The sequence below is a fragment of the Oryzias latipes genome, chromosome 17, assembly GCF_053564925.1.
Source record: "Oryzias latipes strain Hd-rR chromosome 17, Olatipes_Hd-rR_3.1".
Lineage (NCBI taxonomy): Eukaryota > Metazoa > Chordata > Actinopteri > Beloniformes > Adrianichthyidae > Oryzias > Oryzias latipes.
Window position 1 is genome coordinate 19,693,824 of NC_136253.1, and position 121,896 is coordinate 19,815,719.

The 121,896-nt window shown below is 40.5% G+C and overlaps 6 protein-coding genes across 14 annotated transcripts; 1 reads left to right on the plus strand and 5 right to left on the minus strand.

Moving 5' to 3' along the window:
* Positions 1–2,703: 2,703 nt before the first annotated feature.
* Positions 2,704–66,924, minus strand: tnk2b (tyrosine kinase, non-receptor, 2b). Of its 3 annotated transcripts, XM_011486458.4 has the most exons (18): positions 66,711–66,924; positions 57,118–57,319; positions 28,324–28,501; positions 26,175–26,245; positions 22,290–22,556; positions 21,748–21,900; positions 20,145–20,302; positions 18,686–18,805; positions 18,460–18,586; positions 18,222–18,368; positions 17,096–17,190; positions 16,637–16,831; positions 16,137–16,228; positions 14,953–15,386; positions 12,977–14,149; positions 10,923–11,018; positions 8,635–8,765; positions 2,704–3,266 (listed from the first exon to the last, which is right to left on the minus strand). In XM_011486458.4, the coding sequence occupies exons 3-18, from the start codon at positions 28,484–28,486 to the stop codon at positions 3,260–3,262; spliced, it is 3,429 nt and encodes a 1,142-aa protein (XP_011484760.1). In that variant the 5' UTR covers positions 28,487–28,501; positions 57,118–57,319; positions 66,711–66,924; the 3' UTR covers positions 2,704–3,259. The 3 variants fall into 3 exon arrangements, with proteins under 3 accessions (XP_011484760.1, XP_023820821.1, XP_020566543.1); XM_023965053.2 differs by lacking the exons at positions 57,118–57,319; positions 66,711–66,924 and adding an exon at positions 44,729–45,518; XM_020710884.3 differs by lacking the exons at positions 57,118–57,319; positions 66,711–66,924 and adding an exon at positions 30,810–31,327.
* A 1,386-nt stretch (positions 66,925–68,310) lies between these two features.
* On the minus strand, positions 68,311–82,637 carry LOC101171362 (transferrin receptor protein 1). 2 transcript variants are annotated; one of them, XM_023964918.2, is made up of 19 exons: positions 82,486–82,628; positions 79,197–79,276; positions 76,591–76,640; positions 75,616–75,853; positions 74,918–75,101; positions 74,607–74,832; positions 74,395–74,517; positions 74,220–74,315; positions 73,442–73,581; positions 73,209–73,360; positions 73,009–73,128; positions 72,843–72,928; positions 72,663–72,726; positions 72,492–72,559; positions 72,353–72,414; positions 72,180–72,273; positions 71,809–72,030; positions 71,512–71,670; positions 68,311–70,228 (listed from the first exon to the last, which is right to left on the minus strand). In XM_023964918.2, exons 3-19 carry the CDS (start codon positions 76,621–76,623, stop codon positions 69,986–69,988), a joined length of 2,310 nt encoding a protein of 769 aa, XP_023820686.1. In that variant the 5' UTR covers positions 76,624–76,640; positions 79,197–79,276; positions 82,486–82,628; the 3' UTR covers positions 68,311–69,985. The 2 variants fall into 2 exon arrangements, with proteins under 2 accessions (XP_023820686.1, XP_023820685.1); XM_023964917.2 differs by lacking the exon at positions 79,197–79,276 and having other exon boundaries at positions 82,486–82,637.
* Positions 82,638–90,097: 7,460 nt separating this feature from the next.
* Positions 90,098–96,953, minus strand: ints15 (integrator complex subunit 15). Of its 3 annotated transcripts, XM_020710887.3 has the most exons (9): positions 96,828–96,940; positions 96,310–96,344; positions 95,942–96,145; positions 95,632–95,853; positions 95,330–95,495; positions 94,962–95,239; positions 92,838–93,075; positions 91,475–91,514; positions 90,098–90,537 (listed from the first exon to the last, which is right to left on the minus strand). In XM_020710887.3, the coding sequence occupies exons 3-9, from the start codon at positions 96,134–96,136 to the stop codon at positions 90,213–90,215; spliced, it is 1,464 nt and encodes a 487-aa protein (XP_020566546.1). In that variant the 5' UTR covers positions 96,137–96,145; positions 96,310–96,344; positions 96,828–96,940; the 3' UTR covers positions 90,098–90,212. The 3 variants fall into 3 exon arrangements, with proteins under 3 accessions (XP_020566546.1, XP_004079106.1, XP_078790897.1); XM_004079058.5 differs by lacking the exon at positions 96,310–96,344 and having other exon boundaries at positions 96,828–96,953; XM_078934771.1 differs by lacking the exons at positions 96,310–96,344; positions 96,828–96,940 and adding an exon at positions 96,694–96,717.
* A 312-nt stretch (positions 96,954–97,265) lies between these two features.
* Positions 97,266–106,258, plus strand: rgs11 (regulator of G protein signaling 11). Of its 3 annotated transcripts, XM_004079059.5 has the most exons (17): positions 97,268–97,450; positions 97,662–97,758; positions 97,922–97,972; positions 98,447–98,553; positions 99,297–99,348; positions 99,491–99,549; positions 99,654–99,730; positions 99,809–99,890; positions 102,073–102,141; positions 102,349–102,372; positions 102,470–102,531; positions 102,806–102,919; positions 103,851–103,966; positions 104,379–104,466; positions 104,544–104,682; positions 105,631–105,713; positions 105,800–106,258. In XM_004079059.5, the coding sequence occupies exons 1-17, from the start codon at positions 97,388–97,390 to the stop codon at positions 105,900–105,902; spliced, it is 1,386 nt and encodes a 461-aa protein (XP_004079107.1). In that variant the 5' UTR covers positions 97,268–97,387; the 3' UTR covers positions 105,903–106,258. The 3 variants fall into 3 exon arrangements, with proteins under 3 accessions (XP_020566549.1, XP_004079107.1, XP_078790898.1); XM_020710890.3 differs by lacking the exon at positions 102,806–102,919 and having other exon boundaries at positions 97,266–97,450; XM_078934772.1 differs by lacking the exons at positions 97,268–97,450; positions 97,662–97,758; positions 97,922–97,972 and adding an exon at positions 98,100–98,232.
* A 530-nt stretch (positions 106,259–106,788) lies between these two features.
* On the minus strand, positions 106,789–117,891 carry pgap6 (post-glycosylphosphatidylinositol attachment to proteins 6). Of its 2 annotated transcripts, none has more exons than XM_023965023.2 (13): positions 117,711–117,891; positions 116,169–116,352; positions 115,874–116,075; positions 115,357–115,484; positions 115,013–115,278; positions 114,589–114,932; positions 114,393–114,489; positions 113,911–114,025; positions 112,714–112,853; positions 112,444–112,622; positions 108,725–108,871; positions 108,471–108,587; positions 106,789–108,401 (listed from the first exon to the last, which is right to left on the minus strand). In XM_023965023.2, the coding sequence occupies exons 1-13, from the start codon at positions 117,769–117,771 to the stop codon at positions 108,078–108,080; spliced, it is 2,304 nt and encodes a 767-aa protein (XP_023820791.1). In that variant the 5' UTR covers positions 117,772–117,891; the 3' UTR covers positions 106,789–108,077. The 2 variants fall into 2 exon arrangements, with proteins under 2 accessions (XP_023820791.1, XP_023820790.1); XM_023965022.2 differs by having other exon boundaries at positions 112,714–112,856.
* A 152-nt stretch (positions 117,892–118,043) lies between these two features.
* On the minus strand, positions 118,044–121,618 carry LOC101171696 (uncharacterized). The gene is made up of 3 exons (XM_004079061.5): positions 121,058–121,618; positions 120,129–120,325; positions 118,044–119,021 (listed from the first exon to the last, which is right to left on the minus strand). The coding sequence occupies exons 1-3, from the start codon at positions 121,259–121,261 to the stop codon at positions 118,523–118,525; spliced, it is 900 nt and encodes a 299-aa protein (XP_004079109.1). The 5' UTR covers positions 121,262–121,618; the 3' UTR covers positions 118,044–118,522.
* Between the last annotated feature and the right edge of the window lie 278 nt (positions 121,619–121,896).

Consider the following 121,896-nt stretch of genomic DNA (forward strand, 5'->3'; position numbering starts at 1 on the left):
TCAAAAATTTGTAGAAAATAAATATTTTAATAAAAAATTGATTTACAATTCGGCAGCATGAACTTCAATTCCACAAACGCCAAAAGGAGAGAAATAACAAAGACAATCTTTACAGTTTTATATTTAAACAAAAATGGTGGTGGTGGTGGATGGGTGGGGGGCAGGAGCATTAACCAAAATAAGCAGGTCGTCTCAACTGGAAAAAGATCCTTCGGGTTACTTAAAACACAATCCTAATTTAACTACAGCATCTTACTCTAAAGACTGAGACGAACAGGCAGCTTACACCCACCATACCTCCTTTGGCTTCTCTTCAAGAAAAAAAAAGAAAAAACTATAGATACTAAAGCAGAGATTGCAGAAAATTCTTTATACACATTTCCTGAAAGAAAAATTTGACTTTTACTTTGAAAAAACACTTTTCCTGGGTCAGAGTTTTCAAACAGAATTTCTTTTGTTTCATTTTCTTTAATTTTAAACTGCAGTTTCAGAAACTAGAATTTGTTTCAAACCCAAATCTTACATTGGCGGCCAATCATACTAAAAGTCGAGTCCTATAGCCACTACCTACATTTTGTACATTTTTTACGAATGAAATTTTGGTCTTTCGTGATTCATGCGTGACTCACGTCATTCATAAGTGTTTCTTGCGTTCGTAAATGTGCGCAGTTGTAGGTTGAGGGTTTCAACCGACTGGTTTTTGCGTAAATTCTGTTTTGAGCAAAATCAAAATTTTTGGTGGGTTGACAACTACGCAGTTTACGCGTATTCAACATACTTTATACAGAATTATTAAGAAAATCGTATGCAGTTGCGCGTGATTTTTGCAAAATGCATACGCATTGTAGTGGTTTTCCACAACTGTTCCACATATGTCTAACAGACTTTTCACACATGTAACACAGATGTATAACTTTTATATGTGTATACGTTGCACATATGTTCAAATTCTGTAATTGATGCACGAATCACTAATGTATTGTATAGAAACAGCGGAATAATCACAAACGGTTCATGTTCTATGCTGATTTACCTGTTCTATGCATAGTGTATTTGTACTTCTTCTGTAGTTTTAACACGGTTCATTCGTCTGTGAAAATTTCACGTAAAGACCACAACTTTTCTCACTTTTTCCACCTTGTATTACCGCATTTTTCACCAATATATGGGCGAAAAAAAACGCTTTTTTATATTATTGCCTGTAAACCAAAAAGGAAGAGTAGAAGTTTTAAGATGATTTCTGAATCCTTAATAGCTGCTGACACTGAACCTGCGCTCCAACGAAACTCTGCCTAAGCAAAAGTTTTCAGTTGATGCACAGGAGCTCTGTGGGGGTTGGGGAAAGTGCTTCCAGGGAACAAATGAGGAACTATCTATTGGGGAAATTTCCATAAATTGGTTGCTTCTTTGTTTTTTGTTTTTGTTTTGTTTTTTTGCTTGTTGCAAGGGAGGAAGAACTAAACCTAAAAATACTGTAACCTGCAACACACACGAGGAACAGGCTTAAAATACATTAGAAATCGTATTTGCTTTTCTATAGAAATGCCACCTATCCAAATATGTGCATGCCTCTTTCCTTTTTCCTTTTAAACTGTTCTTTTTTTACCTAAAAGTATAGAAAGCGGTTACGTGGGGCTCTTGGATATTAACTTTATCTTGAAGATTTAAAGGTCTTCTCTCAAACTTTTTGACTTAGCTGGACTTTTTCTCTCGTTCCAGTTGACTGTGCAGAAATAGCTTTGCAGCTGTGTATGTTTTCCACTGCCATCATTTAAACCTCAACTAACTACTTTAATTTTGTTATGCTTAAGTCATTTATAATTAGCTTTATTCAATGACACAGCATTCTGTAAAAAAAAAATATATATATATATATATATATATATATATATATATATATATATATATATATATATATATATATATATATATATATATATATATATATATATATATATATATACACACAAATTATTGAATTATTGTTTGAATTATATATACTCTACATCAGGGGTGTCAAACTCATTTTGGTTCGGGGGCCACATTTAACCCGTCTGATCTCAAGTGGGCCGAACCAGTAACATAAAAGCAAAATAACAGCATTGTTTTAGTTTTTCTTTTGGAGAAAATGCCTCAATCAACATAGTAGCCTAATCACTTGGGGCCAATGGATCTCAAATAAAATTAATTTCAATTAAAGAAAAGTTGGTCTATTCAAATTAATACAGACTGAATATTTTACATCTGACACTGAAGCAATCCAAAAACTTTTCTTTATGGTAAGTCTCTTAGCGGTGCTGAATGTCATATTCTTTGAGCACTGCGATGTTGATGACATACAAAGCATTTGGGTTTTGCATTCAGCTTCGTGAAAGAAAGAAAAAACTGTCCATTTTTCCTGGAAGGCTCATCACTCCACTTCACGTTCGACAAGATTTTGGTCGTTAGGGTGTCGCTAATGATCATCCTTATAGCAAGATAACATCGGTAAGGCTCATAGGGAACCAAGGTTCATCCTACCCAGACGCAGAGCTGTTATGTTTCGCTTTTGGCACGTGCAGAGATATGCTGTTTCAACTGTTTTTCCTTTCCTTTGCTCCCCCTAGTGGCGGAATTGCACATTTCGGTTATTTCTTTAAAAAATCATAACTTTCCACAGGAATGGACTAGAAACTTGCTTTCTTTTTTAATCATCCTTATGAATTTTACTCTTCATGTGTGGGCCGGAGTAAACCACCTGGCGGGCCGGATAAGGCCCGCGGGCCGTATGTTTGACACCCCTGCTCTACATGAACTAAATACTCTCTTTTTAGTTTAATCTGATGCTTTCCAGGCAAGGAGACGATGTTTTTCAAAATATACTTCTGCTTGTCATTTCGTTTTTGCTTCCTTATGATCGACTTGAAAACAAAAGCTTGATGCATACCCCAGTGTGGCAGTGACGGAGACTGTCAGTCCCTCACATCAGTGCGTTCCCATTTCTTTTTCCCTGTCTGGTGTTTGATGGAAACGCACTCTTTGACCAAAACAACAGAACAACCTTCACAGAGACTTTTCCGCCCACATGGTAATGGAAGTGGGACCATGACGGACGGGGTGGAGTGGAGGGGTTACCAAATTGTGTTATGCTCTCTATTCTGAAATGAAAGTCTGCTTGATTGGAGGTGGGAGTGAAGCGGCAAACAGAAGAATGGGGAGATTTGCCGTCTGATGATGTTTCACTGAGGATGAAGTTCCAGTTGGGGCTCAGCAGCTTTTGTCACCGCCTGCAAATATTAAGAAGCTTCAGATTAGAAGGAGGAAAATTATGAGATTAAACACTAAACCCTCCTAAAATATTTTTTCATGACCTTCCCATTGTCATCTAGAGGTTTTAAGTTAGGCTGTTTAGCTCAAAAATTCACAGAAAAGTTCTCTTTTGGTAAAAGATTTCTGCAACTTGCTGCCCCACAAAATACATGTTTACAATGTAAAACACTGCATAATAATCAGCACATGCTCTTGAATGGGGATTTTAATGATACTTACAGTGGCTTCATGAGGCATAAAATGTTTCAGCAGCAGTTTACTTAAGAGGCTATTTCATGGTAATGGTTGTGTTTTCCTTAATCATATATACATTTACCACCAGTAGAGCTCCACCATATGAGGAAGACTTGCGATGCTAGTGATCAATATTGCGATGATGATATAACTTGCAATAGATCAACAGATAGCAAAACAACCAAATACATCATTCCCATTTCACTGCAACAGTTTAAATAAGAGTCAACATAACTTAAATTTTACTCCAAATGACCCTCGTCTACATAGGAGGTGAACATCTAACATAAAAGGGCTCCATCTGATTGGTCAAAAGCATACTGTAATTTACGGATTATAAGCCAGCTTTCAACCCTGCGGCTTCTTCAATGATGTGGCTAATTTATGCATTTTTTTAAAAAATTTTAATGCATTTTTTCTAATGACCACTAGGGGCGCTCGAGCAAAAAGGGTAAGAGGGAGACAGGGTGAATACGGTTTATGTGTCGAGGAAGTTTAATGTAAATTCCTGCTTGGTGAATGAATAGCACGGACAGACACCCATCATGGAAAACGCAAGAAAAATGCATATGACGCAGCTTTCAAGAAAAAAAGCATTCGTTAAAAGCAGTGTGAAAAAATCCACCATCACCAACGGGTTTGGAAAAGCCGGTCTACTGCGTGACGGAGAGGACAGCAAACTCAGAAGAGAAGTCGCCTAAGGATGAGAGTGACACTGACAGCGACAACGAAAGAGAGACTGAAGGAGTGTTTGGCGAAGAATGTCTGATGCTACTCCAATCCCACACTGAGGAGGAAGACTTCCATGGTTTCAGTGCAGGAGGAAGATGAAGAAAGCTCTCAGTGACTTTTACGTTTTTGTATTTTAAAACAGCCCTGTTAGGGCTGTTTTACAGTGTGTCACTGTTGTGGAAGAAAACTTCAGACACTTGCCTCTGCGCTGAGGTGGTGCCACGCAGAGGCAAGTGGTGCGCAGCGCGTGCGCTAGTAAATTATTGCTGCTCATAGTGACTTTTTGGTTTTCTTTCTCTCCCAGTGACTTTTACCGGTATGTTTTTTTTTACCAGCCCTGTTACTACCATATTGCTGCCGTGTTGTTGCCGCGTCACAGGCACTGTTTGGAAAGAAAAGCTCAGGTATATTATTAAAACTTATTAAAACTATTAAAACTCTCTTCTTCTGTACCGTCTTTCTTTGTAAATATATCATGTATTGAACCTTTCCTGCGATTGCTTTTTTTTTCTTTCTGACGGTGGTCGGAAAATGCAGGGGAGATCCTCTTCGAAGGCGGATCTTCCTTCGGGGTTCACTGCCTTCAGAGCCTCCAGAGCGAGTTAATAAGGATTCATTCACCGTTCTTCTGGGGAAAACCTTCATTTATTACAGTTCCCCTTCACTCTTTCCCCTTCCTCCCCTTTCTTACACACGCGCGGTTTCAGCACATACACTTCTTCATTCTACAACACATGTTTCAATGTGGGCACATGCAGCCTATCGACAGGTGCGGCTTATGTACAAAATGCTTTATCCTTTACAAATGTAATGGGTGCAGCTTATAATCAGGTGCGATGTATAGTCCCAGAAATTAGGGTAAATGGATTTATTTGATTCGTTAACTACTTCTGCCATAAGATTGTTTTAGTACATTTAATCCCTTTTATGGTTGCTGGAGCCTATCCCAGATGCAGCACGACAAAGGCAGGGCACACTCTGAACCGTGATGGCAGGGTCTTTACAGGAACTAATATATTTTCTGCACAACAAAGTGCACCTAAAAACCATAAATATTTTACAAAAAAACAACATAATAATCCAGAATGCCTGAAGGCCGTGTCACACAGCCACTACGTACACTTTCCACGTTTGAAATTTTGGTTGTTCGTTTTACCCGCGTGATACGTCATTCATAAGTGATTCTTGCGTTGTTGATGTGTGAATTACTGTCGAACTGTAAATCTATTTTTTATCAAAAGAATTAATGGATTCGGTTTTGAGCTGTTCAAAATTTTTGGCCGGTTGAGAATTACTCAGTGTACAGGTATTTTATATGCAATCATTATATAAATCTTATGCGATTGTGTGTGATCCTTGCGAGATGCATACGAAAATTTGTGGCCATCCACAACGGTTCCCCGTATGTCTAACCGATGTGTGACTTTTCTATGGCGTACACGGCGCCGGTATCCCGTTAGAATGACATAAGTGGAGCACAAATCACAAATGAATTGCATATAGACAGAGCAATAAGCACACATGGTTCATGTTCTACACTGATTGACGTGCTTTTTGCACAGTTTATTCGCACTTCTTCCGAGGTTTTAACGTGGTTCATTCGTGATACATCTGTAGAAAGGTACCCCGACTTTTCTCAGTTTTTCCACGTATGACTATTTTTCATCCATGCAATATGCGATAAATGTACGTAGCGGCTGTCTGACGCGACCTTTATAGCTATACATGGATTCATTCTGGTTGTGCTTACTGTTACACAGTGCTCTGTCAATGATAGTCTGGTGTTTTTGCAAGTTGCCACCCAGGTTAGGTGCTACTGTGATTACACTAGTGTGACTAAAATGTAGCGTTGGACTGTGCACTTTTTTTCTTTTTTTTTTTACATTTTACTATCAAAGTTGGGAATTAACGTTGTCACAGTAACTTCGCTTAGCAGTATCAGTCTGTTTTTCTTTTACAAGATCCCAACAAGGTTGGATGTTATTGTGAATACTCTAACAGGGTTATAAACAAGTTCTAGATTTATTCTGAATGTAGTTAATAAAGTCTGACTGAGCGACTGACGGACTTTTCTCTGACTCTTCTGTCTCGCTTACTGCTCCTTATGTATGACAAAAGTTCAAAAAATAGAGCATTCATTGTTGGCCCGTGTGCCCTATAGTGCGGAAAATACTGTAACTTCCATAAGAAGACATCCTAATGCATTATGGGTAAATGTATTTATCAAGGCCATCATTCAGGTTTGGTTGATTAGTGTCAGTGGGATAGGCCGACAATCAGAATGGGTGTTTTTCTGCTTGGTTTGCTTTGGTGCCCCTTCACAAAGTCCTCATAGGCGCAAACAATTAACCAGAACCTCCAGAAACGTTTTGGAGCTCTTACAGATGCTCATTAGGGGGCAGCACCGCCTGAAATAAGCTCAGATCAGAACTGGAAAAAAGAAAAAAAGCTAGGAAGATGTTTAACTCCAGGCCTCCAGGGGCCACTGTCCTGTTTTTAACTAGCTATCCCTGTCCTACCTATTGCTTATTACCTGGTTCAGGTGTGCTGAACTAGTCAGAAGCTGCAATGACAGGGTTGTTTGAAAAAAGAAGCAGCACGGTGGCCCCTTGAGGCTTGGAGTTGCACATTTTTCCCTTAAACTGTCATGTACTGCCTACATCTCCTCACACAACTGCATTTGCCCACTAAAGATTTTTCCATCCCGTGCCAATGTGGATAAATTTATATGAATACAACCAAAAAGTCAACAAAACAATATAGTTAGGTTGAAATTCATCATCATAATGTTGTCTTCTTGGTTTATGACTGTGATAGAGAAGGGCATGAGAGCACATAAGTCATATCCTGCTGCTTCTAATAAAAACTAAATGTGACAAATGTCAGGTTACTCGTCAATTTTTTTACATTTTTCAGGCAAATCAATTTGTTAATTAACATTCAGCTTTGACACTAAACAAGTGCCACCTTTAGGGCATCCAGAACTGAATGTATCAGCAGTCCAGATGACAAACAAGTTGATAACCTCTAGTGCAGACATCGAAAATCTAAGAGATCAGCAACTGGTGGTGTCTGGGGGGAGTGTAACCAGACGCCATATGGCGGCAGTGTGTAGGATGACCGGCGGTGAGGAAAAGGAAGAGGACAAGGGCAGAGCAGAGGACTAAGGGGGAGACGTTGATTAGGAAGAGTGATGTGTGGCTTTTAAGGAGGAGTTAAAACAGAGATCAGATGACTGGACAGCTACAGCTGAAGTGATTGAGGAGACGGAGAGGAAGGTACCTGGTGTGTGATCTGGAATAAAGAAAGCTGATAAGGAGATTTGGCATTGAAATGAAGAAGTTCCGGAGTGTGTTTAGAGGAAAAAGTTAGCTAAGAAAAAGTAGGACATTTAAGCTTCGTTTTCTAAATGCACAGTCATTGAACGCACATTAAAGGATAAACCAGGACGAACTTTGACCAATCAGGGACTCAGATTGGCTAGTGACATATGGCTGGCGTCCCCTTTTAATTCACAGAATCAAAAACTGTTTAATTATGAAGGAGAAAATAATAATTACGGTTTGTGTTCGGCCGAAATTGTATGACAGCAAGTCTTTTACAAATCGGAATGGAGCTGTGAAAGAAAAAGCCTAAAGGAAGATTCACGAGAGTTTGAGATTTCGCATCAACCCTCTTCCAACTGTAGGTGGCGGATATGAGCTAGTAAACAGTAGAAAAAAACAAAAAAAGAAAAGACGTTCTTGAATGTGCATCAAATGTGAACGTAGCTTGAGAGGACAGAAGAATCTACAGATGCAGCACAAGGTGAAGGTGTCACCTTGACATATGAAGAGAAATGTGGGGTAAAACTAAGGATTCGAACATCAACAGGCTTTAAAAATATATATATAAAACTTTAGGGGGGGGGATACCAAAACTCAGCACAAAATATGATCTTTTTCAGTCTGAGGCACTAGAGCTGTGTGGCCCACCAGGGCTCAAGCTGCATCCTGCTGCTGTCTGCCAGTTTGACAGGTAAAGACAGCCTGCTGTGAGAAGATATTTGGAGAATCTCTCAAAGAGGAAATGTTAATAGATTTCTGAAAATGCAGATGACAAGACAGACTTTGTGTCAGGAGAAAGGATAGGGTCACGAGGGGACACGAATCAATTTGCGGGTAACAACTTATCTGACGTAACCATTTTCTAGAACTGGATCCACGCATTAATAACCTTCTCAGTATAGATAAGAAACCTCTTTGGATCATAAATAAAATACAAATACTAGTAATTCATTATATATATGTGTATATGTATATATATATATAAAGAATCTAAAGGTGTTACTTTAAATGTGGTGTGTGTGGATTGCCGTACCCTTGCCATGTTGTGGATCCATAGTTTTCTAGCATTCGAGTACTGGCCACCTCCAGGTTCCAATCACACGTCTCCAGCAGCTTTAGACAATCGGACCTGCTCTTCAGACCCAAACAGAAGAGCTGCTCCACCTCAAGAACAAAGACAAGTGAAGGAGGATTAACCACAAAGCAGTTATGAGGGGGGAGAAAGAAAAGAGTCGTCCTTCTGAAAAATTTAGCTCACATCTCTAAATCTGATCTGGAATATCTCGGTTGCTTCCTGAAATTTCCTGAAATGAAGAAGGAATTCTTAATGTGTGATCCAAACACTTTTCCTGTTACTGCAGCCACACTTTCGGTTTTCTCTGAGTTAATATTCAATAAATGCAGTCATCTTCTATCTAGGACGTTTTTATAAGAACACGGAGCAAATGAACAAACATTGAAATGTGTGGTCCCTCTTTCTGTGCTAATTGATTCTTTCGCGGCTTCAAAGACTGACATATTTCTCGGGTGTTAAACTTTAGAGCCTGCAAATGTCTGTGTTAACTCAATCTCAGACCTATTTATGTCTATAAAACTGTAAAGAGAAGTCATATTCAGCCACTATTCTACACTATAGCATTTTTTATACAACTATCTTTTTTCACACGCATCTAGGTTTGTTAAATGTACCCAATACCCTGAAGAAATAAGCATAAAATGTTTGTGTTAATGTTTGTGCCATCCTAGGCACTTTAACATTGGGAGTTGGGTCATCTACACCCACTAGACAGTGCTCTGAACCCTTTTTTCTTCAATGATTTGTGATCTTCACTGGTGTCCATGGATTACATGAAATCTTTCCACCTTTATCAACCTTTGTCATGGTAGGGAGAACACGTCAATATAAGGGTGGGGTCATCTAAGATAGCACAAGAGTTAAATATTCTTAATGATTTTAATGCACAGAAGCCATTATGCAGATCACTGCGGTTGACAACAGACATTAAAGTATACTCTTACACCAACAACTACTGCTAAGAGGTTTACATCTTTAGAAAAAGTGCAACAAAATCCAATTTTTGGGGGTAACTCAGGGATAAAGTTTAAAAAGATTTGTTGATTTGATTTGTTCAAATTCTTCAGGAAAAACATTTTGTTTTGGAGAAAGTATTGGTCAAAACATGAAGAGCTGCTTCTTTTTTTTATGTTACTTACTGTACCAAATGTAATTTATAGAGTGTGATTAGGAACCAAGATCCCATCATTAGAAATTCATCCGAATCTCAGTCACTGACAGTGTGACAGTAAAGGTTTAAGGTTAGAAGGAGAAATGTGGAGAAGCAATACATTTTAGAACCTGGATTCTGTCCTGTCCGGTCACATGACTCACAGGGTATTATTGCATCAACTTCCTCTCTTAGAAAGAAATAAAATGGGCCAAACACTTTGTTGAAATATGCCAAAATACAAATCATTACCTACATTTCAAGACTGGTATGATTCAGTTCTTTGAAGAACTTTAAGGAAGAGCCATTCTACTGTTTTAACTATTTGTAGTCACTTTAAATCTTTAAATCTTCCCTATAGGAAATAATTTCAAAGGAATAGTTTTGTGTTTTCTATGTTCAGGCTTAAAAATGTAGGAAAAGTCATTTCTTCAAGAAGCTATAGGATGCACTGGAGAAAACTTTATATGGCCTGATTAAACCTGGCAATAAGGTAGAGAATTATTCATTTGTAAGGGTTATTTGAAGGAAACAATAAAAACTAATTTTGTGTTTATCCTGCCTCAGCTCTAGAGAACTAAAACAAATTAAAAGCCATAATGTCATAACTGTCTTGTTGGCATATTTTTAGTCTTTTTAGACAAGTGGAAAGGAAAAAAACACTAATATTGTATATAGTGTAATAATAGTCATTGGTTCCCTGCTCACACATACATTTCCATGGGACCCATGAAGATTCACTTCAATTTACATGTCTGGCCCCGCCCCCGTTGTCCCTAGTTTGCATAAATAGGATCAAAATATGGCAGACAGACATTGGACAATCTATAAATAATTAAATGTGCAATAGACACAAAAGGAAAGCAGGTAAAATCAATTCAATCCTTTCTAAGTGGGAATGAAAAAGCAAGAAAAAAAAATCAATTGAAACACCTCATTGAGGACTGAAAAAAACTCAATTACAGATTCATTACAGTGAAAGAACCATCAGTTATGTGACGGGTGGGAAAGATTTCATATCCTTTGTCACCTTTTTTTCTCTCCCCCCTCAGGAAAACTATTAACAGCTGTAATCAGTGAGTCTGGGCCGTCTCACCTTCAGGAAATGGACAGCTTTCTGGACGCTCCAGTTTTGGTTCTGCAGAGCAGCTTGACACTCCTCCAGCGTCACGCCGTGCACGGCCTCCTGAACCTGAAACACGCAGCACGGTCTTTTAATCTACGCCATCTCACTCGTGTTAGTGGAGCAGACATGAAGGGAGCGTCTCCCGGTAATGAAATATGCCTGCCTGGACTTGACTTTAATAATTCAGATCGGACCATCAAGACCAACAACCGACTCCGCTGCTGCTTCGTCTGAAAGCTCAAAAGAATCCAATTGGTCAGGTGTTGAGCAGAACTCCAAACAAATTCCGAAGAAAGAGCGAGTGCAGTATTTATGAGGAGCCGGCGTCCGCCGTAGAGTGGATGCCAATCAGGCCCAGCTCACGTTGGAGAATTTGGGGAGGAATTAGAAAGAAATAAAAGGAGCGTAGCCAACAGACGAGTGCATGTTTGCCGTCTAAAACGACTCCAACTTTAGAAACTTTCCTAGCAGTTTGAGTTTTATTCTTACTTGATGGGGATCCTCATAAGAAAGTCTGCAAGCAAATCCTTCATTTATTTGATTTCTTTTCAGATCAAATTGAATGTGCACGACCCTCAACCTCCCAGATCAATTCCTTTATCTTTCAATAATTAGAATTTTTTTTTTTGGGTTGATTTAGTTTTAGGATGCATTTATGCTGTTTCAGATTCTCTACATTTTGTTTTTACTGTAAATATTTAAAAATGTATTTATATATTTTTTACTTGTTCTGTCCAACAACTGAGCAAACAGATTAGAGCTGAAGGCCTTTTGTGTTGGACAGGTTTTACTATCACAAAAAGAGGTTATATAACTTCAAAAAACCAAAGTGTAAATGTATATAAACACCTTTTTGTTAGGAAGAATATGAGGGGGGTGGAAGAGAGTAAAAGGAAAAGAGGTGGAGAATGTGGGGGATACAAGCACTGATTTGAATAAGTTATTATTTTAAGCTGTGTAACAATTATACCAGAATTGCTGGAAAGGCAAATATTACATCAAAGGTGAAATTCTGACACGAAGATGAGCGGAAAATATCTGTCCATCAATACACTGTGGGTTAGGAGGAGGTATGAAGCAGACACAGTGTGGCAGTCTGCACGTGCACGTGGGGGTGGAGATACATGCATGCTGCCGAAGTGAATCGTGTGTTCATAAGGGGAACCAGATCCTCCCCAGCCCGACCAGCCAGACCAGGGGGGGGCAGGCCGGGAGCTCCTCAGGAATGAGACCCAAGCAGCAATGGGGGCCACCGGGCGCCGGACACCGAGAACCCATGAGCCGGAGCCCCGTCTCTGCAAGCCAGCCCTGGCACACGACCCAAGCAACCCAGAAATCACGGCGCACCCACAGCCCCACCCCCCACCCCCCACCCTCACTACTCTACCCTCTAAAAGCCTCCTCACCCGCCATATATATTTAAAATGTTAACGTGACATGTTTTTACCCTTCTCCACTGTTTAATTATTATTTTTTAGCTTTTAATCACTCAATCATTTTTTGTTTTTTTGCTACGTCATATCAGATATCTTTTTTTTATTATTATTTTATGTTTGTTTATAGGTAGATGGGTGGGACTCATTTTGATTTAAAAAAAAAATGTTATGCTATTAGTCGTAAAATCAAAAACGTGTGCATCAAAAAGCTTTAGCCTGAAGTAGATTCAATAATCAACAGTAATTTCTGAAATCCAGATTTATCCACTTTTATGCTTTTTATTCCATCAGATGAAGATGTTATTTTAAAACACATACAGCTGGATCATTTTCTGTCAAATAAATCTAAATTGAAAAAAATCTTAACCTTGCAATAAAAAAATGTTTTTTAAAGAAGAGCTGGAGTCACACATTCATCCAAAATAATTACACAAATTCATGTTAATAATAAGTCAAATAAGAGCAGATGAAGTCTTTCCCTGCAGCAAAATCACATTTATAACCTCATAGTTGATGTATTTAATTCTAAAGATAATAATTTCAGATTATGGTGTAAAATAGTATTTTAAACATCTCATCCCCACATACCACTTTGACTTTGTCAGGGCCATTTCCTCCACTGTCCGCCCGCAGACAGGAAGCGGGAATGACGGCGGTTGTCACCCCGTCTGAGCACACGCGTGGGAGGCTAACGGATGTCTTCACCTCTGACTGCGGCCCGCCCAGGCTGCTGTTGTTATTGGAGGAGAAGTTGGCCTTCAGATCCTCCGCTTGGAGCAGACTCTGCCCTTGGGTGTGTCCCTGGACTGTCTGAGCGCTGACCACCATGGGTCTGACCGTGGCGGTGTTGGCGTGCCGGACGTGCCTGTCGTCCGTCGCGCTGGTGGGGAGGTGCTCCGCCTCCCGGAGGAAGTGGCCGAAGCGATCAAGGTAAGGCGGCCTCTCTGGCAGGAGGTAGTAATGAGTGCTGCTGACTTTCCTGCCGTCGCGGACGATGGGCAGAATACAGGGGCCTTTGTCCTTGCCTTGCACTTGGATCACTTTGGGGGCGGCATATTTGGGGTCTGAGGCGAAGCTGTGTGTGGTTGGCATGAGTTTACCTGGAGAGGTAGAGAGGTAGGAGCTGTATGCATGTGCAGCGGCGCAGGAGGAGAGCAAAGCCTGCTGGGTAGGGGGGCTGGCCGAGTGCAGCCTCTGCTGGGGGGAGCCCACCACTAGACCCATCGGGCTTGGCGTCCTGGATGCTGGCTGTGACAGGGGGTCTCTGGGAGGGATTTGAGGCGGGCGGCCCGGATCTGAGCCTGCAACCCCTTCTGAGTTGTCAGTTGGAGAAACAGAGAGCTCCCGTGACCAGCGAGCGCATGTTTGGTCGGCCCTCCATATGGGGCGAGGGGGGATGGGAACACGAGGCGGGATCTGAGGTTTATCCTCGCCGGAAGAAGAAAACAGCGGTCCGTCTTGGGTCTGCGAGTTTGGAGATGCTGGTAAATGACACAGAGTTCCTTTGGGGGCATTGAGCCTCCGCATGCACTCCCGCTGGAGTTCCAGAAAGATCTCAGCAGACTGAGAGAAAGAGGTGGACGTACCCCGACTCCCCTGGCTGGGAAGAAAGAGGTTGTCCTCCACAGATTCCATGTCTACTTCTTTTGAGAAGATGCCTTCCCCTTGCAGCCTTAGCCTAGAAAAAGGAGCTTCATTTGGATTATGGACACAAATGGACTCTTCCTCAAGATGTTGGTCTGAACCATTGATGGAGCTGACCTATGAGAAGAAAGAGAATACAGCAATCGTTTCTACTTTCAAGATTTCAAAAAGTGGAAATAAATCTGCTTTAACCCTTCGATGCTGCCAGCGACGATGGGGTAGTAAGTGCCCTTACTACCCCATCTAACGTCCCACTCTTCTCTCGTTTTTTTTCTCTCCAACACACAAAATGTACACAAATATAATAAATATAAATAAAGTTTAGCCTCAAATACAAAATGGGTTTCTATAAATAGACACCTTAGTGTGTGAAAAGATGTTACTGTAATGGTAAAATGTGTCCAAAGCAAGTGGCCTTCAGCTCTCCTCTGTTCGCTGCTGGACAAGACAAGTTAAAAAAGAAACAAAAGCAAAGTCCGGCCTGCGTTCAAGTTTCCAACAGCCCTCGGACTCCTTTCATAAAAATCTTTCTAAAAACTTAATGTACGATTTCTTGATTGTGATTGGCTAGATCACATTTTCATATTCACCCTTTGAATCTTGTGACGCGCATTTAAGAACAGAATAAGCAAGCTTTCTTGAATCCGCATTAAGCGCATCGTGTTTACACTGGATAAGATGGGAGGGGCTTCTTCTTCTCTTTCGTTTGCTAAGGTTTATACAATAGGTCAGTACAAGAGTTTTGAACGCACAAGCCCGAAAAAGCAACTATACATGTTTTACTTTCATTGGCAGTGGTCGCTTGAACGCGTGTTGCAGAGGACGGAGTCAACGTTGCTTTAGAGTAATAGGAATCAGAAGAAAGTAAAGACTGGAGCTAAAGTCTCAGTGGTAAAGAGTTAATCAGACCCCTAGCATACCTCCATATCATCTTCATCTTGTGCTACTTCATCGTACGCAGGAGGTGGGGGTAATGGCTTGGCGTCCCAGTCCACCACAGGCGTAGGGTGCAGGGGTCGAGGCAGAGATGTCGACGGACTTTCTGGTGGAGTTTTGTCCAGGATGTTTTCTGCTTCCAAAGCTAGTTTAGCCAAGGCAGGAATCGGAGCTTCAACCACAGGGGAAGGGGAGGGTGTGGGCGGGGACAGCTCCTCCCCAAAGTCAATGAGGGACACTTCGCTGTTGGGATTTTGACCCGAGCTGGAAGTCCTGCAGTCCCCCTGTTTGGAAGCGGAGATCCACACGGTGGGTATGAGTCTGAGGCCTTTGAGGGACCCGGTTTTCCGAAGCGACAGTCTTTTCAGAGCAGCAGAGGCCAGGTCCTCCTCCTCGGTCACTAGATCGTAGTAGGGTTCTAAAAAGGAACAAAAATACTGCATTTAGAGCAGGTCAGGGGCCTGACGACGGATGCCTTCCAAATGCCTCCCAGAGGGGTTGTCCTACTTGGAACAGGTTAGCTATTGCAGTCGAGAACATGAGCTCCCTCTGCTAATGTGGTGTCCCCCATAAAGAAAAGCTAGAGATGAACAGCTACTAGAACGAGCAAACCACTAGAACAACATAACCAAGCATCCTAGTAGAAGGTGTCATGGAAAAATCATTTTAATTGACTGGCACAAATCTAGAATAACAGTCCCAATTTAAAAAAAGGAGTAAAGGTAGACAACAGGATCACATAGCTAAGAGGGAACAGAGAGGGAAGCTGCTCAGAGTAACCACGCTTCGTCCTGAGCAGCACTGCTGGCCGAGGAGAACAAAGGAATTAATGCTTCAACAGAAAAGACCACAAATGGTCAAAAAAAAAAAAAGAATTTGAGGAGTATGTAAAAGTAAAGATTTAAGCTCATGCAGAGGCTTTGCAGAGGTTATTCTAACCAAAAAACCATGTCGGATATTCAATTTCATCACTCTGAAAGCAGTTGTAATGAAAAAACAAAAACATAGTAATTCCTGTGAGCATCTTATGCTTTAAAGACAAATTCCTCCTTTAAAATTTGGGTTTCAGCATCGATTTCTTTGTTTATTTATTTGCAAGTTTTTGGTTGCTGCAAATGGATTAGAAAAAGAAGGGGGGGGGGGGATTCAATGATTAACTTTCACTCACTTTTGGCCCGTCCTGGTAGCTGTGTGGGCCGAGCAGCATTCAGTTCTAACCCGAGAACATCAGGAGGATCCATGGGGTTCCCGAGATACAAACTAAAGCCAAGACATAGCCGGATTTCAGATAAATATAAAAACGCTGGCCCCACTTCAACATTCAAAACGACATGTTACTGCCATCTAGTGGCAGGGATTAGTAAGTGAGCATACTATTAACAGACCCACTTCAATGAAAGTAGAGTTTTTGGGGTTTTTAACATGTTTTATTGGTATTTCTGCATTTCTGAGAAGATGAGAGACCTCTTAGCTCAGAAACTATGTCCTAGAATACCACACAGGTTTTAAAAATTTGGCAAGAAAATGACAATCATAATTGAAAGACCACTTTAATCAAAAGATAATCGGAGTGGGTCTTTAAAAATTAAGCTTAACTTGATGCATTTCTGTAAACTTTATGGTGTTTTACATTTGAACTCAAGCTAAAAGATGAGAACCGTTTCCTACTCATCAATCTTGTCCCGGTGGCCCCAGCAGCGATGAGGGTTGGTGTCTCCGTGACCCGTGTGGATGAAGCTGTTCTTCAGGGGCCTGCTGATGTCACGGGCCGACAGTCCAGCGACTGACGTCACCACATTTCTGGGGAACTGTCCGACCTGAAGGGTGCATTTGTTCTGACCTCGCCACCAGTAATTCTCTGCCCTGAAATGTGTGAAGGTGTTGACAGTGAATGAAAACCGCCAGCAGCTTTTAAATAAAATAAAAACAACATTTCAAAAAAGGTTTCATTTTGGAACAAATAAAGAGAAATAGTTACAAAAAAATATGAAATCTTTCATCCAGATTTGTTTAATATTTAGATTAGGGATTCATATGAACAAAAAATAGTATTTTAATCTCATATAAGCTTTTAAAAATGATGATGATGCTAAATTTAGAACCAAATCTAAATGATAAATAACCCACCTGCCCTCTATGACAGTGATGACTTCATTGACTTTGATTTGGAGTTTGTCGGGTTCATCAAAGTCCTGCAGAGCGCACATGTCTGTGGGCAAAGTCTGCAAAACAAGCAAATACAGCTGCGTGTAAAACCAAAATTAAAGAAAGAGCTTGAAAGCATCACTTTTACATTGTTGGTTTTGAATATGTCCACTAGGTGGAGCTAAAGTCCATTTGCTCACCCCTTTGACCAGCATTTTAGACACTGTTTTTTAAAGGCAACATTATTTGTCTTTAATCAAAGACTCAAATTGTCAAAAAAATGTGTCAAATGAAAATATGAAACCAAAAATTTTTACAGAGAAAACACATCAAAAGAAGAAATAAATAAATGAAAGTTTTTTTAAAGTCTTCCAAGTGAAGTAAGAGCCGCACACACTGCTGCAGTGCGGAAACATTTGTATGGCCTGAATGGGAAATATCCCCTCTATGGTTACATAAAAAGATACAAAAAGGTCACAAATATATTTTAATTCTAAAAGTGCTTAACATAGTATAAAGAATTTCTATGGTTTTGCTTTAGGGAGAAGTGGGTATTAAGGCTTTGTAATTTTAAAACTGCCATTTCTATCTAAATCCTGAATAGAAATTATCTTATTGTTTGTCAAATTTTAAGCTAAAATTTTCTGATCATATAGAACTATGATAGGAAAAGCAGTGTGGCTCCTTTGTGGTAAGTGGAAAGTGGGACTGTAGTTTCTATTTTATTGCTTTGGTTTTATTGTTTTTAAAAAAAGGTAACAAACAGAAGTGGGCTTAGTCCAGAGCCCTGTGGAACACCACAAACTTGAATTCATCAAATGAAAGCTTTAAAAAGCAGTAACTTTATTTTTTTCTTTTTTTTAGGTTATTTTTTTCATAAGATGTTGAATCCAACTGTAATGAGGTCAAAGGTAAAAGAAATTGAAAAAAATAACAAACTTTAAAACAATTTCTAATCAGCCACAAACTTGAAACTTGGATACGTAAATAACTATGGGAGACGAATCTGTTAATTAAAGAACAGAGGAATAATGGAAATCACATAACCAGTAGATCTTAGACAAACACAAACTCTATCTTGTTTTTTCAAACAATACTTCCTTCCTACCTCAAGCAGAAACTCACGGAGGGAGACAAAAGTTGGCCTGTCATCTGGTTTCTGAGCCCAGCACTGCAGCATGACATTATAGATGTCTTGTGGGCAGTCCTCAGGTTTAGGGAGCCGTTCACCTTCTTTATCGATCTTGTGCAAAATCTTCAAATGTTTTAACAAAGCAAGAAAGAAAGAAACACGTAAACTGGCATTTGGCAGCTTCGCGAGACTTTCTTTGTGCTTGTGTGCTCACCTGGCTCCCGTTGAGGCCCAGCCACGGCTCCTGGCCGTACGTGAACATCTCCCATAGAGTGACTCCAAACATCCACGTGTCTGTAGCATGAGAGAACGTTCTCGTCTTCAGGCTTTCTGGAGCGCACCTGCAAGAACCAAGGCAGCAGACTTTCAGTCAGAGCAGAAGATTTGCTTTAAAAAGTCACACTTTTTATCCGATCCTAAACCTAAACGTGTGCACACACCAGGCAAAAGGAACCTTGCGATGCTCCTGCATGACATAGTGCTCGTGGTTGTTAGGCAGCGCCCTCATCAGGCCAAAGTCACCGATCTTCACCCTTTGAGCCGAGGCCAGCAGGATGTTCCTGAACAGAGTGGGAGACGACAGACATCATCTATCAGCATTCTTCAATCCCTTGTAGTTCACCATAACTGCACCACAAAATAAAAGATAGTATTAAAGGAAGTGCTTATTCACACGTATTTAGGGTGAGGTTAGGGTTGCTGTACTGCAGCAATGCCTGGTTTTATGCAGGGCCGACATAAATCTCCATCAGTTTTCGAGCTTGGTCGCACACAAATGCATGCGAATAACATCTGCCTTTATTTATATGCAGATACAAAAAATAAATATAAAGTCATTATCAAAAAAATAACCAAAAGTGCGCCACACGTAAAAATAAATAAAAAAGGTTTTTTAAGGGTCAGTAAATTTCTTGAGCAATATTTTAAAATTAAAATAAAAAACATTTTGATTTTAGCAATAGTATTTCAGGCTGAATATTCATTAAGAATGTGAGAAAGCATGATTGTCAGTGCTTTGATGGTAAAAGAAGAACTACGCTCATTCAGTCAGTCAGACTGACAGTATGTCTTTATCCCATTCTGCAAGCAGTCATGTATTCACGACAATCATACAGTAGGACTGTGTCCAAATTCCTTCACTACTCACTACTTTGTGCACTATATAGTGTGTACGCATCTTTGTGGGGCTGTTCGAATCTATAGTTCCAAAGTCCAGTGCCGTAGAAATTTCCCAGAAGTCTCAGCGAAAAGCCAGTGTGCATCGATGCTTACTGAATTAGCAAATATAGACCGCATTTGAACAATTTTTGGGGGGATGAAATAGTGTAATAATTAATGTGCTTTTTTTATAAATCATCATTAGAACACAAACTGATGGAAATTCATGTTGGCCACATGTACATGCGTGTGGCCCAGGTGGCACATGGCTGCATTGGCCGCACGTATTTTAAGAGCAAACTTCAGACTTGTATATAAAACATTGTATATTAATCCATCTGATCTAATAATTGCAGTAATCTGATTACTCATCTGATTTGTGTAACCGCGTAAAAGAGTTCTGCAGAAAAACTGATTATTTAAACAGCTTTTTTGTTTAAGTTTATAGAAAAAAAATCTATTCATTTACCTTTTTGTTGCTGTTTCAACTGGAAAAATGTTTTTTTTTCAAGCTTTTAGGCTTGTTCTTTCACAAAATAGTGTCAGCACTTCAACTAAAGGGAAACTTTGGGTAAGTCTACCAACTCTGACCACCCAGCAAACTGACTCATTCGACTTTGCAGCCAGGTTTCTTAGTAATGGTCTGCAAATTTCTGGGTGGAGGACACAAAAAGGATGAATAATTCATTACAACAGCACATTACAGCCTCTCTGGAGCTGTTAAAACAGCCTGTCCTGTACCTTGCTGCCAGGTCTCTGTGGATAAACCTCCTCTGCTCCAGATAAGCCATCCCACAAGCCACCTGGACGGCATACTGGCACAGAGTGGAGATCAAAATTGGGCCTTGTAGACACCGCAAACGCCCCAGCAGGGAACCCAGAGGAGCCAGCTCTGTCACCTGTAGAACAGACCCAAAACATTTTTAAAAATCAGCGCTCTGACACAGAATCCTGTCAATTCTGTGTTTTTCTGACTTTTTCATGTTACATGCATTTATTTATTTAAAGAGAGTCACCTCTCTCTGGATTTGTTGCAGATTATACAGCAAATAGGATTTAAAAATGTTATTTAAAAAATACTATTTTTAGTGAAAACATAAAAAAGAGAGAAGACGACATATAATAAGTTATAAAGCTATCAAATAATAGTTGGATAATGCATTTTTTGTGCTGTCTGTACAGTATTTGCAGTATATTGTTCCATGTAAACGTAGCTTCTGCCAAGTATTTACAAATTGAGGTAATCTTTTACAGAACTTTAAACCCATTGACTGTACAAGAGAAAGTGACGCTTTCCAGCTTACTTTGGTCTCCACTCAAATGATGTCGATTCAGTCACCATTTTTCTGCAATACGTACGCCGCCATTTGGAGCCAAATAGTGTGTAATGATTGGTCCGAGTCGGTCTGAGTCACTGTTTCTATGGCAACTACCGTTGCCAATCAACGGTTGTCGGAAGTCTACATTCCTTCCACTGAAATCGAGCTCGCGAGAATCTGTCAATCAAATGTTTTGAACGTTGGAGGTGGAAGCCAGCGGCACCACGTGCTTTGTGGCATCTAATTGGCCAGTTTATAACTTGTCATAAAGAAAACAAATCTTGAAAAAAATTTAGGATTAGCAAGAATATGGTATCAGAGCAAGAATGGTTATTTTAATGAATATTATGATTGAGTAGCTGTTTATTTCTCACAAGAAGTCTATGGGATTTGGCTTTTTGGAGTCTGAGGGTTCTTTCTTTTTGGAATGCCAGGGAGGAGGGATCACTCAGTCCAGTTCTCATATACAGTCAATGGTTAAACCTGAGGTTGTGACAGTTTCAGAGAAAAAAAAAAGACCTTTTTCTGCCTTGGCTTATGGTCACAAGTACCATTCACCCACTGACGGTAGCAGAGGTGCCATGCAGCGCCACTTGCCAGACCACCATCACTGTCTGGCCCAGAAACACTTTGACACAAGAACAAGGAGAGCGGGAATGGAACTAACAACTTTCAGATCTGAGGTCGACTGTTGTACTGTTTTAAAGATCTGTCCTATTAAGGTGGATCTGGAGGACTTTACAGAATAGCATGAACTCCTTTCTTGACACAGTTAACCTAAGGGCAAACACAACAACTGAATAAATGTATTCAGTTAGCAATAGTTGGGTATTATGTTTCTTCTCATCTTTACTCTGTAGTTACTAAATAGGTACATATTCTGGGTAAAAGCAACTTTTCATTTTTGTTTTCTCATTTGTATTAATATAAATGTAACATGAGCCTTTACTCTTTACAGTAGCTGCACCGGTTGTGTTGGTTCGATTAATATCTGTGAATTTCTATTGTGTGTGTTCTTGAACTACCATCTTCATCGGGTGTGTGAGGACCACACCGTAGAGGCGAATGAGGTTCTGGTGGTCCAGAGAGTGCATGGCGTTGACCTCACAGATGAAATCCTCCAGAGCGTCGGGCTGGCTGAGCACGTCCGTCTTCAGACACTTTACAGCAACATTCAACTGCAAAAAAGAGAGAAACTTTTACTAGCAACTTTAATTCTTTTTTATTGACAAATAAATAGAATCATGATCCTTTTTCTACTCTTAGTGTGCATGCTAGGCATAATATCAACCATTTTAAGAAAACAACAGAAAAAAATATTAGAAAATAGTTTTTCGTAGAGACAACAGTCTCTATATTGTACTGTAATTATTTTGGATATTTTTGATACATAATTATTTATGACACCAATTAATGAGATAATTCTTTTATTAAAGAAAAATAGAATGTTTTAAATCAAAATAGTAAAATAGATTAAAAAAACATATTTTTGCCCTTTATATTGAAATTAAAATACAGAACAAGTTTTAGTAAATTGTTAACTTTTTTCCTCTGAACTCCTCCCCACCTTGCCTGAAGGCGTCATCCACTCCCCTCTCTTCACAACTCCAAAGGAGCCATCCCCAAGTTTCTCAAACAGTGTCAAGTCTTTCTCTGAGATGAGGCAAGTGAGGGCCTTCTGCTGCACATCCAGTGTTGTGCCCCCGCCGGACTGTGTGGACAGGACCCCCTCCCCGAGACAAAGTGGAGGGGTAGGAGACAGTTTTCGAAATGAAGAGGCCGGTTGGCTCTGCTGCGGAAACTCTCCTCCATCTGGTCGCTTCCCACTAAACACCTGAGAGAAACACAATAATGGAGCTGCGTGTCAGAGTGGCTTAAAAAAGCCTCATGTGCACCAAGTACTGCAAAAATATATATTTTGCAGAATAAAACAATTATAAATTTCAACCAGCATGTTTCTCCATAGGTTTTAATGGATTTTAATGGACCTTGTAAGAAATCCTAACTAACATTAGCATTAATTTGGTCTATTGGTTGTGTTAATTCCCAAAATGTAAACATTCAAAAAATAAGATTTTTTTATGTTATGGTTATAAGTTACAGCTAATTTATCATTGATGTGGCTATCCAAACATTTGGACTAAAATTATTTCCAAAGACGCCTTAAATTACAGTAAATGGTGAGCTCTTATGCAAAGACAATCCACATGTTTTTTTGCAGGTTTTTAGTTGCTTCACTGATCTTTTAATCAGTTTTCTTTTTTAAATATGCACAGCTTAGCAATGTTTTGTTTCGAGAAGTGAAAAGTTTAATTAAATTCAGTAGCCACCTTCACATTTACGATTGTTCGTATGTAAATGAAGTAAAATACTGGTATTGTTTCTATACAATATAATCATTTTAAAGCAAAAGATTACCAAACAATGACAAATAAAATGCATTTAATGTGTTTTATTATTTTTAGCAATGAATTCCAGTGTGCACCACCAGCTAACCCAGTATTTCCATAAATGTCTGTCATGATTAAAGTTTAGCCAGCAGAGGGTGGTGTTTACAGTGTTATAGAGCCATTAAAGCTAACAGAAGCAACATTAGCTTACAGCTGGGAGTCCTGTACAGCAGATATTTAAACTGATATTAGTTTTTTCTTTTTAATTGTCTTTTAAAGATATTACGAGTTGTTGATTTATATTCTTAGCTCAACCAAGCAGACTTTTAGCCATTAATGTTGTGAAAGCTAATTACTGTCTGGGTCTATCTTAGCAAAGAAGCTATTAACAACATCCACCAAAATGTATATATTTTCAACTTCAGTGCGTACATACTCAAAGTATTATCTGTTTATGGGTTAAAAACTGAAGACACAACACAAGAACTTTAGTTTCTGCAGCAATAGGGAAGCAAAGTTTGAGCTCAAATCTCTTGCTAGGCACCAACCACAGTGCAGGAATGACTTTGCAGTTCGGAAGTATTCATTGGGGAGTGAATTAGATTAAGTGACCTGAATGTCTCTGAGTGATTGCATGCCTGTGTGTGTAATTATCTCGTTTCCTTTCCATTCTTTGCCATCCGCACACACAATGTGAATGCTGTGTAGATCCAGCGAGGAGGAGATTAGCAACACACAAAATCCAGCGCTAATGCTGGAAAAAAAAAAAAAGATTTCCCCAGAGCAGCATGTCCAGGAATGCTTTCAAGTACAAGCAGTTTGTCTCAATGTGTTAAGTTAACAGATGTAACGGAATGTTAGCTCATAGCTAAGTCGTGAACGAAGCTCGGCAGCTGCAGATGGTGCCACCTGTAAAAAAGAGCCATGAATGAGTCCCTGTGCGCCACACATATTTGACCTGCTGGATATAAACAGTAGCGAGCGGCATGTGGCTTCACATTCACGCTCAACCAGACATGACATAATGCTGCAGACCAGTTTTAAAAACACCCTCTCCCCGTGGTCTTGGCGTGATCCTTCAGTTTCAAATAGGAGGCCTAAATGTTGAGTATGGGAGAGCAGGCTGCACACACACATGCAAAACAGAGCGGGCTGAGGAAGCAGATTACTCTATCTGCAGATGGTGCCAGAGGCGGAAACAGACAGGTGTAATTATAGATTGCAAGCACCATCCCGTGACTCCATCCAGCTAACAGACACACATGGGGCTGTATGCCTCTCTTAGGCGTTTATTTGTCACCGTTTTTTATGATTTTCCCTTTTTTCCCCTTCAGGAAATAATCTACCGGTAACCTTTATTTAAAAAAGAAAAAGAGTGAAACAGAGTAACCATCATTCTGAGTTTCTAGCTTTTGTGATTTGATTAGTGTTAGTGTTTGGAAATACATGCAGTTCTTCAGATTCCATCAAACACCCAAGCAATACCTTGACAAGGTTTGAACACAGAGTGATTGTTTGTTTACAGTATTTACACAAATCTTCAGTGCTAAAAATCTAAAAGTATAAACCCTCCCATTTTAGCAAACAGACATCAACACTGTTCAAAGCATGGGTGTTAAGATGCAGACCTCGAGGGCTGGTGTCCTGTATAGTCCAAATGTAATGTGTAAATATTTGACTGCTGTTATTGCAAAGTATTGAGGTGAACTTTGGTTGTTGATCAAATACTTGTTTTCCACCATAATTTACAAATAAATTCTTTAAAAAAAAATCAGACAATGTGATTTTCTGAATTTTATTTCTCACATTGTCTCTCATAGTTGAGGTTTACCTATAAAAAACATTACAGGTCTCACATCGTTTTAAGTGGAAGAACTTGCACAGTTGGCGGCTGACTGAATACTTTTTTGCCCGACTGGACATGTTTTCCACCCAACCTGCCAATGAAGCGCCTTATTGACCAAACACACCTGATTGAGGTCATCAGCAGCAGATAAGACAGGATTTCTGGAAAACTAGCAAGAGGCCGACCCTCGACACCTGGAGTTTGGCACCCCTGGTTTAAAGGCGTGACAAAAAATGTAATCTTCACATTTAAATCATTATCTGATAAACACATAAAGCACTCTGATGGGGAAGTGTTTCATTTTTGGCAAATAAAAAATCCAACAAACACATTTTACACTTATTGTAAATCATGACACTATAAAGCCCTACTCATAAGACTATAAAGCGCATCTAAAAGCCTTAATATTTTTACCAAAAAACAACAGTAGGCATAATAATCCGGAGTGCCTGAAGGCTGTGTCACACAGCCACTACTTGCATTTTGCTCATTTTCCACAAACAGAATTTTGGTGTTTCATGATACATGCGTGATATAATACGCGTTTCTTGTGTTTGAAATAAGTCGATGTGCGCAGATGTCCAGCGAGGGTTTCAGTCGACAGGTCTTTATGTGAATTTTGGTTTTAAAATGCTCAAATTTTCTGTTAATTAAGAATGACGCAGTTTATGTGTATTTTACAGAGTTTATTTGCAATTCTTAGGTAAGTCTTAACACCTATGTATAACTTTTATATGCGTACACAGTGCATATATCAGGTTTAAATTACGTAATTAACGCATGATTAACTTATGGATTGCATATAAGCAGCGCACCGTTTATGTTCTACGTTGATTTACATGTTCTTTGCGTGGTTTATTACTAATCCAGGACTTTAAGGTGTGCATGTGTTAGACTAACAAGCCCAAATAAATACCTCTCTACCACCATGACTGACAACACATGAAGGACATTTCTGCTAAAACCTGCATATTTAGTAATCATTAAGCTTTGTACTGACTGTAAAATGTAATCAACTCTAATTTTAAAGTTTTTTGTTTTGTTCATTTTGTTAAAAATTTTTGTGCAAAGTAATTTTATGATATAATTCTTTGTGTTAAAAGTTTATCTATATTTAAACCAGAGTGATGAAACCATATCATGCATGTAATGTAACATGTGCAACAGGAGAGAGCATGTGTGTGTGTGTGTGTGCTTTTGTGTAAAAGTGTGATACCTTGCTCATCCAGGACTTGCGCTTGCACATGGCTTTCCTCCTTTTCACAGCCTCCCACAGTCGTCTCTGCCCTTCATCAAAAACAAAGCGAAAGGAGACACTAAAGGTTGCTTAGTGGAAAAACACTCAAAGAATTCATCGAGTGGTTTTTTTGTTTTTTATTCTAAAGAGCCCCTCAAGTGGGAATATACCATTTTGAAAAAAGTCACCAACAACCAGCTTTAAGAACTTCCTGAAGAGCAGTGAGAGGTTTAAATGAATATGCGAGCAGTAAGTCTTAAGCAGCTCTGTAATCAGAAACACGAGGGTTTTAGTACAGAAATGTAGGCCTTTACTGCTGTAACATTCAGCACCGACGAACTGAACCTTTTCTCTTTCTATTGTTTTTAAGCATGAGTATTGAATGTTAGGTTTTCAGCATAAGGTGTAAAAGGATTTGTTTAAAAAGTTTAAGATATAATAATACATTTTTACTATTACCCCATGAATTTTTGGTTTTAAAACATTTACCAAAACCTAAAATGTATTCAATTTCCTGTCTAACTTCAACCGTCTCAAATATTTATAGATTAAAGACATATTTTGCCCTCCTATTATAGATTATCTGGTGTCCTTTTAGCAGCTGGTCTCTTCTAGATCCCAGATTTAGTAAAATTATAAGGGTTGAAAAGATTTCTTCTTCAGTTACTTATTATAATTTGCAGAAGAATAACTTCTACCCAAACTGAACAAGCCCAAACCACCATTCTTCCACCTCTATGCCTTAGTAAATTTCTTCTCCTACAAAACAAATGATAATGATTCCTGAAGTTCTTTTTATTTTATTTTTTGTAAACCTAACTGTGCCACTCGTTCTTGGCATTTCTTTTCCCTCCATAAATCCTTACAAGCTATTGTTGTTTTTTATACTTTTAAAGGAAAAGTTGCAGTTAACAGGCGCAGTTTCTCCTTTAAATCCTTCCTGATGTGCTTTTATTAATTTTTTTCGGGCAGTGAGAATGCACCACATTGCTCCAGATCTTGAAATTGCCAACATTTCTAGTATAAGACAGAGGCTGGTTAAGGCTGGTTCGTACACTTGGACTTTTACATGTCTGTGAGAGCATGAGCAATGTCCTTTCTGCACAGAATAGTTCATTATTCATGAGACACTTAAGAGCAGAACTCCTTCCACTTTAGAATGAGGCATTACACCAATATGGAACCAGCAAAAACCTGTTTTTTAAGATTCTTGGAGAGGGGGAACCACATTTAATCAATTTTTTTTTCAAAGAAACGTATTAAAGAAACAACAAAAACACACCATAGAAAAAAGGATTAGAAAGCTGGAAGACTCTGTGCTGTGATGTGAGCCTGAGAAAACCATTGTTTCAACAGGTAACACTGCAGTTCTGTACATTAAAGTGTCTTAAACGGTGAAAGCGGGGGAAAGGGACACTTCCGACTTCCTCATTAGTTGGGTAGACATATATTTTCAAGCCAAACAATCGGACAAATGGTTGCTTAGCTAACAACAAATGCAAAAACTTCTGAGAAATGTAGAAAAAAAAGAGGTTTTACTTCATTGAAAGAGAATATTTCTGCCGATGGAGACCAAATTTTTGCAGTTGCCATCATTTTGGCATCATGAAAGTTCCACTCCAATCATCATTGAGTTGTTTTCAAAGCGTTTCCAAGTGGTCTTTTAACTAAGATTATCGAGTTTTTAGCCCAAATCCAAAAACCTGTGTCCATTTTTTAGGACATCGTTTCTGTAAGAGCGGCAGGAGTTCACCAGAAAATGATCTCGGAATTGTGGGCGGGACTGTTGGCGCAGCCCACCCCCACTTCCCGTCATCCACAACCGAGAGCTCTCTGTTTACACGCTCTCCCACTAGCTTACAGCCCCTCACAACCCCAACCTAATCTGTTGTATTTTCCACATCACGGCTACAATCATTTTCCAACAACATTTTTTTCATCTGCTCCTGATTCACAATGATTTAGAAAGTGCATTTTAAGCTTAATTGTCTTTATAACATCAGAAAAAGGCCACAATAACATGTTAAAAACACCCAAAAACACCTTTTTCCATCGCCGTGGGTCCTTAAATATATTACTACATATAATACCATCACAACAGAAATGCGATCCGCTTTCTAAATCTCACCAGGGCGACCCATGCCGATCTTCTCCAGGTCTTCATTCTTGACGTAATCAAAGTGGGACAACCGTGTCACGTTCAGGTCGTCTTGAATCCTCAGGAAGTACTGCTGCAGCTGCACCTCCATCAACAGCTCCAGCAGCCATTCTGTGCCCTCCTCACTCTGCATGCTGCCGCCCAATCTCTGGAGAGTAAAAAAACAAAAAAGGTCCAAAGAACAAAAACAAGATTTAGAGTCAATCAAAGCCACTTCCGCTGCCTTCTAATAATACATTTTTTTTTAAAGTGAAAGTGTTTTCTGTGAAAATAAGAAAGGAATCATTGGTTGCGGACTCTTTTTTCACCTAGTCATGTCATTTCTTCAGAAAACATTTTAAGAAATTAGATTTTTGTCTAAAAGATTTGTCTAAAGTGACGCTTCTTGACTTTACACCTTTCTTTAAGAATCCTTAAACTCTTTAGATTTTTCCACCTATCAGTCAGTGGATTGCACCTGTCTCAGCACTTAAGTCTCCAAAAAGTCAAGTGCTTTCAAAGCCCTCTGGAATAAGTGCTGTGACTGCAGATGTCCAATGACATCAAATTGGATTTAAGGCGGTTGGAAAGTGAACAAAAGCAGACAAGTAAAAATAACTACAGAAAAAACAAAACCATCTTGTGTCCAAAAGTGACTAAGGTGGAAAGGATCAACTAATTTTGCCAACGCTATTGGATATCTGTCTATGCAACAGTCGCCGCGTCAGTATGCAATGTCAAAACACAAACCCCATCTTAAAACATCATCCATCACCGTCAACACACTCAGCTCCAACTACCCCGGCATGCAACTGAAATCCACCTTAAACCCAGAGGGGCAACTAACTCCAGGGAACTCTTCATCGTGTCTCAGCAGAATTTAGGCTACATTAAGAGGAAAAAACAGCGTGTGACAGAGGAGCCGAAGCTCTGGACCGACATGATCGGAGACGACAACAAAACTGACCGACCATTCTGGATCTGCAGGGAGTGACAGACTGTCCTCACTTCACCGAGTCAATGAGGAACTTCCTGTGCTGGTGCGGGTGAGGTCGCAGGGGTGGCAGCTTCCTCCCCGCCATTTAAACGCTCTTCAGGGGCTTGGTTAAAGGTTGGTGCCTTTTCATTATAAAAGACAGCGGCTTGTTTTACAACTCAAGTCCGCTAATCTGACTTTGACTGAATTGACCTACGTAGTAGATCAATTTAGAAGAGTTATCCAAAAACTTTGACTTGCAGCTTTGACCTGTTGAACATCCACGAGGTTTTAGGTTGTTTCTCTGCAGTGACTTTTCAGAAACTCCATTCTACGCCAATGACCGACCCGAGGTAACGCGATCGCTGGTGACAGCCTGGTAGCATTGTGGAGGGATCCAAAGTGCCAGTGGGGCCTGTGGCTCCAACACTGACCACAGCTGCAGTCATTCCAACCCACCTCCATATTTTGAATGGTGCTTCATCATGCCACACAGTTAAGACAGTCTGCCTGGCTGATCTGCTGCTGGCAAAGCAACTTGATTGCCTTATTCCTATGCTCATTTGCATTCCCACTGGTCATATGTAGAGCAGTTCCCTGCAGGGAGTTCAGTTCACCACAGTGCTGCTCCTCATCTCATCCTCACTGGCAGTCAACAGGGAGGTGTTATTTCTCTGGACGGTGCAAAAGACGCAAATCAGCTTCCTCTCGGGGCTCTCTCCATGGCGGTGTCGTCGCTGATGCATGCTGGTTAAAATGAAGGAAGCACTTTTTTTTGTTTGGTTTTTCTCTAGATTCAAAATGCAGAGCTCCTCGGGGAAGACTCAGCACGGAAGTAAACACCTAAACTGCTTCTCTTTAGTCATCTTAAGCACCTGTTTCATGCAAAGTTTTTGGTCAAGTTTCATGTTCCGGTTTCAGTTTCTTCTGAAACTGGAAAATTGTGCAACAAAGGGCAAAAAGGTCGTCCATAAAGCTGTCTTCGAGCTTACGTAAGGGCTCATCCCTTTGCTAGTTTTTGCCTGCAGAGACACATGTTTTTGGTTGGGAAACAGCAGCAAATCCAATGTGCCGGCTAAAAATAGCTACATTTGGGTTCCTTCCTTATTTTAGATCTTATTTTTTTCACTTTGTCTAGAAAAGTTTACCATAAAAAAAGTCAAAAGAAACAAAAAAAAGTTCCGAAAAAAACATTAGGAAAAGCTGAAAAGAATGAGAGTGCATGACAAAGTCTCAGCTGGGAAATGTTTCTGGGCTGGGACACACACAGACACACACACACACACACACAGACACACACAGACACACACTCGCATGTCTCCTGGCCAAGACCTATGTCCTCCATCAGATCTGTTTTGCTCCCACGTCCTGCTGCAGGAACAACAGCCTTAGAGGAGAGCCGAGACGTTCTCTCATGCACCATAAGGATGTTTATAATACCACAAAAATGTTCAGATCTTTCAAAAAAGGAAGAGAAGATACACCAACAAGAAAAACTTACTCGGTACACATGGAAGTGGGCCAGGAGGGGAAAGCTCTTTTTCAGCTTGTCAAATCGCCGCATGCTGCTTTCTATCCTCTGAATGGCTACAGGTGTAAAAGCAGCGGCGGTAAAGGCTTCGTCCTTTAAACAGTCGGGTTTTTGTGGGACGAGTCTGTGGGGAAGGACAGAGGAGCACATTCTGGACCCACGCACGAGGCTCTGAACCCCAGGGGCGGGAAGGAAAACTCCCAGCGACCCTGTAAACGAAACGGCAGCGTTTCACGGCGAGGAAACCCTCCAGCGAGCCTCATCGAGGAACTGAGGAGACAGCCGGATGCGTTGGAAGGAGACGCCGCTGAGCTCAGCGCCCGCCTCCCGGGCAGCAATGAGGCAGGGATCTGGACTTGCAGGACTCCACGCAGGAGTCACTCCGCCTTCCTCCCTCTCTGGCTCTCCTCTCCTCCTCTCTGGCTCTGGGGTTTGCGCATGCAGCCGCCGACTGTTTGCTTTTCCGTCCCTTCGTGGAGCATGGCGCTAAAAATAGGAGCGACTTCTCCCTGATTCAACTGCTCAGCAGTTGAGGAGGGGGGGGGGCAGCGCCCGTCTGAGAGTAACCGGCTCCGGTTTCGTAATTTCGGATGCACCCTTCTCAGGTGCCACTTTGCTTCCTAAATCCAAACCTAGTCGTTTTTAACATTCTCATCACCTCATTTGTTTTTTTGTTTTATCTTCAGCACCTCTGTCTCCTAAAGTCTCCCCCCTCCCTTCCTCTCCGCTGCACGCCGGGCCAGAACAGGCAGCCTGAAAGAGGACAGAGGCTTCATGGTATTCAGCCCAGAGAAGGAAGCATTTGATCCGAGGCCAAAGGGGTCACATACAGCGGCAGGATGGGGAGTTCGCTTCCTATGATGCAACCTCTTACGAGCACAGACACACAAGCCCCCCCCCTGAAACCACTGCAGTCCACTCCTGCCCAATCTGAGGCTTTTTTACAGACCAGAAATTAAAATAAATATAAAATTGCTTTGATAAAAGCAAAAAAAAACAGACAAATAGGGAGTTGGCTATTCTGAGGTCAATTTTGGGCGTTTCTGTTTATCATCACTTATTTTTCCAGATCCCCCCCCCCCCCCATGGTCAAACTTAAACACCCACTCAAATGAAAATTGTGTTATTAAGAGATTCTTATATCACATTTCTGATGACGGAGGACATATTTATATAAAACTAATTTCAATTTTAATCTTTACTGTCCTAAATTATGAGAAAAATGCTACAAAAACAGGTAAAGAATACCAATTTCATTGGAGCGGGTCTTTAAACTTTTGCCGTCACATGTTTCTTCCTTTTTAAACCCTCACTTTCTGGGAGTCGAGGTGAAAAAAATGTGCAATTTCTGGTGCTGCTTAATATTATCTGCCCACAATTTTCTCTAAAACTGTTATCTCCTCTCCAGCAATCTGCCGTCTGTAAACAAACTGAACCAACGCTGCCCCTCGGACTCTGAATAACTCTTTGTTCCAACGCTTTTTCTGCATCGTCGAGGACCTTTTTTTTTTACTTTGCAGGTCAATCGAATGACATTGTTGGACTTGGCTTTCCCAAAATCTGACCTCACTTGTTCTTTTACAGTTTCTGATTTCAAGTTGAAACTTTATTCACCAAAAAAATTGGTCACAAATGAGCTGATGATGATGAGGCTTTCGGCTAAAAGAAACAAAACCATCCAGATGTAACTAAGTATCTGAATTTAGTTTAAGTTATAAACAGGACAGGAGTTTTGGCTAAAGAGCCATTTTTATTATTTAAAAAAATGCACTCTAAGGTCCCAATTCAGAAAGGTTTAGGTTTGTTTGGGTTTATTTTTGCCACTTCCAACGGGTAGTTTTGCAATAATGACATAAATTAATATCCACACAAAGAAAAAACTGAACCTTCTCAAGAGCTAAACCTAAATGTTCAGCAGAGGCTCATTTATCCTTCGCCATGAAAAATCAGAAGGTCACCAGATGATTGGTGGCTTTAAATCAATGGAAGGAATGTGTCCCATCGCCTGTCAGCTGCTCCTCACCAAGAGGATTAAAGCAATAATTAGTTGGTCAGTATGTACTACTGCAGAGGTACCACTAGAGGGAGCCAAACGTTGCAACCAACTCATTCTCAAGTCCCTGATACTGAATTTTTTATATACCGATACTTTCAGCTTTTTTCTTGCACTTTTGCTTGGAATGGTTGATGTGACGACACATGATTTAACTTTAAAGGAAATTCAACACAAACAAACGACAAATGTGCATTCATAACTTTTTTCAAATATATATTTTGCAATGTCAAGCCTCAAATTTGCCTAAAAATAGAAAAAGGTTTATCTTGTTTTATTCTTAAGTTTGATAGCGTAATGCAATTAAACTTATTTGATTTGAACAAATGAGTTTAAATGGGTTACGCAATCAAACTAATAAATAAAACGAGCAAATAACATTTTAAAGGAAATTGTTATATAAACTTCTGCTTCGTTTGCTAAAAGTTATGCAAGTTTATTGGGTTTCCCTGCAATAAAGTTATTAAAGTAACCACCTTTAGCAATTACGCAATCAAACCGCAACTTTTCCACTTAAAATTAGTTATTCCAATGCTATATTTATTTCTAGATCATCTGTATACAGATTAAAAGAAAAATATGCAACATATTAATTTTTTGAAATGCTTACTTTTTCTTTTTTTACATAATAGTTCTAAAAGAAAATATAATATTAAACTAAAAAAACAAATGTATTTAAAGTACATTAGTAAAGTGTTTCACTCTTTGTTTAATTTATTAAATTTAGGGCGGCGCTTTCTGGCTCCCCTCTCTCTGTGTGGGGGTGGTGGTGCTGGGCCTGGGGTGTCTGCGCCTCCGGGGGTGGGGCCCCGGGGCTGGGTGGGCCTGGCCCCCTTGCTGGGGGGGGGGGGCGGGGGACGGCTGTTTGACCACCGGGGGACAGTCTATCATCTGTCCCCAACTTACCCCCTTCCTCATATAACCTCATAATAGGGTGAAGGGTTGGGGGGCTTAGCCTGCGATGAGCCTTGGGGGGGGGGGTTTACTAGGCAGTGACCCCCCTCCTGTGGTTGCCGTATGGAGTGGGCCCCCCCTCTTTCGGTTTTATTTGCACCTTAGACATGTAGGGCCCTTGGTAGGGGGGGTGCTTGGACATCACTGCCAGCAAGCAGCGGATGTCCTCCTAGCACCCTACCCGCCAATTTTAACCGCACCTTAGACATTTAGGGCCCCTTGGTGGGGAGGGTGAGGGGACGTCACTGTGAGTAATCAGGAGACGTCCCCTTAGTGCCCTACCCGCCAATTTTAACCGCACCCCCCTTAGTACACACACCCCTCCCCCCTCAATATATACATCCCAACATAAACACACACACATGCACACACACACTCTCTCAAACACACATACACGCACACACATTTTGCAAGGAAGGTGGGACCTAGGACCATCTGTCCCCTGCCTCTTCCCTGGTGGGGGGTACGGGCCCCTTTGCAACGGCGGCTGTGTCCCCGGGGTGCTGGCTTCCTGGGCCCGGCGGTGCTCTCTCCGCGCGGTGGGGGGGTTCACATTACATCTGAGCCGGGGGTGTTCGTGTCCCTGGGGGGTGGGTTCTGGTCCTTGCTCCTGAGTGCTGGGCCCCGCCAAATTTCCAACTGTGGCCGAGCCTGGTCGGGCCATATTTACAACACCCCTTGTGGGCCCTCTTTTTTCCCCGGGGTTCCCCCCTCCTGGGCGGGGGCGGCGGGCCCCTGCCTCGCTCCTCCCTGGACCAACCGTTGGCCGGGCGGATGGCTGCCTGGAGTGCGGAGTGGGTCTCCCTTGGGGGGTCCTGGCCCGTACCTGGGGTTGGGGCGGGGGGATGCCCGGAACTCCTGGGTGGTGGTGGGGTGCTCGTCTGGGGCTGTGGGCGTCCTTCTCCGGTGGGGCCCTGCGTTGGGTTCTCCCGGCGCGGCGGGGGGGCTGCTCTCCTGGTTGGGCTGGGGCGGCGCCCTCTTTCCCTCCGTGCCTCCCTGCTCTCTGGCTCTGGGGGCCTTGCGGCGGCCCTGCTGGCCCTGGCCTGGGTGGCGGGCTTGGTCGCCCGGGCGGCGGTTGTTCCCTGCCGGTTCCCGTGTGGTGTTGGGGGGAATCCGGCTGCCGCTGCTGGTGCGGTGGGGGTCTTGGGGTGGGGATGGCTGGGCACTCTCCCTCCTTCTTTTCACGTTCCACCATCCATTTTAGAAGAACATAAACACTCACCTGAGCACAGGTGTCAGCTCAACAGACTGAATGACTGAAATATTTCACACTAGTTGGTTTTAAGGCATAAGTATGCGTGTGAACACTATCTGTTTTGTGTACATGTCGACAGGTGGACATTTTTGCAACTAACAGGTGTGTTTATAACATTTGAGTGTGTGTGTGGACAGGCTCCGCCCTTTTTTTTTTGTTTTTTTTTTACATTTGAACCTTACCATAATGATTAACAACCAGTAAACTTGTTGCTTTATGCTGCTTCATGGTCTTATCCCCCTTCCCCTCCTATTATCACCCCCTACCCCCCCTCTCTCTAACGTCCCTCTTTCTTCTTCCCCTCTTTCCTTTTCCGTCCGGTCCAACACCAAAGATTTTCAGACATGTTTGAAATTAATAAAGTTTGGCCTCAATTACAAAAGGGGTTTATTCAGACATACCTTTGGTTTGTCTGAAGATTAATAACCCCTCTTGTTAAAGTAAAATATGTCCAACCCAAGAGGCCCTCAGCTCTCATCTGTCTGCCTAGCTGTTGGACAGGACAAGTTAAAAAAAAAAAAAAAAAAAAAAAAAAAAAAATAATTTATTAAATTTAAAAGGCAGCAAATAAAACACTAATTCATTGGTTCTGCATTTATTTACCATCCTAGTTCTTTAGGACCCACTGCTCTACATGTTTGACATGTTTTCATCAGCTTGGCAGAAGCCTCACGGTGAGTCACAGTCACTTGAAACATGTAAGTATTGGTAAGAAAAAACATAAAGGAGACCAGGATTTACAAAAGACACAACAAGGAGAAGCAAAGTCCCTCAGAAGGAGCATAAGGTTACCAATCTACCAAAAAAATTAGAGGCCAAATAAGAGGTTACATCCCCTCACACCTCCAACCTTTCTTATTCACGTATGAAAGCATAGCTGATACACTACAGGCTCCAAAATTGCTTAAATGTACGTTATAATTGCGAATAAACTACGTTAAATAAGCATAAAGTGTGTAAATCTCAACTACCCGAAATTTTTAAGCAGCTGCAAACCAAATTCACGTAAAGGCCCAAAACCCTTGACTGACATCTGCACACATCGCCGAATGCAAGAGACACTAATGAGCGACGTTTATCACGCATGGATCATGGAAGACAGCAATTTCAAAATGCGCAAAATGTATGTCGTGGCTGTGTGATACGGCCATTTAGACCATCTGCCGACGTCTGGCCTCCTAAATCCTCTGCCGTCTGCGCCGCCTCCTCGTTCATCCTGATGATGAGCTACACATAAACTACAACAACAGGATAAATAAATACATAAATGTAAAAAAGCTTTTAGGCCAAGACGGGATCATATGTGTGCCCCCCCCGCATCACCAAAAGCTGTTTACTCCGCCTGACCCACTCTGAGTAATACCCTGTAACTAAAAACACCAGCTCATAAAAATCAACCCTGCTCGGAAATCAAAACACCCAAAAATCTCCTAAAGCTGAACCGAAGACAATTAAGAAAGTACTAAAACTCCATCTTCTGCAAGAAATATTTATTCCATCCTCTAAGAAAATATAGCAGATCCTTAAGAAAACATGTTTGGCTTAATCCAAACAGAAGAGGGTCAAGTGTTCCAATCCTCTTTTCTGCCCCTGCTGGCTTTGTTCTGTGACTTCATTCTGGGTTGTTTTTTTTGTTTTTTTGATTTTCTGATGCGGTTAAATGGTGAACCCCCTTCTTTAGGACAAAAGAGGATACTGTGGGAGGATACTGATCTGATTCAGCCACCAGGACAGCTGCAGGGAGAGCTTCCACTAGCAGAGTCACAATCCTGCAACTTTTCTGTTTCCACAGCGGCTTATTGATAAAAGCGCCGCCACGCTTCTGTTGAGTAACAGTTTGAGAAATCACCAATGAATTTAAGAAAAACAGAGAAAAATAGTTTCAAATGAGTCGTGCCGACAATCCTTTGGAGTGTGGGAGGAAACCTTTGATACAGAAATCCCACAGCTGGGATTCAAACCCTCAAGCTATCAAACTTTAATTTACTTTTCTCACAATCATCTTTCTTTTGAATACCGGTAGTTTCCTATCTATAGTTTTTTTTGTGCAGTTTTTTATTTTTATGCCAAATATCCAACCTGGTAACATGACCTACAAATTGGTTAAGCGCAGGACTGGCACACAGGAAATCAGGGTTCAATTCCCAGGGGGTACAGCAAGCTTCCTCCAGAGTGAGTCCTTGGGCAAGACCCTTCACACTACTGCCTAACTATGTGACAACAAGGGGGTCCAAGTCTGGGTTTCCCTGTGCCGGTCCCTAGCCCGGATAAAAAAAAAAAAAAACGATGCCGAAGGTGAAAATAAAATGTAGAAATTGTTTATTTTGTCAAGCCCTAAAGTTTCTATCTTTCAAAATCTTGCTTCTTTACAGCTCATTTCCCTGTTCTATTTTTTTATAGTTTCGCACGGAGCAGAAACAAAAACAACCCAGGATTCCCTCTGTGGCTGCGAGGCATGACCGCCGGGTGCATTCCCCCGCAGTGGTAAGTCAATCCTGGCTCGGCGGGCCCCATTCGCTGCCTGCTTTGCAGCGCCTCCCACCCAGACCTTGCCGTACAGTTGCTGTGCACTGAAGTGCTCACTGCCCCTTTTCTCCCATGAGCGGAGGGACGGGCGACGGGGACCCCTGCTCCCGGTGCGACCGTCGACCGCAACGTCGCCCCAGGAGGGGACAGGCCCCCGAACAACGGGCACAAGGGTTCTGCGGCGATGTCTGCTACCCATCTGAAAGATGGACTAAGGCAGTGTTTTTCAACCAGTGTGCCGCGGCACACTAGTGTGCCGTGAGAGATGGTCAAGTGTGCCGTGGGAAATTGCCCTCATTAACTGATCTAAAAACATTTTCCATCTCCATGATTTCAGCTCTGTGTTCATCCAAACAGGCCCTGATAAAACACTGAAGAGTTGGGAATATAAAAGATCATAAAATACTTTTTCTTTGCGTTTATTTTATTTTATTAAAGACATTTTGATAAGGTACCGCGATTCAGCTGCACCTTCGGCTGTATTTTGGAAACGTCCCGTCCCTTTATCTCTCTCCACCAATCATTCTTGAAGGCTTAATCACATGTCATCAGTCTGACCAATCAGAAGTGGTTAAAGTCTTCACTTCCTTGTCCCGATTTAGCTCGTAAAGTCGCTCAGTTCTAAAAAGAAATACCAGCTAAAGCTCGTCTTTAGCGGTGTAGCTTTCCACAGAATCCGGAATCAGACCGTGGAACAAGTGAACAAAACAATGAAGCTCCGAAAAGTGATCTCCGGCCGTTTTATGCACTACATCTCCCATGATGCATTGGGTTGTGAGAGTGACAGCGCATACGGAGATCTGTTGTTAAACGTCTTGAAACCAACGAACACACATCAAACTGTTTTTAAATCTTCTAACTTAACTTTTATTGCATCTTTTAGAAAAAACAGCTGCAGTTTCCAGCTTTTTCTGCAACAATTATCTCAAAAATGCATGTGAGATTGCAGAGGGGCTGTAGATCAATACAGACTATGAGTTTCTCCTTTTTTTTTTTAATTTTTGGATGCCGGTGTGCCGCGGGATTTTTTCAAGGTTAAAGTGTGCCGTGGCTCAGAAAAGGTTGAAAAACACTGGACTAAGGAGTCTAATGGTTTGCGTAAATATTAGCATTTGTGTATCTGGTATACATCGTGTTTCCTATAATGACGTGTTTATTTATAGAAAACTGTCATTTATCTGTTGCATTAATACTGTAGTGTATTGCAACAGACGGGCTATTTGTGATGACGTCATCAGGGAGTTGTAAAAAGGGCGGGAGAGAAATAAAAAGCATGGTGACTGCTATCCAGAGTCCGGTGAATAATTCAGAGTGAATTTAAAGGAGAAACACTACAAATGGCGACGAGGATGGGATCCTGCTTGTGGTGAAAACGGAAATAAAGTTTCAAGATAGAAGTAACGATCCCAAGAAAACGGATAAGTGAGTGAAATGGCGCTAAACTTACCCGCGGTCGCTCCCTTTGATGTGCTCAGCGATTCAGCTAACGTCGGCGTTCGCTGGCAGAAATGGCTAAGTAGTTTTAAACTCTATTTAGCTGCGTCAGGAGTCCGTGAGGATGCGCGGAAAAGAGCTTTACTGCTTCACTTGTCGGGAGCGGAAGTTCAAGACATCTTCTTTACTCTGGATGATGCTGGGAATGACGACAGCTATGAAGCTGCGGTTAACAAGTTGAATGCCTATTTCACACCACAAAAGAATATTCCTTACGAGAGGCACGTGTTCAGACAAGCAGAGCAGTCACAAGGAGAGTCAATGGACAGTTTTGTGAGCAGATTAAAAAAACTGGCAGCAACTTGTGAATTCGGAGACAACAGAGATGATTTCATTCGTGATCAAGTGATTGACAAGTGCACATCAAACACCTTACGCAGAAGGTTGTTACGTGAGAAAGATCTAAAACTTGCAGGACTATTAGAAATTGCAAGAACTATGGAAACAGCAGATCAACAGGCTGCAAGAATGGAAAAACTAACAGTAAATGCAGTGGAGAGGAAAAGTTACAAAAAAGCAGACCAAATGAGTAAACCCAAAATGCCCACCACTCAAAGGCAGGAAGGTGGTGAACACAGAATAAAATGTTTCAGGTGTGGAAGATCAGGGCACTTAAGTCGAGAGTGCACTATAACAAAAAACAAAAAGTGTAACAACTGTGGAAAAGAAGGACATTTTGCAAAAATGTGTAAAACAAAGATGACACATAAAGTTAACAGAGTTGTCACCATTGAAACTCAGAGGGAACACAGTGATAGTGAAGAGGATCATGTGTTTACAATCAAAGACTGTGACGCAGAAGGAACTTTGACAGTATTAATAAATGAACAACCAGTAAAAATGCTCATAGATTCTGGAGCTTCATGTAATATTGTCACAGAATGCATTTTTCAACTGTTAAAATCAAAAAGCAATATTGAGCTGCAGAACCCAGTGAAGAAAGTTTATCCTTTTGGATCAAAGAAAGCGCTCCATGTTAAAGGTGTTTTTTCTGCTACATTCAGAGCTAATGAGGTGTCAGAAGCCGTCACTGCACTGATCCAAGTTGTGCAAGAAGCACAAATTTGTGTATTAGGCAGACAAACTGCTATGAAGTTGGGACTTCTACACATTGGCCCATTTGAACAGGTGAACTCAGTTCAGCAAAAAGATGTTGCAATTTTCACTTCGGAGCTTGAGCACAAGTACAAAGACTGTTTTCAGGGTTTGGGGAAGCTCAAAGACTTCCAACTGAAACTGCATATAGATAAAAGTGTGCAGCCAGTTGCTCAGCCTGTTCGGAGAGTTCCTTTTAGCTTAAGGAAGCAAGTGGAGGAAAAGCTAAAACAACTTGAAGATGCTGATGTAATTGAGAGAGTAAATGGACCGACCCCATGGGTCTCACCCTTGGTTGTTGTGCATGGAAAAAAGGAGCCCAGACTTTGTGTGGATATGCGCAGGGCAAATGAGGCCATAATACGAGAAAGACACCCCATCCCCATTATAGATGAAATCTTGGAGAATATGACAGGAGCCACAATGTTTTCTAAGTTAGACCTGAAATGGGGATATCATCAAATAGAGCTGGAACCAGAATCCAGGTCTATAACCACTTTTGTCACACACACAGGGCTGTGGCGCTATAAAAGACTGATGTTTGGCATTTCATCCGCACCTGAGATATACCAACACATCATTGGACAGGTACTCCAAGGCATTCCCGGAGTACACAACATATCGGATGACATCATTGTCTCAGGGGAAACCATGCAGCAACATGACGAGAGATTACACCAAGTGCTGCAGCGACTCAAAGAGAATCACCTGACAGTCAACAGAAAGAAATGTCAATTTCAAATGACACAGCTGGAATTCATGGGTCACGTCTTATCCAAAAACGGAATTGGAGCAGCCCAGTCAAAGATTGAAGCGGTAGAAAACACACGACGACCAACAAATGCTGCAGAAGTCAGAAGTTTCTTAGGACTTGTGAACTATTGTGGCAGATTCATTCCTGGTCTAGCAACAACCTCAGAGCCACTAAGAAAACTCACAAGGCAATCTTACAAGTGGACATGGGGTTCTGAGCAGGAAACTGCATTTGTTGAGTTAAAAAGGCAGTTGACCAGTTCTCATGTAATGGCATATTTCAGACAAGAGGCAGAAACGCATGTGATTGTTGATGCTAGCCCTGTTGGATTAGGAGCAATTTTGAGTCAACAGCAAAGAGATGGAACATTCAGACCTGTTTACTATGCGAGTCGAGCTTTGTCTGATGTGGAGCGGCGCTACTCCCAAACTGAAAAAGAAGCTCTGGCTATTGTGTGGGCATGTGAGAAATTTCACGTGTTTCTATACGGAAAGGACTTTGTCTTGGTCACCGACCATAAACCCCTGGAAACCATTTACTCACCAAAATCCAAACCACCAGCAAGGATTGAAAGATGGGCTCTGCGGCTGCAACCCTACAGTTTTAAAGTTCTGTATAAACCAGGACCACAGAATTCTGCTGATTCATTGTCACGGCTAACAGTCAACCACCCTGTGCAACGTGGAACTATGGAGGACCATGTATACTGGGTGGCTCACCATGCAGTGCCGCACGCTTTCACTCCACAACAAATGGAGGATTTGTCAGCAGCCGACCCCACGTTGAATATTGTGCGCAGCTGTATAGAAACTGGTGACTGGAAGAAATGTGACCCAGCCTACCAAACTGTTAAAACGGAACTGTGCACGGTTGGCAAAATAGTGATGAGAGGGTCTCGAATTGTGATTCCTTTAGCAGCACAAAGACAGACGTTGATGCTAGCACACGAAGGACATCAAGGGATAGTGAAGACAAAGCAAAGACTGAGAACCAAAGTTTGGTGGCCTGGAATTGATCGAGAAGTAGAAGACCTGGTGAGATCATGTCATGCTTGTCAAATCAATACTTCTACTTCGCAGGATGTCCCTACTGTTAGGACGGAGCTTCCAGCAAAACCGTGGCAGATGCTTGCTATGGACATGTGTGGACCATTTCCATCAGGACATTACCTGCTGGTAGTAACAGACTACTACTCCAGATGGGTGAGTGCGGACGTTCTTCAGAACCCTACGTCTATGAACATAACCAACTGTATGAAACATTTATTTGCCACTCATGGTCTCCCTGAAAGTATTGTAACAGACAATGGCACGCCATTCATCTCAAAAGAATTTAAGCTGTATCTACAGGAAAATGGAATCTCACATCGCCGTATCACTCCATATTGGCCTCAAGCTAATGGAGAGGTCGAGAGACAGAACAAAACACTTTGTAAGGCTATACGTGCTGCTCATGCTGAAGGAAAGGATTGGCGGGCCGAGCTGGATGTTTTTCTGTTGGCCTATCGTAGCACTCCTCATTGCGTCACAGGCCGCAGCCCAGCTGAACTCCTGTTCAACCGTAAAATCAGGACCAAACTTCCAGAACTCTCACATCTCCAACAAACTCCAACGACAGATGATGCTGCTGTTCGGAGGACCGATGCTCTGAGGAAGGAGAAAGGACGTTCAGACGCAGACAAACACAGAAAAGCTAAAGAAAGTTCAGTGAAACAAGGGGACAGAGTACTGTTACGTCAGCAAAAGCAGAACAAACTGTCAACACCGTTTGAACCTGAACCCTACACTGTCATCAGCCGAAAAGGTCCATCAGTATGGCTGGAGAAAGACGGGAAAAAGAAGATGAGACATGTATCACACGTGAAGTTATGGGTTGAGCCTGAACAGGACACTTCTATGCTTTATGATGGGGCTGAACCTATTACATCAATGCCTGATCCACCGCAGCAGCAGGAAGGTCGACCTCAAAGAGTCAAGAAAGCTCCGACACATCTTAAGGACTTTGTCACATAAACAAACAAAGCCACAAAAGGGGCAGAATAAACCCCGGCGTTGTTGAATGGAAGGGTAGTCCACCCCTCTCCATTTATAAAAGGAAAGAAAAAAAATTGTTTAAGCAGATTGTTTTAAGTAGAATGTGCATTGTTCTGGATGGAAGTTAAGTGGTGAAGCATATTTTAAGTTAAGTACTAAAGATTGCATTTCAGATGTAAAACGGAACTTATTTTGTGAAGTCAGTTAAACTTGAGACAAGATATGTTTATTGGGAGTATTTCATTTCATGTTATGACCGATGTTTACAAGTTTAGTATAAGAGGCTAACTCATTTTCTGTTACTGTTTGTAGCACAAGTCATCTGAGAAAAGGAGGGATGTAGTGTATTGCAACAGACGGGCTATTTGTGATGACGTCATCAGGGAGTTGTAAAAAGGGCGGGAGAGAAATAAAAAGCATGGTGACTGCTATCCAGAGTCCGGTGAATAATTCAGAGTGAATTTAAAGGAGAAACACTACAAATACCCCGGCCTGCATCTTATTTTTGTGATGATCCATTTTTTCTTTTATAAATTGGACCAAAAATAAGCATTTTATTGTTATTTTGCTGTGTCTGCTAAGCCGTGTCTGATTGTTTACTGACCTTTCCAATATGGCGTCAATCTCTACGTTACCATTACGTGGAGTAACAATAACAGGCTGGCGTAGCGTCTCTAGCCTATATAAGTCATCGACTAGACACGGTCAGGTTAACACTGTGTATATATTCATTTTTACAAAGATTCAATTCAGATTTTAATTTGTGGTTGCCGATTCGATTCACTGGTTTTGGTTGGTCCTTTTGATCTGATTTGATCTGATTTCTGACCTAAGATGGGTCCAGGAAAACTTTAACCAAAACTTCAACCACCGGGATAAATACCTGGGTACTGAGCAGTGCAGGTCAATTTTCCAAACAAACATGTATTAATGCCAAATCCATTGACATTTTAGTTTTCTTAAGTCAAGCCACTATTTATTTTCCTCATCCAAATAATCCAAAGGGAACATGATTACAACATTCTAGCACACTGGTCACATGTCCTTATGCTAAATTTCCGCACAATGGACTGGAATGATGGACTGATCAGTTTTTGCCGACATCACATGTGTGTTGTTCGCTGTGATGCCCTCGGTCATTTTTACGTGATAGTAAATTGACCTACCGTCTCAATCCATACTGCATTTTCCCGATTTTCTAACGTTTTAGGTGGATTCGCTTAACAACTTTCTCAGACAGATCGAACTGGTCGTAGGAATATAAATCGTTTCATTGATTAAGTCGAATAATTGTTACACCCCTTAATAACAGCAAATTAAAGGGAGCTCGGTCTGTGCAGAGAGGCACTTCAGAGTCATCTCACGGAGCATTGCTGTCCCTCAGCTCGTATGGGAAAGCTTCATCAAGAATGAAGAGCATCAGGTTTACAGATCTTCTAGTAGACTTCCGTTTCAACAAACGGATTTCAAATGTGCACTGAGCAGAGGAGATGACTTCAGGATGAGTCGACACCACAGCAAGACACCGAGATGCCAAGCAGATCTTCTTGCCTGCTAACTGGATGCAAGTATCTAGGAAAGAGTTTGTCTTAGCCGAGGAGAAGGAAAAAAGCATTCTGGACTAAAGAAAGACAATATTTGCCAATCTCACAGACATTCACTCCTTAGGGTCAGCTGCGAACGCTCTGGATTTTTTTTGAAAGGCTGAGACCGTTGAGGTTCTACCTCTTCATCGTCGCTGGGCACATGCTGGCAGTCGGATTCGGATGATGTCTCCTGCAGCCTCTGGTACTCTGCCGTCTCCCCCATGATGGGACTGTAGCATCCGACCCTTCACCGGTGCCTCCTCAGAGCCCGCACATCCCGGTCAGCGAGTAACCCAGTCATCGAAAAGCACCGGATGTTTGAAGAGTTTGGCGCATCTTAATGAGAGGTCGCCTTCGTTGCCGTCATTTATGCTGAGTCAGCACTTTTACTTTTGAAGCAATGACGGCTCCTAGGTGCTCCAGCAATTTCCATGCGTCCGGCGTTCCTCAAATTGCGATTATTCCGGAGTAATATTTAAGTCTTCTGTTCAGGATGAGGATTTTCTTTCTTTCGCTGACCCCCCCTGCTGTTTCTCTCTGCTGTCACTGCTCTCTCCGGCTGTTCTTCATCCTGCGCTGACACATCCAATGATTGCCCTCGCAGCCCCCCCCTTCCCCTCCCCGTTCTCACGCAGGCATCAGGCTGTCGAGCTCACCTCCTCCCACTCATCGACCGAAAACAACAGCGTTTTAAATCCATCAGTGCTTCAGATCCAGATCATCAGATCTCTGCTTCGCTCGTACGAGCATCTGAGATCTGGGATGAAATCTCTGATGGGACTTTCCGTTTGTTCGGTCAATGTTTAATCCTTTCTTCCCCTTTTCTCCTTTTTTCTGGCCCGGTCACTTTTACTTCCTCCACTGTTTCAGCCTCCAGCTCAGGGCCACGGTGAGTGGTCGACTCCTCTATTGCCGTGGCAACCAATCCCATCTCCTCCCCGCTCCAGTGTCCAGCAATCTGGTCCCGTCAGAAGCAGCCAATGACAGCGAGGCAGGAAAAATGAGGGTGGGTCAGCATGCACGAGAGGAGAGAGGTGGGGGTGAGTGTCCTAATAAGAGGAGTTAATCTTTCCTATGAGAGAAAAATACAGCTATGCCGCCATGTGTGCGAGTGTGTTTGTGCGTTTGTTGTGCAGCAAGGGCACCTCTGTGCTATGGAGAGAGTATCCTGGCCATCTGGATCTGTGCGGAGAGGACATCTGGATGGACAAAGATAGAATAAAAGGGCGGTGTGTTTCTACCCCCCCCCCCCCCCCCCCCCCCCCCCATCTTTACAGTCCCGGCACCACCAGGCACCGATGCTACATTCAAGAAACTCATCCTTCATCCGTCCCATTCATAAATGCTTGTTCTTTTCCCCTTTTGTTCCCTTCATCTGTCCATCCTGGTGTTCCCCTCAGGCTGGCTCCGGTTTTCTCCTTCATCTGTGTCTGCTCACAGCTGGCTGTGATGCTATGAGGGCAATCTGCCACGCTGCAAAACCAAAAGAAAAGTCCTCCTTTCTCCAAGAAATGTCTACATTAAAAAACCTTATCCAGGAAAAAGAAGTCAAAATCAGAAAGTCTGAAAAGGACCACAAAAAGACGCTTGACCAACTACAGTCATGACCATAAATATTGGGACAGAGACACATTCTTTCTAATTTGGTTTCTGTACATTACCAGAGTGACTTATAAAGCAACTCAGATGCCATTAAAGTGTAGACTTTAGCTTGTGTAGCTTTTATTCCATGAGTTGAACAAAAAGATTGCATAGAAATGTGAAAAAGTAAAGCAACACAATCCCTTCATTTCATGGGCTGGTAAGTAATTGGACAAATAAAATAACTGAAAACAAAATGGTCATTACTAATATTTGGTTGAAAATCCTTTGTTGGCAATGACAGCCTGAAGTCTTGAACTCATGGACATCACCAGATGCTGGGTTTTCTCCTTCTGAATGCTCTGCCAGGCCTTTACTGCAGCGGCTTTCAGTTGCTTTTTGTTTGTGGGCCTGTCTGAAGTTTAGTCTTCAACAAGTGAAATGCAGTTGGGTCAGGTGACTGACTTGGCCATTCAAGAATATTCCACTTCTTTGCTTTACTAAACTCCTGAGTTGCTTTGGCTGTGTGTTTTGGGTGGTTGTCCATCTGTATTATGAAACGCTGCCCAATCAGTTTGGCTGCATTCACCTGGATCTGCGCAGACAGTATGTCTCTGAACACCTCAGGATTCATTGGGCTGCTACTGTCCTGTGCCACGCATCAATAAACACTAGTGTCCCAGTGCCACTAGCAGCCATGCACGCCCAGACCATCACACTGCCTCCATCGTCTTTTACTGATGATGTAGTGTGCTTTGGATCATGAGCTTCTCCACGCCTTCTCCATACTTTTCTCTTGCAATCATTCTGGTAGAGGTTGATTTTGGTTTCATCTGTCCAATGAATGCTTTTCCAGAACTGTGCAGAACTGGACGAAGAAAAGTCCTCACTTCTCCAAGAAATCTCTCGACTAAAAGAGGTTATCAAGAGAAAGGATGACAGACTCAACCACTGCCAAGAAGTCTTCATGTTAAAGCTTGATCAACTCCAGGAGGAGGTGGAGTATTTAAAAGAAAAAACACCACAGCGGTTTTCTGAGTTTTTTTCCAAAGGTCTAAGAAAAAAGATTAGGAACCACATTGTGTGTTTTAGAATTTTGTTTTTGTTTTTTTAATTTACGTTTAATCTGCTTGGGTTTTCTCCTGATGCTCAGGTTTCCCCTAAACAATCTCATTATGTATCAATGTTTCTGCTTACCGTAATACATTTATGCACTATTGGTGACTTAAAATTGTCATTCAGGTGTGAATATGAATGTTTGAACAAATGTATGGATAGATGGATGAAATGGATGGATGGGAAGCTGACATTAGATGTAACGGGTGTAATGAAATGGTATGAATGAAGGAATGAATGTAATGCAACCACAAGGAAACACCAGGGCTCCCTTGTGCTGGTCCCAAGTCCGGATAAATGCAGAGGGGTGTGTGAGTGCCAAAGCAAATTGAACATGTGAATCACAAACAGAGATGAGTTAAATATAGCCCTGGGAACTACTCCAGGGAGGCCCAGATGCAGAGTCTGGGCTCTGAAACCCTCGAGACGGGTTGGACTCACTACCATTCTGGAGTTGCTCATGGTTAGAGGGGCGGGCTGGTGTGGGATTACTCGTGAGCCCCCAGACCAGCCCCCGAGTGTTGGAGTTAACCCTGGTGGATGAGAGGATGATGTCCTTTCACCATATAGTGGGGAGTTGGTCTAGGACTTTGGTTTTGGTCCACTGGCAGTTAAGAGTAACCAACCTTCTTTGTGTCTCTTGGAGGGATACAGGAAAGCGCCCAGACCGGATTCTCCATTGTCCTCCTGGGGACTTCAATGTCTGCATGGTCAACAACGGAGGCACCGGTAGGGGCATGATTGGAAATAAAGGCTTCCTTGATCTGAATCTGAGTGCTGTTCTGCTGTTTGACTTCTGTACTCTTCCATGTTTGTCTCTAACAAACGCCATGTTCACTTCTGATCACAACCTGGTGGTGAGATGGATTTGCTGGGAGGCAAGGAGGCTGGAAAGACTTCGCAGACCCAAACAAAATGTAACAATTGACTGGAAACATCTGGCTAAGCCCTCCATTCGGAAGGTCTTTGGCTCCAACATCCAGGAAAACTTCACACAGGTATGTAGGAAGGCTGGAGAAATTGATTCAGAGTTTCTCCTCCCCTTTTGTCTCTGCTGCTGTTCTCAGCAGTGGTTGTTCATGTTGCGGTGGCGATCACGAAATCCGGTGGTGGATAACCAGAAATATAGGAAATACCGTCATGCTAAAAATGGAGTTCTACCAAACCTAGTTGGTCGAGCGCCGTCCTTCTCCAAAATTTGAACTGTGGGTGAGCCTGGTCGGGCCATATTTACAACACTCCTTGTGGACTCCCACTTCTCTGGGGCGTCCTCCTCCTGGGCAGGGTTGGCCGGCCCCCTGCCTTGCTCTCTCCTGGACCAGCTGTGAGCTGGGTGGGTGGCTGCCTGGAGCATGGGGCAGGTCTCACTTGGGGGACCCTGGCTCGTTCATTTGGGGTGTGCGGATGCTCAGAACTCCAGGGTGGTGCTCGTCTAGTGGCTGGGGGTGCTCTCCTGGGGCAAGTCCCTGCGTTGGGCCTTCCTGGCATGTCAGGGGGGGCTGCTCTTCTGGTCGGGATGGAGCTTGCACTCTCTGTCCCCCTATGACTCCCTGCTCTCCGGCATTGGGGGCCCCTGTGGCGGTCCTGCTGGCCCTGGCCTGGGTGGCGAATGTGATCACCCGGCGGGCGGTTGTTCTCTATCTGCTACATTCCATCATCCACCTCAGAAGAGCAGAAGAACATATATACTAACTCGAGCACAGGTGCCATCTCAACTTCGCACAAATAGTTTGCGTAATGGAATGAAATGTTTCAAATGTGTTAGTCTGAATGTACAAGTATGCATGTGTGAACAGTAGTAGTTTTATGTCCATGTTTACCTGTGTGTATAGGAACATTACTGGAGCCAACAGGTATGTTTGTTACATTTGAGTGTGTGTGTGGACAGGCCCTGCCCCTTTTAGATTTGTTATACATCTAAACCTGACAGTAGTGATAATAAACATCCAGCAACATGTTGCTTTATGATGCTTCATGATCCCCCCCCCCCCCCCCCCCTTTCAATAATCACCCCCAATCTCCTCCTATTTAACACACCTCTCTATTCTTCCCTCCTCTTCTTTCCTGTCCGGTCCAACAAAAAACTGTTACAATTATAATTAATATGATTAAAGTTTAGTAAAAATTACAAAAGGGGTTTATTTAATTATACACCTGCTGTGTCAGAAGACTCATAACCCCCTGTTGTTAAAGTAAAATATGTCCAACCCAAGAGGCCTTCAGCTCTCATCTGTTTACTCAGCTGTTGGACAGGAAAAGTAAAATAAGATTTAAAAAAAAAAATCAGGTAAATACAATAACTGATTGGATGATATTTTCCTTTTTTTCATGGAGGTTTTCAGGCAAATTTCGCATGTCCCTTCTCTTCCCTTCCTACTGAGCTTCTGCTTTCCCTGCAAAGTTTCTTGTTATGAAGCAAGCTGTCAAATTCATGCAGAAAATAAAATATCTTAAACAATTAAAATACTGTCTTAAAGCTTGTCTGTGTTAAATCTTTACAAGTTTTCCAAGCTCTGCCACTGAGAAAACATTCTGCTCATTTATATTTAGCTGATATCGTCATGTTTGTGCTCAACATGTTTTTAATGACTTTATTTTGATTTTTTTTTTTTGTAAAAAATTAAAATACCCTCTACAATAATTAATAATTAATAAGAATTAATAAGAATTAAAATACCCTCTACAATAATCTAGTGACTTATTCCAACCACAATGTGAAAGTTATCTAACTGCTTTAACAATATTTGTGCACTTCATTTAAAAGACAATAGAATAGTTACTGTAGTTTTAGTATAAATACCAAATAATGACATTTATTCAGGTTTGTAGGAGTATAAGTGCTCTATCATATGGATGAGTTATAATTATTATAAACATAAAATCTTTAAAAATGTAAAGAAGATTTAGGGATGCATAATTTTTGCTTCTTTTCACACCCATGGATTTAGCCTCATAACTGATATTTAAACATTTTCTAAATCCTTTTGAAATAATATTTTTTAAAATGATTTTGTTTTGTTAGAATACACATTTTAAAAATGTTCAATAATTACAGAGATTCTCAAATCCAGAATTGGACGAGCACATTATGAACTTCGGCCCACAAACCTGCAGAAGAGCTTTTTCCCTCAACTGAGGTTCTGGTACTGCGCCCTTTGACCCCACTTGTTCCATTTGTCAGTCATCTCATGTGAGAAGAACCTCCAGCAAGTCTGGGAAAATATGCAGCAACGCCTTCGGTTTCCCCCCGATGAAGAGCAGGGAGAAGTGGAGCAGACAGGCTGTGGGTGTAATGGTACGTTGCTCCGAGACCAAATATCACAGGAGCTTCAAAACTCCAAGCATACAAAGAACACTAAGAGTCCGGTTCTGGAAAAGGGGCTGTGCGCCGTCTTTATGACTGCTGGGTAAGCAGTAAGCTGAAATCCTGACAGGGCGAACGTGATCCTCGTGGCGCCTGGTTTGACGCGCCCGAGGAACCTCCATGTCAGAGGCGAATAAAAGAAACACCTCGCAGATCTACAGGCATGGGCAGTGAGGCAAATAACCCCAATTTCAAAGTAAAAATACGTTTTTAAGTATTTTTAAAAAGATGAAACGCACAGCCTCTTCCTTAAAAGGTATGAGAAGTTCTGTCTCCACGGCGAGGCTCTTCGCCACGGATGAGAGGGGTTGGTACTTGTGTGGTCTTGAGTCACAGAGGAGGTCCGGGTCAGAACCAGATCCATAAGATTCTTTCACCGAGCAGCATATTCTCTCCCCCCAGATTATATGAATGGATCATTTTCATTTTTAATAAACTCTTTTTGATGACGATTTTTTTTTTAAGAAATCAGGCTGCAAGTTATTATAGTTTTATATAAAAAAGTTTGCTAAAAATGTGCATTTAATGTATTTATGGCACTTTAAATATATTTTAATGCCTATACATGTTTACCTGCTTTATTTCTATTTAAATGTGTATTTTATTCTACTAAATTTTGACTTTTGTGTTATATTTGATACTTGTTATAATTTGTATTGTTTACCTGTGAGCTGCATTTTTGTACCTGTACTTCCATGGGCTCTTTTGTTGTTTGAGTATTCCCTCTTTTTCAGAGTAAAATAGTTTTGTTCTATTATTTATAAAAGGTGAACTAAATGTTTTTCTATGGATTTGGTTGCACAAACTTCAAACTTTTGCTAAAAATGTGTATTTAGTAACCCGAATGATCAAAACCATGTTTAAGTGAACAGGAAGTGCTGCTGCTGCAGTGATCTGGCTTTGTAAGGGGCAATTTCGCTCCAGCTCCATTGTCCATATTTTCACTGGGGGTCGTGACCTTCCTGATGGTACATTTAAAACTGAAACGCTTTTCTTCCCTCAGATCCTCACTCTCACCAAATATACTTCAAAGGTTCTTCCCCTTTGTTTAACGAATACGGCTGACTTTACTTTTAACTCCCTGACCATCAGGTAATCATTCGGTTATTTTAAATTAATTTCAGGTACAAAAACCTGTTACAAAGTTTAAAGCTGTCATTTTATGCTTCAGAAAAGAACACAAAATTGAAGTACTATTAACACAAACTAAATCTTTCTTGGTTTTTAGTTTCTTGGAAGTTTCTATGGAATAAAAATGCTCTTTAAAGACAAGAAATTAAACGTTTGTCTTGACTGTTGACCAGCAATTAGGCCCTCGGGTGCAATGTGCTACTGGAGTCACAAGGTGGCAAAGTGCAGATAAGTTGGTCAAATGAAGAAAAATAATGATAATAACTTTTCTGAATATAATTTAGACAAATGTCTAAGATACTGTTGTACTAACGATAGGTTTATGCAAAAACATTAGTTTTTGAGGATCTATCTAAACATTTAGTTCAATCATTTTTTTTGCCAATTAAGTTCCACGCAATAATTACAAGCAACTATGAAGGAAAAAATAAACTATCACTCACATTCTGCACCAAAACTTACATTTAACCATTTGTTGGATCAGTGACCTGCCACAGCAATGATTCTGTTTCCTTCCTACAACTAAATTTGAACTGAAACAAAATCGGGAATCTTTCTATGTGATTTGAATCCACTGGGGAAGAGTCCGACCTCCAGACATGTTCCATCGCCTCCCATTACTTGAGCTGACTTAGAAGGAAAATTGACCCTCCACAAATCCCTCTCTAATCACGAAAAGATCCTCACTTTTAAGCTGAATTTGAAAGGATGCGGGCACGTGCAGCAACCCCCCCAATGACACAGGTGTGCAGAAGGGTAAGGGGCTGAGACCTCCAGTCCGCTCCCATCCCGTCTTTCTAGGAACTATCGAAGGTCACGTCATGGTGGGATTTACGAGGGCGGTCTGGTGCCTGCAGAGCAACGACTGGCGCCGGATTAGGAGGGGAGCAGAGCGGCGCGGGGGTCCTCACCTAATCTGTTTTTGACAAGGTCGCAGGTGACGAGGTCTGTGAATCATCACAAGCTGTGCCATCTGATCCACGGACCGCGTGTGTTTGAGCCACAAACGTGACACCCGACGTATCATCGCATTGACACCGTCTGGCCTGAATGCATCACAGCCCTGCTGTCAGGAATCACAGCTAAACAACAAAAAAACACACAAAAATGGGAGATGTGTTTTTTTTTAAGGAAATCAGCACATGGTGCAGTCCAGTGAGTTGTGCATTGACTTCCTCCCTGTCATCATTTATACATTTTGCAGCCTTTCTCTCCCTGCTGAGCCTCGTTCATTTAGATAATGGGAAAGTCAGACTGCTGCGTAAAGCTGACTTTGGCACGGCGGTTACTAGATTATGTCCTCCCCATCCAGCATGTTCTCGATCTGCAAAGGCTCAGAATGACAGTCAACTGTGTTTCAGCCAGGAACCAGAAAAGCAAACGTGACGGCGGGCTCTTCAGACTGCATATGGGAAATCACTATGTTTTTTAGGATCACAATCTGCTGTTTTCCTGCTCCGTGAGGATATTGGATGCTCTAAACCAGGGGGGTCTGCAGCCGTTAACGTAAAAAAAAAACAAAAAAACAAAAGCCATTCTGTTTAGAAAAATGCACTGTTTTTGCAGCCACTAATTTATGTCTTTATAAAATGTAGAATTTCAATATTTACATTAAATGATGTGTAAAAAAAAAAAACTGATTTTAATGTTTACAGCTAATCTATAAGTTCCTTTCAAAATAAAATCCACCCCTAGTCAAATCAGATCCATTCACTTGAAGGCCTGCCTGGAGTAGATGGTTTTTGAGGCGAATCTAAATGGACACATTTCGCAAAACTGCAATGGAAAGACTTTTTTCCAATTAAATGATTCACGTGACCAACAACTCTACACAGGTAGACAGTTTGAATGCATTTTCTTTACCACAGAGTTGCCAGAGCCCGTCCCATTTACTGTTGGGTGAAGGAGGGATACAGCCTGGACAGGTCGGTGGCCTACAGTCGCTCCGCCGGATCGCCACGCGGGTGGCGGCTTGCTGGCCGCAAAGAGAGCGCCGCTGTGGGATGGAATGGCAGGCACCTCGGGCCTCCTAAATCTTTTGGAATTTTTCTTATTTCCATCAAGACAAAGATCTTCTGGTTTAATTCTTGTTTTTATTTTCCCCTTCTTGAACCAATGTGGGTCACAGAGACACAGAAGTAGCGGCTGAAAGATGCTTTTGCAGCGGGAGACTGAATGAACCCAGACATGGAGACATGATTACTGATGCTTTTGTACAGCTTTTTTAATGTTTTTTTTTTTTTTTTTTTAACTTGTCCTGTCCAACAGCTAGGCGGACAGATGAGAGCTGAGGGCCTCTTGTGTTGGACATATTTTACTTTAACAAGAGGGGTTATTCATCTTCAGACAAACCAAAGGTCTGTCTGAATAAACCCCTTTTGTAATTGAGGCCAAACTTTATTAATTTCAATCATGTTTGAAAATCTTTGGTGTTGGACCGGACGGAAAAGGAAAGAGGGGAAGAAGAGAGAGGGACGTTAGAGAGGGGGGGGGGGGGGGGGTAGGAGGGTGATAATAGGAGGGGAAGGGGGGTAAGACCATGAAGCAGCATAAAGCAACAAGTTTACTGGTTGTTAATCATTATGGTAAGGTTCAAATGTAGTACAAAAAGGGCGGGGCCTATCCACACACACACACTCAAATGTTATAAACACACCTGTTAGCTGCAAAAATGTCCACCTGTCGACATGTACACAAAACAGATACTTATGCCTTAAAACCAACTAGTGTGAAATATTTCAGTCATTCAATCATGCAAACTGCACAGCTTTTTTAATTAAATAAATCCCATATTTAAACATCCTCCGTGTCTTCCATGGTTTGTGTTTAATCACATGTATATAATTTAATGGAAACAGGGAAATTGTGTTTTTCAACAGTCCTAGAATTTCGATAAAGTTTTGCGCATTTGTGTAACGGAAACAGACTGTATTCAGCTTTCACTATATACAGTTAATATGGGAGAATTGTACAAGCCGTTGAGAGAGAACCATTCCAACATTTGAATCTGTCATTTTGCATTTGTTAATAACCTTTATTCTTATTTTAATTGTTTTTCACTCCTGGTTCACCCGTGTTTACGAAAGACACGGGAAAATCTTTTTTTTTTTTTTTTAAACAGTCCTAAAAGAATTTCAAAATAAGAAGGAAAAGGCCTTCACAGACGACATGGATGGAGTCTGCTGCCATTAGCTTTCCAAAATCTGTCAATCAAACCCCTCAGAAGTTCGACGTCAGACAGACATATTTTTACTGAGGCATTTGATTGGTCAGTTAATCATTGGAAACACTTGTGAAAAAGAAAAAAATATCTTTTAAAAAATATTAGAATTAGAAAAGAAGATGTTGAGAAGAAGGTATCTGAGCAAGAATGGTTATTGTGACAGATAAAATGATTGACTAATACCATATGTCTCAATAGAAGTCTTTGGGATTTTGACTTATTTTTTTTAATTTGGGAACACGAGGGGGGAGGGGTTTGTTTTTACAGTCTATGCTTAAAATAGTGAGTGTTGCGCTTGGAATAATTGCACAAAAATCCCTCCACAGACAGCTGGGAAAGACAGCCTGTTGTAGTACTCCATCTGGACAGAAGGGGGCGACCTGATGCAGTAAACAGGAGAACGCTTCTGTTTATGGGTCAAGTAGAAAAGGTCTGATTATGATCCCTGTTTTATGTATTAAAGCATTTAAGTAATGAGTACCCATATTTAATTAAGTAACCTTCAGGAAACTAAATATCAAACCACTTAATTTGCATTTCTAGCATAGTTATTCAGTAATTAGAAAACAGATTAGCCCTGTGGGGCTAAGGTCAGTCAGGTCAAATCACCTTTGTCACATCGGTCTGCTTTTTTTTTTTTTTTTTTTTTCAGAGAAAGCAGACATCCGTCCCAAACAGTCATGCAGAGCTGAGTTTTTATCATTTTACTTTAATAAAAAAAAAGCCTATTGTGTAGTGGGAACCTGAGTGGGAACCTGGGAACCTAAAAGCATATTTAATATATATTTAAACTGTAAGTTATAAAGACCTGAAAGATTTTGTTTGACACTCAAGAAAAGGTGTGAAACCAGGAACCAGGTTCTCCATTACATAGCAACTCAAATAGGAAACTTAATGCATTTAAACCAGAAATAGGGGTGTAATGCAATCTTTGTGTGAAGGACACAAAAACAAGTTGTGAAGAAAAATGAAAAGGTGAGCTAAGGTGCCACGATGGCAGTGACTGATGTGACTGCAGAGAAGAAGGGGGGGGGGCAGGTTTATGGTAAAAATAACAACCTCCTCCCACGACCCAACTTAAGAGTCCCAGCAGCTTCCTGTCGTCCCGGTTCTCCTCTGTCAGTCTGGTGCCCCGAGGCTCTCTAGGCATTCAGAGTCTCTCTCCACCCCACCCCCCACCCCCCTCCCTGCTTCTTTTTTGGGAACTCCTCCTGCTCTTCTGACTCCAGTTTAGCCCCTTGACATCCATCCACTCATTGTCTGTCTGCCTCCTTTCTTTGTTTTTGTTTTGGCAAGTGATGTTGGGCTCGGTCACAACTGCCCTCACGGGTGAAAACTGTGGGTCTGTGGGCGAAAGAAAAATGGGCAAACCCCTACGGGGCAGGAAGGCGGCCTGCAGGAAATATCAAGGTCGTAGACCAATCAGTGAGCATGTAGATCGCAAAGGTTCAAGCACACATTTTTCTACGGGCATGATGCAGAACCCAAAAGGTCATGGCGCACACTTAAACAACACAGATGGGTAAGTATTGGTGAAGTAGGCGAAGCGCATGCGTGTTGTACGGATTTTTCAGTTTTCCAGTTTTGGGGTTGCTATAAGGACTACCACAAAGTGTACTGCAGAAGTCAAACAGGAACAACTCCCTTTCCCCCGTTCACACTGTTGTACACATTATACTTCATGTAAACCAAAGCTCCAACATTTTCTAATTCAACCTTGACTGTGTAAGCTGTCATTTTGAAAAGGTTTCTCTAGAATAGGAACAGAGATTCATGAATGAGAGCCAGGAAACAGCCACGTAAACAAAGTAAGAGCTTGAGAAAACACACCTTTAGCATTTTTCACCCTACTGTCTAGTTCTGTAACCAAACACCCCCACACAGGGTTCCAGTGACCTCACGTCTGCATAGCTGACTCACACCGCCACACGAGAACAAACAGAAAGTGAGGCAGATCAACTTTCTGGCACACTAACCCCTACATGCCTCTGCAGAGTACACAATGACGAAAACCTGCATGGCGCGGCATCACACCCAGCGACACGGAGCGCTTTGGTCTGATAAACCCAATCAGTGGTCAGCGCGGGGCACGCCGGCTCGGCCAGACTCATACCTGCGACACTCGAGCCTACGTTTCTTTCCGCATCTGCTCTGACGTTGCAGACGGCCCCTCTCAGGCGGACGCTGCCGGGTCGGCCGGTTGCGGACGAGGGCCCCAGTCCTTCGAAACGAACCGAGCGGAACCTTCTGGAAACTCCTTGTTGGATTTCATCTCCGAGGCGCTAGTGGATCCAGATGGTTGTCCTTGGAATGATCTAAAACAGAAGCATCCGTCTATCAGCAATCATACAATGATAGAGGTCACAACCCTGCTAAAACATCTAAACGCTGATACAGTTTTTGCCCAAATATTCACCAAAAATGACTTAATATGGTTGATCTGTGGCATATTTTTATTCAGACACAAATAAAACCTTCCATTAAGGCTTTGACAACCTCTATACACCCACTCAGGTTACAAAACAAAAGCAAACAGTCCTTATGATCCGTCTAACAAAATTGAATTGGTTAGTTCAAAAGCGGCCCAAATCCAAGAGGTTTGTTTTACCAGGAAATGATTTTAATTGCATAGCTAAAAGGGAGGCTACACCAAATGATTAAGTTCATAGCTTACAAATGCTATAATAAGAAGTTCCTGACTTTTATAATTTCAGAGGACTAGCAAACTAAAATCTCTGGACTTGGGCCCTTCTTGAACTAAACAGGGGCGCTGCCATATTGGAAAACTAGTGCTGACATCTATGGGATACAGCAAAACCCATGCAAGAGAGGCCCAAGTCCAGTAATTTTTGCACTTAATGCATTTTAAATGTCAAGCATAGTCAATACATGGGACTTTTTTGCACATAATCAGATTGCTGTTCCCTTGAGGACCATAGAACATATCTCGATTTTGAAAATTGTGGACTTGGGCCCCTTTTGAACTAACCAATTCAATTGTTGAAAAATGATTGAACGCAAAATGTTGAATCCACAATATTCTTTTTTAAAGCTGTCCAAAAATTCATATATAACTAACAGCTAAAAGGTGCATAAGGGTGTGTTGGCTCCAGTGGGGTTAGTACCCCAAAGTAGACGTAAAATATTTTTGAGGGGGGCTTTTGCACGAGACGGCCGCATGAATGAATGAATGGATGAATTAATGAAAATATAAAATACGTTTCTAAACACACAAGGACGTGATCCGCCCACCAGCCAGTGAAGTGGATGACTGGAACCCCACAGAGTCTAAGGGAGTCTACAGGGAGGAGAAAACACCAAGCTACCCCACCCCCCCACCCCCACTGAGCAGTCGCTCAACAAACACGTCTTTGTGAGAAAGCCAAGCGTCTGTGCACCAGTCACGCTCACGGTGAGAACAAACAGCTCAGCGGACGGACGGCTTTAAGGGAACAAACGCCGTCGACTCAACTCTCTCTGTTGATCGACAACCTGGACATGCGAGGGAGTGCCGTCACGCCATTTCGGAGGGCTTTTTACACTTGCGTGCTGCGCAACAGCGAAAAGGCTCGTTTGTGGCTGCGGCCCCCCTCCCCTGACGCATACAAACACATCCCTGTTCCAAGAGACTCAGAGAAAGGCCAAAAATAAACCGCCAAAGTATAGACTAGTAAGAGAGGTCGAGATGTAGGTCAGGATGGAACATTCAAATTCAACTTTATTTAAATAGCATTTTTCTTACTAAAGAGCACCTCCAAGAGCTTTAAATAGTAAAACAATTACTATACATGACCATATAAAACGCTTTCCATGCGTCCTACATGTCTAATAAAATGCTTAAATGTTTTATGGCCCGCCCATTAGGGTGGATTATCATCAGCAGGCGGGTCATATTCCAAAATATATAATATTCTAAATAATAGTCATATTAAGGACTTGTGTTGCAAATACTGCAGTTCCTTTAATGACCACTTGAGGAAGCAATTTCCTGTTGGCTCCTCTGTTAACCCCTTGACACCTATTAATGCAAATATGCACTAAAAAAGTACTTTAGCTCCAAGATTACCTTAATTTAGCCTCTACGTGACTGCAAAAACATGGGTGGATTTTTTATAGCTGGAAATAAAGGGGTTAAAAGCTAAAAGTCTGTTTTTATACCATAAATAAGTGTGTGTATAGCCTGGGGGTATAAACATTAAAACCAGTTTGGGCAAATAGGGAAGTGCCTTGATTTGATTTGATTTGATCCGATTTGATTTTGTTAAGTTTTGAATGTTTTTTTTACAGTTGCACCTCTTACTCTTTTTACTCTTTTTCTCAGGAATCACTGCTGTTCCCATGAGTCATTACTGTATCTGTATGTATTTATGTTGATGACATCACGAAACGAATGCACGGTGATGTACAAGGGAGACGTCCTTGCTGTACAATAGTTAATAAATATGCCTAGAGGAGGCTAAAGTTGATCCGGTTCCGATGTCTTCTTCATTTATCCATCATACGGGGGGGAAAGATCCGAGCTGCGCCAAAGATGCTTAACATAACAGATTTCATTTGATTTGATTCCATTTCGCTTCGATTTGTCAGGGTAACATAAGTCCCACTTCCGGCTGGATTGCCACAAAGCTTCAAACGTCATTCTGAGTAAGTCTGGCTTTGAGCAGAGGAAGTTTCAGGGTTTTGACTACAAAATCAGTAAAAAGATTGCATTAAAAATAAAACATGACATGCATGACAGTAGGCCTGCACAATATACCGCAAATTTATCGTTATCGGGACATTAAGCTGTGCAATATGCATACCGCAAAAGACGGCGAAAAATCGCAATAAATGGTTACCTTAAATTTGCTAAAACAATCTCATGGCAGATTGAAATTTTGAACAAATGAAATAAATCCCTTTATGCATTTAACCAATCAGAAGGACCCGTTTACGTTGTTGATCAATCATATGAGCCCTTTTATGTTTGATGTTTGCCTCCTACGTCGACGAGGGTCATTTGGAGTCTAATTTTTAAACTGTTGCAGTGAAATGGAAATCATGTTTTTGGTTGTTTTGCTATTTGTTTATATACCGCGAATGATATCGTTATCGCAATATTAATCACCAATATCGCATATCGCGAGTTTTCCTCATATCGTGCAGCCCTACATGACAGCTTGCTGCCACAAGCATGAATACCATGTGATCCACCCCCTCTCCCTTCATAACTACATTATGCATCTCTGTCATCTAAAGTTCAAGCCGAGCGTGATAACGGTTTTCTCACAGAAGCACTGAGTCACAACAACTTCTCAGTTTAGAACCTGACAACTCCTCGTTGACGTAATAACTTTTCTAAAGGGAGACTATATCCATCTATCCATCCAACCTGCCGAATCCCTTTCAGAGTCACAAGGTTGCTGGAAGCCACTCAGCTACTGTTGGGCCAAGGTAGGGACATCCTGGATAGGTCACCAGTCTGTTGCAGGGCCACACACTAACATACACACTTAGGGCAAATCTAGAACCTTTCATTAGCCGGTGAAGGGAGTTTTTGGACTTTAGGAGGACGAAAAGGTGCCCAGAGAAACCCACGCGTGCAAAGGGAGAGCATGCAAACTCCACACAGTAAAGGCTTAGCTGGGATTCAAGCCAGGCCTTTTCTCTCTCTCTCTGCACACTCAGCAGTGTCATCTTACTAAAGTTGCATGAAATTGTATAAAAAGTGACAAACCTCACTGAACGATGAGCATATTTGAGCACCTCAAGAAAAAAGAAACCCCAGTAGGGGAGGAAGGGGAGTATCAAGTGATGTAAAGCTGCAGAGCATCACAAAATCCGTCAGTCAACAACGAGGAAGATGTAGTGAGGACTTACGAAGACTGTAACACAACTCTCTCCAGAGGGGGTAAACAGGGAATCCAGCACCTTAAACCTCTGGGTCCTTTTCAGTAAATTTAGATCTGTCCAGCAGACATTACTGAAAGAATTCTTTTTAACTGGATATAAATTCAATTTGAGTTTTTCTGAAAAGAAGGACTCAGTCAGAACGACACTAAAACTAAAAAAAAGGAACATTTTCTGTCATTTCTGTAAGAAGGACTTTTATTTTGATAGGGTGACTCAAAACTCCTGATGGGACCTCAGAACTGTTTAAATGTCAGGAAAGCAAACAGTAGTGATAAATCTTTAAAATATGGAGTAAGTTTTGGAGACATGGTTGCAGACATCACTCTTCTCTGATTTTAATCATGGCAGGATTGCAGACAAAGATCTACAAAATAAAAGACACCGTTATGACTTGCTAGAAAAGTAAACCAACCTTTCTATTTTCTCTTTTACTTTGAATTCACTTTAATTGGAAAGCAGCCAAAGGAAAGGTCAAATGATTCTAGAAAATCCACAGTTATTTAAATGAATCAACTGTTTTTTCTGTTCACATTTAGTGTTGAATTTACTTCATATTTAAGTAAGAATGAGTGGAAGTACTGCAGAGGCATGTTCAAAATTACATCAACAGTTTAAAAAGCACAAAAGATTAAGTTTGTTGATTTATAATTTGGCATTTATCGTTGCAAATGTTTCTGCTTTACCCAACACCTTATTCCTAAAATGCAGGTTCAAACCCAGTCCCATGTGCATGAACCATAGGACCTGTTGCATTCAAGTGCTGTCGGAAAGCTGGGCCGTTTTTGATGCACCACTTGTTTCCTTCAAAATGTATTTTTGTTTGCAGGAAAAATAAAATAAATAAATCAATCACTGGATTTGTGTGTGTAGAATTCTTGATTTGTAACTTCTGCAATAAAATGTGCAATTGTGTATGTACACTCAAATATCAAAAACGTACAAATATGCAACCCAATTTACGCACATTTTGAAATGACTGGAGCTTAAAACGAACTGCAAATTCAAAACCGCGCATACAGAGCTATAAATAGTATGTAGCAATCACCTGATACACACATAAAATCACATTTACGCACAGATCAAGTCTTCAGATTTGTGCGTAGATCATGTATTTGAATGCTGCTAGGGCATTGATCACGCAAAATCAACTTTTTGAGCTTTTAAGTGTATTATAATGTTAATTCCTCACAAAAAAAACAACAATCCCTAAGCAGTAGTTATATCTATTCACACATTTCTGACTAATCCTCTAAAAACCTGTGCTTTGGGCCTGTCCTAATCCAGGAAAAAGAGCGGGTTCTCACATTGTGACGTAGATGAGTGAGGACCAGCCCTTTCTTTCAAAAAGGGTTTCATTTAGAAACTTTCAAAATTTCTAAATGACAAAGCAACAAGAAAAAACAAGTCCAGTCTGGGTAACTTTTTTTTTGTTTGTTTATTCTTTATCTCTCAAACCATGGATGTTTTGGAATGTAGAAAAAAAACTGATAAAACTTCAAAAGAGAAAGCCTAGATATCCCAGCTTTTCACCAACCCCTGACTGCATCGTAAATCTGTGGATCTGAGACGAGCTGAATCTTTTTGCATCTCCAGGGGGGTATTCCAAAACCCAGGTTATGTGAGTTAGCTTAAAAATAACACGTAGTTATCAGACAGTTATTTTACTTTCATTCAAATTAATTCAATTAAGTAGGTGTAACATTGGTGCTTCGGTTAGTTTGGCAGCGCAAGGAATTGTGGGATACCATTCCCTTTGCCTGTGTGGACGGATTTGGGTTAAAGTGTGGGTTTTTGACCAAATGTGTTTAGTTGTTTAGCTGTTATCCTGTAGGTTATGTTTAATTCTTTCTGCACCACGAGTGAGAGGGAGGGAGAGGATGATGACTTTATTTAGCACTCCCAGTGCACTACTCTGATGCAACAACTGAAGTTACAGTCAGTCTTGATGATACATGTTATATATTGAAAATCCACACTTTATGATTCCTTTTATTGTTATAAAAATGAGAATATCTGCAGCCTCAGACTTAGACATATGAGAGTTCAAGGAGTACAATAGATTAAGATGGAAAAACATTTCTTTGAATTGGAGTAATATGACATTTAGTTGGATAAATATGTAAAATTGATTCGTACAAACAATTATTGAGTTGGATAGAAATAAATTAATTATTAATTCATTCAAGTTGGAAAAGTTTTATATATATATATATATATATATATATATATATATATATATATATATATATATATATATATATATATATATATATCCCCAAGAGCATTTTGCGTCACAATGAAAATGGAAATTAGATCAGAAACTCGTTATTTTTCTCCCAGCAGAAACCCTTTTTTGGGGGATTCAGCCGTATTACTTTTTTGATGGCCGTATAATCTTCATACGCCGTCATTAAAATCTCTGACTCCCTCTCTCTATTTTTCTCCACGCGTTTCCACGGTGACTCCGGAAATCGGCAATCCATTAACAATGTCTTTATGTACTTGCCGTGCACACTTATTAACCCAGGGTTACCAAGTCGAGCGTAATTACTCTCACTCATATCCGGTCTTTTGGAACCGACATACATGGAGTAAGCAAGTTCAGGCAGATTTCAGCCAGAGTTCAGGGTTAAAGTAAGGGTAGTTTAAACCGGCTTTCTGGAATACCCCCCAGTAACGTTCTAAGTTCTTGTTCACCTTTCAGGAGGTATAGTGCCCAGTGGATGATGTGTCTAAGACAAAAAGCACAATGATGGAGAGTTAAGTTGGGCTCCCCCAAACCTCCCAAATCCACAGGTCTTAGTATTCGTTTAAGATTAAGTCTGGCGCGTTTGCCGTTCCAAAACGAATTATTGCATAGTTTATCAACTTGGCGAAAGTAACCTACAGGTATTTTAATGAGAGGGCCTGCAACAAGTAGGTTAATCTGGGAACTCAAATCATTTTGATTACATTAATCTTTCCCAAATGAGATCAAAATAAACCAAACCATCGCTCTGTATCTATTTTAAATCTATCTAACAGCCTCAAAATTAACCAGAATTAAGTCTGACAGTGTGTGGGATAACTCAATACCAAAATATTTAATTCCTGACTTGATGGGCCAGCAGAAATCATCCGGTAGAAAGAACACCCTGGGGCGGGAGGAAGTTAAGGGGAGAGCCTTAGATTTAGTCCAGTTAACTTTATAGGCCAGTAGATGAGAGAATTGATCAATGATTCTAAGAAGTGCGGGAACAGAGCCTTGTGGTTGTGTAACCAACTCCAGAGCATCATCAGCATATAGCATCAATTTGTGAGCGCTACCATTTGCACACAAACCCTAGTGAAATCAAGGTCTTTACAGATTCTGACAGCAAGAGGTTCCAATACAAGAGCAAAAAGCTCAGGAGACATCCCTGTCTCGTGTCCCTAAAGAGTTTTGACAAGATACGGTTGGTGGTAACAGGGGCTTTTGGAACATTTTAGATGAACTTGACCCAGGAAATGTAATTTGCGCCAGGGTAGATAACATAAAAACGCCATTCCACCCAATCCAACGCTTTTTCACCATCCAGAGAAAGGGCTTCAACGAAGGGTCATTCTTTTCCGTCGACATCATGTCGATCAGACATTGAACATGATCCACATAGCAGCAGGTCCGAATAAAGCCAACCTGATCGGGATGTACTATGGAATAGTCCTAATTTTCTCTAGTCTTGATAACATTTTTTATAAGATTTTTGCAAACAAAGTTAATCAAACTAATTGGCCCATGATTTTTGCACTCTAGAGGATCTTTATCACTCTTCAAAATAAGTGAGATAAGTGCCTCTGAAAACGTAGGGGGGAGGTAACCTTGGTCCAGAGCCTCGATATACATTTAAAGTACAAATGGAGAAAGTTCCTCTGTAAACATTTGCAGAGGAACCATCAGGGCCAGGGGCCTTGCCGGATAGGAAACCCTTGATTACCTTTACAATCTCTTCCTTAGTAATAAACTCATCCAGCGGGAAAGGGAAAGCAGAGAAAGAGGATAAGAAATTATGAATCTCAGAGTGATCTGCCTTTATTTCAGCTGAGTAGAGGCTGATATAGAAGTCTCTAAATGTGTTATTAATGCTGTCTGGCTTAGATACTCAAGAGCCATGCTGTGTTCTAGGGCTTCCCAATATGAGGAAAACTTGCAATTTGCTATATTAATGATAAATATTGCGATGACGATATAACTTGCAATACATGAACAATTAGCAACAAAAAACATCAGTTCCATTTTACTACAATAATTAAATTTTAAATAAAAGTCAAGATAGTAGTAGTGATACTCAGATCTATAGATGCTACAGAACTCATTCCAGGGTGCATTTGACATATGCACGTGTTAAATGTGATGAAGATCTAATTGATGTCACAGGAAACCACTCTGAGAAGTCAGTGAGGTCACAAAACGGTTTCCATGACATCAATTTTACCACATCATCCTGCAGCGTGCAGCAGTCCGCACCAATCATATTTTTTCCCTATTTTAAAGTCTTTTTGTGATCAATTCATTTTTAAAAATCCTAACCAAAATAATGTTTTTTGAAATTAAACTTTTGTTATATTTTCACTGCAGAGCAGAGGCATGGACTCTATCCTGTCCCACAACAGCTGATGAATCCGCCTTTTATTGTGAAATGCTAGCAATAACAAATGAATTTCTCCAATAAAAGTCAGAGTTGAGTGTCTTACACAATTTCAGGCATAAAACTATAAACATTGCTCACAAATCTGAAGATAATCGCAACAAAAAGAGTTTTATGACTGAAGAGTTTTAGCAGAGAGATAAGAATGGAGGAGTGAAAGGGGAGTACATGAATGTGGATCCAAAAGAGGATCAGCTGGCTTTTAGGTGGCTTGTTTTCTTTCACAATAATGCTAAATAAATAAATAAATAAATATATATATATATATATATATATATATATATATATATATATATATATATATATAAATATATATATATATATATATATATATATATATATATATATATATAATATATATATATATATATATATATATAAAAGAAGTCCTGTGATACTGTGACATTTCCTGCTTTTAATTTGAAATATTACATAGTCTATGTTTAAGGTGAATCTAAAGAAAAAATTAAGTATAATGAAAACTTTGAAAACAATGTCATACTGACTTAATAAAAGTGATATTTGAAACATATATAATGAAATATTTAGTTGGGCGCAAAAGTTCATGTGTTGTTTAAAAATGTACTATGAGCAAAATATATATCATTTTTCTTTATCCAAAAAGTACAAATAGACACATTTGATAATTTTTATCCAAATATATAATCGCAAACATATGCATACATTAGCTAAATAGGATTTTTTTATATAACTAAAAAATACACGTCATTTTTACAAGGTTGTTCTGTTTTGGCTTGTTTTGATTTCAAAATAAAAGCATAAAACAGTAAGATGTTTGTAACTCAACTGACACCTTAATTAATTTACAGGCAAATGATTTATAATGTGTGTGCCTAACTTAATAAATGTCTTAATACATTTATGTGTGGAAAAAAACTGGGGTTTGTACTTATTTAGAGGCCAAAACGGTTAAGCTGTCAGTCAATCAATGCGAAGTTACGCAACAGAGGAGGATGTGACAGCAGCCCTCACCTGCTACCACCTTCCCGCTATGCAGCCTCCAACTGCAACCACCGTTTAACTTCGTTTTCATTTTTATAAAATCGCACCTTTTTTTCTTTTTCTTTTTTTATGTTCACTGTCAACCAATACTCAAGAGTTTTTTAATGGATGGAGTTTGTTCTCCTACCGTTTAGGCTTGGCTCCGGTCACCGGCTGTCTCCATAACAAGCTAGAAGTTCCGGCTTTGGGCTTTGTAATTTCCAGCTGAAGCGCCGCTAAAGAGAGCGGATAAAATAAATGCACCGGCGGTGTCCGGCCGCGCAGCCGCGGTTTGACTTCTCACGCGCTGCTGCTGCTGGCGTCAGATCCTCGCTGCTTCAGTGCTAACGCAAAGATCGTCTATTTGTGGATGAGGTGATCACTCAATCCAAAAGGACCCTCTTTGCTCTTGTTTTTGATTTACTATATTTTGGTCAAACTTCTTTATATATATATGTGTTTATATTTATTTCTATATAAATCATTATCTAACCTTTAAGTCCTCACTAAGATACTTTTTTTCTTTTATAAAAAAAAAATATGAAACGGGCACTTAAATTAATTCTTAAAAAATTGTTCTTTTCATAGACTTGTTTTATTTTATAAGAGGTCAAATGCATTATTTGTATACTCTTTTTTTAAAAGAATACTATACGAAAAGTTTCTGCTCCTCCTTTAAACTATTAATCAAAAGTTTAAAAAAAAAAGTGTGAAGACTCCTTTTTCCCTCCATCTCTGGTGCACAACTCTGTTGAGTGCCCACTCTTAAAGGCACACTGCCAGTTTTGACTTTATGAATGCATGTGACCAATGCACAGTAAAAGTGTTTTTGGCATGTTCTTGAAGCATTTTCACATAATGGAGGACATGTATAAAATAATTTAAAATAAAAAATGCATTTCTGAATATATCTTTATTCAAGCCATTGTGAATCAGGAGCAGACGAAAAAAGGCAGTTGGAAAGAGCCTTCAGTAATCACGTAGAAGCTACAATTTGCAAGCTCCCTGTTCTGCTTCATTCTGATACATCAACTTGTAGTCAACTAGATCCATACATGTCTTTGTTTTCCTCGTTCGGCTGGATAGCTCCAATGTTGCTCACCCAATTTGTTGCACCATTAATGTTGGGTTGGGGCTGTCCTGGGCTGTAACCTATCAGGTGAGAGTGTAAACAAAGGGATGATGGGGATGGAGTACTGGCTCACTCTGCACCAAAAGTCTTCCCCACAACTCAATTTCTATTGAACTACTGCCACTCTGCAGAAACGGTTCCTATTTTGGCTAAAAACGACAGTCATAATTAAGACAACTGGAAACGCTTTTACAATAGACTAAATATGTAAATAGTTGGAGTGGTATTTTAAGAAAAGTGATAAGCATGATGCACAATGGATTGAAAGTATATAGAAATAGATTTCTATAACTATTTTTTTAGAAATATCATAGTTTATCATATGCCATTTATTTCACTTAACGTATTAATTTCAAAATGCGAGGCTTAGAACGTTTTAGCTCGCCTTTAATTTAATTAATCGTTTTTTAATGCAATTTTTCTCCACCTTCTGGTCAAATGTCGCAATTGCAGTTTCGATATGGAGTCCTCAAAAAACTCATTTTGACTTTAAATCCCCAGAAATACATTTTCCTAAACATAATTGGGGAATTTTAGCATTTTGAATTTTTTTGATTTTTTTTTTAAAGTACCGTGGCAAAATGTAAAGATAAATTAAGCAGAAACCTTAAAGAGGTCGGGATGTGGCTGTTTTATTGCAATGACATGTCAAGGCCAGGTTCCTTTAAAAAAAATTGCCAGGAACAAAACAAAATAAAATGAACTAATCCCACATTTCTAACAAGTCTTATTTTCAAAAGCTTAGCAAACATACAAGTCCACACAATTTCACTGATATTCATAAGAGGTGCCTGATTAGATTAATCTTTTTAAGTACAATTAAGAAGCCAATTTTAATTTATTTGTACAAAGTTATCAGTTTTTATCTAGAAGTTCAGAGAAACCCAATTGAAATCCAGCAACTGTGAAATCCCAGTAGGTCAACAAGTTTTTAGACCAGTAACTGTCGATTACAGATGACATCAAACAAAGAAAAAACATCATGCAAGCCAAAATGTGTCTGTTGAATGAGGAAACACAGCTCTAAAAAGGCACAAAGAGATCATAAACTAGAAATAGTCATTGTATCTTTAAAACTGATGGAATCCAAAAACAACAACAAAAAGATTATTTTATGGAAATGTTGAATGATGATATGGGGGGGGGGGGGGGGACATTTGTAAAACGATTTTTGAACAACCTGAATTAGCAGTTTCAGACAAACAATGATTTAAACCAGCTTCTCTAAATTTAAGAAATTTAGATCACAAACTAAAAAAAAAAAAAAAAGATACTTGGAAGGTTCACACAAAGACAAAGATGCGAGTGGCATCTAAAAAGCTATGTTCTGTATATACAAATTATGAGAAACACTGTTCCCGATAATAAAAAAAACAAACTTTCCCCCTACAGTGAAATATGGAGGGCACTGCCTCCGATACGGACACACACTGGTAGGCAAAAACTACCTTCTTTTGTCTCGTATTATGGAAGACGCTGCTCCCGATAATGCTGTCAGGATGGGAAGTGTGCGCGAAACCAAGGAGCCGGTACCGCCCGGACGCTCGGAGGTGCTGGTCAGGTGTGAGCCAAACGCCACTCCGGGGTCAGTTCAGAGTGCGGCGATCGGTACGGGCCGTCGGGGTCGGCGCACACTTCCGTAAGCAGATGCTGCTTTTGTCATTTCAACAGTATAACTGTCATTATTATGGAAGGCACTGCTTCCGATAATTAGATCTTATAAAAGGCGATAAAAAATATTTATAGTGAACCCTGCCACTGATAAATAAATAAAAACACAATAAATAGACGTACGGTTTCAGTGCTATGTCTGGAGGGTCTCCCTGGCTTTGTGCGAGGCCGCTACAGATCAGTGAAGAACGGGCTGCACGGAGAGACGGACGCAGTTGTGAAAACCTGTGGGCCCTTTCAGCACCTTCTGAAAGCAATCAGCTGTTTTTCCAGAGCCCATATGGCGTGAAAAGAGAGAAAAGGATCATGGGGCTGTGGAGGCAGACAGCAGACGCCCCGTTCTGCACCTTAGTGTTCACTTCCATGGTGGTTCAATACCGCGTTCTCCACTCATTTTAGTTGAACTGCTGCAGAATATGTGTGTTTAACGAAAGTCGCTACGTTTTTTCAGATTCTTTTTTCAATTAGAAATGATCGATCTTGTATTTTTTAAGGCGGTTTGGCTTTAGCAAAGACATGAGGCAAACTGAATGCTCCCCCCTCCTTTATCTGGTTCATTTCAAATTCAAATCACTCAGGAGCAGGGCAAAGGGGCAGGAGGAGACATTCCATGTCCGTCTTTAGATTTCATTATCCAGAGACCAGATGTTTCCAGCTAGGGAGTTGGCACAGCCCTGGATGGTCCAGGTCGTCATGGCGAACTGGCTGCGGAACAGGTCGGCGTCAGCTTCAGGGTCGTCCGTCTTGAGGGCGTCGAGGTGGTCGGCTAGAGCTTTGAGGGTGTGGGGGCCGGAGCCCAGCAGGATGTGGCGAAAGGGGCTCTCTCTGGGAGAAATGTAGGGGGACAGGAAGTTCTTTTCCACCTGTAAAACATCAACAAAAAAAGGAAAGCATTTACAATATTAAAAAGAGCCTTTTCTGAAATAAACAGCATTTAGAGACGTTAAGAACTATTTTGGATTAAATGTGTTAAATAAAAACTTTGTGTATGAAATGCTTAAAAACTAAATCCACCCGTTTTCTAACGTTCAGAGAAATTAAGGACTCTGTGAAAATTTTACCAGATAAAACAATCTGAGCGAGCATCACACTCAAAACAAAAGGTTTGAGTATTTTTGAGTATGGATTCATTAAAACGACAGGAAGTGGAAGAAACTAACCCCGAATCGGCCGTTCTAGCAAAGGTTTTTAAAAAGGGCTGTAACGAGTATCTGAATACTCGCATCTTAAATCTATTTTTGGAATTTTTTTTAACGTCTGAGGTCAGTGATTCCCAATCTTTATAAATCTGAGGGAGTTGAGTAAAAATGCACTTCAGGCAATGTAAATAGCGCCCTAAATGGGCTGTGGTGCAGAGGTAGAGCGGTGGACAACTAAACGAGGTTCAATTCCCGCTTTACCTGCCCATACGGTAAATGGCGCATACCTATATAGCGCTTTCTACCTTCTTTCAAATCGCTTTACAGTCACAGACCCATTCACACACACTCACACACTGATGGCGGCTCCGCTGCCAAACACTGGCGCCAACCTCCCACCAGAGGCAAGGTGGGGTTCAGTGTCTTGCCCAAGGACACTTCGACACATGGGCGTGCAAGGCTGGAATCAAACCTGCAATTACACGATCATGGGTCGACCGCCCTACCACTGCACCACGGCCGCCCGATGTCAAAGTGTCCTCTGGTGGTTATATGTTGTGAATGTGTGTGTGAGAGAAAATGACGGAAGGGCGTTTAGCCTTTGAGGAAGACAGAAAAGCGCTTTACAAGTAAATTCCATTTAGCATCTAAAATGCAGAATAATGGTAGAATTCAGGTATATAACCAGATGTGCTACTTTGACCAAACGTAAATAAACCTTCATGGTAAAGTGTCAGTACAGCTTCTCCTTTTCAAAGTAAAAGTGTTTTTTGTGGCTGAACAAAAGATTAACAAATAAAAGTGAGTTTACTTGAATAAGCTCTTAAAAAAATGAATTTATTTTAAATATATATAAAAAATATATTAAATAGATTTGAATGAAAATAAAATAGAAGATTGAAATATAAAATATGCTAAATATGGATTTAGGAATTTTCCAAAAATCTTGACTTGTGAATGGATCCCCGGCTAAGTAAGGATCAGCAGCCCTACAGCGGCGTCCTCACCGTCATGATGCGGTCGTTGATGAGGCGACACATCTGGATGTCCTCCAGGTCACTGTTCTGGATGTCACTTTCCAGACTGCGAGCGGCGCGGCTGTAGGAGCCCGAGGCGGACATCAGCCACTGCACTGTCAGGGCTGAGGGCAGCAGCTGAGGCTGCATCTGCACACAAACATCAGGGTATTTCAGATCAATGCAAACTCATCAAAACAATTACTGGGCAGCAAAAAAAACACAACGTGTGTTAAGATAACCTTTTTTTTTTTAAAGGAAGGTAGATATTGGCAGCTGGAAACCTACCCTCTTAATCTCTTTGACCTTTCCGTTGATCTTCGCCACTTGAGTGCGTATAATCTTGTTGTACCTCATCAGGTCCATCTGCAGCAGGTGGTCGTGAACCTGCCTCAGCGCGATGTGACCTGCAAAGCGACCTGCAGTCACAGCCACCTCAGCGACCTGGTTGGACGTGGCAGCGTTCAGTTTCTGTCGGGTGTCCTGTATTGTCCGAAAGTAATGGTAATCCTGGAGGAGGAGAAAAAGAATAAAACCGTTAACCAGGTCAGCATGGTTTTTCGCTATAAACGGCATTGTAATAATTAAAAGACCAAAGGTGATCGGAGTGGGTCTTTAAAAATGATTTGGCAGTAACTTTGTGAAGAGGAAAGCCTTACAGAGTTACTGTAGGTGAATCTGAAGGAGACGGACGGAATGCCAGAAAAGACGAGGAAAGGATACGCAGCATCGTCCAGCTTCATCGGCTCCATGCTGAAACAGACATGAAAGAAACACATTCAGAGAAAGAGCAAAGGGTCAGCAATGTCATCCTTTACGGATCAGGACTCACAGATCTAATTCCCAGTCCTTCTTTCCGTACAGATTATAGAGCGACGAGTCCTTGCCGTACCCCTGCGGGCAAACAGAGTGTGTGAGTCCCACATGGACATTACTAGATGTGAAAAATGTCTGGAACATTAAAACAGTACCTCTTTCAAAGCATTCTCAATGAAGCTATACATCAAGGGGCTGGCTGCCACTTTAAACCCATTACGACCTACAAAAATAATTCAAACTCAGTATTACAGATAGTTGAACAACAAATATAAATCCCTCGTGCCACACTTAAGGCAAACTCAAAGTGTTTTGCTATCCTTTACCAGCAACAATTCCATCCAGGTTGATGTAGGAGAAAGCCTTCATGCTCAGAGATGACAGATATCCCTGCAAGATTAAAAAACAACCTGATTTAAACTGCTGACAATCAAAAAAAAACGTTGAATTCGATGCTGGGAAAAAAAACCTGGTGTTGATGTAAAAGTTCAGCATGCACTTCTCACCTCCTGCCACTCGGTGGCGCCAACGCTGCCATATTCTCCAGCACTCCAGCTGGCAAACACAATGCTCCTTCTTGGTTTAAATCCATCTGTTGAATTAAAGTGCAAATTATTCCTTGGTGTTCTTTGGACGATGATGATGATGATGATGATTCATCTGTAACCTCACCGTTCTTCACCATGTCAGAGATGGAGCGTGCCAGCTCAACGAGGACGCTGGTGCCGACAGTTGAAGCGGCAAAGCCTGGGCCCCAAGCGTCCCTCTGGGCACCTATGACCACGTAGCGGTCTGAACGCAGAGGACGGACAAATATTGACCCCATTGATCACTCGTCAACCCCGTCTGATTCCTTTCCACCTTCATCGTACCAGAATCCACAAAGCCTTTGATGACCCCGAAGACGTTATGGATCTTCTTCTCAGCCAGAACGTTGTTGACCTGTACGGTGATGCTGTCGCCCTCATCTCCCAGCTTCTTAGAAGCACCCCATCCTTGTGGGAGATTCTGACCCCCAAGCTTACTGTGGAACACAAAAAAACAACATCACAACCTGTTTCAAAGGAACTCTGAAGAGGTTTGCTTCACTGCACCTAAACCTCACCCCAGAATTTTGGTTGCCATGGCGCGTGTGATCGTCTGAGCCAGGATGGAAGGCAGGCCTGACGACTGCACAGGAGGGAACTGCGTGTGGTTGAAGGAGGGGAAGCCTGGGGTGTACGGATCGCCGGTACCCAAGTGGACCTGCAGGATGCCAACACCACAACAATCAGATAGACTTCTACTTTGACATTAATAACATTAAAAACAATAAAACTGCCTTTTCTTATAAGCATTTCTGCTTAATTTCAACCTTTTTTCTTTTATTCTTTCATTCCCAAGTCTCAAATACAACAGTATTTTTTTTTCCCTCACAGAGAAGGAGGGTCAAAGGGCAGGGATGTCCAGGGTCTGTTTAGTTTAGCCATTGGCTCTTGTTTATATTTTACGACTAATTTTATGTTTTTGTACAATTATTGGTGTGAAACTCATTGAGACAACTGTGTGGTGATACTGGGGTATATAAATAAAATTGAATAAAATTTTAACACAAGTCAAATAAAGTGTTTTTTGATGATCAAAATTGTATTTTTTGGTTTGCGGCAATAACAACAATAATAAATGGAGTTGTGACAATTTCTTAATCAAACTTAAAAAAAGGTAACATTTTCTGGTTTTTAAATTTTCCATAAGATGCAATAAGCCTTAAGAGTCAGCGCTTTGGTCCGTTTACTTGCCAGCTGAGTGGTGCAAGCATTAAAACTGCTTTATTTAAAGATCTATTAACTCTTTTTAACATCTTCTATATTATACAACAATGGGGTACGTGGTGTGATCCTCACATGTCCATAAAGTTCTGTGTTTTCGTCGATGGAGGTATCTGCGGAGTCCGGGTAGATCAGCACAGCAGAGGCGTTCATTTTGGCGGCGTTAGCTACCTGGAGGCGAAAAAGATAAGGTGATCTAAAAGAAAAGACAATGAAAACATAAATGTTTTTGTTGACATTTTCCACCCACCTTCTCGGCAAAGCTGATCTTTCCGGTCCTGATCAACAGGACTCGGCCACTAATGTTGATATTCTTGTCAAGCAGTAGCCTGAATTCACTCTCTTGGCCGTAATGAGCATAAAGCGCCCCACCCTGAAGAAAATAAAAAAAACACATTTCTTCTTTTATTACATTTGTCCCCATTGCACTAATGTTTTTTTCTGGAATGTGTGGTTTCTCACCGTCACGGATCCAGTGGCGCTGTAGGACAGAAAACCCTTAGGACGCTCCTCTGTTCCGTCCTTAAAGAGAATTCTGTTGAAGCCAGAAGCTGGGGGGTCGTGAACCTTGATAAAGTGCTCGTCTGTCCAGGTGGTCATGCCAAAGAGGTTGAAGTAGTCCATCACCTTGTTGCCGAGTTCTTCATCTCCAGGAGAGCCCGCCCTGTGGTCCTCTTTAGAAAAATCACTGAAGGAAAAACGGAAACGATTATAGCAACAATGCCAACAATTACGCGCTTTTTGGGGGGGGACTTGAGAGGTTTTCTAATAACCTGAAGGTCTTTTCTAATTTGGCAGGGGTGAGTTTCTGAACGAAGAGGCGTTTGACATCGTCCCAGTCCATGAGGGGGGCGGCGCCGGTCTCGTGGGTGTAGGTGGTGTCAGCAGTGGAGACGGAGGCAGCACAGACAGGAGCCTGCTCCTTTTTCTGAGAAACCGCGTAGCCGATCAAGAAGCCTGCAAGCAAAACAGAAAAACACATTTCAGAGGAAAACACCTGAGGCGGAGACAGGACCAATGCCGGCCAAAAAAAAAATGTCAGACAGTTATTTGATGGAAAACCCTAACCCTTCTTTATTTTTGAAGAGAATCAACATGTGCATGAAAAAAAAAAAGAGGTAAACTCTCACTCCGATTATCTTTTGATCCGTTGTAAAAGCATTCCCAGTGGTCTAAATTATGATTATGCCACTTTGAGGCAAAGATCCATTCTATGTAGATTTCTAGGACAGTTTCTGCAGAGCGGCAGGAGTTCACAACATTTTGAATGAAGAAATACTCAAAAGTACAGTTTTAACCTTAATTATCTTTATACATCATGTCCTCCATCTTGAGAAAAATGCTACAAGAGCGAGTTAAAAACCAGATTTTCCGGGGGGGGGGGGGGGGGGGGGGGTCTTTAAACTCCAGTTACTAGAGCTGGTAAACCGTTTAGTCACAGTTTCAGAGAAGACGAGCTTTTCCCTCCTACCAATGATGAAGATGAGGAAGACCGCTGCCGCCGTGAAGCAGAGGTTCTTGGGCGTTCGTCCCAGTTTTTGGCTGATGTAGGGTTTGCTGCTGGCGGCGTGGTTGAGGTGTCCGCCCACTCCGTTTCCACCAGCCTCCTCGTCGATGTCGGAGGACAGCTTCATCTCCACGTGGCTGTTGTCGCCCTCCATGTTCTGCGTCAGGTTGAACCGCGTGTACGAGTGCGGCTCTCCGTTGAACTATTGGCGACAAACGTATTTGGGTCAGCGGTAACCAGGGTTGGGAGTAACGCCGTTTAAGCAAAACTGTATTACTTTAAGTTAGTAACAGAGTAATCTAATTACTTTTATCCCCGTTTCAACATCGTTACTTAGTACAAATCATTACAGTGTGTGTTAATTCTGATAATTTAAATTTCTGTACTTCAATCATCTCTAAGTAAACATAATTAATTGGTAAAACTGGATGAAACTTATCTGCTGACTATTTTTGTAATATTGGGCTACATAAAAAAAACTGAATTGAATTGAACGACAGCAGAATACTAGATGCGCCACTTCACTTTCATTAAATTGTTGCATTTCAATACTTGTCATGTTTGCAGGCAGCTGAGGAAAAACACTACATTTATTGTTGTATTTTAATTGGCAAAGTAAATGGATTAGTTACTCAAAGTACTTTGAGTAACTAATCCATCTTACAAGTAATTAGTTACTTTGAGTAACTAATTACTTGTAAGATGTAGTAACCGAGTTACTAACTTGATTACTTTTTTGAAGATTCTGAACACTGACGGCATCGAGAAAGATGTTTTGCCAAAAATAGGAAATAATTTGAGCATTTTTGCGTGAAGGACAATGTTTTAAGTTAATTTTAAAGCCTTCGCCTAAACCAAAAATTGTACAAGAACAGTCATTGTTAAACTGATGCCTAATAAAGAATACAAAAGTTATGTTTAAAAAGGCTTTAAACTTACAATTTTAGATATTGTCGACCTTGCTTGGTCCATGGTTGTTTTAGAGGACTCTGAAAAAGAAAGAAAACATTAAGAAAAACTTGCAATGTGATCAATATTTCCATGAGGATATGACGTGCGATACATGAAGAAATTGCAAAACAAATCAACTAATACATAATTTCACTCCGTTTTAATAAAATAAAAAAGTCAACATAACTTAAATTATACTCCAAATGACCCCACGGGGGTATCTAATAAAACAGCTCCATTTGATTGGTCAACAACGTGAAGGAGGTCCATCCGATTGGTCAAATGCATAAAGGGCTCCATTTGACTTGTTTACTACTTCAAGCTGCCATTAGATTGTATTAGCGTGTGTGTTAACGTTTAAATAACCAACTATTGCAGTTTAACCCTTGCGATACGTGCATCATACAGGCTGACATCGCCATGACGATACATTTGTGATGTATTGTGCGCACCTATAAGACATCAAACATTTCAAGGGGGAGGAGTTAAAGCTCTTTGATGTCAATGATCTTGTCTAGTGGAGATTTTGGTCTCACCTGTTGGAGAATTAGCAAACAGTTGAAACAGATTAAAGTAAACGCTATGTTCACGGACACACCAGTCAAGCAACCACTTCCAATGAAAAGTCTAAAACTCGCCTTCACTACGCAGGTTTTCAGTCCGTTTTTAGAGTACAAATGCATGGCTATTGAACGTGAGCGTGTTAAAAAGGTAAACCAGGTTGAACTTCGACCAATCAGGGACTCTGAGACTCTGATTTGGTAGAGATGCATGTATGAATGGATGGTGTCTTTTAAAACCGTTTGAAAGTTGATCATGAAGGAGAAATTTATATTTGCAGTTTGTTCCCGGCCGGGATTACATGACATCTTTTATTTATCAGAATAGAGCCGTGACAGAAAAAACCCTGGAGCAAAATTTGGACCACTTCAACATTTCACACCAAACCTCTTCCAACAGTGAGTACATGCGTTAGTATCAATTAGTGACAGTCCAGTGTGAACATCCCTAAAAGAGCAGTCAAGAACTTGCGTTAAACCCACGTTCACATGTCCAGCCCGTGCGTCGCATACCACGGGAAATGGATGTATAGATGTGGCAACATTAAAATGTTTTCAACAAAAAGACTCGTCCTTTGTGTCCCTTCCAGGTGGATTGAGCCGTAAAACATCACGAGTGAATCTTCAGAGAAGCAAGCTGGATAAATTCTTATTTTTCCATTTGTAGGATGTTTTAAACTGTTTAAATATGAAAAAAAAACTGTTCCACTTCTTTTCAAAACATCTGAGGTTTCCTTCACTGTTGGCATGAAAGCCAACACTGTTGGCGAGCAGAATAGGCCAGTGTGTGGCACAGACTCCATGAACTCACTAACCAACAGAACACAATACCACAGTAACTAGCATCCCGCTTGCTTTAGTTCCAAAGCGGCTGCCAAATAAAGCAAAAACCAGTTTTAAAAGCCAAGAAACTTCAGTAATACGGACACATTATACTCTACACCTCAGCAGGTGGGGAGAGAACCCAGCAAGTCATCGCCACAAGACGGAGGTTAGATCTGGATGGTGGTATCGCTATGATGAGGGAAAAAGCTGGGCATTTTCCTAGGTGTGAGCGTGAGAGTGAATGGGTGGCGACCTGTCCAGGGTGTACCCTGCCTTCGCCCACAAGTGGCTGGGATAGGCTCGGCAGCCCCGTGACCCCGAAAGGCACAACGCGGTAGAAAATGAATGAATGTCTTTCTTTATTCAAAGTAGGCCTGCACAATAAACCGCAAATTTATCGTTATCGCAATATCTAGCCCTTCATTATCCGTATCACAAAAGCCGGCAAAAATCGCACTAAATCATAAACCTTAAATGTGTTAGAAGAATCTTATGGCAGCTTAAGGCATTTAACGAATCAAAGAAAATGCCTTTATGCATTTGACCAATCGGATGGACGCCTATTATGTTAGATCAGGGGTGGGCAATTCCAGGGCTCGAGGGCCGGTGTGTCTGCATGATTTCCAGATACTCTTGCCCTACTCATGGCTGATTACCTGGTTCAGGTGTGTCCAGCCAATCAGAACATGCCAGAGCAGGGTATGCTGGAAAACATGCAGGACTGCAGCCCTCAGTGCCCACCTCTGTGTTAGATGTTTGTTACCTATGTTGACGAGGGTCATTTGGAGTATAATTTTTAAACTGTTGCAATGAAATGGGAATGATGTTTTTTGTTTATTTTGATATTTGTTTATATACCGCAAATTATATCGTTATCGTAATATTAATCTCTAATATCGCATATCGCAAGTTTTCCTCATATCGTGCAGCCCTAATTCAAAGTGTTGTGAATCAGGGGCAAACAAGATCATATTTGTTGCATAGAAAATACACTGGGCTGCCACAAGCTACTGCAAAAACTGTCCTTTTTGTTATACTTTTGGCTACAACCAGCAGGAGGCTTTTAAAATACATTAAAAAAATGAGTTTACCACTAATAAGTAAATATTTATCATATCTTTTCTGTCACAGCTCCCTACTGTTTTTTATTGGACTGCAGTGGAGAACTTTGAGCAAGATGGGGGTATCAAACTGAAAACATTCATTTACCTTAGGAACTTTCTCAAGTGCAGCAATCCCCAGCGGGTTTTAAACCTGCAACACTGCAGTGAAAACGTGCTGGTAAAGGTCTGCAGGAAAAGAAAAAAAAAAGCTGCACCATGTTCACTGCAGAGAAACTTAAAACCTGCCTGGAATTGATCCACAGATCAGCACAAACACTCTTCCAAAAGAAGCTGCTCAGTTTAGAGAAGTCTGGATTCATCATCCAGAACGTTGTGTGCACACAGTCTCCTTAAGCATTGATGGATAATCAGACGTCTCTTCAGTCAAGAAAAAGCAAAACACCAAAAATCCAGGGTCTTATCAAGCTCCACAGAAGGTCAAACAGTGTTTAACCAACAACCCAACAGCGTGAAGTACATGACCGCGGGTTAACTCATTGGTTAGAGAGAATCACTGCTCTCTCGATTATATATACTCCATAGAGGAGCCTTTCTAGGTGCTTTATGGGTAAAACAACCTCCAATCACAACCGATGAAGGACTCATTTGTCAGCATGCGATAAAACAACCGAATGTTTAGTTTCTAATAACTACAAGAGAAGCAAATAGGAGCAGATTTGGCCAAACAAATGGTTTTCTAATGAAAACACTTCATTTCTTAAATATGACAGATTGTAGCAACCTTTATAACATCAACTAGCTGAAGATGACCTTGAATTTTAGCAAGGTCAACCTGCAGAGCACAGGGGACATGAAGACCAAACAATTGCACACACCCATAATCCAAAAAGGCATAGAAAACTAATTCTCCTCATGGCAGCAAGTCTGATTCTTTTTTTTTTCACCCATTCTGGGTGACATGGGCTTCAGATGGTTGGAGCTGCCATGGATCAGAGGCAGTAAAAAAAAAAAAAAGCTGGCTGCCCTCTCAGGTGGGTAGAAATGTCCATAATCTTGCATACCAAACATTCTGGACAGGAGCTAATACAGTACTTAAACCAGATTAGTTCATTTTAGAAACCTATGGATTTAAGCGTTAAAACCCAACACAATTTCAGGACTAACACACCCTTAAAAAAAAGAATACACAAATTATCTGCAGGTACACTGTGTGCTCTGTGAGACTGGAGGACGTCTAACATTTGAACATCTTTGAAGGAGCCAACGCAGAATTCAGCATCAAGCAAACGAGTGTGCACCACAAAGATAGGGAGTCAGAACATTTAGAGCCACGCCTTTCTTAGAAGGACAGCGAGAAGAGCAGCGTGGACGTAAACAGGACAAGTTTGGATTTCCTTGATTTGGAGCCAAGGTTTTCAAAATAAAACATTAAGTTACTAGATTAGAAAAAAAAAGAAAATCCAGGTGAGAGATGAACCATGATCGATCACTGGTTTACCAGCCCGGATGTGTTCCAAACTCAGCTTCATCCCCAAAGTTCTGAGGAAATGAACAAACCTCCTGTTGCGTCATGAAGAGATTAGCACAGTTGTTGCAAGAGTTTTAACGTGAGAAAAGCTTGAGGGGCCAATGAGAACGCAGCAGACGGAGGGTGATCGAATTTCTCCAGAACACCTTTAAATACCCCCATCAAATGGATAATGACTGTTTGCCTCCCTCTGTGTACTCAGCAAATGCATAAGCTTATAATATGCCTTATTAGTGTTTACAAATGCCTTGTATTGCCTTTATACACCTAAACAAACATCCTCTGCAGATTGCACGGTTGTGGAGACGAGACATCTTTCCGTGCATGTTTTACTTCTTCATTCCACAAAAGCTTTTATTGTTTCTTTTTTACTGACAAAAAACATTTATCTTCCTGTTACTGTAAGGTCTCTAAGGAGAAATAACGTCCATGTTCTTCCTGAAAGCCACACGTACCAGAAAGTTAAAGGAAAAAATAATGTTGTCTAACTAGTAACTTCTACTGAAGTCATGAAGGCGCCAAACAAGTGCTAACAATGAGGATCCGGGTTACATAAGCAGAGAGAGAGTTTTATTCCAGTCATTAAATTATTCAAAAAGGATGCACTGCACATGAAAAATATTAAACTATGCACTGTGACTATGTGTTAAAAAATGTAAATAGTCTGTAGACATCATCATTAATACCTGACAAAACTAAACTTTGTCATCCAGGACATTTGTAATAAAAATTTAAGACAAAAATCACAACTTTAATCATGAAAAACTGGTTTAAGACCAAAATAAGACAATTTTCTCAAAAAGAAAAATTTCCAACACATAACCAGTCATTTAAACTGAAATTAAAACTAAAAATAACGATTTCTTATATTATGAACAAAAATACATTTTTCTGAATAAAGTAAAGGAATTGCTTCAATCGGATTCAACCTTGACATTTGGCATTTTAAGTGAAGATTAATTTACATAAACATGATGTGCAATCCAGAGAGACAGCAGGGTTTTTTGGGGGGGTAACGATGTCAAAAGCAGGTGTTAAAGCAAAAAAGGGAAATAAGAAGAAAGAAAAAAGCTAAGAAAAATAAAAAAAAACATAAGGACAGGGGGGGGGGGCAGAAACTTCGGAGTCATTGTGCTGTGGAGAATCATGTGAGGGTCACACTGTGGAAAAGCTCTCTGACTACTGCATGGGAAAACGAGGTTTGAGTCAAATCCTATTGCTTATGCCTGCAGAGGCACGGTCAAACACCATCATAATTTCATTTATAGACAGGAGAAGCATCCCTAAAAATGTCACCTGTTTGTGACTACTATAAATATTAGTGAAATAAATTGGACGATTTGATTTCTAAAAGAAGTAAAAAAATAAAATTATTTTTATACTTTTACGATTTTCCTAAATGCCTCGCGTGCTCTGCACATATGCACAATGATGCGTTCACGTGTCTATATCAGACACTTTTCAGTTCCATCTAGGGAAGAAGGGGTGTTGTTGCTGCTCCAGCACCATGTGAACAGTGTGTCGTGCTGGACAAGGTCAGGCAAATGGGTTCACCGAGGCTAACCGGCTTCTGACATTAGCAGAACCGGATGTCGCTTTTAACTGGGGATGTGAACGTGACTGCCGGAACACCTTCATGGCTTCCATGTGCCTGACAGCGAGTGACACATGGCGTACCGACAAACTGGGTCTAACTCCTCATGACAGCACGCTAGGATGCTTTGCATGCGGTTCACTAACACTGCTATGAACACTAAAGTAAACCAGGACAAATGGAATTGTTGTAATGCACAAAACGCGGTATCCACGAGGTGCTTATATTATAATGAATGAGTCAATAATAATATCTGGGAGTTTGGTCCCGTTTTTGGTATAATTATACTTAAAAAATACTAAAATAGCTCACCTTCACTTGACACAGCTAGAACAGGTTGACTACTTTCTTCTTTTGCACCAGGAGTCTTTAAGTTTAGGTCCTTTCTGCTCCTTCAGCCGACCAGGTGCCCTTGAGTCCGGAGACGCGCTGTAGCTTTATCTCGCGCGTACTATTACGTCAATATTACGTCCTTGGAACTATCGCGATATCTGGTGAAGAACCATATAATTATTTTAAGTTTAAGTTTTTGCCTTTTACGAACTTATTTAAGAAACATTTCCCACAAAAAATAAAATAATTTAAGTTTTATTTTTTTTAAATGACATTAATTTGTAAGAGCGAGTCCTCAAGGAAGACTGTCATTTCAAAATACAGCTTTCCTGGAAAAAAATCAAATCACTCTGACAGAAACCTTCCCACTTCATAACATTTATTTTTCCTGTCATAAAGAATAAGAATTCTTGATATTAACTGATTTTAATTGTTTTCAAAACTATATTAGTATTATTTAGACTGTATTACTATGGGGTCCATGTAAATATTGATTGCCTTGAATGTTCTCAACTGAATTACAGACAGTCGGCGTCTTCCACTGATCGCTCACCTTGAAATCAGAACAAACATGCCATCGTGTGCCAGCACCTCTCTGTTTTGGCAATGGCATATTTAAGTTTGGTCTTTGTGCTAAATAAACCAGACAAAACTTGTTTCCAGCTGTGAACGTTTTTTTTTCCTTCAAATTTCATTCTGAGAGTCTGTTGAAACCCAATATGAGTACCATACGGGTCACATTTCATGCGTTAAATTAAGCAACCATTTGCCCTTTGTTATTGAAGCAAAGCAGGTTGGAAACATCGTGTAATAACAGAGGTCAGTTGCTGTGTCCGCTCAGGACAAACACACAAATCTTACGCCAGCACCTTGAAAAGAAGGCTATGTTGATAATTCAGTTGTTAAATCACACTGTGTTGTGTTCAGGCAGACAGGCTGGCAGGTCAGCGTCCCCTGTGATTGGGCATTGGTGGTGGGCAGGAGCAGAGCAGTCGCCACTGGTGGTAAATTATTAGTAAATCTTTGAAAACGTGCATTTTCTTTTTATTTCTGCAGCAGTTCATTCAATGACGTTTAATTACTGATTATTCCCCCGAAGCAGCCATAAAAAGATTTGGTGACTGTCCCTATAATTACATCTTTGGTTTAACTTCAGTAATGACATGTTTACACCAGGCCGCCAGCATGTATTTAGTGAGAGTTTGTAATCTGTTAATGGTATGTCAGGTTTTCTAATTTTCCCATGCCAGGGGTTTTCCTCCCATTTTTTTGCAGATTGAAGAAAGACATGAAAGATGTGACGGCAGGATGTGTAACTTTGATACACTGACTTTTGTTTTTTTTTAACGTGCATGTCAAGCAAATTAATCTTCACCCTGAGTGCTCCAAGAGGCACTGGTTTCACATTTAAAGATTTACAGCTCAAGAAGTTCAATTGCATTTTTTCAGACCTGGTTGTTGTGGCAATGCGCAGTTTAAGGCCAAGAATGTTAAGTTACCTTGGAAATTGTAGAAAGTTTATTTTTTCCTCTGAATAAATTACAATAAGACATGTGTAGACTAAGTAACTGGTATTGCACCTCTGTTCTGTTTTAAAACGGAGACTGAACACCACATATATTTCCCTAGTATTTGCACTCAACTGTTTCCCAGATGTGCAAAGGTGGAGCACAAAACCCTGAAAATAAAGACTAAAAAGAACACCACCAGGTAGATGACTCTACACTTTCCTTGGAAAGCTCAAGATTTTTGCGCAATGTGCGCAGAATCACAGGTGTGTAGAATCTGCAGTGAGGCACAGTGTTGCAAGACCGAACCGGTCCTCAGAAATCATTAAGAATCACCTGGTGTAATAGTTTACTTCCCATCCCAATGTAGAAAAACATCCTCTTTTGCCAGGTGGGATTTTTCACTCTTAACGTTAAACGAAGAGCAGTTGAATAAAGCAGAAGAACATCAAATAAATTGGGGCTGGATTCAGTTGAAAGTTTAACTTACTTCTTCCTTTCGGGAAATGTGAAACAGATAACAGGGAGGTCTCTGATCATCTGTTAGATGTAAACTGATACAGAGTACAGGTTTGTTTTAAACCTCACTGGGTTGTTAGGTGAATAGTTTCAAAGATTTTGAGAGGAAGAAAGTTAACTGATATGATTTCTGGAAATCAGACTAATTTTACACAGTGGGGCTATTTAATCATTTTATTTACTGATTTAATGTGTTCATTATTTCTTATATAACCTTTTTTTTGCTGAATTAGAGAGAAGAGAATTTTAATTTAAAAATTGTTTACTTTGATTCATTTTATTTACTGATTTAATGTGTTCATTATTTCTTATATAACCTTTTTTTTGCTGAATTAGAGAGAAGAGAATTTTAATTTAAAAATTGGTTACTTTGATTCATTTTATTTACTGATTTAATGTGTTCATTATTTATTATATAACCTTTTTTTTGCTGAATTAGAGAGAAGAAAATTTTAATTTAAAAATTGTTTACTTTGAGTCAAAACATTCCCCTAAATCAGGGACTGCATACCCTGTGTACGATTTCATCTTGTTTTTTTTTAACTAAAATTTCTGGAACCGTCTTCCTACCTGTCATGTAACCAACTGTCAATCAGAAAAGCTGCAATGGTGAGCTGGCTAGGATGTTTATCACATAGCCACGTAATCACACGGACCAATCTAACCGTCAGAAGTAAGAGCTCTGTCTCCCCCTCTCGTCACCGGCGTGAGCCGTCCCCAAGGTTCTAGCCACACTACAACTCCCAGCATTCCCAGCAACCCTTCCTGGATGGCGCACACCTGACTCTCACTCATTCAATCAACCACAGCATTCTCAAGCACTGCACTGAGTGAAGTTTAGTGCGAAGTATTGTTTGTGCCACTCTGCCTTCCTTACCAAGTGTTTGCACCTGATCTTCTGTCTCCTGACCCTGTTTCTGACCCCGTTTGCCTGCCCCAATTCTCACCCGGATCCCGACTACCCCTGTCTCTCCTCTGATTAACTTCTGCCTGTTATTGACCCCTGTCTGCCTGACCCTGATTTAGCTTTGTGGACTTTTAGCTGAGCTAATAAACCTGCTGCATTTGGATCCAGCCATTAGCCTGTTCTTGTGACACTGACATACATTTTCTAAATAGGACTGTTGCACACCTACAGGGACAGATCACTCACAAATGTCCCAGCTTGGAATTTCTACATCTTCTTTGCTCTGATAAAACACCACTAATGTCATATCCAGATGACTCCCTTAAAATAAAACTAGTCACACCAGATTGCTCAAGATACACCAGTTGCACAATTAGGTCTGTTGCCATAACGTTTATGGACTCATTGGGATTGAAATTGTGAGGGCAACATATAGTCAGAAACCGTGTACTGAGAGTAGATTAAACCTTTTACCATCAATTTATCTGACATGATAAAAACATAAACAAGCATGAACGACAAAACTTAATTGACTAAAATACTTCAACTAAAACTCAAAGCCTAATATTCATTCAAGTCGTTAGCATTTTTCTTCAAATAGAAGGACAAAAGATGCGGCATCAGAGCTTCAGGTTACAGACCCCAAATTAAACATGTGGAGGTTCAGTTGGGATCCATTGTGTGACTATTAAGAGGCAGCCATGGTGCAGAGGTAGGGCGGTTGACCTCTGATCGGAAGATTGCAGGTTCAGTTCCCGCCTTGCACACCCATGTGTCGATATGCCATTGGGCAAGACACTGAACCCCACCTTGCCTCTGGGGGTTACATGTTGGTGCCAGTGTTTGGCAGCTAAACCGCCGTCACTGTGTTTATGGGACTGTGACTGTAAAGCAGCTTGGGCCTTCAAGGAAGGAAGAAAAAAGTGCTATACAAGTACTGTATATATCATTCACCATATTAAGCCAAAAAACACAAAGAGTGGTCATATTGGCAAAACTTTCTTTGCTAAAAGTTTAAGCAAAAGTTGTGATGTTTTGGTTCAACCTGCAAAACAAAGTGTAGGCTGCAACGTAAGTGTCTGGGTTTGAGTAGCAGACAATTGGGGGGCTAAAGAAAACTACACGCATAGATCATGTTTGGGGTAAACACTCTTTGCCATAAGTAGCCTACTGAATACGGGCTTGTTGTGATTGTTAGATAAGTCAATTCTCCCTGTCTGTGAGCTTCTGTTGTCTAAAGAGAGCCTTTCTGCTTCCCACACTTAGATGATGCTACTTAGATCAGGTAGAAAAACCAAAGCTTCTTCTAAATTTTTTTGATAAGTCTTTTCAGAAACTTTTTTTTTTAACCAAGCAGTTCAGTGCTGTTATGAGAAAATGTTGTCCTGAATTTCCCACAAAATTCTAAAATCCTTCTAGAAAATATTTTGTAAACACACAAATCTGGCTGTCTCTAAACTAAAGCCACAAGCTCAGGCTTTGCAGGAACTGAACTCAGGGGGTGTTATCACATCTTTGTGAAAAGCTAACAAGTGTGGTCTCTAAGCGAACACAGCTGCACTAGTGGTCATCAATTCATGAAGAATTGTGTTGCTGGAAATGTCAACTAAAACCTGCTAATTATACGTTTGGGCCACATGAGTGACGGGTCTTTATTTTTTAACTCCATCCTTGTGATGTGGTGTCAGGCTGAAGGTCAATTTTAAGATGTGACTTTAGAATAATGATTAAGGAAGTGAAAATGTATTTCTTTTTTAACCGCTGTTTCAACATCGGTCTTTGTTTTGTAAATTATATAGGAGGAAGTTCATGCAGCAGTTCGTTTATATTTTGTTTCATTTAGAATACCATTGCGCTATGAGTGTACGTAATGTAATGTAATATATTTAAACCTAAAAAACCATTAGTAGACCTCTCATAATTAGTAGACATTTCTGAGACCCTTATCTCAATAACATGATCCAAACTTTACTTAAAAACCCATTGTATACAACTTGGACCATGTTTTCTGTCCTGTAGTTCATTATCATTCCACTAGGGGCAGAAACAAGAAGGACGTTCCACATTATTAAGCACACCAACATTTTCAAGTACAGTGGGAAAGAAAAAAGATCTCTCTGCTACTGAAAAGCGTGAAATAGTTAAATGCCTTGGACAAGGTATGAAAACCTTGGATATTTCATGAAAACCTCAGCATGATCCTTGTACCATTAAGAGATTTGTGTCTCATTCAGAGCACACACAGGTTGGTGCAGATGATGGTAGAATGAAGAAGGTGCAAATACATTGGATTAAGAGAGCAGCTGCTGAAATACCATTACAAAGCAGCAAGCATATATTTCCAGCTCCTGGTGTCTCTGGAGGCCCACAAGCGTCAAGGTGTGGGATCCTCCAGAGGCTTGCATTTAAATGTAAACTGCTGCAGTGGGCTGAGACATACATGAAGACTCGTTTTCAAACAGTGTTGTTCACCGATGAGTGCAGTGAAAACCTGGATGGTTCAGATGGATGGAGTAGTTGGTGGTTGGTGCATGGCCAACATGTCCCAACATGGTTGAGATGTCAGCAAGGAGTCATGATTTGGGGAGACATGAGGAGCAAGCTAGTCGACCCCCTTTAGGTTCCCTGAAGGTGTGAAAATGACCTTTGTATGTGGAGTTTCTGACTGACCACTTTCTTCTGAGGTACAAAAAGAAGAACTTTCCTTTCTGTAACAAAATCATTTTCATGCATGACAATGCACTATGTAATGCTTCAAGGAATACCTCTGCATCATTGGCTGCTATGGGTGTAAAAGGACATAAACTGATGATGTGGTCCCCATCATGCCCTGAACGCAACCCTTTGGAGCATCCTTAAACAAATTCTCTATGATGGCGGGACGCAGTTCCCATCCAAACAGCAGTTCTGAGAGACTATGTAGAGACTGCAAAGAATTTGAAACAGACACTCTCCAAAAACTCACAAGTTCAATGGATGCAAGAATTGTGAAGCTGCTACAAAATAAAGAGTCTGTTGTTAAAATGTGACTTGACCTATTAGGATATTTTTGATTGGAACAGCGTTTTTAGTTTAGTAAATATGACTTCCTAATGTAGCAAATTCAACTGCTTTCTGTTTTGCATGGTATGTGGAACAGTGACTTGGAAGGTTTTTATATATGCTCTAATGGTTAGTGACTTAAAAATTATGCTGACTGTCATTTGCAATGAGTATTTAGAAAAATCCTTGAAACATATACTTTGCACAATAATTTGGAACGTGCTGTATATCCCATTAAAAAATGTATTTTACAGAACTTTATGAGGATAATAAAAATAGATTTTTCTGTCTTTGATGTTGTGTGCTTAACAGGGTTAAACTAGGAATTGAAATTGGTTAAAGAAAAACTTTATTGTAAGTGTTAGTGCAGGTGGATGGCGGTCAATGAATGGCATGTTTTTAAGTAAAAGTTAAACATCTGGTGTGTTCTTTCGGACTGAACAGGTCTGGCCTTGAGCTGGAAAACTATTTTTCTAAACGGCTCACATCCAACCACTACTTTCACTTACGGAAAGTAAGTGGAAAGTCTTCTTTGTGTAACCACATTTAATAATCAAATGCAAAAAAAAAACTTGTAGTTGAGAGGAAAACTGCTTTAAAAAACAAAGAAAGACCACCATGAAGTGAATTCTGTGGATAAGTCATAAAAATAATAAAGATCCACTTTGCTCACACACCCGCGCTCTCCCAAAGCCCGCCTTTTAGCTTGAATATTATCTTAACCGCCCCAACAGAAACGCATCACTTTCCGGGAAAAGATACCTTATCACTGCCCCACCCTCCCTGCAGGGAGTTGAACCCACAATCTACAATATTTGGTCAATGCAATCAGACTTCCGCAGTGATCACTGGGCCTGGGTAGGGCCTCGAGGCACAAAGTTGGTCCAACACCTGTCTTTTATTCTTTTCTTTTTTTTTTTCTTCAACACGACGATACTGGATGTGCTTGAGGCTACAGTACGTTGAAGCATAACAGGAAATAACCACGGATGCTTTACTCAAATGTATTTTCTGCTCAGGCTTACAGTAATCACTTGACTTGGTGATGAGGAAACAAAAAATAAATCATACAAGATGATTGAAAGCATGAGGGCTCCTTTGTTTGGAAAAATGAGGAAGTATGACTGCACTGATAAAGGAAGATGATGCAATCCTCATCCTTAGTGCTGGGTATCTTAAAGGTGGTACAAGGGTGGCTTAAACCTTTTTTTTTGTGTGCCTGCAGTTGATTGATATGCTATCAGCCTAAAAACAGAATGCAGCTTCTGCACGAGGGGCTGTCACTTCTATGAGTTACGTAATCACATACGTGGAGGTTAGGGCAGATGTGAAATGGTTCTACATTAAGAGTCAAGGAGCCTCAAGTCGAATGTTGCATCATACACCTTTTTGACTTCCCTGAGGGGATCCTCATAATTTTCCATAATTTCCTCATAATTTCCTTGGAATTTTCACCTCTTCTTTCCGAGCAGCGAGGACTCATGTCTAACACTCCCAACTGTACACAAAGAAGAACCAAACCTGCTTTTAACAGCTCTTTCTTTTAACAAATCAAAGTAGATAGAAACCTGACAACACCGCCTTCAAGAGGTTGAATTAAAAACAATAGCGTGAGTGATGTAAAAAAATATTTATTCAACAAACACTTCCCACACTCATAGAACGCTAACACTGCTGGAACACACAATAACACACTCGTCATCCACACGCCGCTTCTGTTGTGCAGTCCTTCAGTGGTTGGGTCGAAAGGGGAACGGCATCCCGGTGATGAAAGGCTGAGCGGGGTATGGCGCGTGAGAGGCGGGGAGAGCGGCGAGGGGCGTGTGTGGGCTGTGAGCGGGGTGTGTGGGGAGAGCGGGGTGCGAGGCGATGGGGGAGTGAGCGGCGTGTGTGGGGAGAGCGGGGTGCGAGGCGATGGGGGAGTGAGCGGCGTGTGTGGGGAGAGCGGGGTGCGAGGCGATGGGGGAGTGAGCGGCGTGCGGACTGAAGGCCAGCGGGGGCGTGTGGATGTTGTTGTAGTACATCACTGGGCCGGACAGCACCAACTGGAGCAAACTGCAAACAAAGCAAAGACATCTATGACTGAAAGGCCAAACAGCAGAAAAACTCATTGGAAATTCAAAATAAAAGGACCAAATGATCGTTCTTTTTAAATTGACTGCTGGATACACAAACAGAAAAAGTGATAAATTAATCCACTAGTTTACAAAGAACACCAAAAACAATAGATAATCATTTTACTCCTCACTAGATTATGACTGAACAGTAACATTTTTTCCACCCTCTTCAACATCCTATACATATCTGTAAAATCTTTGGCGTTCTTCATCACATAAGTTACAGGTTCTACCACCTTTAAACCCACTTCTGACTTCAGTCAGACTTTTTTAAGTCCCTCAACTAAAAAAGAAAAGAAAAGAAAAAAACAAACAAAGTGCAAAAATTTCCCTTGCACCCAGATCATGACACTCCCACAACTGTGCTTAACCAGTAAGACTGCTCTAAAGTTTTGACTATTTCAACTAAAAACGGAACAACAAGCTGATCACAGAATTAGATCTGATTCACCACATGCAGCTGTGGACAAGACCGACTCTGTCTGTGTGGTTTTGCAGCAGAATGTTTTTTTTTCATGCTGTGCGACTTTTCACTTTCATCTGGATTTACTGTGAAAAATCCTCAACTCTGCCCTTTTTAAAAAGGCATCATGAGAAAGTCTGAGGTTTTTTTTTTGCACATTTTCAAACACTGTTCATTTATTGATGGGACAACGAAGTAGCACACACAGCTGTGTGTGAGTGCTACCAATGTTATGCATTTTTGAACGGAGTAGTGACCTTCAGTTGTTTGATATTCTTTGCCCAGAAGAAGAAATCAAATCAAAGGCACTTTTTTCTTATGCTTTTTCTTTCACTTCTTAACTTTTTTTTAAACTCAACATCTTCAAAAAGAAGTGTTTGCTTTTGGACAAAAATCCTTTATAAATCCTTACTTGTTGTGAGGGAGGCGGGAACAGATGGCTCTCATGTCCTCTGTCAATACAAAAACAAGGCAGAATCATTCAAAAAGCCTCAGCATTAAAAGTTTAACCACGTTTGATTTTCTAGCAAACATCAGGAGATTCTTAGTTTTTAAAGTTCTTAAAGCTGAAATATAATTCACACTGTGCACACACAGACTGCATCATCAACTGCATTGAGAATAAATCCTGTCAGTTTATCAACAAACACATTTATTGAGTAAAAGGAGAAAGACTAACTGTTTAGAATGTTCCAAAAGATTATGAATCAATAAGACATTTTTGCTGCTATGGAAGTCAAAGTAGTTTATTTTACTAAAAACAGAGAGAATACAAAAATGTGTATAAAGTTTGGAGGCGTCTTTTACTAACATCTTCCGAATTTTAACTGTTTTTATCTTTGATTCCACTTCCCCTACTAGATCAGATATTTAATCTCTGCTGCAGGATTTAAAGATCAGGTGATATAAGGAGTAACAGGTGACAAAAGGCTTTCATTTTGTAAAGTTTTTTTCAACAAACTTTTTTTTAAGAACTTTTGAACGGGTTCATTTGAAGCTTTTCAAGAGCCAATTTGAAAAATCTTATAAACAAAACGATACCAATAAAAATGAAGTTGTTTTGTTAGGATTTCCTCTAATTATAGAATGTAGGACTAAGATTGTCACATATTTACACATAGGAGCTGCTAAACGGCTCAGCATCTCTAAAATCACTTCTGCTTTTTCAAAAATGAGTAAACCTTCAAAATATTTTGTTTTTACCTTAAAATCCCACTTAGAAAAAAAGACCAGAAAAAAAAATTATAAAAAGGATGTAGATGGGATTTAATTGCAAAAAGACTTAAAGATTAGCAAGACTTTGTTTTTTTTTTGTTGCTATATTGCTACATTGTTTTTAAATGTTACACCCTATTGGATTTAACTATTTATTATATTGTCAGTGTTTTTTATGTTGCTCTTTAGGTAATAATTACTAAAATGATGAAATGTTTAAACTGAAATCAAGAGATTTTTGTAATATTTCACTTTTTTTTTTGCAAATTTGAACAGAATGAAAAAGATTAATAAAAAAAAATAGCAAAGTATGATGTAAAATGGTTGAGCTGCAGTTTTTCTAACTGCACTTGTTTTCCAGAGGTTTCCAAATACAATAATGCACATTGCATCACAAGAGTTCAAAGGAAATGCCAAAGTAAAAGGAAAATAAAGTAGACGTTTTTTTTTTTGGTCAACACAGCAAAAATAATACCCTACCATAAAAACTAAAATGCAACAGGGAACAAAAATGCATCATGATGGCCTAAACAAAAAAAGTCCGGCCTCCAAATTCCTACCTCTGGAGCAGAGAAGGGCTCCGTTGGCCTTTGCCACCTGCAGCGCTTGTGCTAGCCGGTCCAGAGCAAGCTGCGGTGCTGCGTGTGCGTCTGCGGCCGAGGCGTGCGCATGTTTGTCAGCCTGGTCCAACAGTCGAGACAACTCAGAGGTCAGAGCTGCCAAGGAGTCCAGCTGGAGCAAACCCATGCGTCCAAACAGTCCTTTCTCATTGAGTATGTTGGGCAGAAGCATCAAGACCTGCGCTTGACAGAACAATGAGAACACAACTAAATAAACCTTCCACTTTAGAGAAACAGTGACAAGAAAAGGGTTGATTTCAAGGAGGAAAATAATCGATTTAAATGTCACTTTTACTGAAATTTTAATTTTTAAATAATAAAGAAACAACCTGGTTCCTGTTTAAAGTTTTTTCTAAAAAGCAGTGCTACACACCACGCATCTACTGTCACCACACTTTTGGACCAGAATAAGTCTGTGCTTCAGACGTGTCTTATGTCTTCAATCTTTTGAAGACATGTTTAAAAATACATAAAGCCAAATCAGAATTCTGTGAATGAGGACCAAGGAGTGTGTAAATAATAAAAAGAAATGTAGTGGTTTTGTGTTTCATTATTACTTTAGCTTTGATTTCTGTTTTATTTCAGAAATGTTTTAAGTAATGTAGGTGTTTTTTTTGCTAAGGCTGTTTGGATGTAGTAGGAATAGAATCACCATCTTTCCTTTGGAGGAAAGTTGTACGTTTTGCAGAAAGACAATAATTGATTATGTTCTCCATCCATTTGAACAGCAGGATTTTTTGAGGGGATGAGTCTGGGTGCAAAAAGATTTAGATGATATAGAAATAGAACATATGCAACAGAAGACCCACGACTGTACTCCTAATCAGGTATAAATGGGTTTACACTCCTCTCTTTAAACTCTAGCAGCTGCTCTCCTCAGCTCTTATACATATATATAGACAGTTCCTGAAAAAAAGAGGATGCCGCCAAAAATGGAATCTTTGCTCATTTTTAAAGCTGTTTTGGCTCTGAAGGGGAACGGCATCCCTGTGATGAAAGGCTGAGCGGCGTATGGAGCAGCTGTCCACACATTCAAGACAATCTATTATGAACTTGTAAACCAAGTCAACATGCGGACGGCTATCTTCTGTTGTGAATAAAATCGTTTTTTCTGAGATATAAAATGTAATTTGAATCAACTGTAAATTACAATGTTATAGATTAAGCATGGAAGTGACATAAATGGTTTCCCAGTAGAAACTGTACAAGAGAACAATTTTTTAGGATTAACAATTGTCAGTTGACTATCATGGAAAACACACATTAGACACATAAAAATGAAAATCCTTACACATTTTTCAATAAGAAACAAAGTTAAACACTTCCCTATGCATTTTATATTGCTCCTTGGTGCTCCACTACCTCCCAAACTGTAATGAAGCTGGGGGGAATAATTATAAATCTTCATTACATTCATCATACATATTATACAAAGCTGGGTATTTAGAACATACAAACCAACTTTTTAAGAGATTTAACACAATATCCGACAATATTATCAATGTATGAGGAATTTAACGTGTTATTACTAAACGATATTCATAAACTATTTATAATCAAAGAAAATAACCATAAACTAAGAGGAATTGGAAGATTCACTTTCCCTGTGTGCTGACCAAAAACATGGAGCAGTTTAATTCCAGAACGAAAACAATGAGAAAACATCCTTTAGTTCAGATGTACTTACAAACAAATTATATGGGCAAACTACAGAAATATAGGAACATAAATTGCGGTACTAATTCTGCAACATGGTTGACTGTTAAACAATAATAATATTATTGTCGGTATGCTGAAAATATAGTTTTTTTTGGTTGTTTTAATTATCTTTGTTTTGCTTTGTTTTCTTTTCTTTTTTAAGGCCAGGCTTTAATAAGCTAAGCTTCATCTTGCTTCTTTTCAAACACGTGTCTGTATCATTTTTGTTGTTGTTACTATTATTGTTATTATTATTACTATCCACTACATTTGCCATGTTGAATACTATTAACACGTGTGAAACAAATTTTAATAAATCAATTAATTAAAAAAATGTGGATGTGAAAGGAGATCAAACAAACACACCTGTAGGACACTTAAGTGGAGTGTGGAGAAGAGAGGCCCTACTTCCGGCACGTTCTCTGATCTTTCGTGAGTCGGCGTCTGCTTTTTGTCTGTCTTGTAAGCTAGCGGTGCTTTCACACACCATCGCACGAGCCCACCGAGTGGCGTCACGTCAAGAGAATTGATTGGCTGGCTGCCTGTGAGAGGAGTATTCAGGAAGGTGATGAGCACGAGCCGAGGGTCCTCCTGGATCCAGGATACTATCATCTGGAGAAGTTCTATTGGAGGGGTGAGCTCCTCTGAAACAGCACAAAAGAAAAGCTGCGACAAGCTGATTCCATACTTGGATGTACGTTTTACGAGGTTAGCACTTGGAGATTTCTGAGTACCTGTTGTGAGGTCGTAGAGGGTGGTGACGGCTGTGATAAACTGGCAGCAGAAGCGTGGGCTTGCGCTGTGGATATTCTGCAACGTGGGCACGGAGCCTGGGACCATGCTACAGTAGTCATCTACGAGTACTTGGGCCAGGCGAACACAGTACACACGATGCGTTCTCTGCAAGTCAAACACAGAATCAATTAGCAGAGCTTATGTAAACTCATGAGTACTCTTGCCTACTATACCTCAGAGTGCAGGAAAACAGTTAAGTAAGTTTATAAAATAAGATTGTGTGCTTCAAATCTTGTGATACCTGTAACCAGGTAGCAGCACATTCTAAGATGGGAACCCTTCCCATGGCAACCGCCATTGAAACCAGCTTCCCCAACAGTGCCATGCGACTCTCATCCGCCGCGTTTCCTTGGAGACCAAAGAGAGCGGAGAACATAAGCTGGCGGACGGTGTCCCGACTCTGCTCCTGAAAGCAGCTGCACATGATCTCCAGCAGCTGGAGCTCCTGCAGCGCACTCATCCTCTGAAATCGAAACAGAAACGTGTGGAATTAATTGTCCGGGTGTGCTTATTTACAAAAAAGAAAAAGAAAGTTCAAATTAGGGTCTTACTCTAGCAGAAGCATTTCTGTCTTTGGGTGCATGAAGAATAAATTCCTCAATGAGATCCAGGGTTTTGGAGTCGACCTGAGGGGGCTGTCTCCCAGACTGCACCAGGTTACAGATGTAAATGTCCAGGTGGTACAGCAGCTCCTTGGCAGCACTCAGCACGTCCCGAGGTAACAGCGACTGACGAATGTCACCCATCACAGCCTCCTGGATTTAAAAAAAAGCCCCAAACTTTTTTTTAAGCCTGTACAGTATCAATAAAGGCTATTTTAAGGTGCATTTACTGTTCTACTCAACACATACAGGTGTAGGATTTTAATAGAAACATTTTAAAACTTTCATTAAAAAATAAATAAAAAATAAACAACCACCTTACTATAGCTGCTTATTTAAAGGAAGTTGCAGTCTGTGAAAAAAAAATGTATATATTGGTCTAACAAACAAACAAGTATATCACTATAATAAATAGATTAGAACTGCTAACGTAATTCAGCTTTTTTTTAATTACTTTTATTTTTAAAATGTAATTTCTCTTTAATGTGACAAAACAAAACACAAAATCCTAAGGATCTCCCAAATATTCACAACAAAACATGCATATAGGGAATGCAATAAATAAACGACCTCCCACTTCCTACTCCATACTTGTTTTCTCTCCTGAACACAAAAAGAGTAAAGAACTAACAGAAAGTATATCTGGAAAATAAATGTTGGTCATTTGACGGACCAAGCAATAGAACGCCGGGTCCACTCACGGATTCGTTATCCTCTCCATCATGCTACAGGCTAATGCTAGCAATGTCGGACGTGATTGCTGCTGCTTCAGGGCAGCAACAATGTACATATAATTTACCCAACCTAAAACATGGTTACATTTCCAAGCTTTTACCTTGTCAACGTGCGTCAGCCAACAAAGAAATTAGTGGGAAAATGTAGCTACTGAAATCGCCTGCAAATTGAGCAACAGAACGCTTCCGGTTTCTACGGAAGCCCCATTGGGATAAAAATCCACAAAACACATCCGAGAGGGAAAACCTCTTCTAAACATAAACATTGTCGACGCAAACTTGCTCATAATTAGACTCAAAATTATCAGGTAAAATGATAAATATTAGGTCTTACTTTTAAAACCAAAATGTATTCAAATTAATTGTTTTAACTTAATTTTTAGCGAGAGCATCCAATAAGCTTGACAAATGTACACACTCAGACTAAAAAAGAAAAAGGTAGACGATATAAACATTTTTTTGTTGCCCGAATAATAAACCTTTTAAATCTCCTTTATGCTTAAAACGAAAAATTTGATGTTACTTTGTCCGACGTTTGTTTTGTCACCGACGCCCCCTTCCGGTCCGGGACGGTATGGTGGTGCTCTTCCTCTCTCTCCCGGCTGCACTTGGGTGTTTTGTACTTCACCGTCCCGTCGAGTGATCCAAAGCAACCCGCAAGATGACCATCAACACCATGGCCAAAGGAGGATGGCAGCGGGAACAGATGATTTGCTTCCGCATGGTAGGCGTGTGCAATCATGTGATTGTTTATTCACTCAGATTGTAGCAGCATCAATCCAAAAACATCATCCAGCCAGCTGTGCGACCAAATCCAAAAGAGGGGAGGAAAGTGGAACATGTGATGAGGCTTTTTTCGGACTGTTTATTATTAATCTGTCAACTGGGTACCTTTAACTCACTTTTATTTTGATAATTGTGTGTTTCACAAACAGATGGAGAAGATGATTGTGGCTATGCAAGATCCTGACATGGGGATGAAGCTGAGGAACCAGAGGCTCCTCATCACGGTCATTCCACATGCCATGACAGGTATGTGCTGCAAAAGGTACAATGTGCATGTGGACAGAGACCTGGCAGCCTGCTTTATTTATCATGCAGAAGAGGATTTCTGAGATCACAGTGTGATTTATAAAGAGGAAGAAGTTTGAATTTTTAAAACACTCATGTCATTTTTCTTTCATTTTTTTCAAAGGTCATGATATAATTATATGGTTGATCCACAAATACAGTGTCTGTGAGGAGGGTAAGTCCATTGTTGGATAAAAAGTCTGTTTTTTAATGCATGTGCTTGTTGTGTTTTAAGTTTCCATGATATGGTGTTTCCTCTCAAGATGAGCTGGTAGTAATATATGTGCAGTAGCGACTTGCTGTTTCCAGTAAACAGGAGGAGTGTGGAACCTGGTGGGACCAGGTTTGATTAAGTCACCTGATGATTCATGTTTGATTAACCTCCCAGCGGAGGGACGTCTCAGAGGACAGCTTCACCCCGGAGCTAAATTGAAGGTTGGCCAGGGGGGAAAAAAAGTTGGAAAAGTGGTAATTAAAATGCAGAGTAAAGCTCTTTAATCAAAGCTCAGTCATAAAAGGGGTACATTAACAACTTAAGGAAGAATAAAGGTCTTTGAAGGTTTCTCTCCCCAGAATCTAACCTTTACATCAAACATATTTTGCAGAAATAAGAAATAAAAAATGCTTGAAACATCTTGGTCTTTCACAGAGGCTTTGCATCTTGGTGGCATGCTGGTGAAATACGGATATATTTATCCTCTCAAGGAGCCACGCTCCCTTGTGTTGCAGCCTGATGAGTCACCCTACCGCTTCCAGGTCAGACCAACACCTGATATCATGTTCACCAGTCTTTGAAGACCTGCTCTGATGAAAATCCTGTTTTTGGTGTTTTCAACATGTTCTTCTGGCAAAATTTCTCATGATATATAAATAAAATTAAGTTTAAAATTACATTTCTAAGAATTTTGTTTATTCAAATTGTTGTGAATCAGGAACAGACGAAAAAATGCAGTTGGAAAAAGCTTGTAGGTGTGACGTAGAAGCTACTACGGCAAGCCACAAGCTTTCTGCTCTGATGCAGCCAGTTACAGGCAAATACATCCATGTGCGTCTTCACTGGATAGCTCCAACATTGCTCGCCATTTTTGTTGTATCGGTAATGCAAGCGTAAACAGACGATGGGAAGAGTTGCCCCATTGCCCCACGAGATTGGTCCCACCCATAACTCTGTGGCAAATTTCTAATAAATTACCACCGCTCTGCAGAAACTATGTCCTAGAAAACTACTCAGGTTTCTAAAATTTGGTTAAAAACGGCACAATCACAATTAAAAAACAACTGGAAACGCTTTGACTGTAGATCAAAAGATGATCGGAGTGGGACGTTCAACTGTTAGGCTCCCTCTATCCTCGTCCGTCTCTCTTTTACTTCTCCTTTCCTCCATTAGCCCGTTTCCTACAGTAATCCCTCATCCATCTGCCTCCCTCCAGTGCCACTTTTTCATCCTTTTTACTGAAATCAGTCTTAGCTTGAAAGCAAACACCATGTGATTTTTACAGACTCCATACTTCTGGACGAGTACGCGATGGCCTGCCTCAGAGCTAGACTATGGTAGGAAAACCCAACATGGCAGAAAAGAAAAAAGAAATCTACCAAAAACATGACATTTTCTTAAAATATCCACTAAAGGCAAAAAGCGTTCATCAAAATTAAGTCCCTCAAGTTCTTTTAATGTTCTTTTGTTCCACCACAGCGATATATTTGGCTAAGAAGAACATACGAAAGCAAGGAGAACTGATGGAATATGAAAAGGTGAGATATGAAGGTGTGTTTAAGAGAACATATAAATCAATCCTCTTGATAAAGACGTTCAGTCATGACTCTTAATCGCTCTTCATTTGCTTCTGAACTCCAAGGAACGGTACAGTTTGTTGCACAAGAAGATCAACCACACCTGGGACTTTGTGGTGATGCAGGCTAGAGAACAGCTCAGGTACATGTCAACGCAAACTTGGAAGTATGTATCCAGTCATTTCACGCAAACAATCTTTCAATCTGCTTTATGTTTTAGGGCATCCAAGCAGAGGCGAAAGGCAGACCGGATCGTTTTAGAATGTCAGGAGCAGGCTTACTGGCTCATCAACAGACCCCCAGTATGTTTATCACCATTCCTGTTCTTTATTGTTATATATCCTGTGTTCTAGTAAACTCCTGAATGTAGTATACTTTGCCACACACATGGTATATGTATTTTATTGTGCATTTATTGTGTCCTTGGGCAAAACACTTTACCCTCCGAGCATCCAGTGTGGCTCCACTGATGTGTGGATGCGAATCAATGTGAATGAGGAGTGAATGAATAATAATAATAGATACGTAAAAAACTTTGAGCATCTGGAAAAGCGCAGATTTCAATCCATATTAGTATTATTATTATTATTGCTATTATTATTATTATTGCTATTATTATTATTATTATTGCTATTATTTTTGCTATTATTATTATTATTATTATTATTATTATTGCTATTATTATTATTATTATTATTATTATTATTATTATTATTATTATTATTATTATTATTATTTACTCTCTACTAGACTTTACTATATTTTATAATGTATTGAATTGAAGTATTAATATTTTTACCTTTCCACTATTCATTACTACACTCTACATTTTTGTGTACAAATCAGTATAAGGTATTTCAGTACAATATACCGTGTAATCTGCATTTTTTTTTTCCTAGTATATGCAGTATTTTATACAGTATACTCCATCAATACTTTACTATTGTACACTTGTACACTATTGCAATTCTATGTATTTTTCCTACGCTTTAATTCATTTTTAGTTATTTTTCTTCTGGGAATTTTATAAACTTGATTCTTTCCAAAGTTTCAATGTGTATTTAACATCAGAGGTATCTGTACTAAGATGTGACACACAGTGCTATTCTCTTGCCCAGGGGGGTCCAAACTCTTTGCAAAGAGGGCCGGGTTTTATAAAGTGAAAATGTGAAATAACATTAAATGAACTATTTATGAAAATTCTATGGCAATGAGATACTTGAAGTCTAAATCTATTTCCCCCAAAGTTATAGTGAATTTCTGATTTAAAGACAAGAAATAAAATGAATAAAAAGTCTGTCTGGAGACACAAAAAAAAGCAACTTTTGTCAGCATTAAATCTGGGTTCAAATAATATATTACATATTTTGCACTATTACATGCTCACTGTAAACTTTTAAATTTAGATCACGTAAAAAGAAAGAAATGATAATTCAAAAAGTACAAACCACAAACATAATTGTTTTGAATTTCACAAAAAATACTTCAATTTTCACATGTCCTGGTGGCTCTTGCTGTCAACTTTCCCTTTTATCAGGATTTTATTTGTATTATTACAGTTGACGTTTAAGAAACAAGCTGAAATTTTTAAACCAATGGTTTACAACGCCCAATAACAACATTTTTCACACCGTTTTATGAAATTCCACATATTACTGAATTTTTGATGTTGGAAATTTGCCGGACTTTGGACATGCCTGGTTTAGCCTGTTGTTCTGTGTGGTCATGCAACGCTAATTTTTGCACTACTAAACAACAATTTGCAACTCTATTGTGATACATTTGTCATGTTTTTATACAATTTTGTGTGTTTTCCATTATTATTACTCATTATATTATAAAACATCGGTTGTTGAGCTGATTTGACACACACTAGTACTGATATATTGTGTTTTTATTTACCAGGTTGCACTAGCTGTAGTATTTATCATCATATTAGTATCAAAAGTACTCAGTTTTGCAGTATTTAAAACTGTATCACAAAATATAGAAGAGTCAGGTCCCACTAATGTTCACCCAACATTTTCCTAGCATAAAATATTTAAAGTCTCCGGGAAAAAGCCTGAGCCAACAAAAGGGGTTTCAGTGAAGTGGAGATGTGCCACGCAGACACAAATCAACTCTTTGCACGTCTTGTTCCTTTTTTATCTGTGACTATTTTGTTTTTCCTGCACATCCATGAGGTCAGGGAGAAGTAGAGGAAATTTAAGGCGGATGAAAAAGGAAGATGAAAACCTGCCGGAGTGGGGAGCGTGACACAAAAGGACGTGCATGGAGGAGGGACTCCATCTTTTCCTGACCTCATGAATTAGGCACGAAGGCTCAGAGAAAGAAAGAAAAAAAGGAAAAAGAAAGATTCCCGGGGAAAAAAATTAGAGCTAGTGAAGTGGAAAACTCAAGGAAGTGCTTCTCCATATGCAGAGACCTGAGTATGACTGTTTGTATCAATCTTTATTTCTGTTTTTTTTTGTTTGTTTGTTGTAGCCTGGGGTGCATAATATGTTAGACGTCGGTCTTGAGCGACAGAATAACTTCAATTTACGAGCCACGCTGGTCAGTGTTTTCTCTGTGCACTTGTTTTCCTCTCACAAACAACACACACCCCTTCTAACACTGACTTTTCTTTCTTTTTTGCTGCTGGAATTGTGAAAAAGTAAGTAAAAAAAGAAACACTTTAAAAAAAAAAAGAAGTACTGGCCTGGAAATGAGCTGCAGAATATATGAAGCTCTAATCTGTTTTCCTATTTTTCACAGATCTAGAACAGTGACTTCTACAAAAACGAGGTAAATCATTTAACGGTTTTAAGGTTGAAATGAATCTTTTGGGTTTTTATGCATCATATTTAAGGGTTTCCTTTTTTTTTCTTCTGTCTTTTTACAGATTGAAGTCTACAGAAGGGCCCTTGGAAGAAACCGTGTGAAATCGTCAATCTGCCTAGAAGGGTTTGTATCAGAGTGATGAAGGCTCACGTGCACACTCACAAGTGCACATAAGATCTAATGGAGGTCTTCTGTCCTAAAGTAAATTTACAGATGTCTGGCAAACACACACAAACACACACACACACACACACACACAGCTCTATGCTCACATTAAGAGCCCTTGAAAAGATGCTTCTTGAGGCAAGTTGAAATGAGTGGCCATTAACTGCTGTGATCTGCCGTGCTAAAAGACCAAAACCAATTTTGTTGCACGCATGCCTCTGCATTGGAGCAGCTTCCTGAAGTACAGCGAGCAGTACCAGAACCACGATCCCATCATGCAAGGCTGCCTTCCCAGCAACCCCTGGATCTCTGATGATACAGCGCACTGGACAATGAACACAGAAGTGTAAGACTATTAACCCACATCGACACAGAAGTTTACAAGCCGAATGACCTTTTGACCTTTTCTATTCAGGATACTATATACCACCAAAGGAAACAGCTTCCATAGTTATCGAATTAGCTGTAACCTATTATGAAAGTTGCAAATAAAAGAGACTGGAAGTGGGAATTGCTAATGTCTGCAGAAAGCTTCGGCAATGTTAAGTTGTGCTTTTACTGTTTTCGTATCATTACTAGTCCTACACATCAACTGGAAATGACCCATTGTGCTACAACGGTCTGAGTGCTGACATCATCCACTAATATCTTGTTATCAGAAAATCTGCTAGTGTGACTGTCAATATGGCTGATTAAATGACAAACTGAGTTTTCCACATTGGCAAAATTGCAAGCAGAGTGTTTGAAATATTTGTGCACAGACATAGGAGGAAAATCGGGAGCAAACTTTGATTTAACTTAATTTGATTTGAAACTTACATAATCTGAGGTACACAATATAGTAACCAGTAAATTCATTTATTAATTAATTTTAACTCACAGGATGCATTTTATTTTATAACCAAATCTGACACAGAGTTGCACATGCCTTTATCAATGAAAAAAATGTTTTAATTACGTGTTTTTGTTTGTGTGTCTCTTTTTTAAAAACTGTATAGTGTTTTAAGCTGCTCAAAGCACAAAAAGCACTGTTTTTATTTAAAAAAAGATAGGATTTGATTTGATTTGATTGAAACAGCTGGTGTCAAAGGGTTTTTACAATCAAAAAGACTTCAACTTGTTTACTGTCTATGATAAACTAGACTTAATCTTTAAAATAAATGATCAACCTTACTTTGCAACAGATCCAACAAGAGCCCAGCGGAGGGACTTGATCATACCTGGCCGTCCCAGTCAGGCACTTTAATTGCCTCCTCTGAGCTTGTTTTTCTACACAGGGTGCCGGTTCCGACACGTCTGCGAGTGGAGCGTTGGAGCTTCAGCTTCATGGAACTCCTCAATGACGCCATGGGGAGGCAGGAATTCATGCTGTACCTAGAGAAGGAGTTCAGTGGTAAGAAGGAGAACGTTGCATTCAAGTGTCATTAAAAAAAATGTGATTTTCAAAAAAGTTTTTTTTAGGTGAGACATTTCAGTTCGGTGTACTTCCAGTGAAACCATAAAAGTGGTTTAAAAAGCGTTCACTCACAGTTCAGGTAACTGAGACGATTGAAAATATTAAAAGAAAAAGGAGGAAGAGAGAAACAAATGCTAAACAAAGAGTTTACTCTTGAGAAAAGCAGAACAAAAGATGGCTGGAGTATTTGCTCAATCATGCAGAAATATAAAATATTGCCATAGGCTGCCGCTTTCCCACAGAGGGCCTGATGCTATATAAATCTTTTATTGTGCGTCACTTTCCCCTGGCCTGCACGGTTGTTTTTTAGAGCTTAGCTGTTGTCTTTCTGTGTTGCGTCTGTCCTCAGCGGAAAACCTGTACTTCTGGCAGGCCTGTGAGGAGATCCGACATGGAGAAAGTTCTAAGATCGTGGAGAAAGTGGAGGAAGTTTACAAGTAGGTGTGGAAAAAGGCTGAAATGCAGGTTTACTTGCAACCTGATTGCATAACTTCTGCACTTCATTGCTGTTTAGAAACTTCCTGGCACCTGGAGCTGCCCGTTGGGTCAACATCGACAGCAAGACAATGGACAAAACTTTGGAGGGCATCAAACAACCGCACCGCTTTGTCTTGGACGACGCGCAAATGCACATCTACTTCCTCATGAAGAAGGTGTGCGTCTGCAAGTTACTCTGAATCAGAGAAGGATCACACAAATATTTCTGCAAATTCTTTACAACATTTGATTATGTTGTAACCCTTTAAATGCCAGATTCCTTTAATTGGGGAAGCGATTACTTTGTTTACATCTTTTCTGCTTTTTTTTACACAAAGGTGAAAGAGACATTTTAATGCATGAAAACTATGGCTAGGGTTAAATATGGCTTTTTCTCACAAAATCAGAAAACAAAAAGCTTTTCAGAAATAACACTCAGAAGATAAGTCAAAGGTTAAGTAGTTAGTAGAATAGAATAGAATAGAATAGAATAGAATAGAATAGAATAGAATAGAAGACTTCATTAATCCCACGATGCGGAAATCCATTCTGTTAGCGGCAGCAGAGAAAAAAGACTTCCAAGTAAAGTAAAGTGACCAAAAGTTAACCAACTAACCCGACTGCTCAGATGAAAGGGGTGTGGCTTTTTCATTTTCCATTTTAGTATCTAATAAAAAATTAAAATAGCTTAGTGTAAGCTCATTCTTCTTGCATTAGCTCAGACATTTTTTCGTGTTTGTCTGCTCAAATCCAATCCAATCCGATCAAATCAAATCAAATCCAACCAAACCAAATCAAATCAAATCAAATCAAAGAGAAGGAAAGCAAAGCAAAGCCAATTTAAATCATATATATTTAAATTAAGACAAATGTATTCAAATCAAACAAAATTAAATGTGTTCAAGCATTTAGATCAAAATAATAATAATCAAAATAAATACATTTAAATCAAATAAACATATTTAAATCAAATCAAATTTGAATTTATTTTTTTGATTGCTGTTACAGATCCATCAGAGAGAACTAATAATAAAAACAGAACCAGACTTTCCATCAATATATTGTCCTGTGTAGAAGTTTTTTATGGCCTACAATCAAATCTGCCGCTGTGCGTTTCCATCCAGGACTCCTACCCGAGGTACCTTAAATCTGACCTGTACAAAAACATGCTGGCTAAGGCCATTGTCCCCCAGGAAACCAAGAAAAGGTGACATTTCTCCTCACTAAGCACCAATTCCAAAATTTTAGATGAAGACCTTAACTAACCTAACCTCTGCGTTTTGTCCCTATCAGCGTGTTTCCCTTTATGAGACGCCAGCGCCATTCTAGCCCATCCCCTGCTCAGGCTGTCGCCCAGGTGACAGAGGAAGAGGGGCGTCATAAAGGGGCTGGGTAAACAGGTATCCACAGCTTCTGGCTTTGCTATCAGGTGGTCATCCATTAAAAGAAACAATCCTGGCCCCCTTAATGTAGTTGATCTCCACAGCTCCTCCCGAGGAGCTCCTTCCCTCCTGACTTTTCTGTCAAAACCTCCATGCAACACTTAAAAAAAGCATCAGCATCTTCTAAAATCCCACACAATCATTAAAGATAGGCGCTTTAAGACCTGGTATGACCCCTGCTGCATCCTTTTATTTTTATTATCCACCTCATCAAATATCATACATGTACTTGTGCTTGTTTGTCCGGTTCATATACTGCTGGAGCTGCACATATAGCATGATTTTATCCTAATAAAATGTCTTAGCGTCAGACGTGTTTGCGCTCATTTCAGCATTCGTGCATCTGCGGTCAGGCTTGAAATCAGTTTGCTTTGGGGCTTTTATGTCTTCTGCTTCATTTCCATTGCTTAATGTGAATTGAAAAACGCAATCAGAGAATTTTTCTTTGGCTTTAGAGCTCAAATTTATCATAACTCAGTAGTTCTCCTCCACTCTTTTCTTAGCCTAATCTGGCTCCCCCTTCTGGCTGCATTTGTTCCCTTAAATATTTTTTGGTCAGGATGTTTTTCCAGTATTCCTCTTAGATTAGACTTCAACTATTTGACCGACACACCTGAGCGGTTAAGCTTGGCTATGCTTGATCTGTGGGATTTCATTTACTAATGGAGGTAAGCTCAAAGTTGGAGCACTTTTACACGCACGGGCAGAGAATTCCTTTCAGCACAGCAACTCATGGAGATTATAATAATCCGCTTTCCTCTCGTTCGGCTCTTCTCTGGTGTGAAAGTGTGTTCGTGTGAGGGAAAGATAAATATGATCCACAAAATTCGCAAAACAAAATGTGTTTGTATAGAACCTATTTAATTCTTTATAGGCTTTAACGGACCAGAAAGTGATTGCCACAGCACTCAACTCAACTTGCATTGCACCTTTTGAAAGTAAAAATAACAGCAAAAAAAAAAAAGAATAAAAGAGGAAACAGTTTTAAATCACTCCTCACAATAGGATCAGCATATGGACAGGAAATTGTGCGAACAATAAAAGGAATGCTGTGGGACAGCCTATAAATGTCATTCTAGAAGGATTATACCTCCACGCACGTGGAACGACGTGTCCTATATTAAGAGCGGACGCCATGCGTGACCTTTGCACGTGGTAAAAAAAACGGACACACACATATAAAGAAAGAGACGGTAATCGTCACCTACATTCATTGAAAGCTGAGTCCTTGCATCAATCAAAGACATGAAGTACTGGGAAACAAAAACACAGAACAGAGTTTTTTGTCGGAATTTCAACGTGCTTGTGACCTTTAAAGTTATGTGCACCCTGGTGTTAAAGAAGACAGTTAAAGGGAAAAAAAATCCTAATTTTTCCAGCACATTTGTGAAAAAAACATTTTTTTTAAGATGCAAGGCTTTAGAAAAACTAAACACTCATTCCTCTGAAACAAAAAAGATGTTGTTAAACTTAAAAGATACAAAGAAATAAAAAAAGACACATTAGATCAACGCTCAAACTAAGAAAGAAGGATTTCATTCAGGTTTTTTATAATAAATATCAACAAATAAAGCTTTTTTTTTGCTTACACAACAAAAAAAGGGCACATAAGGCAGCTGGAATGACATTTCATCGTTTGCTTGACTCCCTTTGGCGTTTTTTTTTTCCTTTTGAATTTTGCTAAAATTTTTGCTGTAGAACTTCAACTTTTACTAGAGCTGCGAGACTTTTACAGGGACGTTTTTGGCAAAGCAGCAGTTTTCTCCTTTAAGCGAGCAACAAAATATTCCCAAAAGTACATATAGACGATGTGGAGATCAAAGATCTTTAAGCTGATGAAGAAAAAACTTGTGGTATTCAGGCTCATGAAAACGAAAACAAAAAAAAACATTTTAAAAGAGTTTCTACCGGTAAGTACTTTCAGATCAAACATTCCCGTTTTCCTCTAGTGTATGATTTACTTCCATAATGAGGCTAAACTCTTAGTGGTGAGGTGAAAGTAAATGTTGCAGCACATTTATCTCTACTTTGACTCTTCTTTATGTGAGAATAAAGCCTGAGGACCTATGAGAATATAGGCGGAACTCTCATATTGTAAAAAGCTGACGACAGCAGCTGTTTCAGTAGTTTCACGTGACGGTGTAGAGCTCCTCCTTGCTGCTCTCACAGAGCGTATATCCACAAATCTGTGGTCTCCAGCTCCAATGCCAGCTGAAGCCTCTGCTCCACCCCAGCGCCTCTCGCTGCTTCTCCTCCGGCGGCAGCAGGAACACCACGCAGCTGGCCACCAGGATGTGCCACAGCGAGTGCGTGTAGTAGTAGTTGTCCTCCGTCTCAGCAAAAATGTACAAGCACACCCCCACCAGGGCGCAGCACAGTCCGGGGACGAGGTAAAAGGCCCAGCGCTTCCAGGAGGGTGGGTAGCAGTGTCTGCGGCGGACGCCTCTGTACACCTGCGGATGGAGCAGAAGCTGCCGCGTCAAGGTGGACGGGCTTCGTGGCGGACGGAGAAGGGTGCTCACCCAGGTGGAGGCCATCAGCAGTATGGCACAGAGGATGGGGCCCAGCATGTTCCACAAACCTTTGCGGTCCAGTTGCATAGACATGGCTATCAGCAGAGCTCCCAGCATGAACAGAGTCTGGCGAAAAAGTTAACGGATTAACAAAAGTATTTTAAAGATCATTTAAAGTTACAATTCTGTTTTTTCTCTTTCAACTCCCATCCAGACAGTGCCAACGAGTATTCATGCTTCCGAACAGGCGGACGGAGGCTTACGTATTTGGCTATGGCTCTGATTTGAGCCATGCACAAGATGGTGACCCAGATGGAACAGACCGACCCGAGGAAGTCGCAGTACTGCAGGGCGTCGTAGTCCATAATGCACAAAACGGCGACACCCGGCTGGTCACACGCGTGATAGAACTGCGGGAAATGGGAAAAATGAATGTCGACAGTTTTCTTTCACATTTCTACAAAATATCACTAAAAGCCAGCTTTTTTTTGGGCGCCTCGAATGCATACATGCCCCTCCCCCTTCATTCTAAATGAGGTTTTGGTGTGTAATATGTCAGAAAACAGCAGATTCTTTTCAAAGAGGGAGTCATGAAACTTTTCCTTCGGCTTCCTTAGGAGACCAGAGAGTTTAGATCCGGACTTTAAAAACTGAAAACTTTCTTGATGTAATAGCTTATATTTATTTTTAAATAAAGGCTCACGGTAAAGTGAGTGTTACATTCAAAATGAGGAGCTATTTTACTAGAAAACCTCTCCCGCTCTGGTAGGGGGAATCAGAAAGTGAAAACAGTGAAAGCTTTGGGACGTGGGAGAGTCCTGCAACAGCAGCTGCTGCTCACTTCAAAACTCATGTCTCTTTTATGACAAATGGGCTTTCAGGGAATTTGTCCATCATCTGACCAGCCTCACGACTGTTCCTCTTTACCCAACATCGTCTTTTGCAGTTTGTCTGACAGCCGCCATCCAGACAGCAGCTAACGACAGTTCACTTGCATAAGGGAAAGAATTTCTGCACAACCTGTCTCAGCAGGGCTCATCTGCATGCTCATCATCCTCATGGGGGTATCAAACTCCACCATATATGACCACAGCTGCGTGTTATTGGTCATGCTTTGAATCCACAGGGACACGTTTGTTGCTGTCCTCAAACAGGACAATGCACAGCACCATTTTAGCCAGGATCTCTGGACAATTCCTGGAAACTGACGACGTTCCAGTTCTGGCCGGCATTCTCAATTGTGCGCTTGAATCGGTCTCTCCATGTGCCTCGTGTGTGGTCCTTAACAGATGCTCCTCGACATCATTATTTGATTCTGTAAACCTCCAAAGAAGAAGAAAAGTTTTGGAACATTCAAGTGTGTTCAAACCAAATACAAACAGAGGAGTGAGAAAAACATTACAGACAGATTTTAAAGTAACTGAGGACAAGTCATTTGAGAGTTCATGTCAAAACGCTGAACCCTTCTCCAACAGGACAAGCCCACTACTTCCTTTTTTGGCCACACCTCTGAGGTCTTCGGCACATGAATATTCATAAAGTGCTGCAGTCAGCATGTTTTATTTGCAAGTCTACAATGTAATCCCAGACGGGAGAAGATTTTTGGGAGGCAAAAACACCTTAAAGACCCACTCCAATAAAAATGTGAGTGTTTTTAACATCTTCTTGGGACAATTTTCCTCTTGATGGAGGACATACAGTACAGACCAAAAGTTTGGACACACCTCATTCAAAAAGTTTTCTTTATTTTCATGGCTATGAAAATTGTAGATTCACACTGAAGGCATCAAAACTATGAATTAACACATGTGGAATTATATACATAACAACAAAGTGTGAAACAACTGAAAATATGTCATATTCTAGGTTCTTCAAAGTAGCCACCTTTTGCTTTGATTACTGCTTTGCTCTTAATGAGCTTCAAGAGGTAGTCACCTGAAATGTTTTATCACTTCACAGGTGTGCCTTGTCAGGTTTAATAAGTGTGATTTGTTGCCTTATAAATGGGGTTGGGACCATCAGTTGTGTTGTGCTGAAGTCAGGTGGATACACAGCTGATAGTCCTACTGAATAGACTGTTAGAATTTGTATTATGGCAAGAAAAAAGCAGCTAAGTACAGAAAAACGAGCGACCATCATTACTTTAAGAAATGAAGGTCAGTCAGTCCGAAAAATTGGGAAAACTTTGAAAGTGTCCCCAAGTGCAGTCACAAAAACCATCAAGCACTGCATCAAAACTGGCTCACATGCTTACCGCCCCAGGAAAGGAAGATCAAGAGTCACCTCTGCTGTGGAGGATAAGTTCATCCGAGTCACCAGCCTCAGAAATGGCAGGTTAACAGCAGCTCAGATTAGAGAGCAGGTCAATGGCACACAGAGTTCTAGCAGCAGACACATCTCTACAACAACTGTTAAAAGGAGACTGTGTGAATCAGGCCTTCATGGTAGAATATCTGCTAGGAAACCACTGCTAAAGAAAGGCAACAAGCAGAAGAGACTTGTTTGGGCTAAAGAACACAAAGAATGGACATTGGACCAGTGGAAATCTGTGCTTTGGTCTGATGAGTCCAAATTGGAGATTTTTGGTTCCAATCACCGTGTCTTTGTGCAACGCAGAAAAGGTGAACAGATGGACTCAACATGCCTGGTTCCCACCGTGAAGCATAGAGGAGGAGGTGTGATGGTGTGGGGGTGCTTTGCTGGTGACACTGTTGGGAGTTTATTCCAAATTGAAGGCATACTGAACCAGCATGGCTATCACAGCATCTGTTCCATCCGGTTTTCGTTTAGTTGGACCATCATTTATTTTTCAACAGGACAATGACCCCAAACACACCTCCAGGCTGTGTGAGGGTTATTTGACCAAGAAGGAGAGTGATGGGGTGCTGCGCCAGATGACCTGGCCTCCACAGTCACGGACCTGAACCCAATGGAGATGGTTTGGGGTGAGCTGGACCACAGAGTGAAGGCAAAAGGGCCAACAAGTGCTAAGCATCTCTGGGAACTCCTTCAAAACTGTTGGAAGACCATTTCAGGTGACTACCTCTTGAAGCTCATCAAGAGAATGTCAAGAGTGTTCAAAGCAGTAATCAAAGCAAAAGGTGGCTACTTCGAAAAACCTAGAATATGACATATTTGCAGTTGTTTCACACTTTTTTGTAATGTACATAATCCCACATGTGTTAATTCATAGTTTTGATGCCTTCAGTGTGAATCTACAATTTTCATAGTCGTGAAAATAGAGAAAACTCTTTGAAAGAGAAGGTGTGTCCAAACTTTTGGTCTGTACTATTTGTGCGAAAATTTAAGCTTAAAATTGTATTCCTGAGTATTTCGTGATTCGAATTGTTGTTAATCAGGCACAGATGAAAAAAAAACCTGATAGAGCTTAAATGAAAAAAAGTAACAGAAGGAAGAGAATCCAAAACTAGAAAATCTTGTACTTCCAGTTAACTTTTTAATCTAACATCACTTCGTTGCATCCGGAAATGTTCTCCTTCTTTAAGGTCTCCTGCTTCAGCAACTCTGATTCTTATATTTTCCCTGATAAAAATCCCTGTTTCTCCACTGCACATGCTCAAACCATCTCATTCGGGCTGTTCCGACTTTATCTCAACAACATGACCTCTCCCTCTGATGTACTCCTGATCTTAGCCCTCCTCCTCAATCACAAAGAGAACCTTGACTTCCTGAGCTTCCTTTTTTTGGAAGTGCAATCGTCTCTGTAGCACATTTTTGTACATTTTTTATTTTCTACATTTAAAAACTGAACTAAAATTTGATTTTTTTTTTTTTTTTTTAGAAACCTAAATCAAAATTGTTGGAGCATCTAAAGAGATATTTGCACCAGCAAATCTATAAAAACAAAGCAAACAAAAGGTTTACTTTTTTCCATTTATATTTGATAGTTGATAAAAAGAAAATAAAAACGAATGTTTCCGGTAGAACCCAGCTTACTATGCCATGCATGGCAGCAAGTTACCGTGGAGAAGAACATGGTGAAACAGTAGACGGATGCCTCTGTAATGTAGAAGCGCCTGGTTGCCACGACGATGGCAGGCAGGAAAGACAGGTTGCTCAGCGTGAGCAGCAGAGTGGAGAGGAGCTGGCGACCGTAGGACAGAGCCGAAGAATAATCAGTGCACCCCCAACCCTTCCAGCCTGCAAAAAAAAACAAAAAAAAAACAAACAAAGCATGCAGTGTGAGTGCAGAGAGAGGGGGGTGGTTAGATTTTTTCATCCGTGATCATACCAGCCTTGCAGACGCAGCCGGCGTACAAGTAGCTGTAGGCTCTCAGGAGCCTGCATTCACCGTAGGAGCCACAGTCCTCCACACAGGCGCTGACAGACAACTCTGGGACCACCGACACCACCGAGGCGTTACCACAGGAGCTGCTGAAGGAAGCATAGCACACGCGTGACATTAAAGAAGCCCACGCCTTTACCTCATTCACAGAACATTTCTGAACATGGTAATGTGGAGGAGCATCAACAAAAGCATGATTATTTTGAGTTTTCATCACTCAAATTGACTTCTGTCGTCACCTGATGCTGCAGCAACACTCGAATTTTGCATTTGATTCTACCAACAGCTAAGTTGTTTTAATAGATGTTCTAATTAACTACTTTGTTGGAAATTAAAATGATGATTCATAGTTTGGAAGAACATAACAGCTCAGAGAAACAGAGAGACTGTGTCCAACTCAAGGATTTACATTTCACAAATACTCATGTTGGTTAATCTGCCAGGGCACCAAGCACAGCTAAACAAACAGCACCGGTAAAAATGATTCTAGATGCAACATTGTTGGAACAAACTTGAGTGTTGCTGCTTAATTTTTTATTTCATTTCTTTAGTTCATGATTGATTGAGTTAAAAATCGAATTATTTGTCGTAAATGCCTCAATAGCTCCATGTTGAGCAATAAATCAAACTCTACTTGACTTTAGTTAATATTCATTATTGTGTGACCTAAGTGTTCACTACTGCAAAAACCTCTATGATTATAAGTAATTACACTATTGAGAGGACGGCATCTTCTTCCAAATAGATTTTGTTATTTCCTAAATGAGTTTGATACATCTGTGTCATTTTTTTGTTGTTGGATTGTCTAACAATAATGCTTGAAATGAACCAAAAGATCAAATCAAATCTTTTCATTCCAAAACCAGAGTTTTACCTATAGAGGTATTTACATAGGTGGAGCTTTGAAGGCTAAAATTATAAAAATGTAAAACTACAAATCAGGCGCTTTTATTTTGTAATGTAGAAAATTATTTAACATAACCCTGCTCCTCCCTCCATCTTTATGCTGATTGGATATGTCAAAAGGTTTGCCTCATGTGACAATAGGGATGAAACGTCAGCATTGATGAGGTGTGGACACCTGTCACATTGGAGAGAGACCGTGTGTTCTGCAGCATACCTGCATGCATGCATGTGTGCTACCTGTTGCAGTGGAGCTGCAGGGTGAGGTACCACGATGCAGACTGAGGGAAGGGCAGCCTGAGCACAGCTTTAGGGGAACTGGTGTTCACAGCCACACCGTATCCTCCGAATAAAGCTGTTGATAAAAAAATATATGTTATCGTTTTATTTGGTCTTTAGTGTTTTCATTTACTCAGAAAAAAAACCCAAAACTTAAATCACTCGCTTATTTCATTGTGCAAATAATATTTTTGCTTTTTACTTTGGGATAAAAATGCTTTGTTTTTAACTATTTGTCATATTAAGACACTTCAAGTCTAAATTATGCAAAATCAATCCTGAAATTTGAAGGAATCTAATCGAGAGAAAATTAAAAAAAGACCTTTCAAGTTTATGACTGGTTATTAACTGGTCACTTCACACAAAAATGTGAACGCTGTTACATTTCCGCTCAGAACAGGGTTGCAGGTTTGTTTGCTGCATAAAAAATGGAATGGCTTCACCTGTACGACAAGGTTGGGAGTGGTTGAGCTGTAGGACCGGAGCCCAGGGAGAAAAACAGGCAAGCACACTGCTGCTGTTGTCCAAGACTACATCAGTCTATGAAAAAAAAATGAAAAAAAAGAGAGAATTAAAGGCGTTCCCCTTTCTGGGCTCTCAGACATCACTGCACATGTGCAGAAACTCTGTCTGACCTACCGTGTTCAGAGTGAGTCGCAGATTGAGCGTGCCCCCTGTGGCTTGACTGGGCAGTGGGTAGGTGAGCAGAGTGGGATGCGTGTCTGTGACACTGACGTTTGACCCATTGGCAGCTGTGAATCGGAGCGAGAGGACGTCCACTTCCTCGTAAAGAACGGGGACGCTCCACATGCACGCCGACACCGTCAGAGACGTCGGCAGAGCAGAGGATTTATTGGCAAAGCTGAAACCGTTTGAGACCTCTGTGGTGTTTGCTGACGTGGAGTTGCTTTGGCTGCTGCTTTTCTGAGGCTTCTTGAATTCATCACCTCCTTCAAGGCCTACACTTTTGGGTTTACATCCCTCTGAAAAAACACAATGACGGGCAGTTTTGTAAAACCATAGAGCACTTTTCATGACTTTTTTAAGACGTTTCTTTGTTTACCTGTGTAGCTCCAGGTAATCCGGAAGGTCACAGAGCGGTTGACCTGGCTGCTCTCCACCACGACTCGCAGCCAGGTGTCCCACGGTGGGTTAACCAGAGATGCAGAGCAGCTCATCCCCGAGCAGTTCACGGTTACCGGGCGCTGCAGCAGGGATGCAGAGCCGAGCCTGAGGAGCAGCCAGCAGTTTCCGCTCTCCGCTGCCTCCCCTGACGAGCAGTCGCGCACGGTAACCGAGAGCGACGAGGCAAACTCTGGAACGAACAATCTGACAACAACAAAAAAAAAACAGTGTCAGGCATTTCATTCAAAGGAAGCAGAGCATGCACGAATACCCAATAATTACTTAAGGCGTGCAGGTTGCTCAAAGGATGCAGTCTGCGTGAGGAATGCATCCTGCGGTAAAACGGGCGTGTCCACCGCTCTCCTGACAGACAGCTGAGGCTGGAAGAAGTACGTGCAGGACGGGAAACCCTGGCACACAGAAACACACAACTTAACCTCTACAAAAACATGAACGCTGAAACCTTAAAACACCCAAAAGCATTACAAACAAATACAAATGTATAAAAGCACAGATGTTGGGGAGCTTGCAGAAATAAAAACACCTTTCGCGCAAAAATCTTACCAAACAAGACTATCAACTCACCACAAGAGGAAGGGGAAACAATGTCCTTTAACTGCTTTGCAAGCAAAAAAAAAAAACAGTAAACCTACTATGTACCTGTTCAACAAGTTGGAAGGAAAGCATGTGGATGCTGAAGATTCAACAACTAAATGAAAGTCTTTCCAATAAAATGAGACCCAACAAAACTACTTTAGGATAAAATACTAAGAAAAGAGACACTAAATTGCTGACAAACCTTCTGCTCTATGCGTCCGTCATCCTCCGGCAGGTGAGCAGCGACGAACCACTCCCCAGGAGCAGGGTCTGACAGGTTAAACATTGTGGAGTTCTGCGAGATTACCGGCAGAATCAGAGACAAACTGGGGTTCCAAAGCGTCACGTTTGGAAACACACAGTCAGTCGGGTTTATAACTGGAGGGGCGCCCCATCGAATGTACCTGAAGAGGTAAGATATGAATTAAAAAACATTTTTTTTAATGAACAAGAAAACCCAAAGAGGAAGATGGCAGCTGGAGGCTTTCCCTTCTTACACAGTGATGTTGTGCTGGCCACAGTAGAAGCTGTTTCCTCTCGTCACTGTGAACGTCCAGCGTGCGATGGCCGTCTCCTCTGGGATATGGAACCTCTGTAGTCTCACGTTGCCATACCAACCATACTTGGACAGCTTTTGAGCAGGTCTGGATGTGAGCTCTGCCATGAAGGTCACCTGGCCATCTGTGAGGGAAAAATTAAAAAGTTAAAGTATACAAAGAAGTAACATGACAATAATGTGAAAAAACACATTTAACATGACAGTTATTCTAACTGAAGGAGCATTGGTGTTACAATTTATTAAAATTATATACACTTTGACATCAAAAAAGACATTAATTCTAAGTGACTAAGCTAAAATTAAATTAAATCCACTCTAAATTTAGTTTATATTTATTGAAGCACGTAAGTGCAAGTGTGATGATATGGGGTTAAATGGACTAAACTAAAGATCACAACTCAGTGTTCAAATTCTTGGCAGATAAGAAAATGTCCAAAATTATAACAATGAAGAATGATTTTTACCACAACGCGAGTACCGATATTGACAAGAAGAGTTTTTCTGCAGTCAAGTACAAATCAAGCAGTGCTTTAAGCATTGCTTAGATATTTTATTCAAGGAAATGCAGCCAAAGCTCGTTATTTCCTGTGATTTCTCTACAGCTGCTCTCAAAGGAAATACAACTTAAATAGATTCCAGAGTGCCACATCAGCCTAAACAAGGTGACTATGGTAGAACAAGCCGTGGTAGAACAAGCTGAGGTAGAATAAGCTATGGTTCATATGTTCTAAAAGCGTCATCGCTTTCTGTAGAGTTTGATCAAAAGAGCGACAAATAAAAAAATATATATAAATATACATACAAATAATCTTCAATTCCTGTTGAGGTTCAGAAAGTAGAGCAGCCTTTAGTATATTTATAAAAACCATGAGGGTTGGTGGTTTGATTCCTCATGGCACATGCTCAAATGTCTTGAACAACAAACTAATAAATCCAAAACAGAAATAAAAAATATTAATTCCGACTAAAGAGTATTTCTTTAACCGTGGCATCTGGTGTATTAGTGCTAAAAAGCTCATTTTAACTCAATAACACCTTTATAGGTCACTACGTAATTCTAGCCTTCACTTTTCTTGAATAGAAAAGGTGGTGCGTTCAAAGACCTCTACGTCATCTCTAAATATGTTTTAATATTTTTATTAGTTCGTTGGAGAAAACTGAATAAATAAACAAAAATTTTAAATGGGTCCACGGTGGAGTTTAATATCTCTTAGCTTACACTCCCCAAATTGGAAAATTTAGTAAACGTAAAACTAGACGATAATTAGTCTCACAGTTTGTTAATTTATAAGCGAGTCAGTAATAAATAAGCACTTTTTGATAACATTCTTAAAACTCCCACAAACAAGTTCAACGAAACAAATTATTTAGCAATTTTACTGGTACATTTATCTTTGTGTAACTTAACACCAAACCGTAACACTACAGTTAGCAAAAATGCTAATAATTTAAACCGGTGTCTCCACTTGACATTTCTTACCCACTCGTGACGTCCACGTCGTTGCAGCAACGAGAAGGATTGCAGGCAGAAAAACGTCCATGTTTCCTCTCAACCGTCTGAATTTTCTTACATCTTCACACCTATCATAACCTAACCGTACCTGCAAAATCACTTCCGGGTAAGTGCGTAAACATGTGACGTAACGCTGGAAAACGGAGCCTTCAATGACTGTTGGAAATATTCTTTTACATTTATTTCTTGATTTACAAAACGTATTTATTTATTTATTAAACTTCAGTGATGGTTGTCAAGACCCTTTTGTGTAAATAAAGAAAAAAATGACTTTTGTATTATAACAATTCACACGTCAACTTTGTTTGTAAATTTCCTTTAATACAAAATAAAAGCATGCTTCATTGTGGTTTGGCATCCTCAGAAAGTTGACACTATTCAGTGTCTTCATATTAATGTCTGAAATTCAAATTTTATTTCTTTCTTTATTTTAAAGAGAAACAGAAAACCTTTCAAAACAAGGCAGAAAAAAACTTAAAAAAAATCAGTATATAAAGATAATATTTGACAGTACTGTTTGAGTTTTAATTTTTTTTAAGCTGCATGATCATTTTAATTTACAGAGAATTAAATAACAATTGTCCTTAATATTCTTTCTTGATTCCTGTGTTATAAAGAGAAACACATAAGACAGACACAAGCTGGTAGACAGGTGAGAATCACTTTCTTTGTAACTCCACACTCTCAGTATCATAGTTCATGTACCTCTGTATTCCTGGAAATTTCCTTTTAAATTGGAAAACTTTAAAACAAAGATTGCTTAAATTGTATTGATAAAATCATAAAAATGTGACATCATCCTGAGACTCCACCCAACACCACTGAGTATCATAGCCTGGTAGGACATTTTCAGCAATAGCGGAGCTCTCCTTGTGACCTTTGGTATGACCCTCTGTGAGTGTTTCCACTGTTGAATTGACTGGGTTTTTGGCTCCTGATTGTTGACTTGGACCAAATAAATCTGCTTTTAGCTCTTTCCGTGTTCTGCTTGACCTCTGCAGAGCTCTTCTGATTGTCTCTGCATTACCTTTAATCTTTTTTGGCTCCCCTGCCCAAAGGTTGGGTTGAGCCAAACAGTTTGAATGTGTAACTGATGACGGATCGGGACGTCCAAATGCAGAATGAGTGACTGTAGATTTAGGGGCAGGTAGACTTGAAGGTCTTATGTCCATTGTGCTGAGCTCCAAGTGGTTTGGATCAGCACTCTTGGCGTGTGGTGGATCAGCTGGTTTCTCGCTCCAGGTTTTAAACAAATCCTCGGGGAACAAGGCACTGTCTCTGTGGAACAACCAAACCAAGTGTTCAACCACATGAATCAAGAACGTTGGGATGGAGAAATTTCACAACACTGTGGAATTAAAGTCCCACTACAATCATCTTTTGACGGGTGCAAGAAAAATGGCAAACAATGTTGGAGCCATCCAGGCGTAACGTTTTGAGCCAGATTCTGTCATACGAGGAAAACAAAGACGTACATGGATCTATTTGTCTGCAAGTGGATGCATCAGAACGGAGCGAAGCAGGGACCCTGTGACTTGCTGTTGTAGCTTCTACGTCACATCTAAAATTATTTTGAAACAGCATTTTTGTTGGGTTTGCTCCTGATTCTCAACGATTTGAATAAAGTAATGCTCAGAAATTCAAAGTTAAGCTTAATTTTCTGTACATACGTATGTCCTCCGATATTAGAAAAATGTACATGTTAAAAACACCAAAAACACCATTTTCCTCTTCAAATGTGTGAGATAGAGGGATGGATTGGCATGAAACTTCTGTTTGCTGAAGAAAAGCCAATGTAACATGCATTTTAGCTCCTAAATTACCAACATTTAGCATCTACTTGAAAGCAAAAACATGTTTTTTTTTTCATTGCAGAAAACAAATTTAGATGTCAAGGGGTTAAAAATTTTTAGGTAAAATTCAGTTTAATGCTCAAGAATAGTTGAAAACCCTCCTTTTAGCCCAATTTGTTCTGTAAAAACTGAACATATTAGTGCATTTGCTTCTCTTGCTTCTTTTTCTTTTTCTGTAGAACGAATAAGAAATATATTTCTAGACTTCCAGAAGTTTTTCTTTGGATTGTAGCTGCCAATTTACTTGTTTTAATGGAGTTCTTGATCCTGACCTCCAACGCCTGTTGACGCAAATATGCATCAAACCACTTTGTCTCAACAAAGTTAGCGTATCTACTTGAAAGCAAAAACGTAAGTGACCTTTTTTTTCATAGCTATAATAAATACAGGTGTCAAAGGATTAAATTAATTCAAATGGATTGGTTTTAAAATTGGTTTTAACCTCTAGGTAGCTCTGTGTTATCTGGACTGAACACTAAAATAACAGAGACTTCCACCAAACCTATTTTTGGTGAAGTTCATCACTGCACACCTGAAACAATCGCTTAAGGGAGACATGGAGAACCCGTGCTCCTCCACCGTTGCCAGGCTGCTCAGGCTTCCTGTGAGGCTGCTGCGACGACTGGTTGAGGTGCCCCTCTCCTCCATGAGCCAGCGCATGGCCTCGATGCCCTCGTGGACCGCCACCAACTGCTTCAGGATCTTCACATCGGTTGAGCGGAGCCACCTCTGCATGGACAAACAGAAGGGCTGATGAGCTACAGGCACGTTGGGAGTGTGTATAGCTTTAAACTAAAATAATGGGGGAAATTCCACCCATCCATCCATTTTCTTAAGCCACTTTATCCCTTTTGGTGTCACGGGGGTTGCCGGTGCCTGTCCCTGTTGGGGGAAGGCGGGGTACACCCTGGACAGGTCGCCAGCCTGTCGCAGGGATCGCAATCACGTGCACACACACACACACGCACACACCCACACGCACACACACACACACACACACACACACACACACACACACACACACACACACAGACATTTCGAACCAGGGCCTTCACGCTGTGTGATGAGAGCGCTAATCAGTGTACCACCGTGCAGCCCGAAAATGACATTATATAGCAAAATAAAATACAAATGTTATTTATATGTGGTTTACTAAAACCTACTTTTTGCTATTATAACCTTGTTATTATGTGAGAATAAAAGAGAAAGGAACGGAACAAGAAAACAGATGATGGGTGTGATCTAATAAGTGACAGTATATGTCATCAGAGATATAAGAACAGGTTAAGTGGCTCAGAAAGGTGCTCTGTGGGTTTGACATTTGAGCACAAACACAGCAATGTTGGCGTCAACTGGTTCAGCAAGCCATGGCAACTCGAAAGTGTCCACAGGTGGGGTAACTGCATCACACAAAGGCATTCTTATGTCAAAGAAATGAAAAGCAAAAGAGGATTTCTTTACCAGCTCTTGTTTTAAGTTGGTTATTTTCTCAGTTAAGTCGTGGCAGAGGGTTGAGTCGCTTCCTTTGGCCAAATGGTCAGATCTCCATCCCTGCTCGCAGTCTTCCCTCATCCAAACCAGGAGACTGTCGGGTGTTTTCCTTCCAATCTTGTTCTCCAACTCGTTCAAATCTGGAAAGGAGTCGCTGTGGATTTCTTCCGCCATGCTTAGCAAAGTGAGTCCGTGTGCGTAAAATGTGCGTAAAAAGCTAAAACCCTTGCCTCGAACAGAAAAAAATCCAATCAAATTACATGGCAAAATCACCAATATCCTCAGGTTGTATTAAAAAAAAAACTCCATAATTAGACACGAGGAAGAAAAAACATTCCAAGAAAAAGCTAGAAACGTGGATGTAATGGTTTTGCTTCTGCTGCCGCCGTTCACGCAGCGCGCACTGATGGTATGCAGCCCAAACATGATGCTGGAAAGTGGAAGTCCTCTCTGTGAAGTTCACAAACAATGGTGGGAGTTACAGAGGAGGTCACATGGGAGGCTGCGGGAAGCACCTGCTCTCAGCGAGCTGCTGATGTAAGCGCGCACGGCGCATGACACTGGCGCGCATGGACCTCCTGTTTGCCCAAAAGGAGAGCGCATGCACCGGTAGGTCTCAGGTCGGTTCGGTTTCAGATGGAGCAACAGTAACAGAAAATATATGTTTAATACGTTTCAAATAAAATACAAATTTAAAGGATGACTCATTTTTAGGAGTAATCATTGAAGAAAATATTAAAGTGAAACAAATTTAAAAATAAAATCCAGTCATTGAAAATCTGCTTTGATTACACTCAACCTATAAGAGT

Bases quoted from the DNA above. Each gene is read 5' to 3' on its own strand.
- tnk2b (XM_020710884.3), bottom strand. From the start codon at position 30,989: ATGTGCTCCTCTGTCCTTCCCCACAGACTCGTCCCACAAAAACCCGAC. The intron at 18,806-20,144 runs GTACAGGACAGG...CACTCTGTTCAG, and splicing joins CACAGAGACCTGGCAGCAAG to GAACATCCTGCTGGCCTCGG. The intron at 16,229-16,636 runs GTAGGAAACGGT...TCTTGGCTTTAG, and splicing joins CACCGGGACAAGATTGATGA to TTTGTATCTCGGGAACCCCA.
- ints15 (XM_004079058.5), bottom strand. From the start codon at position 96,136: ATGGGTGACATTCGTCAGTCGCTGTTACCTCGGGACGTGCTGAGTGCT. The intron at 91,515-92,837 runs GTAGGAATTTGG...TTGTATTGACAG, and splicing joins AGCCCTTCTCTGCTCCAGAG to AGGACATGAGAGCCATCTGT. The intron at 90,538-91,474 runs GTAAGGATTTAT...CTTTGTTTGCAG, and splicing joins TCCCGCCTCCCTCACAACAA to TTTGCTCCAGTTGGTGCTGT.
- pgap6 (XM_023965022.2), bottom strand. From the start codon at position 117,771: ATGGACGTTTTTCTGCCTGCAATCCTTCTCGTTGCTGCAACGACGTGG. The intron at 115,485-115,873 runs GTTTGTCAGCAA...TCTGTGTGCCAG, and splicing joins ACGGACGCATAGAGCAGAAG to GGTTTCCCGTCCTGCACGTA. The intron at 115,279-115,356 runs GTAATTATTGGG...TGTTGTTGTCAG, and splicing joins GAGCAACCTGCACGCCTTAA to ATTGTTCGTTCCAGAGTTTG.
- rgs11 (XM_004079059.5), top strand. From the start codon at position 97,388: ATGACCATCAACACCATGGCCAAAGGAGGATGGCAGCGGGAACAGATG. The intron at 97,451-97,661 runs GTAGGCGTGTGC...TTTCACAAACAG, and splicing joins AGATGATTTGCTTCCGCATG to ATGGAGAAGATGATTGTGGC. The intron at 97,759-97,921 runs GTATGTGCTGCA...TTTTTTTCAAAG, and splicing joins CATTCCACATGCCATGACAG to GTCATGATATAATTATATGG.
- LOC101171696 (XM_004079061.5), bottom strand. From the start codon at position 121,261: ATGGCGGAAGAAATCCACAGCGACTCCTTTCCAGATTTGAACGAGTTG. The intron at 120,326-121,057 runs GTAAAGAAATCC...TTGTCCATGCAG, and splicing joins CCAACTTAAAACAAGAGCTG to AGGTGGCTCCGCTCAACCGA. The intron at 119,022-120,128 runs GTGTGCAGTGAT...GTTGTTCCACAG, and splicing joins CCCTTAAGCGATTGTTTCAG to AGACAGTGCCTTGTTCCCCG.
- LOC101171362 (XM_023964917.2), bottom strand. From the start codon at position 76,623: ATGGACCAAGCAAGGTCGACAATATCTAAAATT. The intron at 74,833-74,917 runs GTTATTAGAAAA...TTTTTCCTTCAG, and splicing joins AAATTAGAAAAGACCTTCAG to TGATTTTTCTAAAGAGGACC. The intron at 72,031-72,179 runs GTAAGGCTTTCC...CTCCTCCTCCAG, and splicing joins GATTCACCTACAGTAACTCT to GATTACCATTACTTTCGGAC.